Source organism: Pieris rapae, chromosome W (genome assembly GCF_905147795.1).
Source record: "Pieris rapae chromosome W, ilPieRapa1.1, whole genome shotgun sequence".
NCBI classification, from domain to species: Eukaryota; Metazoa; Arthropoda; class Insecta; order Lepidoptera; family Pieridae; genus Pieris; species Pieris rapae.
The window spans coordinates 1,719,390-1,863,568 of record NC_059533.1 but is presented as its reverse complement, the minus strand read 5'-3'; the positions used below and the strand labels follow the sequence as shown (position 1 = coordinate 1,863,568).

Genomic DNA, 144,179 nt, shown 5'->3' with positions numbered 1-144,179 from the left:
CTCATATTTATGTATCTGTTTCATAATCATTTGTCATTCTAATAAGTAGGTAGCCGCCTGTGCCAGATAAACACTTCGACTTTTTGATTCTAATGCCAGCCAGTTTATTCACATGTTTTCCTTCATAGTTCGAGGAAATCTATTCGAGGAGGTCTATTGGTGCACAGTTGGGGGTCGAACTCATAACCTCAGGGCTGAGATTCACTCGCTGAAGGCAGAAGGAACGCTAATATCCTCTCTTTATTTATTTAAAAATGAGAAGATGAATCACTAGTTGCTAAAAGACAATATCAGTTTAGATTAGTTTCTTTAAGTATTAGAAATCTTTTTGTTTATAATATAACAGCTCACTGTTTATATTCAATATGTCTTTAATATAACGAGGAAAAATGTTATCTCGTTCTTATTAGGGTTTTATCACACGTAAAATAAGAAACCCTCATCAGTTTCCACCCCTCTAGGCGCATAATAGAGATCATACATATGCCTTATTACATAATATAACAACCATCGTTGTATGCGTGATAAAATTTGTATTTTGTACACTGATTCTCTTCCACATATCAAATGCTTCAAGATTTTGGTATACCTTAGGTAAATGGTATTGGTAACCCCAATGATTAAACAGTACTGCCTATTTCTTTAAACAACTTTTAAATGACGTTTGCAGCAAATCCCAAAATGATGCCTCTGAACGTAATAGAATATTTCCTTTAAATTCGTCTCTGTTAGTTATATGCCCATAGCTTGTTAAGTGTTGTCCTTGTCGTAGGTATAAATTGGATAGTCGGTCAGAACAAGTAACACCGTATCTTTAGCTGTATTGCTACAAGTAGCGGCACAAAACTCTAGCGCTGACCGTTATTGCGCAGAAGTAAATAATAAGGTACATGAAGAGGGCTAGCGGAATAAAGAGCGTCGATTGGCTCTCCAGTCGCCTTCCGGCCCCCGCACCACAGTACACATGCGCAGCAATCCCCTCCACGTATCGGCCAGCGCTAGACTTACGTGCCGCTGCTATAGGAAACATCAACTGTTAATTTTCCTAAATAAAAATTGGATTGGCCACATAGTTTTATATAAAAGGTGTCTCAAAAGAAAGTTTACATTTAGTTTCAGAGCGTTATGTTTGCCTTCAAGAAAAAGCGTACTAATTCTTAAAAGGCCGGCAACGCGTTTGTTCGCCTTCTTGCAGTGCGAGTGTCCATGGGTATCACTTATCATCAGGTGAGACACCAACCCGTTTGCAATCTGTAAAAAAACCTGCATACTCGTCAATTGTTGTTGTTGTTGGCTCTGTTATCGCTATTGGAATACGGCGCAGCTTTGTGTGTGTATTTATAATAAAAATAAAAATAAAAATAGCCTTTATTACTGATTAACCTGATACAAATATACATTAGATTTATTTCAATTTTCGGTATCAGTTTGCCTTTTGGCATAGGCCTCCCCTAGGCTTTCCCATCCTTGAAGAATTTAGGTTTATTTAACAATATGAAATCAATCTCATTTTTCACGTTCCCGTCTGGAGAAATCCAGGTCCATTTTTTATTTTTGTTTTTCTTATATAAACTATTTAATATCCTAAGGTTATGTGCCTGTGCCAGGTGTATTAGTCTTTGTCCGTTATCATTTCTTTTTCCTGTGCTGAATTGGCCTAGTATGTTATTTTCGTTTGTTAATCTTTTACCAATCTGGCCATTGAAATCTCCCATCAGTATGATTGCCTTGTGTGCATCTGCCAGAGTCCTGTCCAGGTCTTCGTAGAAATTATCCTTTATGTCTTTTGGTGTCAGCTCTGTCGGTGCATATACTTGAATTATTGACACAGTTGCATACCCAGGCAAGTTGATATTTAGTTGTGCAATTCGTTCTGATAATCCAATGAAGGACTGTATGTATTGACTGTAGCATTTTCTAATAAGGAAACCGACACCGTGTAGGCCTGGTGTGGTTCCTATATGGTATAATATGTAGTTTTCATGTTGTTCAATCTTTTCTCCCATTCTCCTCACTTCGCTTAGGCCAATAATGTCCCACTTTATAAAACCTAAGGCATATTCCAGTTCTTGTAAAGATTCGTCTGTTCTTAGAGTCCTGGTGTTAAGCGTTGCTATGTAAATACTATTTCTCTTATATTTTTTGACATTTATTTCTTTTCCGTTGTTTTCGTGTGTATTGTCTTGTTTCTGTATGTTGTGTTTTTTGTATGTTGTGTTTTTTGGGAGGGGGCAATCCTAGGGGGTATTGGTCTCTTGCCCCACGGTGACCAGCCGGGTTGGGGCGATTTTCCTTTTCCAAATGTTCTGTGCTTGTAATTGTTGTTTTTGTCCGGTTACCGATGTCTCGAGATTGCTATGCTTTTGGTTTTGTTGTTTCAGTCAAAGAATGTGATCTAGACCTCATGCCTGCGAATGGGTCAGTTCTTTGCAGTTTTGCAGGGGCTACTATATTTTTGTTGTTATCTCCTGACACTTGTTGATGTTGCTGTGTGGGTGATAGTCTTGCCCTCATATACTCAAATGCGTTCGTTTTGTGCAGTTTAGAAGGAGCAATGATCTTTTTCGAGCCATCGAAGTGTATGTTGTCAGGTGACGTCGAGTTTTCTTTCTTTCTTTTTTCTGTATCTGAAGTTTCTCTTATTACAATTTTGTTGTTTCGAATGAATGCGTCTTTTCCATTTTGTTTTTCTTGTTTTAATTTTTCTTGCAGGTTTTTACGCAATTCCATCGTTTCCTTCGAAAAATCTTCAGTTATATAAGTATGTTTAGACATTTTCATTTTATTTTTCAATATTGTTATCTTTTTTTGGAATGACGTAAAAGTTATAAGTATTGGTCTTACTTTTTTCTCGTCTTGTTTCCTTCCCAGTCTATAGTAGTTATTTATTTCGTAGTTATCGATGTTAATATCTAGATTTTTCAAGGTTTCTTTTATTGTGTTAAGTAATTCTTGGTGATTTTTTTTGTTTCTTTAATACCGTGTAAGATCAAATTATTTTTCTTATTTTTATCTTCTAAATGTCTAACCTTTTCGTTCAATTTTTGTATCTCAGTTTTTAGGCATTTGTTTTCTTCTAAAATTGGTTGTAATTTTTCATCTATGGTGCGCATGATACCTTCAGTTACGTTCTTGGTAATAGTTGCGGTTTGTTCATGGAGTTCTAGTTTCATCATTTCAAATAACCTCACCATATCTTCTTGCATTCCTGTAGTATTCATGTTGCAACAAAACGTTTTACTTTGCGTATATCTATCCTTCTATCGTCTATTGGAACGTAATTCAACCGTTGGCTAGTGCGCAAATGACGTGTTGGTTGTATCAGTATTGTTATAATGTATATTACTGTTCAGCGACGTTAAACTTTATAATAGAATTTGCACATCACCTCTTCACTTACAGTTGATTATGTACAGATAATTTCAGAATGTCCACTTCTTTTTCTTTTGTTTATTAAGTAATAGTGTTTCAAATGATTTAATTTGACAGTTTTGCTAATAGTAACAATACTACACTATTCCTGTTAATTTCATACATGAATAACTGTTACTGCCAGTTGCTTAGTCAGGTTTCTTTTAGACAATTTATGTAATTTACAAATGTTTAAAACAGACAGTTGAAGTTTGAAGGTGTAACAACTTTATACTTACACAATTCAACCTTTTACTTTTTACACAGTAATTATTATCAATTTAAAAAGTGAGATGGATTAATACAACTTCATTCAATTCGTGTGTTAAAAATCTGGACTCTAATTTGGAAACCTCACAACAATACAATACCTAACATATTGCTATTTACAACCAACAGGGTTATGACCTAGCTTCCTGTACAATATTTTATATTTACATTTATATTACATAAACTTATAAACATAAAGTAACAACTTTATACTTACACAATTCAACCTTTTACTTTTTGCACAGTAATTATCAATTTTGAAGTGAGATGGATTAATACACCTTCATTCAATCTATGTGTTAAAATCTGGACTCTAATTTGGAAACCTCACAACAATACAATAACTAATATATTGCTATTTATAACCAACAGGGCTATGACCTAGCTTCCTGTACAATATTTATATTTACATTTATATTATATAAAGTTATAAGCATAAAGTAACAACTTTATACTTACACAATTCAACCTTTTACTTTTTGCACAGTAATTATCAATTTAAAAGTGAGATGGATTAATTACAGCATCATTCAATCCATGAGTTAAAAATATGGACTCTACTTTGGAAACCTCACGACAATACAATAACTAATATATTGCTATTTATAACTGTACACTATATATATTTACATTTATATTACATAAAGTTATAAACATAAAGTCTTACTAAAACATAAAATTTCACAATTCTGCAGTGGTGTTGTCGTCACTGGCTTGTTGTCTTATTATTTCGGTTGAATTGTGTTTGAGTTTTCCTTTCAGCCACCAGTTAGTTACGATTTCCAAGTTTGTGGTTTGGTCCGGACCCTCTCTCTTTTCGCAATCTTGAGTTGGGCGTAGCTTAATCCTAGTCAGTATGAAAAAGTATTTTTGAGTTTATGCTGACATCAATAGGGTCACCGTTCTTTTGTTCTGGTAGTTTTTGTACTACCGCCAAAGTTCACTTTAGCAGCAATTTTATTTTTGGTCTAATTCCAACTTACATATGCTATTTGTACTTCCAATTACATACGTATAGTGTTTTAGTGAATAAGGACTAATTTATAAGCTCGCAGTTTCTTATGACGCTGACTTACGCGTAAAATTTTTCGTCTCCAAAACAATAACGGTGAGGGTATTTTTGTAATATAAATTGTTCACTGTATATTTATTTCATATTTCACTAATTTCTCAATAAATCGGGGTGTATGGGAAAGATCTCCAATGTATGTTATTTACAGTACCTTTATATAGTAAGGGATACACTTTTTAATAGGATTCACTTTGTATTTACTAGGTTATTTTAGTAAAAACTTCACACAACCGCTTGCTTTGCGTCAAGGTATCCGGTGTATTTATAACTCGTTACTATGTTGGTAAGTGTTTTGAAGGTTGAGATTTAAGAGAACAGCACAATAAAATAGTTAAGATCACATAAATCACGTTACGAATATATAGTGCTTTTATTTCATGAAAGCGTATTTTATTATTATTATACACAACATTTCCTGAAGGTGATTATTTAGTCTACAACTTCCTACTATGTAATTTAGCTTTGAGTTTATATACAATTCTTCTTTTATTGAGAATCATAAGTCAAATTAGTTAAACTAAACTAAGATTATTTTTTTAAAGAATATTAAAAAAAAACAATATTTTAAAGACCTTAATTTAACCAACATAACTTAGAGGCCCAAACTCAAGATTACTTTATTGATATAGGTAACCAGCGACACTTATCACTAGTCAACAGATAAGATGATAAATTGATTCTTAATTTACTTTTACTACTAGTTCCCAAGTCAAACGCGTAGAGCGGGCAAGAAACTCTATGCCACTCTTTTTAATCCCCAAATATGAGTCACAATTTTTTTTCCAACTGGAGCAAAAAAATCCTAAGGATTTGGATCATTTAAATAAACATTCACATTTATAAAAAAAACTTTATTGATTAATTTACGTTTAGCGAGTGTTTTAAATTTATTCAGTAAAAATTCTCTTATTTCGATTGAGAGTTTCTTGCAAAAACGAACACAATTTCCATATAAAGAGTGGTTTATCTTCTGGAGCCTGGTTGGTCGTACGTTTAGATTTGTTATGTATAAGATAATTAAAAAACAGATTCACATTGTATTTATTTATTTATAAAATATTAGCAACTTAACCTATGTGCAAATGCTTCATCGTACGCAAATTCTAAACTTTGGTTTAATAGCAGGATCTTTAAACTTAAAAAGCTTAAAGCTTCGAAACAGGAAATGAAAACTATACGGAAGACTCATATATAACTATTTGAACTATTGGCGGTTTTTGCTGAGTTGGTGATGGGCTATTTATGTTTCGTATGACAGTCTCCAGTGCAGCCTCCCATTCCAACTGTCGCTTATCAGAGAGGGAATTTCGACCCCCACCCATTCGTGGCATTGTTACCTGTAAAAAACATTTTATAATTTAAGAGTGCAGTGCAGTAGTGGCTTAAGACATGCTTAAGTCTTGGGTTCAAATCCTGGATGCAATTACCCATACTCGTACTGTTAAGGTAAACATTTTACGGGGTCTGCCTAAAAAGGCATAAATATGTACGGAATAAATTAGAAGGCTGTCAGTTGTATTAACTAGGTCATGCTATTTAAAAAAAAGGAATAAAGAAAGCCTTTATTTACATATTAACGTAAAAAGAATGTACTCTAGCCCCCGCACTAGAATAATAATAATATAATAATAATAAGCGAAGAATAACTTAAAAATAGAAAAATATGGATGAGGCATTTCTAAGGGTCCATACAATATACATACAGATACTTGACCATCTAAACTAACCTTAATTTTTTGATACCTATAGTACTGCTTAAACAACTTTCTTATTACAAAAATGTATTTGATTTACATAAAAAACTTAATATGTGGTTGCGCCAAATTCGCATTTTTTTTATCTTAATGGTTGCTCAATATATCCATCCTTAATGTCCTTCCCTATGACGGCACTAGTACCGGAACGGGCTGTAGGTGACGCACAATAATGCGTCGACATTTAAGAAAAAGGGAAATTGAGCAGCGGGTAGTATTAATTTGGTCGCCTCGCAGTGTGTTGATTTTTTTGTTTCGGACTCCGCACGCTCGTATCGTTTCATTTAAACTTATTAATTATTTATTTTTTACTGTCTATTGTAATAATTGTTTTGTGATATATATATCGTTACATACTTTTTCGGTGTCTGTGATAAAATTAGTGGAAGAAGCCAAATCCAGCAGCAAGAAGCCACATCCAGCCATAAGACAGGAAGCCAAGAAGGTTGAAGGTACTGTGCCGTGTCCTTTCTTTCTTTCTCCAATATAAGACCCAAATATTGAGCAACCAAACTTTAGAAAATTACAGTCGACTTTAAATTGCAATAGATATAAATAATATAATCAGCAACCAGCGCCGCCATATCGTATATACGAGCGAGATACACGTCGCCATTAGCCGTCCCAATTTTAGTCTTCACTCTAACATGCATCTTTAATGCCTTTTTTAATTTGTCAAACAAACCAATATTGCAAATTTAAGACGACAATTGATTAAATTCTAAGAAATATTAACTAAGGAATTAATTAAACTTTAATAATAATATGATGAGTGTTGGCCTAGTGGCTTCAGCGTGCGACTGTCATCCCTGAGAACGTAGGTTCGATCCCCGGCTGTGCAGAAATAGATACTCGCTCGATCGGTGAAGGAAAACATCGTGCGGAAACCGGCTTGCCTTAGACCCAAAAAAGAAAGTCTATGGCGTAAATGAGGCTTTTGATGAAGATTATTAAGTTGGATTATTAAGTTGGATTATTAAGTGAAGATTATTTTGTGGTAAATTTTATAATTGTACTAGCAGACTCAGCCAAGCGTTGCTGTGGCTAAGGTTTTTGTTATATTACATAGTAGTAACCTATTCAAGGGAAACGGTAGGAGAACTTATGTGAAAGTTACAACTTATGCTTATGTGAAACGTTGGTACTTTTAACACAGCGCCATCTGTTAGAATTCTATCAAATAATAAACAAATAATTTGCAATAAAATAAAATTGCGACTATAATTAAAGATCTAAACTATCCTATCTCTTAAGTTGGACCAGACTGCTCAATCTGTGTCAATTTAATTTTAAATCGGTTAAGTTGTTTAGGAGTCCATCGCGGACAAACATCGTGACAGGAGATTTATATATTTTAAGATATGTCACACTGACAAGAGTAAACATTACTAATATATTAATCATAATACTTATATATTGTTTTATTCAATTGTCAAATAAAACTACTTAATTACATGCCGCTCGCAAAGTATTAGTGTAATATACCTACTCATAACACAGAACATTCCTAGGAGGTTAGTGATTTATGTTTTATATTAATGAATATATTATTTTATAATAAAATAAAATAATAAATCAGTGTATCTCAGATTTCCGTATCTGTTTCATGATCATTCGTTGTGTTCAATGTAATAGATGCCTGTACCTAACACAAGTCGGCAAGTAGGGTTTCTCAAGATCTTTTCCTTTACCGTTCGAGCGACTGTTAACGCCCAAACCTAATAACCTATCTCTATCCAACTGAAATAGACATCTTAATCCAAATATTGATAAAAGTGTGCCAATAACCAATCGATGGATTGTAACAGCCATCTGTCGTTACAAGTTATCCATGGTAGGTTGGATCAGTGTATTGAACTGTTTTTTTTTTAAACACTAAAAAAACAGTTCAACTATACCAGTTTTTAAAATAATTAAAAAGCTATTTGATATGTTTTAAACATATGCATGTATATATTTAAAACATATCAAATATTATACGGTTTTATATAGTTTATTTGGTTTATATTGATTATCAAATATAAGTGTAAAAATGAGCGAAAAGATTGCATTCTATCCGTCGCCATAAATGTATTGTCTTCGTAGGGTTTGGTTATTGGGTTGCAGATAGGAGATCGATCGATTGAAAACAATCTGAGATCTGGATCAATTGTGGATTAATTATTTGGTTCGGGCATAAATGTGCACTGACGACAACCGAACCCACATCATGGAGTCTAAGCTGATGCTGCTAGACCTACGCATTTTGTTACATACCTGCTGATATGGACATCATCAGTCGTGACTGCTCAGCTTCCACCTCGTAAACGACACATTTCGGCTCTTCTACAAAAATCACATCAATATCGGCACCACTTTTTTTTGCCGTTTCAGCCTGTCTTTTAGTATCCTAAAATTTAAAAAAAAATTGTAATTTGCGGGTTTCCATTGGATAGCAGTTTTTATATTCCTATTTAGTACCACTAACTTAGTTGTAATCTTTTTGTAAATTTTTTTATAGAACAGGAGGCAAACGGGCAGGAAGAAAAGAGCGTACCAATTTTTAAAAGGCCGGCAACGCACTCGCGAGCCCTCTGGCGTTGAGAGTGTCTATGGGCGGCGGTCCTGTCTGTGTGCCCCCTGTTCTATAAAAAAAATACCACTAAAACTCCGAGCCAGAGGACTCGCTTCGGTGGTCAGCTGGTGCCAGATAGTAGTGATCACTCTTATCCTTTTATTGTGTAAATAAAAATCAGTGGCGCTACAACCTCTTTAGGTCTTGGCCTCAGATTTCTGAATCTGTTTCATCATCATTTTTAAATCTATCTAATAGGCAAGTAAGTGATAAGCCTCCATTGCCTGACACCGTCGTTGACTTTTTGGGTCTAAGAGATGTCGGTTTCCTCACGATGTTTTCCTTCAGCGTTCGAGCAAATGTTAAATGCGCACATAGAAATACATTTCATTGGTGCACAGCCGGGGATCGAACCTACGACCTCAGGGATGAGAGTCGCACGCTGAAGCCACTAGGCCAACACTGCTCCTTGTGTAAATAATCATAAAAAAACCAGTAACCTTCTTTGCTTCTTCAAAGTCAAAAATCATTTATTCATATAAATAACACAATGTACACTTATGAACTCCAAAGAAGAAACATTGTACTCCTATTTTCCATTCCGTATTTTGACATTTCATTTGCTACTAAAAAGTTCTCCACCAAAAAGGGACAAATTAGGCCCATTTGAGGGCAATAAAAAATAAAATGCTACGTATGTGTGTGTTTTACCTACAAAGAGGTAAATCTAAATAATTACTTACTCAAGTGACCTTATACAAAAATAACAAATATTTCAATATCACGAACATTATATTGAATTAACTTTAATTACTTAATTTTATTCATTAGCTGGCATCACTGCACTCTAATTCTAGGTAGTAAACCTTTTTAATAAAATAAAATGTTATCTTAACATGGGTTTTTTACTGTTGTTTTGTTGTTGTTTTTTTACTGTGTGTGGTCACGGTTACTAAAGACAAAATGTGTTGAATATCAAAAAGTATCTCAACTGTATAAAATATCATATTATCGGTATTTATTTCCCCGGAGTTGATATCGTCTAGTCACACGACTAGCACGCTGTAAAGCACGCGAATCGTCGGGAAAATTTAAAATTATTTATAATAATACATAGCTTCAATCCGTTAAAAAAGTGTTTTCTTTAAATGTGTAAAAGTTAAGTTAATAAAAGACAATACTAGGGGCGTATCTATCACTCTCCGTTAAACCACTTTAAATGTGGAGCACCGCACTTAATAAATGGATACATTTACTAACAAATAAAATGTATTTATAGAATTAGATGTTCAGACTCGTATTGAAATTGAAAAATGTGCCCGGTCAAAAAGGTTTGCCATCTCTGATATGTGAATGATATCTGTCAGAATTCTATAGAATTAAAAATCGAAATACATGCTTCTAATTTACTGCCAGTTGTCAAATCAAGGGCGTAGACCGGAAGAGAAGAACTGGCAATAAACTCTCCGCCACGTGAAACACGCTGTAGATTTTTGGTAATAATATTATACAGTCAAAATCAACAACAATCATCAATAACAACATCACAGGAACTACTCATATTTGGTCGTAAAATCCAAGAGTCGTAACAGTCAATGACGTTCTTGTCATGTCTCTATTTTTTAGTTACATTTATAACGAATTAATTATTAAATTTTAAACCGCGGTTTTTCTATTAAATGCGGTGTCCTTGTTCATCAAAACATTTCATATCTTAAGTATCTTTGGGCACATCAGTGGAAAAGCCGCACTCATCAAATTCATAAATGAATTATGATATAATATTAAGATAGAAAAATGTAGTGAAAATAAATAAATGAAATAAAAAAATAGTCTATAAACACCGCTACAACATAAAATCAATTTGTAGGTCTTTCAAAACAGTATCGCTACAAATAAATATACAATAAAATTTCTACGGTTGATAAAAAATCTTAAAAACTTCTAAAAATAAACCTCTATAGGTCAAATTTATATTATTTTATTTATGAAATAGCTGAAAGCGACTTACAAGCAGGATAGGCAACCATGCATGGTGAAGTCAAGTTGGGTAGGCGTCGTCATATATAACCTAATAAACTCTAGAAGAGGGACAAGACAAAAGTTCCCATAACCGACGAGTAAGCATGGTAAATGTTATGAAACTAGATAAAGCGAGTGATATACATCAGGACCGTAGTAATTGGAGATTGTTAGAAAAAGGTGTGAATGTATAAATAAAGTATATATACTAATATAGATTAAATGAGGACTATAACACGGTAAGTGGATACAATGTTACTAATGTAGCATTGTAAATGGTGATTGCTTTTAAATTATTTAATAAGCGTATTTTTTAATTTTTATATAAAAACTGAGAACCCTGACAGAACAAAATTAATTTTTTTCTTTCTTGGCATAATTACTACAAGACTTTATAAAATCTATGTATTAAAAGAAGCCGTAAAAGTGACATCGTATATGGTCGATGTTATAAAAAAGTCGAGGCATTTCATAATATGCAATTTGATTATTTCAATACTTTGTCACTGCCTTATGGTATTTTTCAATAATGCCTTGATCCATAAAATCAAAGTCAAAGTCAAAAAGAATTTATTCATATAGGTAACATAATGTACAGTTATGAACATCAAAAAAAGAATTTTGATTTGTAACTACCAGTTGTTAAATCAAGAGAGTAGAACGGTAGAGAAGAACTGGCAATAAACGCTCCGCCGCTTTCTTTATTCGCCTAGTTTTTTTTTCTTGTTTTACACAACATTTCTAAGGAGCGGCAACCATTAGACCATGTTCCACATCTTAATAATATAATAAAATAAAAATAATAATAATAAAATAATTAAAAACAAAGATTTGTCTCAGATTGTCAAAGTTCCTCAATCAGCAGGACGCATGGTGAAATAGGAGCACGCATTTTAATTCTCGTGGGAACAACACAGAAATATAAAGTCGAAATAACTAAGATCACCGCATTCACGAATTCAAGTACGACCAGTCACCACAAGTATTACCCGTTCACAGGTATGACGCATGGCCAGCCATCGGCCCCATCGCTATATTTTAGAACTCCTCTTAAACGGCTGGAATTCACATGCCCGATAGATGGCGCTGCAGTCGATATCTAGGGCATTTATCTAAATAGCAATAACCACCAAGTATGTACATAAATTTTCTATGTATGTCTCCGTAATAAAACTCCTAATCGGCTGTATAGATTTTTTGTACGTAAGACAACGTCTGTCGGATCCTCTAGTATCTTATAAAATCCATGGCAGCCCTTCTTATTAAAACCTATAGTATTACTACCAAAATTATGGTAAATATCAAAGCTTTAGTAGAGTTTATTATTTATATTCTATACCATCATATGCGATTATTCAAGCTGTATCTAGCTGCCATCCACAACTAATGACATCAATTTTTTACATTATCCTATACGGATAAGTATACATCATACCTTACAACTCATTAAACAACCAAAAAAGAAGTGTAATTAGGCGAACACTTTACACTATTATGATCCTAAACTCACTAACAACAGCGAGAATTGCTATAACACAACTTATCCCGTATGAGGTAAACTTGAACTTTCGACCTCAAACACAATACGTTTTGTTCGGGTCCACGTAAGAGCTTTTATTAATAAGTACTTTACTTACATAGAAAGTTTTTGATAACTAAAATGTTCAATAGTGGTTATTATAAAGATAAGCAGATTATGACTTAATAAATACTGCTATTGATCGTGTAGATTGGGTGACACTACTAGCCTCGTCCCATTCTAAAGACGCTGTTGCCATCTTTTACTCAAAAATAAATGAAATTATTGCTGCTAGCGTGCCATTCTCTAGACCTAAATCCCGTAAGCATCCAGTTTGGTTTAGCAGAGGGCTGATAAGAGCTCTTAATCGTAAGAAGAAACTTTGGTGTCGTTGGAAGACCTACAAAAAGTTGCTCGACTATCAAGAATTTTCTTTATTAAGGGCGCGCATTAAGGGTCTTATGAAACTCTGCTATAATCGTTACATACAAGGGATTGAACTATCGTTAAAAACAAATATCAAATATTTTTGGAAGTACACGTCTACGCTAAAACAGACTAACTTAGGATACCCTAAACTAATAAAATATGGCAGTATTTCATCTGACGACCCTAAATAAATAGTTGAGCTGTTTTCAAACTATTTTCAGTCAGTATTTGAATCTCAAACTGACTTAGGTGGAGGCACTATGTACACCGTTGATGAGAGCCTTTCCAGTAACTCTCAGATCCTTCTGAATAATTTATTTTTCGACAAAGATGAAATCAGCAAAGAATTATTTTTGCTTGATCCAAATAAAGGTCCTGGTCCAGATCAAATTAGACCAGTTTTTCTTAAGCGTACATATCGGTCATTATGTGCCCCCTTACAGATTATTTTCAATAAGTGTATGTCCAGTGGCACATTCCCTGACTGCTGGAAATTATCTTACATAACGCCTATCTTTAAGGGTGGTTGGTGAAAGGAGCGATGTCGAAAATTACCGACCGATTTCAATACTCTCTGCAATCCCTAAAGTTCTGGAAAGATTAGTTCACCAACGCATTTATTCCAGTCTAAGGCATGTTATTATAGACCAACAGCACGGATTCGCAGCTGGTAAATCTACTCTCTCAAACCTCCTTGTTTTCAGTAATTATATTTTTAACGGTTTAGATAATAACCACCAGATAGACACAATCTACACAGACTTTCAGAAGGCTTTCAGACTTTTTTGATAAAGTTGACCATATGATGCTTTTACAAAAGCTGTCTTTTAATGGTATTAAGGGCAATCTTTTAAGATGGTTTACAGCATATCTACATAATCGTGTTCAATCGGTGGTTATAAATGGGTTTACTTCTTCTCAAATAGTAGTGACATCCGGCGTCCCCCAGGTCTCCATTCTTGGGCCGTTGCTCTTTTCCTTATATATTAATGACATATCCAAATGTTTCTTACACTGCAATTACTTGCTCTATGCAGACGATTTAAAGTTATACAGAAAGGTAGTTACACTTTCTGACGTGAAACTTATCCAGGAGGATCTCGATAGGCTTGATGACTACTGCCAAATAAACAAATTATTCTTGAAATATAGTAAGTGTCAGCATATCGTGTTTACAAGAAAAACACATAACACAATCACCGCCAACTTCACCCTTGGATACCATGCCCTCGAACGTGTGCGGTCTGTAAGGGATCTTGGTGTCCTTTTTGACTCCAAATTAACCCTAGATAAGCACATAGGCTTAATTATTAATAAAGCCTACCGCATGTTAGGTTTCATAACACGAGTCACTAGACCCTTCAAAGACAAAACCACATACATCCACCTTTATAAGATGCTCGTGCAATCCCAGTTGGAGTACGCCTGTCCCATCTGGAATCCGCATTACGCTATATATGTCGCACAACTGGAGGCTGTACAAAAGAAATTTTTACGAATTATCGGATGAATAGTGGTAGGGCTAATTACAAGGAACTTTTAAAAAAATATAAATTACCTTCTCTGAGTACTAGGCGTAATCTAATAGATTGTGTCACAGTGAGAAAAATATGCGTAAATAAAATAAGTTGTTCAGATCTTCTTGAACTCATACCATTTAATGTTCCTGCCAGGTCTCTACGCTTACATAGAACTTTTAATTTTCAGACTCCCAGAACCAACATTGGGTTCCGCGAGCCTCTTCACAGGATGTGTTCTTCTCTAGATTCAATCAAAAACATTGACCCTTTTTCGCACTCCACTACTGCTTTGTTTAAGAATAAAATAAAGCAGCTCTTAATGTCTTAACTCTCTACTATTATTATGTGTGTTGTTGTCATGTGTTATTTTTGTGTTGTATAAGTGTAACCTGTTGTGGATGCATCCAATGTGTTTGTATTGTGTTTTATTTTTGACTTTGTTTTTATTATAAGGATGTATCTGTCTGGTTTCCCAATAAATAAATAAATAAATAAGACAGAGATAATAGCATTTATTTAAAAGCAGTTACGAGATTTGTTAAGAATATGTATAAAGACGCAATTGTATAATCCGATCATACACATGACTAGCACCCTTGTTACCAATACAATAGTTCTGTCTGGTATTTAATGTATTGTCACATTGCCAACACATTCGTTTTCATTTATTTAGAGTAGTTTGATTTGATTCAAGAAATATATTCGAACGAATTATGTTCAGTTCTAAATATTATGTATAACCTAGGTTAATAAAATATGTAAGGTATAGGTTAATATATAAACGTTGTTAAGTTTATGATGGTATCCTAATTCTAGCTAAAATGTGAGCATATATTGACATTCTGAAGGATTTAATCATTTTTCATGTATCGATGTCACCTTTTTTGTCCGACACATAGACAAGCTTTGTTGGAACTTGCCGGGTTCGTTACGATGTTCTGCTTGTACTTATTGTTAAGTTTGAATTAAAGAAGTAAGTTTTTAATGCGTTCATTCTTAAATGATGAAACAAGTTACTATGTATAAGCTCTGGCCGTGTACCTTAATGGAAAGTAGAAAATTCTGTCTTTTTTACTAATAAGTTTTTGATACAATAATCTAAAGTTAGGGTCAACTATATAATTATAATATTGTTGAGAATGAAGTAGCCCATAACCAAACTAAACAGTAAAGGTCTAAGATGCCATAGAGGATGGTTTAATTAGTAAACAACGTTACAAAAAAAATCTTTTGACCAACGGCTTTCACAATATATGTGTGTGTGTGTACCGAAGTACTTCCGTATAGTTCTAAGACCACAATGCTGTAATTACATGAAAAAGTTAAACTTAAAATTGCAGCAACAGACCGTTGAACGCGGGACATGTTGTAGATTGATGAGATAAGTGTCACTTGAACAAGGAAGAGGCGACGGAACCGTCCGATCTCAACTGCCAATAACATTTCAGCAGGCAGACTAGGTCAGCTCGTATTAATTGCTTTGCTGATTACCAATTGCTGATTAGGAGACTCATTAATTTCTAATTTTAAAATCAAAATTTTACACTTGTTTTAAATATTAAATGGTTTTGTTTCGCTTCTTATCTACGTTTATTAATTCAATAATTGTCAATAAACATTTTTAATTGAGGTGTCTTTCGCGTTAGCAAAGTGGAAATAAGAAGGTTTTATATCCCAGTAATTAATTTCTGAATATATATATGCTACTTAATACAATATATAAAATTCTCGTGTCACGGTTTTGTAATAAAACTTCTCCACAATGGCTCTACCGAAACGACAAAATTTCATGAAAATCATGAAATGTTGTGTGCATAACCTTACCTATATGGTTAGGTTAGAATGGGACACGGAATTTTTCATACCCCTAAATGTTAAGGGTAGTACAACCCAAATTTTTTTTAGGCAATTATTCTGGTTTTGGTTTTTACACAATATACAAAAATACATAAATAAAACCCTTAATTTTCACCTCTCTACGATCCTTTTTTCTTTTTTAATTAGTTATTTAAACATTTTATTCCGGATAACCTAACAGTCTCTGGGTTATAGCAGTATTCTATGTTGTTATGAACTAAAAGATAAGCTAAGTAAAATCACATTAAAGAGAAACGAAGTTCACCGAGGCAGCTAGTATAGTATATTAATTTTGAAATACTTACTTATAAATATAACATAAAGATTTTACGTACGATGGAATTTTCCTGGAACTGCGCTTAGAAGTTATAAATGCTGTTTTATATGTTCATTTATAGAAACAAAACATTTTATTCATTTATATAAGGTATGTTTTCAGTTAATAGGTATGTTAAGCAAAAAAGCGAATAATCTTGCTAATTAAGCTCTAAAATACTAAAATATGCTTTTTCCTATTCAAAGATCCTGTTTCCTGTTCAGCAAAAAGGTTTACATACATTGATTTCACTATTATAAGTATAAACATATGATTTGCCCTTTAAAGTATTGTTTACTTTGTTTGTTTGTTAATACATATACTTAGTATAAGCTATATAATTTGTTTTTCTGGGATCCAGTATCAGTTTAGTAATTTTTTTTGTTCCTGTTTAGTTTCTTCTTAATGTAATATATAATAATATGTAATATGCATTTTTGCACTTCTTGCCTACCCTATGTAATACATTTTTTTTCTTCACTCACAGTGGTTGCCTGGAAGAGATCGCTCGAAAACGATAAGGCCGCCAGTTGGTCTTCTTTTCATTTAACTATGTTCAATTTTTATATTGTAATGTAAATAAGTGTTAATAAATAAAATAAAATAAATAAATGGACAGAATAATATTGATGCAAGCATATAGCCAATGGTTTGTATCTATAGGGACGTAGCAAGTAACCAATAAGTCTTCGTCCGTTCCACTCATCACGGTAGCGAGGGCCACTCAATATGAACCCAAACCAACTTTTTCTTTTAAAACGTTGTTAAGTTTATAATGGCACGATAATTCTAGCTAAAATAGAAGCATGTGTGAGTATTGACATTAATTCTGAAGGATTTAATTTCATTTAATAAATATTGACATTATAATAATTTTGAAGGATTTAATGACTATTCATTTATCGATGTCATCTTTTTTGCCCGACATATAGACAAACTTTGTTGGATCTTGCCGGGTTCGTTACGATGTTCTGTTGCTAGTTCTTATCGTTTAATTTGAATAAAGTAAGTTTTTAATGCGTTCATTCTTAAATGATGAAATAAGCAGGCATGTGGTGGTATACACAACTAATGGGTACCTTAATGGAAAATAGAACATTCTGTCTTTTTTAGTAATATTATTTTAAACAATAAAATTTAAGAGGTGGTAAATCTGTTTTGCTTACTACGTAAATCAAGTTTGTTAGTTAAGAATAGAAGAGCGAGACTCACAACATGTAAGTCACAGAGGAAATATGATAGATGGATAAACAATATTAACTCATTAAATTAAATTGAGTTTCATCATCGGGCGTCGAGGCAGAATACGAAATTCCACCCGTGTCACCTCGACGTCCGCCGTTCCACAACTGCGCGTTTTTCGAGACAGTTTTTGCCGCGCACCACCACTTTGAGGAACCAGCTGCCCACTGAAGTATTTCCGAACCAATTCGATTCAGGGTCCTTCAAGAAAAGGGCGTACCAATTCTTAAAAGGACGGCAACGCACTCGGGAGCCTCGGGCATTGAGAGTGTTCATGGGCGGCGGTATCACTTAATATCGGGTGAGCCTCCAGCCCGTTTGCCCCTGTTCTATAAAAAAAACTCAAACCTCGAATAAATTTATTTTTATTCATTGTTTTAATATTGAAATATTTACAGAGTACGGCAGTGACTTTTAGCAGAATTAAATAAAATCTTAAACATACTGAATATTGAGCAAGAATACGTGACTATAGTTTGTCACAAAACAATAGCAAACATTCGTACCAACCACTAAATATATACAGCATTGCAATACATAAACATAGGTCCTATAAATACCATTATTTTGGCAGTTAAGAAAATAGCAACTGGTGAAAAGAAAATATACAACGTGATCATAAGAGCTACTTCATAAACGATTCTTTTGTATTAAAAATACATGAACCTTTAGTTCCCTAAGCCTTTTCTTCTGCTTAATGTCTTGGTGAAATCAATTCCACGATCTGGCATTTCAGATTATACCTTCCATATTCTCTTACCTCTCTACACATCTTTGAAATTGAAAAAATTCAAACTAATGAAAAGAGCAAAATATTGGTATTACAATTGCACCCAGAGATGAAAGTTGGCATTCTTTTATTATCAAGAAAATTTTCTAAAAGAATTTTTTTATCTAATTACAAATGAAACATATAATGTTGCACGGTTTATATGATATATTTATCTTATATGAGCAACCGAAGACGCTTCAACAATAAACATTGCTTTTTTTTCAATTATTTTATGACATATGACTCTGTTATAAACACTTCAGTAGCTCATTACGAATCTTATAAGATATTTGGGAGCTTCCTAAATATATTTTTAACAATGCTTTGCCGACTCTTTGTTTTCTATATTTAACAGAAAATTCGTTTTATTTGAAAAATATATTTACGCAACTTCAAGTTAAAGCTGGACATGGTATAAAGTATCGGAAAACTGTGCCCTGACGAATACTGTGTGAACACTAGATATATAATATGTACATAGATGTTTTTATGTACGCAGCTTGAATTCTGAGTACATTACATCTTACAGACATAATTTAACATCAAAATAAAGCACTTTTGTAGCTCAGACCGACCTTAGAAATATAAAATTATTAACAATAGGAAAATGATTCAGACACGATTATAAGTTTTGATTTAATACATGAAGCATTTCAGCAATAGGAACGAGATTCTCTAGCCCTGTGGTAAGGGAATGCTGGTAGTGAAATTACCAGTATACATAATATATTATATACACTATATTAACCACCAGATATTATTCATATATACACAAAATTGTATCTTTGAGTCTGCTTTCATTTTCTTACAAAATTTATTACCAACGCCATCTCTGGGTTATTACAAAAAACATTTGTGCAGTTTTAAATTTGATTTATAATACAGCTATCTCATAGATTTCCTAAATTACAAACACCTATGGCGGCGCTGATTGCTAATTATATTGTTTATATCTAATGAAATTTTAAGTGGACTGTAATTTTCTAAGTATGGTTGCTCAATATTTGGTTGAGTTACTAACTCATTAAATTCACTACGAAGTACTTGTATATTAAACGTTTTAATTTGGAAATTTTTTTCGTCTTCCTTACTATTAATATTTAACGACAAATCGTATAATGATTGCATCTTAGAAAAATACGAATTTTGTCGGGCTTGTAATAATAATATGGAACTTTGAACATGTTCTAACTCGATTGGTGAACATTCACCGGCCTTTGTTCTTGTTCTTTTGTCCATATTATCTACAAATAATTATTAATCGTTTCAAAATTAACTTTATAAAATAAAAAATAAAAAAATTAAATATGAACAATACGATTAAATTAAACTATAAACAGATTTATTTCGATTGTTAACTATGAAACAATTTTTAGAAACAAGTGATGTAGGTACTAATGTTACGCATGATCATTCTCACCAAATCAGGCACAATATATTATTAAATACGTAAATACGTAATACGGGATATGAAATACGGATAATAGATTTATAAATACATGTAATATTTAAAATCTATATTAAAATTGTCGTTATACAGGTAATAAAAAATGCCCACCGGCAATTTCACCTAACGAACAAAATTGAAAGAAAATATACGAAAATAAATATGCCTAACTAAGAGATATGATACATATCCGGCTCGAAGGACCAACTTAATGGCGGCGCTGGTTGCTAATTATATTGTTTATATCTAATGAAATTTTAAGTGGACTGTAATTTTCTAAGTATGGTTGCTCAATATTTGGGTCTTATATTGGAGAAAGAAAGAAAGGACACGGCACAGTACCTTCAACCTTCTTGGCTTCCTTTCTTATGGCTGGATGTGGCTTCTTGCTGCTGGATTTGGCTTCTTCCACTAATTTTATCACAGACACCAAAAAAGTATGTAACGATATATATATATATCCCAAAACAATTATTACAATAGACAGTAAAAGATAAATAATTAATAAGTTTAAATGAAACGATACGAGCGTGCGGAGTCCGAAAAAAAATATCAACACAATGCGAGGCGACCAAATTAAAACTACCCGCTGCTCAATTTCCCTTTTTCTTAAATGTCGACGCATTATTGTGCGTCACCTACAGCCCGTTCCGGTACTAGTGCCGTCATAGGGAAGGACATTAAGGATATATTGAGCAACCATTAAGATAAAAAAAATGCGAATTTGGCGCAACCAACATATGTATGAAAAAAATATTTAGAAAATTTACAATTTTGATTTATTTTATCGATGACACATTCATCTTCATAATATCCAAATAGGCCGCGAATAATTCGAGTCAATTATAAAAATTATATTAAATATCTTTAAAAATTAAGATTAAATTGTCCATATATCTACTAACAGTTATAATTTATCTCTAATTGCTTGTAGCAGTCTTTATTGTCTTAATTAAACGTGTATTGTAAAATCCCTTCTTTCTTGCTCTTGTCGCTGAGGGTATCTGTAATTAAAATAATAGTCAAACAGTCGAATTAGGTTCCTAGTGTAAAATAATTTATTAACTAAGTGACATACGCCCATGGAAAATTATTTAAGAGTACAATTCACTCAAGTTTATGCTAGTTTTGAATAGATACAATAGATAGCGCAACAATAAGTTTAAAAGAAATAATAATTATCCAAAGGAATTGATAGCGACATCTATTGCAATTTTCATAAATATAATAGCATAGCAGGAAAATCACATCTACCGTAACCCTAGATTAATAAAGTCCAAAATTAGCGCCATCTATTGTGTTTTACTGACAATAGGTGAAGATAAAAGAGTACGGAACTATTTTCAGATAGATACAGATTTCGCTTGATTATCATTAAAAAAAACTAATAATACTTTTTTTCTGAAATTGTTCCATTAATCAATTAATATTTTTGTATGTATAATATTTACTTAGTGCGTAAAATCAACTCGAACTCAACTTTTGAAATGCAGGAATCTTTCTGATTAAAAATAAAATATTTACAAGTAAGCCTGCAAACCAATATAAGACTGCGTTTGCGCTATAGACAATATTTGAACAAAAGTTACTGCTGGTACTAAATACTACCTGGCAGAAGTAGGTGTGTGTCGGCGTGGTCTCCTGCGAGCCTTGTCCCTTGAGCCTGAAGTGCAGGATTCAGCGCTGGAATCCGTCACACCACGAAATACTTCCTCTGTAACACATTTTTGAAGTTATAATTCTTTTGGTGCGTTAGGGTAAAACGATGAGAGTAAATTTTTACTAGTTTTTTTTTAAATTTTAACCCTGAAGTTAGATAGGCAGTCAATTTTGTGATTATACAACTTTCAATGTATTAAATACCTTTTTTCTATTGTTAGTATCCTAAACCCAAAAAGTCGACGGCGTGAGTCTGGCACAGGAGACTGATCACCTACTTGCCTTTTAGATTTTCAAATGATCATGAAACATAAATCTGAGGACCACACCTAAAAAGGTTCTAACACCACTGATAATAATAATAATAATTAAATTTATTTTAGTTAGGCATTCAATTATACTTACTAACAAGCATACCTTTGTTAGGCACGGCGCAATGTATCCGGTAGGCAGCGCTAGACGTACACTCGGCGCATGGTTCGGGTGACCCGGATGAATCCGAGTCAGATTCACCTCGACGCACCATCAGCGTCATCGCTCGGGATAGCGTATACTCGTCTGCAGATACGTTTAATTTAATGTCATAATATTTTTTATAAGAAAGTGAAAGTCTATTATTTATTTGTTATACATGGCCCATACATGGCCAAGTTTTAACTAAAAATAATATAAAACTAAACAATTCAGTTATTTCACAAAATCCTGCTAACCACTAGTATTTTTGAAGTATATTTATAAATCACAGTATATTACGCCCACTCACGCTTCACAAAAAGCTAAAGAAACGACGAGAAACCCATTTAGCAGCGAGAGTAACCGGGTAATGGGAGGTTTTTGACTCTGGACAGTTCAAGCCGTTTCTGCCAGAAACATAACCTTCTTTTGCACCCTTTCAATTTCCCATAATATCTTTCATCAGGGGATCATATAATGTTGCTGGTTTCAAGCTATATAATGATGAATAAAGCGCCGAGGGGGAAGAAGAAGAGGGCGCCCCAAGAAAAGGTGGATAAGAAAATAGAAGTGGTAACAGGTAATAGAGAAAGAAAGCCTCGGACAGAGTCAGTTGAAAAAAGCTAGAGGAGGCCTTTACCCACGAATAGGTTCCGATGGACGGTACTAACATATAGGATACTAGCGACCACCCCGGCTTCGCACGGGTGCAATGCTGATACTAAATACACTACAGAAAATCTGTGAACGTTGTATATAAAAATGTGGGTTATCCATAAGAGATAGACATAATATACCATCACGGACTTTTCTGTAGACTTTTTCATGGCATTTTTGTTTATGACATTTTCTTTTGAATTATTGTATGTAAAAGGAGGATAAAACTTGCTGAGTTTCTTGCCCGTTCTTCTCAGAACAAGACCTCCTGGTAGTCTTGCGAACGGATGGCGTAGTTTTGCTCTTTCGCGAATTTTGTAAACGTTTTTGACATTCATAAGCATGCCTTAAGTCGCATCTAAACTGAATAAATAAATTTTGATTGATTGATTGATTGAATGTGTACAATACTTAGTGCATTATTTTGATGCCTGCGTTTGCAATGTAAGCGGAAAAAATGTAATTATTTACGACAACACATTAGAAACCTGAAAAATAACAGTACTTCTCTACTATTTAATGGATGTTATTATACATATAAACCTTCCTCTTGAATCACTCTATCTATTAAAAAAACCGCATCAAAATCCGTTGCGTAGTAGCAAAGATTTAAGCATACAAAAGGACATAGGGACAGAGAAAGCGACTTTGTTTTATAATATGTAGTGATAGTGATTTAACAGTGTATTATCTTTTTTGTCACGATCAGAAATTAAACGGGCTTTATACCTATTATTATTATTATATTATTAAACTTAAATTTTTATTATCTACTTTTTTTAACTTACCCGAATCAACAGGATCTCGGTGCATATGCGAGCGATGAGGAGGTACTGCACTTAAGGGCGCGGGTTCAGCACGACCGAACGTTCTAAGTGTCCCACTAGCACCCGTCCCCACTGACCCCACAGTTCCAACAGGACCCACTGACTTCACTGAGCCTGCTGTATCTACACTTTCACTGCAAACGGCGCCGCTTGACATGCTAAATGTTGCATATGGACTTATTTCATACATTTCTGAAATAAAATTGCATGCATGAGTACTATACATATAACATAGTTTATGTAAAGGTCGAAAGGACATTGATATTTCAATTATTTGATTACGTTACAAACTACACATTATGTTAAAATATATGAAGTATGATTTTTAAAACATTTAATGTAACTTGCACTTTTGTAATACTAATATTTTTTATTTTATATAGCTTACTTTTAAATGATTTTATTACGATGAACATTCCTAACCTACTCAAAAATATCTCACTAATGAAATAATTCTTTGAGAAATGAAGTATCTTTGAACCAATCGTGGTGTTTTATACATTTTACATTCAACCGCTCGCACATTCTAATTTGGTTAGCAAAGCGCCACTCACGGGAGAAATACAAATTATTAACAAAATTTCTGTTGAGGTACACCTATTTGTTTTAACACTGGCTGAGCTCACAAGAGTTGCTTGCTATATTGTTAGTTATAAGATTTAGGCATATAAGTTTAATTTTATAATGTTTTTTTATGTAGGATAATTGGTGTGGGTATTGTTTTGGAGTTCTAACGTATTAGTGGTAACTGTTAAGGTAGAATAATGTAGTGGATTAAATAAATAAATTTTCATATATTTGTTTTAAGTTTGTAATACCTTATCAAATTGGAAGAATTTATTCTAAATTAGTTTACCTTGCTGGTCTTTCTTGCTAGTTTTTATAGGTGATGACATATAGACTTGTAGACAGTTGCGCCGATTGTCTCTTTTCTCTACTGATTTCTCATCTTCAGATACACTGCTCGAAACATTTTACTCGGCTACTGAAATAAAATAAAAAAAATATTTTCTCTTTATCAGTCAGATGAAACAACTGTTTTCCTGATTTATACTTACTTATAATACAAGTACAGCATCATAAAAACATAATAAATAATAAATGAACATTATTAAATTAAAATTGTAAGAATATTTATTTTAAATATCTATGTAAATCAAAATGAATTGCAAAATATTGTTACGAAGACGGGTCAACTGCAATGTTTTTAGATTTTTCCACTACTTAGAGAACTTTTCAGCAGGCTGAAATATGATTTATGACCGTTTCAGGAGAGGGTCAATCACATATTAGAAAATCAAAATTTACATAATGTTGCCGTAGTTTTCAGGAGGCTGAAACATTTTTTCAGTCGGTTTCAGAACACGTATAGATGAATGGTACACTTTTCAGCAGACCCGTTTTCAGGCGTTTTCAGGCCTGGTTATAACCCTTTGATGAAGGAATATTCTAGAACGAATTTTCTAGGTGTGGGACAAGCACTGTTTGATACGCGAAAGAGAGAAAAGACAAGAACCTTCTCGAAGCTAGACCGAGAACTCTAGAACGTCGTACGACAAGCACGTAGCAATGTGCGAAAGAGATAGCAAGTACGCGCGTTCTAGAATTAGGCGATCGCTACTCAGTAGCGCTCCCGCCTAGAAAGTTCTCGTAAACATCGGAAACATCGTTCGAGATTCTTCCCAGGGATATATAAGCGAGCCAAAACGCGATCACTCAGTTCAGTTTTGAATGCGATTCCAAGCGATAAACAGCGAAGAGAAAAAGTGCGAATAAGTGCGAACCAGTGATAAAATACTGAGTGATTTAAGTGATTAGTGACAGTGTTTCATTGTGTGTGTTATTAGTGCTTTTTTTTGTGCGTAATTTCAAGATATTAGTGTTAACGAATTCCTCATAGATTTTATTGAAATAAACCCTTGAATAATTCGACGGCGTTTTCTATCCGATCCCCTAGCTCGTAACATTTTGGTGTCAGAATTGGGGATAGAAAAATGCCAATTACTCCAAGGGAGAATCCAGAGGAGTTTGTAGCAGAGTCTCCAGCTGCGGAGGGAGTGCAGACAAGGGCACAAGCAGCACGTGACGCCGCCCGGAGACAGAGTTTTGATGCGAACCGCGGAATGGGCGAAAGCAGCGACGCCAACATCCTCCTTGCTCTGCGCCAAATGATGGAAGAACAGGCACGCCGTCAGGAGGAGCAGGCACGCCGTCAGGAGGAGCAGGCACGCCGTCAGGAGGAGCAGGCACGCCGTCAGGAGGAACAGGCCCGGCATCAGGAGGAACAAGTTCGACAAATGATGGAAGAACAGGCACGACGTCAAGAGGAACAGACACGCCAAATGGTGGAAGAACAGGCTCAGACACGTCGTATGATGGAGGAACAGGCTCGTCATATAGGAGAAAAATTAGGAGATCTTAAACAAGAAGTTGATAAAAAAATTGAAAATTTGGAATCTGACGTGGATAGCAAGCTAGCGAAACAGGACAAACGGATTCTCGGATTGGAACATGAAATGCAGTGCTTGAAGACCACGGGTGTCGTAACGTCTGTAGCACCATCTGGAAATCTAAAAGTGCCTCCCTTTGATGGTAAATCTTCTTGGGGCGCGTACAAGGTACAGTTTGAGACTGTAGTAGAGTCAAACGGGTGGAATGACGATCAAGCTGTCACCGCCCTTATTATGGGACTGCGAGATGAAGCCCTCAACATACTAGATACCAAGACAGGTAAAGTGACGTTGAAGCAACTGCTGGATGCCCTGGAATCACGGTACGGAGATGCACACTTAGAGCACGTCTATAGGGCTCAATTAAAGGATAGGATACAGCAATCAAATGAAAGCTTGCAAAAATGGGGAGTAGAAATAGAGACGCTGGTTAGGAAAGCCTACGCATCCTCACCAGACGTTGCAGACAAGATGCTGGTTCAAGCTTTCGTCGACGGTATTCGTGACCGTGAAATTCGAATGGCTGTGAACCTAGGACATCATAAGGACCTCAAGAATGCTCTTGCCCATGCGTTGGAAGTGGAAACATTTTGCAAGGATTCTCGACCTAACCGTATTAGGGTTGTCACGGAAAAACGTACTTCCCAACGTGGACCCACTTGTTACCTCTGTGGAGAAGTAGGGCATATGAGGTTTTCATGCCCTAAGAGAAATCTCCAAAGTGAAATGAAGACAAGACGTGGGGAGCCCGAAGAAGTGGATGTGACTGCCGCTGAACAGCGGCAGGGAAACGAATAGAAGCCAGGACCACGGGGCGGGTGCTGGCCGGATCTGTAAGGAAGGCCCCAAAAGTTATGATCTCTCAAACTCAGGATGGGAATACCATTGTCATCGACGGAGAAGTTAACGGAACTAGGTGTGAGTTAAATCTTGATACTGGAGCTTCCCGGACAGTTATCAGATACCAACTTCTGAAATCATTTTACAAAAGTCTTTCTGGTGAAAATGTACAGCTCCTTACAGCTACTGGCCAGCACATAACCGTTCGAGGAGAAGGTATCGCTACCTTCAAGATTGGTGGGAGATCATACAGACACAAGGTGGTAATTGCTGACATTGTGGATGACTGTATTATCGGTTTAGACTTCATGAAGCATTACAACTGTAAGATTGATCTGAAGAACGGCACATTCAAGCATAGAGATGAGGTAGTTTCTCTAAAGGGCAACACGTTGAAAAGTGGTTACGACGTCTATAGAGCTATCACTGCAGATGATACAGTCAGTAAACAACGCGAGATAGTTCAAGCAGTATTGGAGGACTGTAAGGAAACTTTGACGAAAGAAGAAATTGCGAAAGCAAAGAAACTATTGAATACATTTTCAAACATGTTTGCTACACACGATGGAGATTTAGGAAGAACAGGAGTAGTCAAACATCAAATTGAGACTGGAAGTGAATCACCAATACGTTTGCGACCGCGACGAGTACCTGTCGCATATGAAAAGAATATAGACAAGATGATTGCGGAAATGTCAAACCATAATGTCATTGAATCATCTTCTAGCCCTTGGTGTTCTCCAGTAGTTTTAGTCAAGAAAAAGGATAACAGTTTAAGGTTCTGCGTCGACTACCGTCGTCTTAATGATATCACGAAGAAGGACAGTTATCCCTTACCTAGAATTGATGACACCTTGGATACTTTAAGTGGGGCCAAATGGTTTACAACTTTAGACTTGAAAAGTGGCTACTGGCAAGTGGAGATAGACCCAAGTCATAAAGAGAAGACAGCGTTCTCAACTGGAAAAGGACTATGGCAATTTAAAGTTATGCCGTTTGGGCTTTGCAATGCACCTGCCACTTTCGAAAGACTAATGGAGAAAGTACTGTCAGGGCTGATAGGAGAAGCCTGCTTAGTGTACTTGGATGATGTAGTCATCGTTGGGAAAGACTTCGATGATCACATACGGAATCTTCAACGGGTGCTCACCAGACTGCAGGAAGCCAACTTGAAACTTAGTGCTAAGAAATGTTTATTTTTCAAAAGAGAAGTCAGCTACTTGGGTCACATTATATCGCAGGATGGTGTTCGAACAGACCCCAATAAGATAGTTGCGGTAAAGGAGTGGCCAGTACCTAAAGATAAAACTGAAGTCCGCGCTTTCTTAGGCTTATGTTCTTACTACCGACGATTCGTGAAAAATTTCGCGGATATTGCAAAACCACTTCACAGACTCACCGAAGAAAAGAGGCGATTCACATGGGACAAAGAGTGCGAAGATGCGTTCAATGAGCTCAAGAACCACCTATGTGAGACTCCGATACTAGGCTACCCGGATCCAGATGGCGAATTTGTGGTAGATACAGATGCCAGTGGAATTGGCATTGGAGGTGTACTATCACAAGTAAAAGGTGAGCACGAGCAAGTAATAGCCTACTTCAGCAAGTCGTTGTCGAAACCAGAACGGAACTACTGTGTCACTCGGAGGGAACTACTGGCTGTTGTGAAGACGCTGCAGCACTTCAGCAAATACTTGTTAGGTCGGAAGTTCCGTCTTAGAACAGATCATGCTGCATTAAAATGGCTACTTCAGTTCAAGAATCCGGAAGGACAAGTGGCTCGATGGATCGAACAACTGCAAGAGTATGACTTTGCTACCGAACATCGCAAGGGCAGAGCCCACGGGAACGCAGATGCATTGTCTCGAAGGCCATGTGAGGACGATTGCAAACATTGTACAAGACACGAAGGTAGAGAGGTTGCCCGTATAAGGATACTAAGGACAGACACCATTAGTCCAGATTGGTGTGGGAAATTAATTCAGGAAGAGCAACAACAAGATTCTGACATTAAACCAATTCTGGACTGGATGCAATTTTCAGCTATCAAGCCGCGATGGAATGACGTTGCATCTACTAGCACCACGACCAAGAGTTACTGGGCTCAATGGGATAGCTTAGTTCTTCACAATGGAGTATTATGTCGCAAATGGGAAAATACTCGAGGGGATGCATCTCATCTGCAGTTAGTTGTGCCAAGATCCAAGGTTCGCAACATATTGGAAATGTATCATGATGGCTCGTCAGGCGGGCACTTAGGAGTGAAAAGGACTCTTCTGAAAATTAAAGAGAGATTTTATTGGATACATTGCCGCGAAGATGTAGAAGACTGGATTCGGAAATGTAAAGCTTGTGCAGCTGTTAAAGGCCCACAGACGAGAACTAGAGTGAGTATGAAGCAATACAATGTCGGAGCACCATGGGAGAGGATAGCAGTTGACATAGCCGGACCATTTCCATTAACAGAAAAAGGAAATAAGTACATCATGGTTGTTATGGATTATTTTACAAAGTGGCCCGAAGTATTCGCTATTCCTAATCAAGAGGCAGCTACAGTAGCTGAGATACTTGTAAAATAAAATAAAAATAAAATACGTTTATTTTGGAACATAAGATCTTCTAGGTATCACTTATTCCACGTCAATCAATTCAAACTTGTAGGCATCCCTACTCATCGGCAAAGACAGAGGGTGTAGGCCGAGAGAAAAAGCCGGCGTAAAAAACTCTCGGTACTCTTTTAAAAAAGCAAATCATCAAACAATATTTAAAACAAATATATCAAATTAATTAGAGGCAGCCTGCCCAGCACTAGTCCCAGGCCCTTTTATCAACTAGATAATCAATAACTTTATAGTAAGCCTTTTTACACAGCTTTTCTTTAATACATTTCTTAAATTTATTAAAAGGCAGAGATAAGAGAGAAGAGCCTCTGGGATTTTATTAAAGAAGAGTATCCCTTTCCCCAAAAAAGAATTACTAACTTTACATAGTCTAGTACGGGGAAATTGCAGCCTGCGTTTGTTCCGAGTATTGACATTGTGCGTATGTTCTAATCTAGTATATTTATCACTATTTTTGTATACAAACATAATATTTTCATAAATATATTGCGAGGGAAAGGTAAGTATATTAATTTCCTTGAATTGATCTCTGAGAGATTCCCTACATTTTAAATTATAGATTGCACGAATAGCCCTCTTCTGCAGAATGAAAACAGATTCGACATCAGCAGCGTGACCCCATAACAATAAGCCATAAGTCATTAAGCTGTGAAAGTAACTAAAATAAACAAGTTTAGCTGTATCGACATCAGTCAGTGAGCGAATTTTTTTAACCGCGTAAGCTGCAGAGCTAAGTCTCTTCGCCAATCCGTTGATATGAGGGGACCACTGAAGTTTTGAATCCAAGGTGATCCCAAGAAATACAGTTGTATCATCCAGATTCAATTCCTCATTATTTATAATTGGTCTAGTACCCATAACCCTCGCATTTCTTGCACAAAATTTAATGCATTTCGTTTTTTTAGCATTAAGCAGAAGGTTATTCATACTAAACCAATGGACAATCGAAGAGAGAGCGTTGTTCACATCGTCAAAATTGGTCATTTGTCTTTTGATTTTAAAAATCAAGGACGTATCATCTGCAAACAAAACTATCTGATGTTTTTTCTCTACCATGAATGGTAGATCATTTATATAAACAAGAAAGAGGAAAGGGCCAAGAATTGAGCCCTGTGGTACCCCCATATCCACTGCCGACCCAGAGGACCTCTTACCATTCACTTCGACCTTCTGAGTTCTACCATGTAAATACGAAGTCAGAAGATTCAGTGCGGTATTCTTGATGCCATAGTGGCGGAGTTTCCCGATTAAGGTCTCGTGTTGGACACAATCAAATGCTTTGGATAAGTCGCAGAAAACACCTAAGGCGTCATGCGACTCCTCCCAAGCCTTAACTATATATCTATATAACTCAACGCCGGCATCGGCTGTCGAGCGACCCTTGGTAAAACCGAACTGATTATTGTGTAATAATTTGTTTGCGTTAAAATGACTTACAAGTTGATTTAATATAGTTTTTTCAAAGATTTTACTACAGGTAGGTAGTACGGAAATAGGTCTAAAGTTACTGGGGTCGGACATATTACCTGCTTTAAATAAAGGAATTACTTTACTATGTTTCATAAGATCGGGAAACTCCCCACTTTCGATACAATTGTTGAAAATTATAGCTAGATGGGGGGCAATTATATCAATTATGCTACTAATTATTTTTACAGAAATACCCCAAAGATCGGTAGTGTTCTTAATATCAATAGTTCTAAATATTCTAACTATATCGTCGGCACCAATGGGTCGGAATGTAAAACTGACCTTGCACTCGTTTACATTATCTTTGAGCAGCGTAAAATGTAAATGACGTATTCTCTAGATTTGGAGTACCCTTGGAGATGCACAGTGATCAGGGTAGAAATTTTGAGTCTCAACTGTTTCAAGAAGTATGCAGGCTAATGGGAATTCATAAGACGCGGACTACTCCATATCACCCACAGTCAGATGGAATGGTGGAACGTTTTAATCAAACCTTGGAAAGGCATTTGGCAAAATTGGTGGACAGCCAACAAAAGGACTGGGACAAGTATATTCCGTTATTTTTAATGTCATACCGGTCTGCGGTTCATGAAACAACGAACGTTACACCTGCTTTAGCCATGTTTGGGAGACAACTTAGATTACCAGCGGATATTGTAACTGGACGACCACCTGACACCCCGGAGACTGTTACAGAATATGCGGCGGATCTGCGTAATAGACTGTATGAAATCCATGAACACGTACGAGCATCACAGAGCAAAATAAGTGAGACTACGAAGATAAGGTATGACAGGAAGACGAATCACATAGAATTTAAAGAAGGCTCGCAGGTATGGCTCCATAACCCGACAAAACGCAAAGGAAAATCACCAAAGCTTCAAGCCGACTGGGACGGTCCATACACGATAGTCACGAAGATTAATGACGTTACTTACCGGATAAAGAAAATGAGTGGTTTAAGGAGCAAACCGAAAGTCGTTCACATAAATCGATTGGCGCTCTATAAAGGAAGTAATGATGCTCGGGACGAGCATGTCTAAGGAGAGGGTAGTGTTACGAAGACGGGTCAACTGCAATGTTTTTAGATTTTTCCACTACTTAGAGAACTTTTCAGCAGGCTGAAATATGATTTATGACCGTTTCAGGAGAGGGTCAATCACATATTAGAAAATCAAAATTTACATAATGTTGCCGTAGTTTTCAGGAGGCTGAAACATTTTTTCAGTCGGTTTCAGAACACGTATAGATGAATGGTACACTTTTCAGCAGACCCGTTTTCAGGCGTTTTCAGGCCTGGTTATAACCCTTTGATGAAGGAATATTCTAGAACGAATTTTCTAGGTGTGGGACAAGCACTGTTTGATACGCGAAAGAGAGAAAAGACAAGAACCTTCTCGAAGCTAGACCGAGAACTCTAGAACGTCGTACGACAAGCACGTAGCAATGTGCGAAAGAGATAGCAAGTACGCGCGTTCTAGAATTAGGCGATCGCTACTCAGTAGCGCTCCCGCCTAGAAAGTTCTCGTAAACATCGGAAACATCGTTCGAGATTCTTCCCAGGGATATATAAGCGAGCCAAAACGCGATCACTCAGTTCAGTTTTGAATGCGATTCCAAGCGATAAACAGCGAAGAGAAAAAGTGCGAATAAGTGCGAACCTGTGATAAAATACTGAGTGATTTAAGTGATTAGTGACAGTGTTTCATTGTGTGTGTTATTAGTGCTTTTTTTTGTGCGTAATTTCAAGATATTAGTGTTAACGAATTCCTCATAGATTTTATTGAAATAAACCCTTGAATAATTCGACGGCGTTTTCTATCCGATCCCCTAGCTCGTAACAATATATTGCCAAGTGCAAAACGCGAGAACGACTGGGCCAGTTCGAGTATTTTTATCTGATTACTGAGGAAGGTTTTTATGGAGAGAATACTCCAGTATTAATAAGCACTATATTTTTATTCTGAAAAAGGTTGCATAGCAAAATGTTCCATATATTGGATTGTTCCATACAACCACTAAAGAGATAGGCTAAGTAAAAAAAATAAGTTCACAGTGGCAGTATTCTATAATTATATTTTCTTAATAATTGTGCCAAGCGTATATACATATACATTAATTATATCGTATGGAAGTTTATTTTTGTTTTCTTCATGAATTCGTTAAGATGAAGATGCATATTTCATCTGTCAGCACTTACCTTCGCTTATACGCAACTACGGCGAGTAGCATGAGAGCTGTGACAAATGCGGCTACAGCTGCCAACAAAGCCGCTCCACCGCCATTGCTAACAATGTCTTCCCCACCAGATGGAAATTGCGCTGGTGCTGGTATGCGATCTAGTATAAAGCATTCACATAGTTATGGTGATTACTTATGTTTTAATTGTACTTACAAATTGTAAACTTTGAGAGGCAAAATAATCTTACACAGGTAATCCAATATATTGAAGATTAATTTGTAATATGAAACAGAAAAGAAGAAAAAAATCTGTTGATTATGTGATTACACAAATTCCAGAGAACGTTTAGAAACCATAATACACGATGATTTGTAATAATTTGTATGAGATTAATTTGCTTTTATTATTTGAGATTCCTTACGATCTTAAACGTGCTTACCTCCTCCCTCCGTAAGTGTAGCGAAGTAATATGTTGCTGTAGTGACTCCAGCTGTGGTAGTTGCAACGATCCTCAAATGGTACCAGGTAGCTGGTCGAAGAGTACAGAAAGTTACTGGACTAGCCTCCAATTCTACGCTCTCCGACTTCCAGGAAAACTCCTCAAACCCTCGGATGGATATAATGAAATGAATCAGCGGACAGCCATTACAGTCCCAGGTCAGCATGTTCAATTTAACACAGGTGCTATTTGTGCTGATCAGCTGCTTCTCAAGTGCTGCTTTTGATACTGAAAAATATAAACTCTATATGATGAGGCTGGAGGCATTACGAAATTCCCAGAAATGTTGGCATTCAAGAGAGTCGCTTAATAGAAAAAGTTGATGTTATATGACTAAGGGCCTGTTTCACAATGTATGGATAAAGTGCCAAATAGCTATGCAACACATAAATTATTTGAATGATAAAAGTTCCAAATAAGATACTTCACATTTCATGACGTATAGCGCTATCTGACAGTCGTGAAACGCAAAAATACTATTTATCCTAACAAAAAGTAATAAATAGCTTATTTGGAACTTATCCGGACATACATAATTTATATGCAACTACAACTTATAGGATCATGAAACACTTTCCTAAAAAAAAGCTATATTGTAAAAAAAATGCCTTGAAAGTTGTCGTCTTATTTATAATATAATAAATGGCCATACTTACATCCACCAGGTGTTGCAGTACGTAGTATGTCACTAACTGCCACTCCAGCATCTCCCATAGCTCGCAGTCTCACTCGGTAGGAGGCTCCACAAGCCAGTCCACGTAGTGACGTACTTCGTGCTTCGCCCCAAACCCAACGATACTGCCATGGAGCTTCACCTCGCGCGTATTCTAAGCTATAACCTTAAAAATAGTCAAATTGGCATTTTTTGTACAATAATGACAGCTTATATTATTAATACATTAAAACACAAAAATATAATTAATATGTATAAGATGAAGATTATATATTTAGGTTTAAAAGGAGGAGTAATTATCATTAATATTTTCGTATTCTTAACTTTCTAGCATTCATTATTAAGTAATACAAAGCTTATTACTTATGTGACCGAAATAACCAGGGGTAACAAATTAAACCATTTTTCAAATTATTTTATATTAAGAGTCCCCAGACAACATAACATAAACTGAATACTTTACTATGAGCTCTAGAAGAGTCCCACGCAAGAAGTAGAACGGTTGGTGATGCGCTTGAAAGGGTAAGACGTGGTGGGGATGGTGGAGCCAATGCCATCAACTCCCAAGTACCGTGATCTTCACCCCAACGATTCCGAACTGTGCAGGTGTAGTTGTCTGTTAGACTTGGCTCGACTTCTGTAAAAAACGTTTATCAACGTTTATAAATAATTTAAAATGAATTATTGTAACAATAGATATATTATGGTACAGTTTATTTAGGTAATAAATAGAATTACAAAATATGTATCTAGCAAGAAAGCTTTGTGTTATCATATCCTCAAAATTGTTTTTACAATGACTCTGTTATTGTAGGGATGTTAAAATATATCTTTGTTTGAAGCTTAGTGTTCTTTTCGCACAAGAGTCTTATACGAATCGGTAACGTTGCATATATTGGTTGTCAACTATCGATTGTATTTTAAAACGAATATAAGTAATTGGGACTACACCAGCCCTCATAATAAATATAGGAAACGGTATTACCTATGTTTCAGAATGTATAGGTTTATTAAACATTTAAATTATAGTGTTCGTACAGAGGTTTCTCTGTGAGAAATGAAAGATTATTAAGAAAAGAAACGTATAATTTCTTAAGGCGTCTTTTATTCTATTAGTATAACACTCTCAATGTGAAAAGGCTATTTCATAAGAAAGTGGTATATTTCTTACATATGACTTAGGGTGCCTTATCAGCCTCCTCTTGTAGCTCTTAGATATTTAATCATTTTAATTCTTATGAAATGTATAAAACATCTCATGTCATACTGTAGACATACTTCTGCCGTTTCGATTGTAGCCTACAGTATTGTTTAATGTTTATCTATGCTTTTTTGTGTCATTTACCATATTAATTAAAAAAACATGTACGCTTACTGTTAAAAACAAGAATATGCCAAGCGAAAAACCAAATATGTACTGTGTTAGGCTTTCCTTCATTTACTTTAACTGACTTCAAAAAAAAGGCTAATAGTTAGTCAGAACCTTCCTTCCTCGACCATTCATATTAATTTAATTTCCATGGCATGATCTTAATTAAATTGAGGTGTACGCTGCACTTACCAATAACATTATTAAAAAAAAATTTTATTTGTTACAGTACCTGATGCACCCCCTCAACATGTACGCTGTGAGCCACTTTCATCACAATCACTCCGTGTCTGGTGGGAATCACCTCCACTAGACAAACGAGGAGGAATGCTTATAGGATATGAGATATCCTACAGAGTAAGAATTTGTAGTTGACAGTTCTTAATAATAATCTAAAAAAATTTTTAAGTATTGAGAAATAAGATATTATCTATCGTCGCTCGTTATTAGTAAAGGAAGAAGGCTTATGTCATTTGTTTGAGATTGTTTTAGACAGAAAATGACTATCTCAAATTTAATATGTTTAAAGTACTGGTAGCTTAAGGCTCTAAATCATAATAAAGCCTTTATGTATTCAGAGAGTACATCTGTTTATTTAATTACATTATTTTAAAGCTGTCTTATGTGCCTGACACACATCGTCACATTTTAAATAATTCGATATATGTATCCAGTCGGTAGAACGTGCATCAGGCGTGTGGGAACGCCGGCGTGCTGGAAGTGGTGAGGCGCAGTTGTCCGGACTGCGAGCGGGAAACTACTCGGTGCGAATTGCTGCTAGGTCCACTGCTGGCTTAAGAATCCCAGCACATATATACTGCGCTACGCTCGATGACAGTACGTACATACAGAGCCAATTAAAATCTAATCATTACGTAAACAGATTTAATGAGATCCATAGGATAAATTAAACTAGGTGACAAATTATTGTTCTTAATTTACATCGTTCTACAGTTCCAGGCCCTCCTGCAGATGTAAAGGTGTTCCCGCATACAGAAGACTCGGTTATATTGAGCTGGTTACCGCCAATGCAAAAGAATGGACAAATACTTCACTATCGTGTGTACACTCGTCCGCAAAGGTGTGTGTAGTTCTATAATACTGGGGCTATTTAGGCAAATGATCAGGGCCATGGCGCAGACAGATGTCCGGAAGTATTTAGTTTAAAAATGTATGTCTTTACCTTTTACAGGATAGAACGATAGATTTTTTCGTGAATAATTCGTTAAAGCAGTTAAAAATAGAGTATAGAATGATGTCGCAGTTGATACTGCGGCCCACTTTGCGTATTAACAGTGCCTGTGCTAACAGGACTTACCAGCACTTCGACTTTCAGTAAGCAGATATTATGTTGAATATCCAGTGCCAAAATTAGGTTACAATACATATGATTTAAATTTTTAAAGGCGTGATGCCTTTGTAAATATATTAATTGCAAATAAACGAACAAACCGCCTGTGCACTGAACCCCATGGCCATCCTCCAAAGATAACAAAAAAGCGAAGTAATCCATTTTTTATTTTTATTAATAATAATATGACAAATTCAGAAGCTATAGAAGGCTTTTTATAAACACACTTTTAAACTTTAATTACATTTACAAAAGCTTTTTCTCCTGAATTGCCCAGTGCGTTCGAATCCCATTGGAATTTCTGATCATCTATAAATCAATTATTAACCAAGAAAAAATTACAGAGTTTTTAAGGTCAACTTGTATGTACGTAAATCTTAATATATATAAATTACTTGTTTGTCCGCTATGGACTCCTAAACTACCGAACGATATCAATCAAATTTGCACACCGTGTGCAGTTTGATCTAACTTAAAAGATAGGATAGCTTACATCTTAATTTATACCATGCAAATATTTGTTTATTATTTGATACAATTATAACAGATGGCGTTGTGTTAAAAGTACCAACGTTTCACATAAGCTATCTACCTTTCACAAAGGTTCTTCTACCGTTTCCCTTGAATAGTTTACTACCATGTTATATAACAAAAACCTTAGCCACAACAAAGCTTGACAGAGTCTGCTAGTTAAATATAAATTTCATAGTAAACTCAAGCGGATGTTTACAAATTAGTACAATATTTGGTTTGTTTAAGGTCAGACAGAACATGATGCAACAAGATTAGCCAGTCGGTGATTTACCGCGTCGATAAAAACTCAAGATACACACATCTGACAAAATCACACATACGCATACAGTATTTTATTTTAAGTCTGTCATGTAAAATTTTTCTTTTTTTTTATATATATAAAAATAATTTGTATTATTTTACGTAAAATATTTGACTCTGTATACTGACTTGTATAATTTTGATTTTGCATATTTTTATTTACTTAAGAGTTCAATGATATAAAAAAAAAATGGGAATGAAATCCCAAATTGTTTTTAATTGTATAGAAATCTTACGAGCAGTCTTGAGTTAAGCCACCTATGGACATCTGCGACACCAAGTTTGCGTTGTCGGCTCTTTAATGGTACCTTTCTTAAAGTCCTCTAAGTAGTAACGGAAATACAAACAAATCTGGATAAAATTTTACTATATTTTGTTTTAGTCATAGTTAAAATATGTTATTTTGGGTTTTTTTTTGTTAATATCTATGCACTTTTTGTACTTTACCTTCTGTAGGTTTTCCATTTTTATTGTTCCATATTAGGGTTGCCTGGAAGTAATCGCTTGTTATCGATAAGACCGCCCGTGGCCTAATAACTTATGTAACCATTTTTTATATCTATATTTTTGTAAAAGGCAACGAAGTGTAAATAAATAAATGACCTAAGGCCAGTGACATATACACTATGACATTATACCCATTAAACCATTAAAAATTAATTAATTACACGTGAAAAGTTACAAACCAATTGAAACATTGACGATCCATAAATAGACGATGCAAGAAACCTGTTCTTGACGAGAATTCTCATTCGAATACAGGATGCATTCCTGTACTGGAATAAGAATTAAATGTAGATGATGTCTGATTAGCATATTTTTTGTTATGCATAATTATAATTGTTTGATTTATGTAATATTTTTTTAATAAAAATTTAATATTGTGCAGCAGGTAGCGAGTTTAATTAATTTGCAATAAGATAGTTGACTTTTTATATATAATGTATTTGGGTAATAGAAATTCGTTTTTTAATTTTTTATGTGTTGAATAGTGATTGATAGTTTTCATTGTTGAAGTTATACTTCTTTTGGCGCGATGGAGAAAAATGATGAGAGTGAATTTTTATTGCGCGCGCACACCGACACCTAAATTTGACATCGTAAAGTTAGGTCTAGGTGGCATGGAAATCGATAACTATGTTCAAGTTGTATATTCTAGTAACAGTACAATTAAACAGTGTGAATAAATAAATATTATTTTGGTGTTTTTAAATTAATTTCATATACGATGGTGATAGGGTATTTACTAATAATTTATTTATTTAAATAAAATCTTTTTGATTTATTTTAATATTTATCGTTAATCACTACTGCATTTTAGTTATTTTTTTCCATACACCACAGAAGTATATCTTCTAACGCGTGTACATAAGTAAGTACACACACTCTTTTTTTAGGTAGTTTTCTGTAAAGTAGTCATTAGTAGTTAATTTTTAGATTACAATTTGTTCTACTTTTAAAATCTATTTATAATTCTTAACTGGCCTTTTACGGTTTTCATTTCATTTACACACAAAACAATTCTTATTTACTTAAAAAAATAATAAATAATAAACCTTTTATTTCATGCAATTTTTTCAGGTTACATGTGTAGTTTTAAGAAAGAAAGAAATAACAGTAAAGACATTAATTACACTTGTTTCCAATTAATTTAGAAAATAGTTTAAATGTATAACTAGGTTTGTTTTGCATGAACCCCTCCTCAAGTGAAGGTGAAGGCCTCCTCTAAAGAACTCCATGAGTCTCTATCTTGAGCTATTTGCGGCCAGCAGGTACCAGCTGTTTTAGTTCTGACGTTGTAAGATAATATGTAGAGCTGGTCTTTCTTCTTTTTAGTTGAGTTAAGTATTTCTAGGGATTTAGTTTCTTTCGTTGAAGAATGTTGAGGTTTTTTCTTTAGAGGGTTTTGGTCTTGATCTTCCACGGTGACCAGCCGGGTTGGAAGATGGTTTTCGTCGTTTAGTTGAAATTTATTAGATGTTGTATCTTTGAGGGAGGGGATTGTTAATTGCTATGAGTGTAAGCTACTGGCTGTTTTGTCGTTGATTTGTTTATTGGCGTTATTTTTCGCTAGGTAGCTTAGTATGCTTGGTTTTAGAATTCCTTCTGAGACACTGTTTGATCGAGGTAAAGATGGGTTGGATTGGTTTATTTTGTTTTTCTTGGTGGCTCTCGTGTTGTTACCAACTAGTCCTTGAGACTTGGGATCTGACTCTGGTGAATTCGCCAGTGATCTTTTGTTGTTTGATTTTAGTACAATGAGTTTATCGTATTTTATTGTGACTTTATTTCCTTTCTCACGCTCTTTATTCGCTTCTTCTTGTAATTCTTTCCTTTTTTCCAATATGTATTTAGGGTAGTCTTCGTTCAAATAGTATTGGGTATCTTTCAATAATCTTTTTTGCTTGAGAATACTGACCTTTAAACCAAGGGTAGAAAAAGTCACCTTTATTGGCCGGGGTTTATCACCTTTCTTTCCCAGTCTCTTTGTTTCCTGAATATCTCGGCAATTCAGTTTTAAGGACAGTTTTTCATTTATAAAGTGCAATATATTGTTCTCCAAGCTATGGTACGACGTCTCGTCCTCTTCAATACCGAAGAAAATTATATTTCTTTGTCTTGCTTGTTTTTCCATAAATTGAATTCTTTTTTCTTGTTGTTCAACTTTTTCATTCAAGATCTGGTGTTTTCCTTCCAGAATTGTAAATTTTTCTTCTAGTTTGTTGGTTATGTTATGTGTTATTTGTTCTGTCACCCTTTCACCATTTTTCTGAATTTCAATTTTTTGTGCGTTCAGTTCTTTTTGGATATTTTCTAAAGCTTTCATAATTTCCTCCATGGTGACTATTTTTGTTTTGATACTCGTGGCGCCCTCTAGTAGGACTGGGTAGTATTATTTGATCTGTTGTACGCTCTGTAGCGAACAAGTCTAGTCGAAGGTAGTGCGTTCCTTTTCAAATAGATGGCGCTGTACTACAATTCTTTATTCTATGACAAGGGAAGTTGCAGATTCATTCAGGTGTGAGGTTATGTTTCTCAAAAAACGAGATAATTTTCACCATCCACTATTTATTTGCACTCCGGGTCTTCGGCACTTTCATAAGTTAGCACTGGTACAGTTTAAGTTCTTGGATTAGCGAGAGTAGACTTGAAGAGCTTCGAAATTGTTGTTTCTTTACACTTCAGATTTTTGTGGATTTTTCTGTATTATTCGTTAACTTAGAGTCTTGCCTTCACTATATAGACTTAATCACTAGTTTATAGTCATTTGTACGATTTTGTTATCACTAAATTCACTTTTATTATAATTTTTAGTAACTTTTTATACGGACTGTGTTGTTTACCGCGTCTCAGTAGCGCCCTCCCTCCTTATCCCTTATCCCTCTTATTTACTTAAATCAACATTTAATTGAACTTATTGAAGATTGCAGAGAAGAGAACTTCTGAAAGAGATAGCAAATGGAGTATAACTAAGAAAAGTCTCTCAGGTCACAAGGAGTCCAAAGATCCGGCAAGACCAATGCAACGCTGTTTGTGTTAAAGCTTTTGAATGTCAAACATTTCTGATGAAATTGTTCTTTACAGTATTGCAAGATCGATACGGTGATGTTGATGATGAGCGTATGAAGAGAGAGACAGACAGACTGGTTTTCTCCACTGCGGAGGAGCAGAACTCGAATCATGGTAAGTCCAGACATCAGAAGAGTATTCAGCAGTCACCAAAAGTAAGCAATGCTCTCAAAAATAATAGTACATAAATGTATTAATAGTTTGTATGAATCCTCGAAAATGCTTTTCGTCTTCAATCATAGACAATGTGTGGGTAATGTGTGGAAAAGTAAATAATTACTGACCCCCCAGAAGACCCCCTATGGTGCTTACGTAAAACTTGCACGACCCCAGGGCAGCAGCCATTGCACAAAACAAGAGCTATTTTAGAAATACACAATACAAACTATTTAATTAGTAATCATTTGAATAATATTCTTGCATCGGTGAAATCAAGAACATCTTTCAAAATCAAAAATTATTTAATATCGATTTAGTTTAAGTCTCTTTTAAGAAATTAGTATTTTTTATTTTCACAATTTTTAAGAGAAAAATTCAGGTAATTTTAAACTCGTCTCTAACTAAGAAATAAGGGGTGAGGTAGTACCCGGTTACATAATATACTACTTATATATTAATAGTTCTGTCTGTGTATGTGTACTGTAATGTCTTTTTGTAAGGACCTGTGACAACTCCGCCTGATACAAATGGTAAGCAATTATTTTTATCTTATTCATTTTATATAATATAATATAATTAGCATTCGGCAAACTGATTTTTTGCTACGTAAAGGGAGAGAAGGTTAAATGTGAAAATCACAAACAAAACACAACAAAACTAAAGGAAGATTTATTTCAAATTGTGGTGGCGGCTGTCCAAACATACATCGTTTATTTTGATCTGGATATCGGTCCATCAGGCTGAGGAACGGCCACATGATATTTTCCATTTTGTTGGGTATTGTAATTTATTTATTTATTTATTTATATTGTACTCCTACAACTAACACAAAAAACAAATACACCGAGAACATAGCCACAGATGGAAAACATGATACATTATAATAAAAAGATTTACAAAAGGGAACAAACAAACAAAGTATTTAATACAATAAACTGATTTAATACAAGTAATAATAATAATAAAATCAGATTTTGAATCACAGCATAATCGAGCAACAAGCGAGGTATATCATGTAATGAAGATTCAAATTTATTTATTTATTTATTGGGAAACCAGACAGATACATCCTTATAATAAAAACAAAGTCAAAAATAAAACACAATACAAACACATTGGATGCATCCACAACAGGTTACACTTATACAACCATAAAAATAACACATGACAACAACACACATAATAATAGTAGAGAGTTAAGACATTAAGAGCTGCTTTATTTTATTCTTAAACAAAGCAGTAGTGGAGTGCGAAAAAGGGTCAATGTTTTTGATTGAATCTAGAGAAGAACACATCCTGTGAAGAGGCTCACGGAACCCAATGTTGGTTCTGGGAGTCTGAAAATTAAAAGTTCTATGTAAGCGTAGAGACCTGGCAGGAACATTAAATGGTATGAGTTCAAGAAGATCTGAACAACTTATTTCATTTACGCATATTTTTCTCACTGTGACACAATCTATTAGATTACGCCTAGTACTCAGAGAAGGTAATTTATATTTTTTTAAAAGTTCCTTGTAATTAGCCCTACCACTATTCATCCGATAATTTAAAATGCGTAAAAATTTCTTTTGTACAGCCTCCAGTTGTGCGACATATAAAGCGTAATGCGGATTCCAGATGGGACAGGCGTACTCCAACTGGGATTGCACGAGCGTCTTATAAAGGTGGATGTATGTGGTTTTGTCTTTGAAGGGTCTGGTGACTCGTGTTATGAAACCTAACATGCGGTAGGCTTTATTTATAATTAAGCCTATGTGCTTATCTAGGGTTAATTTGGAGTCAAAAAGGACACCAAGATCCCTTACAGACCGCACACGTTCGAGGGCATGGTATCCAAGGGTGAAGTTGGCGGTGATTGTGTTATGTGTTTTTCTTGTAAACACGATATGCTGACACTTACTATATTTCAAGAATAATTTGTTTATTTGGCAGTAGTCATCAAGCCTATCGAGATCCTCCTGGATAAGTTTCACGTCAGAAAGTGTAACTACCTTTCTGTATAACTTTAAATCGTCTGCATAGAGCAAGTAATTGCAGTGTAAGAAACATTTGGATATGTCATTAATATATAAGGAAAAGAGCAACGGCCCAAGAATGGAGCCCTGGGGGACGCCGGATGTCACTACTATTTGAGAAGAAGTAAACCCATTTATAACCACCGATTGAACACGATTATGTAGATATGCTGTAAACCATCTTAAAAGATTGCCCTTAATACCATTAAAAGACAGCTTTTGTAAAAGCATCATATGGTCAACTTTATCAAAAAAGTCTGAAAGCCTTCTGAAAGTCTGTGTAGATTGTGTCTATCTGGTGGTTATTATCTAAACCGTTAAAAATATAATTACTGAAAACAAGGAGGTTTGAGAGAGTAGATTTACCAGCTGCGAATCCGTGCTGTTGGTCTATAATAACATGCCTTAGACTGGAATAAATGCGTTGGTGAACTAATCTTTCCAGAACTTTAGGGATTGCAGAGAGTATTGAAATCGGTCGGTAATTTTCGACATCGCTCCTTTCACCACCCTTAAAGATAGGCGTTATGTAAGATAATTTCCAGCAGTCAGGGAATGTGCCACTGGACATACACTTATTGAAAATAATCTGTAAGGGGGCACATAATGACCGATATGTACGCTTAAGAAAAACTGGTCTAATTTGATCTGGACCAGGACCTTTATTTGGATCAAGCAAAAATAATTCTTTGCTGATTTCATCTTTGTCGAAAAATAAATTATTCAGAAGGATCTGAGAGTTACTGGAAAGGCTCTCATCAACGGTGTACATAGTGCCTCCAACTAAGTCAGTTTGAGATTCAAATACTGACTGAAAATAGTTTGAAAACAGCTCAACTATTTGTTTAGGGTCGTCAGAAGAAATACTGCCATATTTTATTAGTTTAGGGTATCCTAAGTTAGTCTGTTTTAGCGTAGACGTGTACTTCCAAAAATATTTGATATTTGTTTTTAACGATAGTTCAATCCCTTGAATGTAACGATTATAGCAGAGTTTCATAAGACCCTTAATGCGCGCCCTTAATAATGAAAATTCTTGATAGTCGAGCAAGTTTTTGTAGGTCTTCCAACGACACCAAAGTTTCTTCTTACGATTAAGAGCTCTTATCAGCCCTCTGCTAAACCAAACTGGATGCTTACGGGATTTAGGTCTAGAGAATGGCACGCTAGCAGCAATAATTTCATTTATTTTTGAGTAAAAGATGGCAACAGCGTCTTTAGAATGGGACGAGGCTAGTAGTGTCACCCAATCTACACGATCAATAGCAGTATTTATTAAGTCATAATCTGCTTTAAAGAAATTTCTTTGATTGAAAATAATTGATGTCATGACAGTTGACCTATCAACAGTGCTAAGTATATCTAAAGGCGGATGATGAGGAACAGGATTAAGCAACGGATCATCAGAGCAATCAACACGCCCAGGAAGTGTTGTTAGGACTAGGTCTAAGAGCCGCGCATTGTTATTGTAGACTACATTAATTTGTTTTAAATTCATAAAAGACATAGTATGCAACAATAATTTTGATGACTCAGTATTTGCAGATTGTAGTAGGGTATCTGGAGAGGATGACCAGATGAGATGAGGTAAATTAAAGTCACCTGTAATTATGTAATTAGAAAATCGAGCACTAGCGTGTATGTCATGCAGTTTTTGAAAGAATTTTATGTATGCAGAGGTATGAGTTACGGGGGGAAAGTAACAAGCATTGAGGAGGAGACGAGCGTGAGATGGCAGGTGAATGTATATTTCCTCCAAATCCGGGGCCTCAAACTCAGTCAATCTGATAGATTTAATTCCTCTTTTCACCATGACCAAGACACCGCCGCCACTCTTTTTATGAGAGAGCTGGAGGTTTCTGTCCCGTCGAAATATATCATAACCGCCCGAGTGCAACTCTCCATCAAAGATAGAATCCACTAACCAAGTCTCTACCAAAACAATAATATCAAAGTTGCTAAGAAGAATACTATTTTTGAGTTTATTTATTTTACTCTTTATGCCTCCACAGTTCTGATAGTAAATTGATAAGGCATTAAGAGCCATTACCCATACTCAAAAATATGAAAGAAGAAAATGAAGATTATAAAAAAATCCAGTTTCGCACTCCGTACCGCAATAAAAGAACAAAAAAAGAGCAAGATACCAACTAAACATATAGAACACTCGAACACAATACAAAAAATATACAAAATGTAAATAGGGGAATATAGTCATATTAATTTGGCTAGATCATCACTGGATCGCACTTGGATGGCTTTAGCTTCATCAGTTTTTCTAACAAAAATACAACAATTTTTTATCCAAACATACTTATACCCTCTTTCCCTTGCAAGTTGCCTGACCTTACTGAAGAGTATTTTGTTTTTCAAGGTAAGGTGTTCATTGACGTAGAATCGATTGTTGCCAGAGGCAGCCACAGATCCAACCAGCAATTTATCAACTGTTAGAGAGCCACGCACACGTGCAGCAGCGATAAAATCATCACGTTTTCTGCGAGTTGTCAACTGCAGTATAATATTTCTCGGGCGACCCGTAGGTACTCCTGGCGCAACGCGGTGAACAGTTTTTATGTCTGAGTCTTTTAATTCGACGTTTAAAATGTTGCTTAGTGTAAAAGAGAGTTGCATAAGGTTTTCACCTTTAATTTCGGGCACATTTTGAATCTCGACATTGCAGTTTCTAGAGGCTTGATCGAAGTTGTCGAGCCTGTTACTCAAGGTTTCAAGCTCGTGACGTAGTGACGCATTTTCTTCTATGAGGTTGGACGGCAGGGAAGAGGAGTTTGTCACTGCCGCTGATTCCACTTGAGCAACTCTTTCTTCGCATGTGTTTATGCGATTTTCTAAGGCAATTATATCATTCCGAAATGTTCGCGAAACCTCTAAGATTGCCGAGTTGAGATCATCGCGCCACTGTTGACTTAAGTTCGCAAACTTTGAGTCCATATATTTAGTTAACACCTCCGTGTCCACGTTCAAGGGCGAAGCCGAACTAAGGGTAGGTGAGTTGGTCGTCGAGAGCGTTGTTTTCTTTTTAGACTTACATGCAGAACACTTCCATTTTATTCTGTTCATAGGTAAAATCTTTTTAAACTCTGATTCCGACAGTTCCGCACAATAGAAATGTAGCCATGCTAGGCAGGAGGTACATTTGATACTCTCTGCATCAGGCGCAATTTTTAAACACTTACGGCAATCCATTATTATTCTTTCTGCTCAAAACCGTATGTAGGAATAATCGAAAGAGTATGTTATAATAATTAGGTCCAAAATCCTTGTATCCAGCCGACAGCTCCACTAAGATGGCAATAATGCCGGTGTCAGATGTCAAACGCCAATAATAAAATTAACCAATGGCGTTGACTGACGTGTTTGGATGTATGTATTTATTGTGGACAAAAAATATGAGGGTATTTAAAAAATTATTTATATGATGTTTCGCAAAGGTTTTTCTAGTTAATTCAGCAGTTCTGGATGTGTCAGAAGAATCTCCAATATATATGGTTAACAATACCTTTATAAAGTAACGGATGCACTTTTTGTTGAGACTCACTCGGTATTTACTAGATAATATAATAAATATGCACACACAATGATACTGCTGTCATGTCACAAAGATAACCCTATTTAAAAGATGTAATAAGTGATACCTATATATCTTATGTTACATAGAAAGAAACAACTTTATGAGACACAATATACAGGAATATTTCGATAAAGTAGAGTGCACTGGCCCCCACACTAGGATTCCCTGTGTTGTGGGCAGCCAGTCTGTTCCTTTTCACATCTTAACAGTAATGCTTAATTATTTCTAAGTAACACATTTATATTTATACTATTTTTGTTCAATAAGAATATTTTCTGTATCAGTATAGGACAGCTTAACAAGATATTGTTTGAGATTTTTAGTAAATGTATGTAATGTGATTTTTGTAATGTTAGTGATAATTTTGTTATAAGTATAACATACTAAACATATTTTGTTTATAATGTGAATTTTATTACAGCTGACGCGAACAAATTCTTCATACAATACAACAATGTGCCCATGGGTGCCGAGAAAGTTGGGCATAGATTATTCATCGCATTACCTCGACGTAGATATGGTATAATAAGCTGTAAAAAGTCAAGTGACGTGTAGCAGTGGGGTATACTGGACTAAACTGGTTTTCAGGCTATATAAGCACGGCGCGCTGTATGGTCGGGTGGACTTCTTCGACGCTCGCATTAGATGTAGGACGTTACTATTGTCGTTGAATTTGTGGTTATTCGTTGTGTAATCTAATTTGGTTATGTTTAGTCATTTTATTTGTTAATTTCTTACTTCAGTAGTGGGATTCGTTCTCATTTCTGATTAGTTTAAATTAACGCCCACGTGGTTTTATTTTAGTCAGTTTGAAACGCGAGTGTTATACGTTTAATAAAAATAATGGAGGGTAGGCGGCGAACACGTAAAATAAGACGGTGTGCTCGTCTCTAAGCTTGAAGAAACGTTACAGTCGATATTAAACCGTCAACCGACGAAAGCGACTGAGCTATGTCCACCAGTGGTGTCACCACAACAGTGCTCAGCAACACCACCGCGAGGGGATCGGCCCTTTGCACCGACATGCGCAACACCATCGGATTTGCTGCTTTCTTCCGTAAGCGACACTCGTTACCACCTGGTACTGACGGTTCGCACAATGGTACTGAGAACGCTCCGGTGCCAAGTTCAAGCAGCGCATGCGAGTCAAGCACCGATCTGGTACTTAATCAGGTGACCGACAAACTAGTAAGTGCGTTGAGCACAATTCTGGTAAGATCTAACTCCATTTATATTTCTAATTTTGATCCGTCTTTCAAATATTTCGATATATGGTGTGAGGAGGAAGACTGCGCGGTTGTCTAATTATTGGGATGACCGTGAGTGTGTATCTCTGATTGGATATTGTTTGAAAGGGGAGGCTAAAGTGTGGCTAAATGAGTGGCTTAGTAATGATCATAGTTGAGAGAATTTAAATAGCTTTTTCCGTAGCGAGTAGACATAGCAAATATTTTATTCGACGTAATGACAACAGACTCTTATAGTTATCTCACGTATTGCGTGTTGTACGAGTAATGAGTGAAGAGTTAATTGTCGCAGTAGTTATTTGGGGTATTAAGGACCCACAAGTTCGCGCCGCAGCGACTAGAGCTAATTTATCATCGGAAGGCTTAGTTAAATTCCTCTCATTATATACCAAGCCCCTAGAACCGCGCTCTATAATACAAAATCACTTTAAAAGGCCAAATTTGCGAGATAATTCAGTCTAATATTAAATGTTTTTCATGTGGGGAAATTGGTCATATACAAATTTTGTGTCCTAAAAAAAAAAAACTAAGTATGAAACCGCTCCAGAGTGGGTCTCTACATCAACTCAGTCATCTACAAACAATTCAAGTTTAGATAAAAGGCAGTTTTCTAATATCAAAATTATTTGCACATTTTGTAAGAAGGTAGGACATAAAACGGAGGACTGTTTTGTTCGACAGCGTTCCGAGTCGAGCGGTAGGCTAAATTAGTTATAGTTTACCGCCCTTATAAAATGTCGTATGATGAAAAATTACGCGTTAGAGATATCATAAAAGATGTGTTAAATCAATAAATAATTAGAGATAGAGATTTGTAAAGAAAAAAAGGGATTCAGATAGGCTTTGTGTCGACTTTAAACTTAAAACTCAAAGACAGTTGGAATACCCGCTTCCGTTAATTGAGGACCATATTGATTGGCTAGATAAAGCTACCTATTATATTTGCCTTGATATGGCTACTGGCTTTCACCAGATAAAATTAAATAAAAAATCGACACCACTCCCGAGATTCGTAACACCTGAGGGTCATTATGAGTACATAAAGATGCCATAAGAATTAGGTAATGCTCAGGTTGTATATCAACGAATTATATCAAATACGTTACGATTTTACATAGATTAGGCAGAGCCCTTGTGTGTTGTAATTGTGTATATGACGTATACCTAGTAAAACAATAGAAGAGGGTTTAGGTACATTACATGATGTGTCAGAGATGGGGGTAAGGGTAAGGGACCCAGGCAGGCTTTTCCATTAATTTAAAAAAAAAATGTAACTTTCAGACTACGGAGATCGAGTATCTATGCCGAGTCATTAGCAATGGTCAAGATATGAAGACATCGTGCATTGCGAGGTTGACTCGCAAGGGTGTGCATTTCAATGGCGGCGATTTTGCATTTGTGCCAAGCTGTTGGTAAGCTAGACTCCTGTATGCGCGGACCATATGTGGTTTTAGCGACGTTGTCGCAGGACAGATATGAACTAAAATTAGTCGTTGGTTCTTATGGTAAAGCTGCCGCGGAATACATGTTGCCCTGGCGCGGGGAATGAACCCCTGATGTGTGTGCCGCATTCTTTGAGAGTAAGTAATTTTTACTTGCCTTTTCAAAACTTATGTATGTTGATAAATGTTTGTGAGAACTGTAATTTTATTAGGACTGCTTATCATATAGGTAGTACCTATTTTGGTAAAGACCTGCGGGAGTCTTGTGTGATAGTAATGGAGTCGCTCTTACTATCAATAGCAATGGATTCGCTCTTGCTTAGTGTGATGTACAGTAATGGAGTCGCTCTTACTGTTAAAGCAATGGAGTCGCTCTTGCTTAGTGTGATGTACAGTAATGGAGTCGCTCTTACTGTTAAAGCAATGGAGTCGCTCTTGCTTAGTGTGATGTACAGTAATGGAGTCGCTCTTACTGTTAAAGCAATGGAGTCGCTCTTGCTTAGTGTGATGTACAGTAATGGAGTCGCTCTTACTGTTAAAGCAATGGAGTCGCTCTTGCTTAGTGTGATGTACAGTAATGGAGTCGCTCTTACTGTTAAAGCAATGGAGTCGCTCTTGCTTAGTGTGATGTACAGTAATGGAGTCGCTCTTACTGTTAAAGCAATGGAGTCGCTCTTGCTTAGTGTGATGTCCAGTAATGGAGTCACTCTTACTGTTGAAAGCAATGGAGACGCTCTTGCTTAGTGTGATGTACAGTAATGGAGTCACTCTTACTGTTGATAGCAATGGAGACGCTCTTGCTATGTAAAAAAAAATGAACTAATGTTAATTTAACGTGATAATAACAAAAATGATGTAATTTTTAGGTGGCGCTGATGATGACAATAGTCCTTCACCACAACCACCGCACGTGATACAAGAGTCATCAGCAGGTCAAGTTTCAACATGCCAACCTGCCTATCATCACACGGGCGAGGACGCACCGTCGTCAGGAGAGGCCGAATAAGCTGTAAAAAGTCAAGTGACGTGTAGCAGTGGGGTATACTGGACTAAACTGGTTTTCAGGCTATATAAGCACGGCGCGCTGTATGGTCGGGTGGACTTCTTCGACGCTCGCATTAGATGTAGGACGTTACTATTGTCGTTGAATTTGTGGTTATTCGTTGTGTAATCTAATTTGGTTATGTTTAGTCATTTTATTTGTTAATTTCTTACTGTATAGTAATTTTTTTTTAAAGATTGTGTTTTGGTAGAGTCAAGGGCGGATCGTGGTCAAGTCAAGAACTTATACGTTTGCCATCATAAATTAAATTAATTAAATATTGAAGGTATGTAGTTACATAAAATCTGTATGGTGACAAAATATCGAAATGAAAACATTATGTTCAATTAGTGATCCACCTAATCCCATTAATAAATGCTAATCGCAGCGAATCATAGCTTTGTTGTTGAGTAAGCCCTCAATCAAAGTCGGGTTAAATCATTGCAGGAAATTATCTCGAGTTAGGTTCATTTTCACGTGTAACAAGAGTTTTAGATTTGCCGCCAATTCACAAAAAACAAATGACAAATGAAGCAATATACTTAATTATGTTTCCAAAGAGTTCTAAAATTGAAATTCAAAAAAGTTTTAATTAGCAATGTTTCTAACTGGCCAGTTCTAAACATTTTCAGTGTGAATTGTTAATTTCAGGAATACCAGCCACGTTGAACTACATAGATCAAAATGGCCGATGACCCGCCCTGAAACCCTATCCAAATATATATTCAGGTAGATCCCTTATATCTGTTTATCGAACACGAGCAGATACATGCGGAAGGCTGTGGATGGTGGATACTGGATTACTGGAGTTGCCGGGTAAGTTGAACCGCCTTTGTCAACGTTATATAACCCGATAACCCGGTAAACTTCTGTTTGTTCAAGACTCAAGACCGCCTAATTAGACCGACTTTTTTTATAGAACAGGGGGCAAACGGGCAGGAGGCTCACCTGATGTTAGGTGATACCGCCGCCCATGGACACTCTCGATGCTAGAGGGTTCGCGAGTGCGTTGCCGGCCTTTTAAGAATTGGCACTCTCTTTTCTTGAAGGACCCTTAGTCCTTCCTTCTTCCATTTGGTTCGGAAATACTTCGGTGGGCAGCTGGTTCCACAAAGTTACTTGACTTCCATTATGTATCATGTCCACTTTATTTATTTTGGTAATAAATATCTCCTCTAGAAATGCATGGTTAAATTTAGAACTAATGAGCCGCTGAACTTTAACGCCTGAGGCTCTAGGTAAGTAGATGGAGTTCAGACCTGAATGTGAGTGTCACCATCGGACGTCGAGGCATAAACGAAATTCCATCTGTTTTGTCTTAACCTCCATTGTTCTACACCTTTTTAAGACAGTTTTTGCCGCGCAACTACACTATGTGGTACCCATTGAAGTATTTCTAAACCAATACGATACGGGTCCTTCAAGAGGACAGCAATGTACAATGTACAAGTTTATGGACGTCAATAAAGAAATACATATAAAAAGTTAAATTTACGTTTACTGCCAGTTCCCAAATCAAGGGAACGGAAGAGAAGAACTGACAATAAACTCTCGGCCACTCTTTTTAATCACCAAGATTTTGTTTTACATATTGTTTGTAACGATTTGCAACCGTCACGCGATGTTCCCATATCATCTTAATTAACAATTAATTTATAACTGAAAAAAATTAAAAGCAAAGATTGCCAGTGGTATTACTCAAATGAGCCTTCTGCCCGTTTCTCCTTGTTCTATAATAAAAAATCTGGATATTACTTTCCGAGAGAGTAGAATCAATATCCTCCTATTTTAAAACCGCTTAGGCATTTTACACTTGCAGTTAATCGTCGACAGTTGCAGCCGCCAGCCATAGTTGTATATGACCTGAAGACGGACCAGGTGATCTTTAGGTATACCTTCAAGGAATCGGATATCCCTTCAGCAAGCACTCCAACAGGTGTGTAACAAACTACAGATACCGGCAAACATCTTGAACAGATGGCATTGGATTCGCAGAAGCGATTTTCGGGTATCGGGGAGATATGGGGGGAGTTTGCCGGTATTTGTAATAATATTTATTAATTAGCGGTCAATATTTTATTAAAAATGACATGTAGTTTTTGTTGATATTGATGTCGCCTTTATAACTGTAGTACATAACTCACTCTATTATCAATACGCTATTATGTAGTTATATTATTAAAGTTTTTAACGTAACGTTTTTGAAAATATTTTGTTGCCGCCATCAGTGATTCGTACCAATTGTATTTTTTTTTATTTTGAGATTGATTGATTTAATATATAAATAAATAAAATTAACTCTCTAGGCCTTGCATCAATAACAGTGGATATAAGAAACAACTGCGCAGACGCGTATGCTTATGTCCCGGATTTGACAACAAATGGTATCATTGTGTATTCGCTGAGAGATAACGATATTTTTATTTTTATTTTTTTTATAGAATAGGGGGCAAACGGGCAGGAGGCTCACCTGATGTTAAGTGATATCGCCGCCCATGGACACCCTCAATGCCAGAGGGCTCGCGAGTGCGTTGCCGGCCTTTTAAGAATTGGTACGCTCTTTTCTTGAAGGACCCTAAGTCGAATTGGTTCGGAAATACTTCAGTTGGCAGCTGGTTCCACAGAGTGGTGGTGCGCGGCAAAAACTGCCTAGAAAAACGCGCAGTTGTGGAACGGCGGACGTCGAGGTGATACGGGTGGAATTTCGTATTCTGCCTCGACGTCCGATGATGAAACTCAGCTGCAGGTATTAATCCGAACAACTCCTCTGAACACTCTCCATGGTAGATGCGGTAGAAGATGCAGAGAGACCCCACATCTCTACGCAACGCCAAAGGATCAAGCCGCTTGGAGAGATTTGGTCGTCAACGATTCGAACCGCTCTTCGTTGAATACGGTCAAGTGGAAGAAGCTGGTACTGGGGAGCATCCGCCCAAAGGTGGGAACAGTACTCCATGTGGGGCCGAATTTGCGCTTTATATAGTTGCAAGCGGTGGCCCGGAGTGAAGTACCGTCTCGCCCTGCTGAGCACACCGAGCTTTTTGGAGGCTAATTTTGCCTTTCCCTCCAAGTGACCGCGGAACTGAACGTCGTTCGATATGTCAACGCCAAGTATTCCAATGCTGGCTGTGGCTTTAAGGAGAGTGTTTTCGAAAAGAGGAGTAGCGACAAAGGGTGTTTTTTTAGCGGAAAACGCGCAAACTTGTGTCTTTTTGGGGTTAAATTGGACTAGGTTTAGTCTGCCCCAGTCAGAGACTCCACGTAGTAGGGTTTCTACTTCAGACACAAGTTTGTTCCGGTACTCATCGACATCTGCCCGAGAAATACTTGCCCGGCCAGGGTAAAGAGTGTCCCCAGTGCTGTCATCCGCATAGCAGTGAATGTTGCTAAGTTGCAACATATCATTGATATGCAGAAGAAACAGGGTCGGGGATAAAACACAGCCTTGTGGGACCCCAGCGTTCACGGGTTTAAGGTCGGAACATGCTCCGTCGATGACGATCTTGATGCTCCGATCGGCTAGAAAGCTGGAGATCCAATCGCATAATTTCTCGGGAAGCCCATAGGCTGGAAGCTTCGAGAGCAGTGCTCTGTGCCACACCCGATCGAAGGCTTTCGCTATGTCCAAACTAACCGCTAGAGCCTCCCCCTTGGACTCAATTGCCTCCGCCCATCTATGCGTAAGGTATACAAAAAGGTCACCAGCCGAACGACCACGACGAAAGCCGTACTGAGAGTCACTTATCAGCTGGTGGCCCTCCAGATACTCCAGGAGCTGGCAATTAATAATGGATTCCATTATTTTGGAGAACAAGGAGGTTATCGCTATTGGGCGATAGTTGGACGGATCGGAGCGATCGCCTTTTTTAGGGATCGGATGTATCGAAGCGATCTTCCAGCACTCCGGGACAGTGCCAAGCGAGTACAGGTACCGGAAAAGGCGCGTTAAGACCGGAGCCAACTCAGGAGCACAAGTACGCAGCACAATTGGAGGAATACCATCCGGCCCGCTCGACTTATGTATGTCCAAGGAAGATAATGCTTTACGGACAGCACGTTGCCGGAATGTAACTTCCGGCATCGAAGAATCACACCGTGAAATGCTCGGTGGTGATCTCCCTCGGTCATCCAAAGTCGAGTTGGACGCGAAGAGACAGCCTAAAAGGTCGGCCTTCTCCTTCGCAGTGTGGGCCAGCGAGTCATCCTCCCTGTGCAATGGTGGAATGGAGGGCTGACAAAAATTCCCTTGGACAGCTTTGGCTAGAGACCAGAAGGCTCGAGTCCCTGAAGGGAGTTGGGCCAATCTCTCGCCAAATCTGGCAATGTGCTCTGACTTCGCTTTAGTGATTTCCCGTTTGAAGGACCTGGAGGCTGAGTTATATGCTTTTTTGAGTTCGCTGGTATTAGCATCACGAGATTTTGCCGCTTCTGCCCATGCCTTAAAGCATTCTCGCTTTCGACGCGAGGCTGCCTTGCAAGAACGCTTAAACCAGGGCTGAGACTTGCCACCGATCGGCACCGCAGAAAAAGGAATAAAGAGTTCCATTCCCTGCAGAACCACTTCGGCGACAGAGGCAGCGACGGAATCTGGAGCTTCAGACGAAAAGCAAATAGGCCCCCAAGGGTAGGACGCAAAGAAAGACCGCATCCCGTCCCAATCTGCTGACTTGTAGTGCCAAATACGGCGAAAACCCAAAAAGCGTGACCGCGAAGGGCGCGTAGATGGCACAGTACTCCGGACCACACAATGATCCGATGAACCCAATGGCGGGTCAACGGAGTCTTGATAGTTCTCCGGATGCGAAGTCAGCAGAAGGTCCAACAAAGAGGGTTTATGACCGTCCACATCTGGTATTCGCGTAATCGCAGGGACCAATTGTGTCAGGTCGTAGGCTAAAGCAAAGGAAAAGGATCTTCCCGCGTGATCGGTGGTTTCAGAGCCGAGCCAATCGGCATGGTGGGCGTTAAAATCGCCAAGTATCACGATTTCGGCGGTAGGAACCCTTTCAAGCAGGGAATCTGTAGCCATTTGGATGTGCTCGATGAGTCGGTCAGTTTCGTCATTTCCGCTATGGGACCTATACAGGCACGCATAGAATCGCGGATGGTCATCGCAGTCTACGCGGAGCCAGAGGTTAGATAGGTCCCTTCCTTCAAGCGTCCCAAGGCGACGAGAACAGATATCCTCTCTGACGTACACGCAAACTCCCGCCCGCGACACAAATGAATGTTCCAATTTGTACCCCGGGTAGGAGAGGTAAGAAGTATCAGCCGGGGAGGATATCTGAGTCTCAGTGAGGAAGAATAAGGCTGGCTTCGCAGATTCAAGGTGAAAGTGAACCGCGTTTAGGTTTGAGTTGAGCCCCCTAACATTGGTAAAGTCCACTGTGAGCGTGGAAGGGGTTACCTTCGGCGAATTCTTCCGTTTGCCCCGAGATCGAAACCTAAAACTAGAACTGGATGTTTTGTTTAGAGCGCAGTTTTTGCCCACCCCAGAATACGAAGGGCAGCCTGTGCATCCACCACCGGATACTGATTGTTCCGATGATGGACGCCCAGAGGGGGATTCTCCACGTGTGGTACCCCCCTGGGGTAATCTTTCTTTAAACTGCACCGTCATACTCTGGGGAAGGGGGGGGATGGTCTCCGGGAGTCTCACTCACCGAACGAAACGCGAGTACAATAAGATAAACCTATTGCATCACTTCACGCCGGTTTTCTGTGAGACAGTGGTACTGCCCCGGTCGTGCCTGCCCATTTGGCTGAAGCCCGAAAGCAACAGCATGGCACTCCCACTAGGAAGGGGGTTGACTGATTGCACTGGTGAAATAACCTCTTTCACAGGTTATTTCACCAGTGGGCGATGGGGTCGTCAGGTCCCTACGCCTAAATTAATTGCCTACGATAGCTGGCGAATCACCCATAATTACTTCAATTTCAACCCACTGTCTGAGAATTTGAGGGTTTCTGGTGAGTATATCCGAATAAAGGATTTGTGTTATTTTTAATATTATTTTCTACAATGTCCGTTTGAAAGTAGCTTATTTAAACAAATCCATATTAAATACTTTTTCGTTTTGTACATATAAGGATTTAAATATTATGACACTATCTGTTCAATATATTTTTAAAGCCTTGTGAGTACAAAAAAATAAAAACAATTTTAAGCAAATGGTGGCTTTTACCAGTATAATACTTACTCGAAACAGAAATAATCTAAGCGTATGACCAACCAGACTCCAGAAGATGAACTACTTCTTATGGGATTGAATCCGTTTTTACAACAACTTATATATATATTGATTTCCAAGCCAAAGTAGAGAAAATTAAATTATTCTAATCCTTGGGATTGATCTGCTCAAATACATCAATATTTATGGCTTCTCTTACAAACAATTTGTACGACTCAAACCTTGTACGATTTACTTGATTTTATTCAACCATTTTATGGTATGATTTGTCTTTAGTCTCAAAATAGGCTATTGTATAAACAAAAAAAGTTCCTTCACAACACAAACTAAAAATTACATTAAAATAATACACGTAGCGCCATCTATGTGTCGGCGTATCAACTATGTTTCAATCGAATGAAATTCTGTCTCACAGATATTTCGATACAGCGAGAAAATATTTGATATTAATTATTATTTTAGTAATACTAATATTATATAAGTATATTAGCGATTTCTATATATTTAATATATCAATATGTATATAATGTTTACATACGTCATCATTAAAAAATAATAAAACAAGTGTAAAGAAAAAAACTTTTCCGTCAGGCGAATATTTTCAATGGAGCGACGGCATATTCAGCATCGCCCTGTCACCAGCCGGGTCTGGATGCAGGACAGCATATTTCCACCCTCTCATCAGCACACAAGAGTTCTCTATTTCCACCTGCCTTTTGCAGAATAAAACTGCGAGCAGCGATCGTTACTTCTTCGATAAATTAACTGTAAGTTCAAACAAGAGTTTCTCATCCAAATTAATTCAATGCGTCTTATAAATATGGTTTCTATTATTATTTGTCTGTCTTCGATTTTTACTAAGTACTTAGATCGTCTTTTTTAATGTATAAACATTATGCTGTGTATGAGTCGCAGCCTAGCTTTTTTAGCCGTTCAATTAACACCCTAGCGGTTTAGATGGCTAATAGTTTAGTTTAAAGGCTGTGAATTGAACAGCTAATTGAGCTAGTTAGCTGAGAGATGTAAAAAACATTTAAGGGTTGGGTTTGTAGTCCGTTTTACAGAATAGGAGGGAAACAGGAAGGAGGACAATCACTACCAGAAGGCTCGCAAATGCATTGCCAATTATTAAAATAACACAAATTCAAAGGCGAAAGTTTTTTTAATTGATATCATTTTGTGTTTTAGTACTTAGGCGAGCGAGGTCCAAACAGTCAATCCACAATGCATGACTATCATGAGCCATCGAGAGTTCTGTTCTTCGCTGACATAGGAAGGGACGCCGTCTCGTGTTGGAATACGCAAAGAAAGTTGGAACCGCAAAATGTTGCTATTTTGGCGCAGGATAGCGAAAGATTGAGTTATCCCTCTGGTAAGTTTTTACTATTTCCCTCTTAGTGAGTTGTTCTCTGTTTTTTATTAGATTTTGGAGTATTTAATTATTTTTTTATTAATTCATAATATTCCTCTTAAAAAGTTTGACCTGATTAAAGAAATCGAAAACGTGTTACTGACAAGGGACAAATATATTTCTTTTAATGTTTTCCATTCTAAGTATATGTCGGCGCGAAGCGCCTGTAAATAACGAATCCAGATTAATTAAAGGTGTCATTAAATTATTGAAGATAATGACGTCAGTAATACTGGTGTCATAGATTAGTTTGTTGGCATCTGCCATTTAATTTCGACATTAGAGTCTACACTTTAAAGGCTTCTGCTTGGTTCGACCGCTCAATCGAACTGAGGCTCGCACCAATCAGTTCCTGTATTTATAACAACCCGCATTTGTAATAAACAAGCTTCGTAACATTTCGGGTACTCGTTCCACGACCGAACCCGAATAGACCACAGAGTCAAACAGAGTCATAAGAACGAGTGTCAAAGATAACTTTAATATTTATTGTTATCTAGTCTCCAATATTTAAAATTATGATAAATAACTTTCCATAATAATAATTATGACTATGGAGTCAGAATTATTATCGATCATTGAATAGTGATTAATTATAAGATCTAACAACATTGACAAGTTAAATGAACTAGTCATATTAACGGTTTTAAAGAGATTTGACTTCGATGTCATTAAATGATAATGACAGTGGCAGCTGACACTAACACGCCATTGCTGTAACATAAATAATAAAGAATATAAAATTACTACAGACTTTCATAAAATATGAATCCCAAACATTATTAATATTTTTCGTAACAATATATAAATTTGCGCCGATATATACATATGAAATTGTACTCAAATCTATTCTGTATAAGTAGGTACCTATTATTGAGATGTTTGAAGAGAAACGTCTAATGCGACTTCCAACAAGGTTTCGTTATGTGTTTAACGTTTCTTGGCCCTCCCAAGGAATAGAAAGAGACAGAGCAATAGTGTGGCACTCAAACGCATACGCGTAGTATACCTGTTACATACCAGTGCGAGCGGTAGCAACGAGTATCGTCCAATATTCCAACGCAAGTTTGAGAAAGAAAGAAAGATACACAAAGTTAGAAAGTAGGAGAGAGAAAGAGAGTGAGGTAGATCCCAATCACATGCGCGTAGTATTCTTGCTACAGCGAAGTAAACAGTAACAGTACTTTTTGTTCTATTTTTTATAATATTCATTATTTCATTTACAAAGACGCGATCAATTGTGAATTGTAAGCTTTATATCTGTGATATATCCTTTATTTATACTTTTTAGATTTGCATATTACGGACAACGAAGTTTGGGTGATAGCGAATAAACTACCAAGATTTGGCTACACTGCATTAGATACAAATGAGTATAACTTTTATATTTACAAGTAAGTATTGCATATTCGTTATCGCATTGACTCTGATATTCTTATAAACGCATTTGACTAAAAAAGTATTAAAATTCATCTTAAATGTGTTAAAAAAAACCAGAATTTCAAGTCGTACTCAAGTTCTTGTTTTGCGTTTTTTAGTCTGCAGGCCCTAAGAAAAACTGATCCATTACTTATATGGTACATAGAATAAGCACAAAATGAGTTTTTGAGTCAAATAAAGTATGTTTTATTAAAAAAAATATAGTATAATATTATATTTCTGTTGACTAAAACAATTGGAAAAATGCGTTTATTCATATAGATAAGATAGAAACAATGGCGCGAAAAACTGAGTTGACAAGTCGAATTGCGCCATCTTTATTTTATTTTTTTCAATTTATCCCTAATGGGAAAGGCAAAAGACTGCGCCATCTTTAATTATAATTATTTAATTCTAGAGGACTAACGGTTTATTTATGGCTAACGGTTCACTTCTCAATGAAATAACTTACAATGGGCTAAAATTCACCGAAGGTCACTCAGGCATATAAATTATCTTAAAACAGCAATAAATAGGCATCTAAAAATATTATTTACAGAAGATTCTACAACTTTTTCAAAATATTGTAGATGTCTTATTAAATATTAACTTTATTAACTTATTTGTTTGTTAATTATAGAAGTATATTTTAATTTGCATTTTTTTCGTTTATCAATGAAACATGAAATCTTACGTTTTTTGAGTAATTAAAGTGTAAATTTTAATAAATACCTCAAAATTGTACATAATTAAAAGAAAATTTTCGAATTTGAGGTTTTTTCAATTTTTTTCATTTTCTAATAATATTTCCTATAGTAATGTATATATTTTTTTACATTATCCGAAAGTAGATATTTCAACGAACAAAAAGCCCCCAAACTTTTTGAAAAAAGCTGAAATTTTGACGTCAGAATTTTCGATTGAAAATTAGGGTGTTTTTTTGATATTAAGTTAAAATGAGGCGAAAAAATAAATATTTTTAATCAAATAAATTACAGTATATTTGGGACATAATAAGGTAAGTTTTCACCAAATTTCGTAGAAAAAAAGAACTTTTTAAAAAAGATATAAATAAAAAAACCAAAAACTTGGTTTTTTGAATTTTTCACCTAAATTTTGAGGTTATGTGAAAAAATTGTAAATACCAAAGTTGTAGATCTTTTTATGACCTACAACTTTGCCATTTAACTTTTTTCCATAGGACTGGTAGTTTCGCCGGAAATCAAGATAAACCATTTTTCCCCCTTAAAACTCACGCCCCCCCCACTTCCCGAACTCGGATCGACCGTAATTTATTTTTCCTTTCATTTTGATCATATTCCCCTGCATTTCTAATGGGTTTCATCCTACTGTATTTTTTTTTTTGGTTTCAAAAATTATCGACACTGGTCTACATGTCGCAGTAAAGAAGTTAAATCAGAGAGTTAATTGAATCTCTAGAAAGTTAATTAAAGAATGATATTCAATTAGATTTAAAAAAGCAGCATCGAAAACGTTTAACTGTCTGTCTGACCGAAGCCAGCATGTTGATTAATAATGTAAAACAATATGGCGGTCACGACAACAGCTGATTACTTTTAGAGTCTTTCTTTTGGCAAACGTTGGTTTGCTGTGTGACTGGTTTTTTGTTACAAATTGTGGTCTTTGGTGAAATTGTAAACATGTTGTCGACTCCGCCAAGATTATTTCGGTGTAATCGCGAAGAACTGAAGGCTTGGAAATTCTGTGTTTTGTTTTATTGTAAATGGTTAGAATAGGTTAGTCTTGATACCTAGGAACGTTTAGGAAACTCGTCAAACGTTTCCTTATGTCACTTGTCTGACGGAACGTTAGCGACTTGATTGAATATCGATCTTTAATTAACTGTCTAGAGATTCAATTAACTCTCTGATCTAATTACATACTTTACTACGACATACACATTTGAAGTGGGATGTTTTTACTGTGCAGAATATTTCGTATAGGAGGTAGAAAGATTAATCCGAAAGCTTTCTCATGAGTAACAGCATCAAAAAGTAAATACTTAGTTCATGTTATATACGAAAGTCACATTTAAACAAAACTTTAATTCCTGATAATATTATTATTATTAAATTTATTTCCATTCCCAAGATCTTATCAGTAATGGTCAGCGAGTCTCTAAAATTAAAGTACTTCATATATAAAACTGTGTACTTGTATTATCATTGAGGCATTATCAGTGCTAGCATCATTAGCATGTGTTTAGTGTTAGACACTTGAACATAATGGAGGCATTATCTTACTAGCAATGATAAATTAGATTTCTTTAATCAAGACACTATTTATTATTATAGACTATTAAAGATCAGATACTCCAAGGATTTAGTAACATTTAACCAATTAGAGAACATATACTTGTATTATTTTATTAAATTATGAATAGTTTATCTTACGCTTTATTTATGACAAAAACATGGGATTTATAGGCGAAATTTTTATTTTACGTGTTAGGCTCCACGTGATCTTCTACGATGTATGTTATGTAGCTATGTGCAGTCAAACGCCCTCTACTACTGTTTTGACGGACCATGTCTATGAACACAATTTCTGTTCGCCCGTTCATCGATATGACCCCATGCACCACCATGCACGCACCGCCTCCAAAAGGAACACGGACCTCAATGCAACTTTGAGCATATCGCTCCCCATGTCGACGATACTCTTCTGCGACCATCTGCACCATACAAACGTCCTATATTCGTTTGAACAATACGGAGGCCCATTGCTGATTAGCTATTGTCAACATTTTAGTTTATTGCAATCATCATCTCCTATATTTGCTTTAAAAAAATATATGAACACTTTATTATCACTTACTTGCTACAAAAAATAATTTATTTTTTATGAAACTGTGGTATTTTTAGTTATTGAATTCCCTTTAGCAAAACGTTAATTAAATCGCGACATCCATTGCCATGAATAATGCGTGAAGGACGCTGGCTTGTTGTAGTTCAATTGTTTAATTAGACTATTTCATTATATATTAATTTAAACTTTGTTAGATGTAAAAAAAACATATAACAAAAAAATTATAAGGGTACAAAGGGCTGCCCAAACTCTATCAAGTTATCTCTTCCAGGCTACCCTAGTAAGGAAAAAAACTATAAAATAATACAAATAAAATTAAATAAAATTAACTAAAAACTAAAAAGCTTATCTCACGGATTCACGAATTGCGATGCAATACGAAAGAATAATAATTCTTTATAATTTAATAATAATTCTTAATAGTATTATTAGTTTTTACATTCGATGATCCAGTCTAATTAATTTACGATATTTGTTTTAAAATAAGTGTTATTTGATGATTTCCTAGTTCAAAAGAGTTCCGAGAGTTTTTTACGCCAGCTGTTTCTCTCGGCCTCTGTCTTCTTGACCGATGAGTAGGGATGCCAACAGGTTCGACTTTAATGACGTGGAATAAGTGATATCGGTATCATATATTCAAAATAAACATATTTTATTTTACTATTAAGAGGTGCATCATTAAGACGTGCATTTGACCCTTAATGTTACCCTTCAATTTCTTACTGAATGCATTTCTGATTTGTAGAATCTTCCGTCGGAAGAAACGAGTTACACTTCCGTCTGGAGTGTCGGAAATTTTTAATCATATTTTAATTTCATTCGCGTCCGTAACGCTGTCGTGAGCGGATGTGTGTCATTTTAAGTCGAGGGCAATGGCCTCCAGTGTTGTAAAATGTAAAAGTTGTAATATAGTGATATGTGAGCTGTTAGCATTTATACAAAACAAGGTAGATGTGATGGACGAAGAAAGCCTGGTGAGATTGTGTACATCATCATTCTCGGCTGGTGACATCGAAGCAGCAAAGAACTTATTATTTGACTCGATTACGACAACACAAAGAAATGTGACAAGAAAACGAAGTGGCAAATCCCAACGAGATCTCTACGATGTCATATCTGTTTTCAAACAGACTGATCCCGAGTTCGTACCCATATTTGTAGCAAAAGATTTGCAAAAACTTCCACCGGTTACTTTTGACCACATAGATGCGACGAGATTATTAAAGGACATTTTAATTCTGCAGAACGAGCTTAGAAACATTAAGAATTCATACGTAACGGAAACACAGTTCAAGGAGCTACAATGTGAAATAAAGAATCTAAAGCAAGCATCAATCGTTAATAATTTTGATTTTAACGTTAATCGAAAAAGAGGAGGTGTTTACTTATTAGATAGTGAATGCTTAGATAGTGGACACATGGGACTACCTCCAATTTCAAATAAATCTCCAAATTCGGCGCCAGCGGCTGAGAGTTTCGAATTTGAATCGAGTGCGCCTGCGCGCATAGTATCGCCGTCTCCCTCACCATCTAGGGAGCGAGTGAAACAACAAAACCCGATCATTGACGCAACAGACCGAGTGCAGCGATCGGATTCACTCGTTGTGACAGCTGGAACAGAACAAGTCGACACTAGGAGAGTGAGCGAGATGAAAGATAAACAAAACGAAATTGGATTGTCTACTATGTCAACGCAATCCGCGTCAAGGTCGTGCGCAGAGGTTGTTAAAGTAAACAAAACTTCGTGCAATAAATGTGATATGCCTACTCAGGAAGACCAATGGCTCCTAGTGCAGAAAAAACGATTAAGAAACCGCTTTATAGGTGCAAAAGGAAAAGCAACGACATTACCAGATGTGAAGTTTAAAGCTGCCGACCTCAAAATTCCGCTTTTCGTAAACAAAGTTCATAAGGAGACTAGCGAGGGTGATATAATTGAGTACATAAAGCAAAAAACAAATGTGTCTGTTTTAATTAAAAAGATAAACATGAAGGTTGAAAAGCACTATGACTCGTATAAAATATTTGTACCAGAAAATAAATTAGGATTATTTTTGGACGATACGACGTGGCCGGAAGGCATTCAATTTCGTAGATTTGTTTACTTAAATAGAAGTAATTATTATTCTAAGAGTAATTATAAGAAAAGTGATGAGGTGACACAGAATGACAAGACCAGGCATAACCAAGTTGTTTAATGGATTCAAGTGGAAAAAATAAGCTGAAATTCATAAGTTTCAACTGTAAATCTGTGACTCGGTCGGTGGACGGCATCAGGGATTTATGTCAAAACGCAGATATAGTGGCACTTCAAGAAACTTGGTTGATGCCACATGATATTCCGTTCCTGGGCAGTATTCACGAAGATTTTGAATACACGGGAAAGTCTGCAGTGGATACTAGTGCGGGTATTGTGCGAGGTAGGCCGTATGGTGGTGTCGCTATTCTCTGGCGTAAAAGCTTATGTTCATCTGTGTCAGTGATTCAGTGTAAAAGCGATCGTCTAGCGGCCATAAAATTAGCGTTACCTGAGCATTCGCTTCTAGTGTTTTCGGTATATATGCCTACGGACTCGGCTGAAAATCTTATTGAGTATACCGAATGCCTAGGTGAGATTGCTGCTATTGTGGAGGTATGTAATATTGACTCTGTATTTGCTTTGGGCGATTATAATGCTCATCCTGGTGAACGTTTTGGTTTGGAACTTGATGATTTTTGTTTAGAACAAAAGTGGCGATGTGCAGATTTAGAGCTGCTAGGTCGTGATTCTAACAACTACACATATGTAAGTGATGTACATGGCACAACAAGGTGGTTAGATCACTGTGTGGTGTCAGAGGTTGCGCGGAAGGCTGTAAAAAATGTTAAAATTTGTTATGACATTTATTGGTCTGACCATATCCCATTTGAAATTCATTGTGACATTAATGTATTAGGTTCTAAAATGATGAGCAATATAGAAACCTATAATCATATTAAGTGGGGCGATAGAAACCCCCAACAAATAGCTTGTTATAAAGAATATTGTAATAGTAAATTAAGAGATCTTGACTTCCCGATTGAGTTAAGAGAATGCAGTGACAAATTTTGTGACAATTCTGAGCATTTAAAAATTATTGACAATTTATATGACAAAATTATTAGTATATTATTGGAGTCATCAAAACTTAGTTACAACATTCGGTCCAATAAGAAACATGTGATAGGATGGAATAAGCACGTTAGACAGGCTCATATGCAGGCTCGGTTAAGTTTTCAAAATTGGGACTTACAAGGTAAGCCCAAGGTTGGTCCAGTCTATGAAACAATGTTGGCAACAAGAAAAGAGTTTAAAAGTAAGTTAAAATGGTGTCAGAATAATAAAGAACAGATAAAGATGGATATCATAGCATCACATCATTCAAATAAAAATTTTGCAAAATTTTGGAAAGAAGCTAATAAATTTAATCTTAAGCCGGGCTTGCCTGTGAGCGTGGGAGGTGTTAGTGATCCTAAACAAATTGCAGAACTTTTTAGAGGTCATTTCAAAGTAGAGTCCACGCTGAAATCATTTAAGGAACTGTCATACTCTAGAGATTGCACTAATAAGCCTCAAGTCCTCTTCACTAGTAGTCAGGTCGATGCTGCAGTGAAAGGTATGGCACGTGGCAGGTCGCCGGGCCATGACTCTCTTAGCATTGAACATCTACAGCATGCGGGTGTTCATTTGCCTCGAGTGCTTTCCATGCTTTTCAACTTCTGTCTGCGGCACACATATTTACCTAGTAGTATGATGAGAACTTTGGTGGTGCCAATTGTAAAAAATCGTACGGGTGATATGTCCGATATCAATAATTACAGACCCATTTCATTGGCCACCATTGTTGCTCGGGTGCTGGATAGTGTGCTGGACAAACACCTTAATAAACATCTTTGTCTCCATGATGCGCAGTTTGGCTTTAAGACAGGACTTTCCACTGAAACAGCTGTGCTTTGTCTTAAGCACACTGTCAGGTATTATACAGACAGGAAAACACTCAAGAAAATGTTGTGCGGTGGGCAGGATCACTATCACAAACATACAGAATGGAGTGTGGAGTAAGACAGGGGGGATAACGTCAACAAAGCTCTTCAATCTGTATATGGACAGGCTGATTGGTGAGCTCAATGACTCCATGGTAGGATGCTCTATAGATGGGATGATCATCAACAATATAAGCTACGCTGATGATATGGTGTTGTTGAGCCCATCAATCAGTGCCCTAAGAAAACTTTTGAGCATTTGTGAGCGTTATGCGGAGGCCCATGGTCTCAGATACAACGCTGCTAAGAGTGAGTTGCTTATATTTAAGGCGGGAACTAAACAGCACCAACAAATACCGCCTGTCTCTCTTGGAGGCAGAGTACTCAAAGTAGTTTCTAGTTTTAAGTATCTGGGACACTGGGTCACTGATTCACTGAGTGACGATATGGATGTTGAAAGGGAGCGAAGGGCGCTGGCTGTCAGGAGTAACATGTTGATTCGTAGGTTTGCTAAATGCTCTAAAAATGTCAAGCTTACACTATTTAGGGCCTATTGCCAGAGCTTTTACACATGCAGCTTGTGGACCGACTATACTCAACGGGCATTCAGCGCTCTTCGCATACAGTATAATAATGCTTTCAGAATGCTGCTGGGGCTGCCGCGTTTTTGTAGCGCATCAGGCATGTTTGCGGAAGCGCGAATAGATGATTTTCCATCTATAATTCGTAAACGAGTGGCGTCTCTGATGTGCCGTGTGCGTGGCAGTGTGAGCAGCATTCTGCAAGTTGTCGCTCAAAGAATGGACGGTTCGATTCTCAAGCATTGGATCTCATCTCATGTTATGGCGTCGAACCGCTGTGCTAAGTAGTTTTAATTTATAATTAAAATATGGGATATGGTTGAACATAAATTTTTAATTAATTAATTAATTAAAATAAAAATAGAAATTGTTATAATCTGTGTAGGATGGCTGGTGTATAGTGCATCCAACCTAATGGAAGCATCTTCGACAAGTCTTATGATTGGCTGTCCCGAAAGCACCAGTGGTTACGCCTCACTGATGCGTGGGGTTCGTGCGAGTACCAACAATATCCTGATGGTTATAGCAAATAAGCCTGAATGTGCTGTTTTGAGACACTGGGTTCATATACATGCCCGTGTGCCGGGTGTCTCAAATCAACGTAGACTAATGAACTAAATGTTTTTAATAATTTTACTAACATAGTTATAAGTCTTATAAGTTTTACTATACTAACAACATATGGACTTGTTGATTGGTCTGAAATAAATGATTTTATTATTATTATTATTATTATAAATTAACTAACAATGAACAGCTAAAGTTCGACATCGCTACTAAATTAGGTTATTCATAAGTTTGTTTATATAACAAACATTTATTTGTTTAACCAGTAACATAGTTAACATTTTTATCGCTTTATCTATTGTTTGCATGTGAAAATATTGAGTCAATTCCAACTATTTTTGTTTGTAACAGTTTGAGGAGTAATATTTATTAGTTTAGATAATATTTAGCTTAAATCTACAAAGTATGTTGTTACAGTATTAAATATAACGAAACTACGAGGATAAAGTTAAAAAATATCAATTAATTATTTTATTTAATTTATTTTTAGCCTTAATATATTTTCTGATACACTAATATCTAGTTATCCTATGTAAATATTTTTAACAGTTAGTATGTATGAGGAACTTCCTTCTAAGACTTGCTATCTTTCTCCATCCCGAACCTTTTACATCCATTGAAGACCCACGATTTTGATACTCAATAAATGCGATGTAGAAAAATAAAATAAAAATGTTTTATTGTTTTATTTATTTATTTATTATTCCAGTATATTTGTATTTTAGAAAAAATATATATTAATAACTTAGAATGGAATGAATAATTTAAAATTTTCTTTACGACCGAGTAGCCATCATTTTTATCAGTTAAAAATAATAAAACAATATACACATAATGATTACACTTGCTGTATTTTTTCGGTGATCGTATACCATTGATTCAGAATGCCAGTATTGCATCACGCGTTTGAAAATGCCGGTAAATCTGCGGGCTTGGAGATTTGGAGAGTAGAGGAATGTCAACAAATCACATTTGTTTTATCTGTTCTTGCTATTTTCTTAGTAATGTAGAACATAGTGTAATGGTTGCAGCTCCTTACAAACGTTGTGTAAAACAAAATCTTGGCGATTAAAAAGAGTGGCGGAGCGTTTATTGCCAGTTCTTCCCTTCCGTTCTACGCCTTTAATGTGCGAAGTGGCAGTAAATGTAAAATTAGAAGCATTTCATATACATTTCTGTTATTGACGTTCATAAGTGTACATTGTGTTACCTATATGAATAAATGATTTTGAATTTCGAATTATTATCTGGAAATAAAACGAAGAATTGTACTGAATCTGTAACCATGGTAACAATACTCTTTATTACTTTTTGTGGAATCAGCTGCCTACTGAAGTCTTTTTTTTCTTTTATCCCAATCTTTTGTCTTAGCTACAAGTGCACAAGAGTAACTGAATTGGAAAACAGCCAAAAAATACTAGTATCAGTACTAGCAGTAGTCGTTTTAATAGATAATATTTCATTTTCTATTTAAAAAAAATTGTCCCCATGGCAGTGAACCTTTAATGGTAGCATTGCGATACTTATTCGTTGAGCGATACAAGCACCAGTTCTGAGGTCATTGGTAGATTCCTATATAGATCTAGTTTTTATATACTTTATTCTCATAAAGCTGCAAGAGCGTTGAGAGTACATTCGATTTCCTCGTTGCGAACTCAATAAACCTAATTATATCTTTGAAAGTTTACGTCAACACATTGAAATCGTTATTTCGTTTGCATCTTGTCTTACAGTTTTATGTGGTTTATTTCGGGACGTGTAGGCGTGTAACAAGAAATCTAAGACTTAACCAATATTATTACATACTATAATTTTAATTATACGTTATTTAGCTACATTTTTGCAAGGAAAATGTTTTAGGTTAAGGTTACGGAACACCGTAGATCGTAATTCATGTATTATCTAGATATTTATCTCTTCCACCTAAAAAGGGAGAAAGTACTTGCAGAAGCGGGAAGACTAATATGTTTTAAGTAGTAATTTGAAATTTAATGTATTATTTGTTGTTTCAAATGTTACATTTCTGTTTTGCTGTATCTGGGTCTATTAATGTATGTTGTTTTCTGTTTCATATATACCTACTGTTTATAAATGTAATCTGTTTTGGCTTTCTGAATTATTTTTGTGTTTTATCTTATAATACGTATATAAACTGTAATATTACTTATAATTAAATAAATAATTATTCAAAATCAATTTTTGACATATTACTCGTATTTCTTGTTACGTACATACAAACTAGAATGGTTTTAATATGCCTATAATATGTCAATCTGAGTTGTCCATATATAGATAATTATGATATATATAATACAAAATCTCAATGTAAATGTGGAATGTATGTAATGTAGATAATTAAATATTATCTCTATAAGACGAAGGAATTTGACACATGTTGCAAGGTTTAAATCACTGCATACTGCTATGAAGGATAACATCGTGAAGATGCTTCAGGTCTGAGGCTTAGGCCCAAAAAACGATGTATCAGATACAGAAGGCTCTACTTGCCTATTAAGAAAAACATCAAGAACCTTTGTTCTTAGAAATCAGTTTTCGCTATTGGAATTTACGTAGTAACAATACAATAGTTCTATTTCAATATCCATACCGCTGCTACTGCTGGGATCGCATAGGAAGAGAGTGAGATTTTTGTATCGCTATTGAAATTACAGTCATGGTCCAGATACAGTATTCTGACAGGACTCAATACGTAATACGCCACGACAGTTTTTTTTTAATAAACATTTTTTTATTCTCAGGACTTCGAACCCGTTGCCGTTCCGAAGCCTCAGTATGGAAACTTCTATTCGAGGGATTCCTACATTGTTCTAAAGGTATTTTAATATAATTATTTGTTTTAACTGGTAGTTGAGTAGGCAAAAACCTGACCAAAATGTATAAGTATACATGTCGATTTTTTTTATATAGAACAGGGGGCAAACGGGCAGGAGGCTCACCTGATGTTAAGTGATACCACCGCCCATGAACACTCTCGATGCTAGAGGGCTCGCGAGTGCGTTGCCGGCCTTTTAAAAATAGGTAATTGTAAACTTAGAAATTCAATAGTAGGCTTGTAGTGTATTAATAATAATAACCTATTTCGTTAACGAAGGCAGGTTTAACGTAACTCAAAAAAATACAATCTCCTTTAAGTAATCTATCTGATTCGCTAGCATGAGCTAGACCGCTGGCGCAACGACCCAAAGTGAGCCTTGCCTTTATAAATCTAACTTACTAAAAAACCGTGCACTTATGTACATGAGTTAGTTATACTTCTTTGGCGTAACAAGATTAAAAAAAATCAAAAATTGTATTCTACGTTTATAGAAATAGAAGAGAACGATAGTTTGATACTCGAAGAAAAACGCTTATCTGTTCAAAGTTACATAACGTTTATTTAAATATCTCAATAAAAACTCAAATGTTTCGCGCGTCGTGAAAATTTACTCTCATCATGTCTCCCGAACGCGCAAAAGAAGTATACTACAACTGTATTAAAAGATTTGCTCCAGATGACTTCATAGTTTACTGAGGACGTTTAGGTATTTTATTCATTCTTCAGAAGCAAGTAAATTATTCGTTGAGTCAGAAGTTAATTGTTAAGTATTATTTTTAATTGTTACTTTAATAGAAAACGTTTGGAATGAGTCAGTTCCGTCCCTGATTACTTAAATATAGTCGTTGTAAATTATAATAGATTAAGCTTATTGTTAGAAAAAACGATCATGTTAGTGAAATAGTTCTTTAAAAAGAAACATAGGAATTATAATAAACGTCCGCGTCGCTAAGAGCCGAGCAACATCAAACCTTTGATGTGTGAAATAGACTAATAGGTAAAATATGAAGAAAGGAAATAAAAACAAATGACTGTATAAGTGTATGACGTGATGTTCTCTATGATGCATACGCTAAAATATTTTAATTTTCGCGCGCATTTGCCTAGTTTGCGCCATTTTGAAATATTGTCACCTCCGTGACAGTTGACGACGACAACTCATGTCATCAAATGAGATAAGCACAGATAGTGTTTACATATTTATTAAACGCTTGCTTATTGACACCCGCACCCCGAACGGACGAAAATGACAGTTCGCGTCGATAAATTTTCATACAAATTTAGTTTTCGACATTCTGCATACAGTCAATGTTTTTATTTGTGTGTCATACACTACTGTTAAGGCATCTTGACTAAACCAGCAGTCTATAAACGCACGTAAAATAGGCAATAAAAATTTAATAACCAAATTATAACTATTAAAAATTCGAGCGTACCCTCAAAGGTCGGCAGCGCACCCTCTATAAATGGGTGTCTATGGGCGGCGATGACTGCCCTTTTTGGGCGTCCTGCAGGCTCTTTTTCACACCTATTATATAAAACAATAATAAAACTACATCGCTTCTTAAATATACTTAAATTTATAATGTAGAAAAAAGGATAAATTTGTTGAATTATGGTTCCACCTCAAAACTGCTCCAAATTATTTTCTATCATTTTTTCCGACTTAATATAATTAAACAGGCGGATCGCTTTGGATCTTAAAAAAATTAATAATATACATGCATATGTACATGCATGATGTAAATGCTATTATCGCAGTTCCCAGTTGGCCCAAGTGATTTTCGTTAGGTTAGGTTAGGTTAATGCCAAAAATTTGTACATATTATTTTCATTTATTTCACAAATCACGATGTTTTAATTGATTTCTATGGGGTTAAAGAGCTTGCATGAGACACATGGCCGAGTGATGAAAATATTCAGAAAAAAATTGTTGCTTTTTTAAGATGGAGCCGTGATTACGGAAAATAGGACCAATCGAAAAAAAAATACGATAACTTCATACATAAAAACTAGATTCAAGACTATAATATAATATTATTATAGATGTTTATAAGTTCTTTTTACAACAGGTAAATTATTTATTGAGTCAGAAAGAAGATTGTCCTAATAAGATTATAAGGCAATTATTTAACAAGTGATTCACTACATATATATGTTGCTTTGTATATGAAATTCTTAATCACATAAAGTAATGATGGATGTGATGATTTATTTTGATTAAATCAGGCTTGCCATCAACTGGTGGATCGCAGAAGCTAATCTACATAGATAAAAAACAATCGCAAATATATTGCTAAGCACAAAACAAGAAGACTGTTGGTCACTTCATCAAACTCTGAAGAAAATTTTTATGGAGAGGAAACATTGGTTTAGTACTTAGTTTTTTATTCCCGAAAAGCAAACAGTTTCTATTGGGTAGCATAGCAAAAACTTCTATATGTTGGTAGGCACGAGTAGATATGAAATTGATAGACTAAGTAAAAAAATCATGTTAAAGCGAAACGAAGTTCGCGGGGGATAGTGAATCATAATAATTATATATTAAATTAAAAGGCGGGCAACGCACTCGCGAGCGTTCGGACAAAAATAGACGGTTCAGAGGCGTTGTTCGGCCCTGCAGCTAAGTTTCATCATCGAATATCAAGGCAGAATCCAAAATACCATCCGTATCACCTCAAAGGTCTTTCCACAACTTTTTCAATAAAAGAGTGGTCCAATTCTTAAAATACTCCCAAAATAGAGTGTCCATGGGCGGCGGTATCTCTTAACATTACATGAGTTTGCTCGTTTATATGGAGCTATTTTAAACTCGCTCCCTAATATTTATAAAACTCACATACTTTTTGAAAGCTTCAGCCGAGTTTTTCAATTACAAAACAAAAGCTCATCTATTTACATTTACAAATTAGTTTATACACATATTAACAGACCACTGGTTCATCAAATCTATCTTGGGACGTTCACTTCTGGCTGGGATCCAAAACAAGCCAAGATGAAGCCGGTGCGGCAGCTATTTTAACAGTCAACCTGGATGATGAGCGGTTCCAAGGTCTGGCGATACAGCACAGGGAGACGCAAGGCCACGAATCCAGGCAGTTCTTGGGATATTTTGAACCAGGTATGGTGGAGTGGATAATGCGTATAATTTTTGTAGGTAAACAGTAGTTATATATAAGAAAGGAAGTAATAATCTTCCTTCAACTTTAAAGCTTCTAGACCAACATAAGATACTTAAAGAAAACGAATTGAATTTTCCAATAAAAATTGTTCCTAGCTGGGAAATATATGATGTCTTTATATAAATAAAATGTTCACTCCGATATCATATAATAATTATAGATCCAAAAATTTGTGTTTCATATTTGTAGGGCCGATCTCCTTGGTCTGTTTTAACAATTTTGACACAAACATATGTTCACCAAGTATATAATATAAATGTGTGTGTCACCTTTTAGCGTAAAGCAATAGATATAATAAAACACAAATCACAAGGCGAGAAAACTCGCCTTTATGCTGCATACATATTAATTATTGAATATGATTTAGACAAACAAATATTCTATATTGTAATTACCAATTCCAGCAATTCGGTATTTGGAAGGCGGTCACGCGTCAGGCTTCAACCATGTCAGCGTTAACGCAGGCGCAGAGAAGCGATTGTTCCAGATCAAGGGAAAGAGGAATGTGAGAGTAAGACAGGTGAGACAAAACATTTATTTTAATGCAATAAAATCTTTGAAGAAAGATATATTAGATAGAAATTTCACAATTAAATAAAAATATTATAATCGACAAAGCAGCTTGAAAAGCCCAAAATTGATTTCTTTAGTTCGTATGGCCTACGAACATTCCAGCACATATATTTTATTTATTTATTTATTTATTTATTTATTTATTTATTTATTGGGAAACCAGACAGATACATCCTTATAATAAAAACAAAGTCAAAAATAAAACACAATACAAACACATTGGATGCATCCTCAACAGGTTACACTTATACAACCATAAAAATAACACATGACAACAACACACATAATAATAGTAGAGAGTTAAGACATTAAGAGCTGCTTTATTTTATTCTTAAACAAAGCAGTAGTGGAGTGCGAAAAAGGGTCAATGTTTTTGATTGAATCTAGAGAAGAACACATCCTGTGAAGAGGCTCGCGGAACCCAATGTTGGTTCTGGGAGTCTGAAAATTAAAAGTTCTATGTAAGCGTAGAGACCTGGCAGGAACATTAAATGGTATGAGTTCAAGAAGATCTGAACAACTTATTTCATTTACGCATATTTTTCTCACTGTGACACAATCTATTAGATTACGCCTAGTACTCAGAGAAGGTAATTTATATTTTTTTAAAAGTTCCTTGTAATTAGCCCTACCACTATTCATCCGATAATTTAAAATGCGTAAAATTTTCTTTTGTACAGCCTCCAGTTGTGCGACATATATAGCGTAATGCGGATTCCAGATGGGACAGGCGTACTCCAACTGGGATTGCACGAGCGTCTTATAAAGGTGGATGTATGTGGTTTTGTCTTTGAAGGGTCTGGTGACTCGTGTTATGAAACCTAACATGCGGTAGGCTTTATTAATAATTAAGCCTATGTGCTTATCTAGGGTTAATTTGGAGTCAAAAAGGACACCAAGATCCCTTACAGACCGCACACGTTCGAGGGCATGGTATCCAAGGGTGAAGTTGGCGGTGATTGTGTTATGTGTTTTTCTTGTAAACACGATATGCTGACACTTACTATATTTCAAGAATAATTTGTTTATTTGGCAGTAGTCATCAAGCCTATCGAGATCCTCCTGGATAAGTTTCACGTCAGAAAGTGTAACTACCTTTCTGTATAACTTTAAATCGTCTGCATAGAGCAAGTAATTGCAGTGTAAGAAACATTTGGATATGTCATTAATATATAAGGAAAAGAGCAACGGCCCAAGAATGGAGCCCTGGGGGACGCCGGATGTCACTACTATTTGAGAAGAAGTAAACCCATTTATAACCACCGATTGAACACGATTATGTAGATATGCTGTAAACCATCTTAAAAGATTGCCCTTAATACCATTAAAAGACAGCTTTTGTAAAAGCATCATATGGTCAACTTTATCAAAAAAGTCTGAAAGCCTTCTGAAAGTCTGTGTAGATTGTGTCTATCTGGTGGTTATTATCTAAACCGTTAAAAATATAATTACTGAAAACAAGGAGGTTTGAGAGAGTAGATTTACCAGCTGCGAATCCGTGCTGTTGGTCTATAATAACATGCCTTAGACTGGAATAAATGCGTTGGTGAACTAATCTTTCCAGAACTTTAGGGATTGCAGAGAGTATTGAAATCGGTCGGTAATTTTCGACATCGCTCCTTTCACCACCCTTAAAGATAGGCGTTATGTAAGATAATTTCCAGCAGTCAGGGAATGTGCCACTGGACATACACTTATTGAAAATAATCTGTAAGGGGGCACATAATGACCGATATGTACGCTTAAGAAAAACTGGTCTAATTTGATCTGGACCAGGACCTTTATTTGGATCAAGCAAAAATAATTCTTTGCTGATTTCATCTTTGTCGAAAAATAAATTATTCAGAAGGATCTGAGAGTTACTGGAAAGGCTCTCATCAACGGTGTACATAGTGCCTCCAACTAAGTCAGTTTGAGATTCAAATACTGACTGAAAATAGTTTGAAAACAGCTCAACTATTTGTTTAGGGTCGTCAGAAGAAATACTGCCATATTTTATTAGTTTAGGGTATCCTAAGTTAGTCTGTTTTAGCGTAGACGTGTACTTCCAAAAATATTTGATATTTGTTTTTAACGATAGTTCAATCCCTTGAATGTAACGATTATAGCAGAGTTTCATAAGACCCTTAATGCGCGCCCTTAATAATGAAAATTCTTGATAGTCGAGCAAGTTTTTGTAGGTCTTCCAACGACACCAAAGTTTCTTCTTACGATTAAGAGCTCTTATCAGCCCTCTGCTAAACCAAACTGGATGCTTACGGGATTTAGGTCTAGAGAATGGCACGCTAGCAGCAATAATTTCATTTATTTTTGAGTAAAAGATGGCAACAGCGTCTTTAGAATGGGACGAGGCTAGTAGTGTCACCCAATCTACACGATCAATAGCAGTATTTATTAAGTCATAATCTGCTTTAAAGAAATTTCTTTGATTGAAAATAATTGATGTCATGACAGTTGACCTATCAACAGTGCTAAGTATATCTAAAGGCGGATGATGAGGAACAGGATTAAGCAACGGATCATCAGAGCAATCAACACGCCCAGGAAGTGTTGTTAGGACTAGGTCTAAGAGCCGCGCATTGTTATTGTAGACTACATTAATTTGTTTTAAATTCATAAAAGACATAGTATGCAACAATAATTTTGATGACTCAGTATTTGCAGATTGTAGTAGGGTATCTGGAGAGGATGACCAGATGAGATGAGGTAAATTAAAGTCACCTGTAATTATGTAATTAGAAAATCGAGCACTAGCGTGTATGTCATGCAGTTTTTGAAAGAATTTTATGTATGCAGAGGTATGAGTTACGGGGGGAAAGTAACAAGCATTGAGGAGGAGACGAGCGTGAGATGGCAGGTGAATGTATATTTCCTCCAAATCCGGGGCCTCAAACTCAGTCAATCTGATAGATTTAATTCCTCTTTTCACCATGACCAAGACACCGCCGCCACTCTTTTTATGAGAGAGCTGGAGGTTTCTGTCCCGTCGAAATATATCATAACCGCCCGAGTGCAACTCTCCATCAAAGATAGAATCCACTAACCAAGTCTCTACCAAAACAATAATACAGTCCGAGTCACTTGAATAGCCTCACCCCTAAATTTTGGAATTTCTGTATAAATATGAACGAATATTATTTTCATACTAGTATTAATTAGACTTCATGCGCAGTGCATTACGATACAAAACAAAACACGTACGAACCTGCACTGGAATACCGCGCCCCGCGTCGGTGCGACATTTCGTCCGCGTCACATGATTAGCCTCAGTGCTATTCGAACATTACTCGCGTGCGTTTGTTTTGGTTTTTTGGTAGCAATTCTTTATTTAAGCGTCGAATATTACGTATATATTTTTTTCGAAGTCTTATTCAAATGTTTAGCTATCATGGGTCGTGGTCGAAAAATAAAAAAAACCGAAAGAGAAAAAGTGAATTTTTATTTGGATCAAAAACTATCTCACCGTGAAATTGCAATAAAAATTGGTCGCAGTCCTAAGGTTGTTAATAATTATGTGAAAAATAAAGAAAACTATGGGAAAAACTATAAAGGTCGTACAAAATTGGCTACTTCGTCAAGTGAACGTCGGCTTATTTTACGTGCAGCATCTAATTCTTCCAAGACAGCGCGACAAATTGCGAATGAAGTAAACACCAGCGCATCACTGTCTACCGTGCGATGCATTATAAAGTCATCACCAAACCTTAAACGGCAGAAAATCAAGAGGAAACCTCATTTGCGCGATCAATATCTAAAAGCCCGTTGTTATTTGCTAAAATACATATGTCTTAGAAAAATCAAAGGCATAATGTTGTTTTTAGTGATGAAAAAAAATTCAATTTAGATGGTCCAGATGGTTATTCATATTATTTTCACGATCTAAGAAAAGAAGAGCGGGTGTTATCACGTCGTCATTTGGGAGGTCGCTCAGTAATGGTATGGGGGGCGGTTTCTTATAAGGGGCCTATTCCAATTTCAATTTTCCGAGACAAACAAATTCAGCATTGTATACTAATCTATTAGAAGAAAAGAAAAAAAATATTTAAAAAATTTTAAAACACCGGAACTGGATTTTCCAACACGATAATGCCTCTATACATGCGTCATAGGAAACAAAAGCTTGGTTTCAAAAAAGTAAAATTGAAGTTTTAGATTGGCCATCGAACTCTCCGGACTTGAATATTATGGAAAATATTTAGGGCTATCTATCTCGCCAGATATTTGCCGGTGGACGCCAGTTTAATAGCAGCGCAGATCTTGAACAAGTAATTCATAAAATTTAAATAATTTGGATCAAAATTACATTCATTGATTATATAGGTCTATTCCCGAACGTATTTTTGAAGTTATTAAAAGCAATGGAAAGTATACAAAGTATTAAAAACAAATTATAGCCTTATTTATTTGTGTTTTATTTCACTGATGCTATTCAAGTGACGCACCATTTTCACTACTTTAGTGTGCAGTTAGTACTATTTATTTATCTTATTTTTACTTTTTATGATTAAGCTATAGTACGACGCTAATTAAGTTTACTTATGAAGTAAAACAGGCAACATTGAATATACAACAGAATTTATATTAATTTTGGGGGTGAGGCTATTCAAGTGACTCGGACTGTATCAAAGTTGCTAAGAAGAATACTATTTTTGAGTTTATTTATTTTACTCTTTATGCCTCCACAGTTCTGATAGTAAATTGATAAGGCATTAAGAGCCATTACCCATACTCAAAAATATGAAAGAAGAAAATGAAGATTATAAAAAAATCCAGTTTCGCACTCCGTACCGCAATAAAAGAACAAAAAAAGAGCAAGATACCAACTAAACATATAGAACACTCGAACACAATACAAAAAATATACAAAATGTAAATAGGGGAATATAGTCATATTAATTTGGCTAGATCATCACTGGATCGCACTTGGATGGCTTTAGCTTCATCAGTTTTTCTAACAAAAATACAACAATTTTTTATCCAAACATACTTATACCCTCTTTCCCTTGCAAGTTGCCTGACCTTACTGAAGAGTATTTTGTTTTTCAAGGTAAGGTGTTCATTGACGTAGAATCGATTGTTGCCAGAGGCAGCCACAGATCCAACCAGCAATTTATCAACTGTTAGAGAGCCACGCACACGTGCAGCAGCGATAAAATCATCACGTTTTCTGCGAGTTGTCAACTGCAGTATAATATTTCTCGGGCGACCCGTAGGTACTCCTGGCGCAACGCGGTGAACAGTTTTTATGTCTGAGTCTTTTAATTCGACGTTTAAAATGTTGCTTAGTGTAAAAGAGAGTTGCATAAGGTTTTCACCTTTAATTTCGGGCACATTTTGAATCTCGACATTGCAGTTTCTAGAGGCTTGATCGAAGTTGTCGAGCCTGTTACTCAAGGTTTCAAGCTCGTGACGTAGTGACGCATTTTCTTCTATGAGGTTGGACGGCAGGGAAGAGGAGTTTGTCACTGCCGCTGATTCCACTTGAGCAACTCTTTCTTCGCATGTGTTTATGCGATTTTCTAAGGCAATTATATCATTCCGAAATGTTCGCGAAACCTCTAAGATTGCCGAGTTGAGATCATCGCGCCACTGTTGACTTAAGTTCGCAAACTTTGAGTCCATATATTTAGTTAACACCTCCGTGTCCACGTTCAAGGGCGAAGCCGAACTAAGGGTAGGTGAGTTGGTCGTCGAGAGCGTTGTTTTCTTTTTAGACTTACATGCAGAACACTTCCATTTTATTCTGTTCATAGGTAAAATCTTTTTAAACTCTGATTCCGACAGTTCCGCACAATAGAAATGTAGCCATGCTAGGCAGGAGGTACATTTGATACTCTCTGCATCAGGCGCAATTTTTAAACACTTACGGCAATCCATTATTATTATTTCTGCTCAAAACCGTATGTAGGAATAATCGAAAGAGTATGTTATAATAATTAGGTCCAAAATCCTTGTATCCAGCCGACAGCTCCACTAAGATGGCAATAATGCCGGTGTCAGATGTCAAACGCCAATAATAAAATTAACCAATGGTGTTGACTGACGTGTTTGGATGTATGTATTTATTGTGGACAAAAAATATGAGGGTATTTAAAAAATTATTTATATGATGTATCGCAAAGGTTTTTCTAGTTAATTCAGAACAATCTCCAATATATATGGTTCACAATACCTTTATAAAGTAACGGATGCACTTTTTGTTGAGACTCACTCGGTATTTACTAGATAATATAATAAATATGCACACACAATGATACTGCTGTCATGTCACAAAGATGTGTTTTGATGTATTTTGGATTACACATTAGGTGAGATGGAAAGGCTGACATAGAAAAAAAAGATGTGTGAAATTCACATTTTGTAGAAGTGAATCCTTCAAAAATTTTGAGTACTCGTACTCATTCGTCTCATTATCGAGATAATTATAATGAATGTAATTATAATCTTAAACATTTCTATCATATCATATAATTCTGTAACATTAAAAGCCCCTGATGGTCTGAGAACGGTATTTCAGGAATGTAGAATTCCAGTTATATTAATTGGGTAGTAATTTGTATTGAGAATGACAACAATATAAATAAATAAGATTTATATGTATTATAATGATGCTTTGATGACATGCGAGGATAATCTAGTCTTCAAGCGTAAGGTGGTTTGACATATTTTTTCAAATTTACATCGATTTTTGCTATTTTATGCTTTGATCTGACATTTTCAATGTGTTTCACTTACTGTACGTATTATAAACAAATAAATAAAAACATACAAACAAAAACAAACACTAAAAACAACAAAAAATATCCATCATATTATGTAAGCCAGTTTTAATTTTCAGGTGGAACCATCAGTTACATCAATGAACAAAGGCGACTGTTTTATTCTGGATGTAGATAGGATATCCTCCTGTACGTCGGAGACCAGGCCAAGAGTGTGGAGAGGCTGAAGGCCATCTCCGTGGCCAACCAGATCAGAGACCAGGATCATAGTGGACGGGGAAATATCGAGATTATTGGTAAGGATATAGACTAGAATTAAGTTGATCACTTTCAATACACTCATTAATATATTGGATTAATAAGGTAATCATAGTGGGCATACATTTTGTTTTGATGTTAGACTGCACAGTTGTGTATTTTCAGTTCCGGTTACATATATCATAGAGAAGTCATATCGAGCATAATTCCGCGATTTGGGCTCCATATGAAATTAAGTATAAGATGTCAGATAACAAATCCCCCCCCCCATTAGGTATATGATTAAACACATAATATGATTGACCAATTTGTAAGATGTCAAAAAAGGGGAGAGAAATACGATTTATTTATAAAAGGAACATATGCAATAGATGTCCATAAAAGTTGGAAAAAAACCTCTGATCTGATTTTGATTGCAGATCCATACTCAAGCGAAGGTGATGTGAATAAATTCTTCTCAGCACTCGGTTCTGGTGATCAAGATTCTGTTCCTGATGCTGAAGATGGTGGCGATGATGAGGTACTTACTTTTTTATAAGTTTTAATATAATGAACGAAATGTAAAAAAGGCTGAGAGACTGATCTCATTTTGTTAAAATTTTCTATATCCAATATCTAACTGCAACTAAAAAAAATCAGCTACAACTTTAGGTCTTGGCCTCAGATTTCTGTATCTATTTCATGATCATTTTTAAATCTAATAGGCAAGTAGGTGATCAGGCTCCAGTGCCTGACACACATCGTCGAATTTTTAGGTCTAAGACATGTCGGTTTCCTCACGACGTTCTTCACCGTTCGGGCAAATGTTAAATGCGCACATAGACAGAAAGTCCATTGATGCACAGCCCGGGATCGAACCTACGATCTCAGGTATGAGAGTCGCACGCTGAAGCCACTAGGCCAACACTGCTCCTACTGCTGTATTATTGTAAACTTATAATTATTTAACATAATTTTTAATTTATCCGACGTTTCGCGTGCTTTACAGCGTGCGTGGTTATGTTAACGAATTTTATAATTATGTTCCTTTGTGTTATACTAAACATTTTTTTTTTCAGGACTTCGAACGCGGTGTCACTAAGGAGGTTATCCTAAATGAAATATCTGACAGTACTGGCTCCATTCAGATAAAGAAATTGTCTCCTCCTTACACGCAAGATTTGCTTAGTACCAAGGTAAAATCAAATATAATAGTGATTTTCAGGGTTTATAAATATTTCTTGTAAAATCTTATATATAAAATTCTTGTGTCACGGGGTTAGTAACCGAATTCCTCCGAAACGGCTCGACCGATTCTCATGAAATTTTGTGTGCGTATTGGGTAAGTCTGAGAATCGAACAACATCTATTTTTCATCCCCCTAAATGTTAAGGGTGGTCCACCCCTAAACTTTTTTTTTATTTTTTAGACAAAATTTTTCGTTTTTATTTTTTTGCGATACACCATACAAACATACATGCAACCCTAAATTTTCAACCCCTCATGTTTTTTTTCACAATCATCCCTTATGTTTTTTTTTGTTAATTATAAACTTTAATTTTTTGGCACAAAAACATGGCAAAACAACGTTTGCCGGGTCAGCTAGTATGCATTATAAAGATGGTTGCGCCAAATTCGCATTTTTTTTATCTTAATGGTTGCTCAATATATCCTTAATGTCCTTCCCTATGACGGCACTAGTACCGGAACGGGCTGTAGGTGACGCACAATAATGCGTCGACATTTAAGAAAAAGGGAAATTGAGCAGCGGGTAGTTTTAATTTGGTCGCCTCGCAATGTGTTGATATTTGTTTCGGACTCCGCACGCTCGTATCGTTTCATTTAACCTTATTAATTATTTATCTTGTTTATTGTAATAATTGTTTTGTGATATATATCGTTACATACTTTTTCGTGATAAAGCGTGTCTGTGATAAAGTTAGTGAAGAAGCTCAAATCCAGCAGCAAGAAGCCACATCCAGACATAAGAAAGGAAGCCAAGAAGGTTCAAGGTACTGTGCCGTGTCCTTTCTTTCTTTCACCAATATAAGACCCAAATATTGAGCAACCGTATTAAGAAAATTACAGTCCACTTTAAATTGCAATAAATATAAATAATATAATCAACAACCAGCGCCGCCATTTTTTTTTGGTCCTTTTCGAGCCGTATATGTATCATATCTCTTAGTTAGGCATATATATTTTCGTATATTTTCTTTCAATTTTGTTCGTTAGGTGAAATTGCCGGTGGGCATTTTTTATTACCTGTATAACGACAATTTTAATATAGATTTTAAATATTATATGTATTTATAAATCTATTATCCGTATTTCATATCCCGTATTACGTATTTACGTATTTAATAATATATTGTGCCTGATTTGGTGAGAATGATCATGCGTAAAATTAGTACCTACATCACTTTTTTCTAAAAATTGTTTCATAGTTAACAATCGAAATAAATCTGTTTATAGTTTAATTTAATCGTATTGTTCATATTTTAATTTTTTTTATTTATTTTATAAAGTTAATTTTGAAACGATTAATAATTATTTGTAGATAATATGGACAAAAGAACAAGAACAAAGGCCGGTGAATGTTCACCAATCGAGTTAGAACATGTTCAAAGTTCCATATTATTATTACAAGCCCGACAAAATTCGTATTTTTCTAAGATGCAATCATTATACGATTTGTCGTTAAATATTAATAGTAAAGAAGACGAAAAAAAATTCCAAATTAAAACGTTTAATATACAAGTACTTCGTAGTGAATTGAATGAGTTAGTAACTCAATTAAATATTGAACAAATGAAGCATAACCCTCAGTTCACTCCTTCTTTTCAAACATGGGAGTCCTTTGAGGACCTGTACGCAACCATACAAAGTAAGCTGCAGGAAATTAAAAATACTTCACCTGAGGAGAAATTAGATCACCCGAAATTGAAATTGCCTCCAATTAAATTACCACAGTTTAATGGCGACCCAAATAATTGGACGTCGTTTTATGAAGCCTTTAACCATTTAGTGCATAATAATGGGTCAATTTCGAACTCAGAAAAGGTGTTTTATCTTTGTGGGCAACTAACAGGTAAGGCCCTAACTGTGATCGCTGGCATAAATCCAACCGCGAATAATTATAATTTAATTTATTCTACCTTGGTTGATAAATATCAAGATATACGGTCTCTCGGCTTTCAGTATTTAGATAATATATATAATTTCAAAACATTAACTAGTTCTTCTACAGAGGGTTTAAATAATTTTCTTGATAATTTTGTTACATCAATCGCAGCATTTGAAAAACTAGAAATACCTAATAAATTGAATTTTTTATTTTTATTTTTGGCACTTAAAAAATTAGATAACGAAACAATTATTTCATTTGAGAATTCCGTTAGAAAAGAAAAATTACCCTGTTACACGCAATTAGTTATGTTTTTAAGAGAACAGTGTAAAGTTTTGGATCGAACAAATTCTATTATTATTAAACCGGCTAATAATAAATATGCCAAAACGTGAAAAATTGTAACTTCTAACTCTGATCAAACTAATTTTAAATGTCCTTTATGTCATAGTAAAAATCATGATCAGTTATACGGTTGTCCTGATTTTTTAAAATTAAATGCAAAACAACGATTCAATATCATTAAAAAACGAAATTATTGTGTGAAGTGTTTAAGCGTAAAACATAAAACCACAAATTGTAATTCTGTTAAAAGTTGTAAAACATGTAATTCTAATACGCACAATACATTGCTGCATTTTTCGTTAAATTCCAGTTTGTTCAATAAACAGGAGAAACCGTTCGAACCTGCTATCGATGGACTGCGATCAAACGCGCAAGCCATTGAGTCGCAGCGTGAGTCATTGCTAGTCGATAGTACCCCGCGCGTCGCGTCTGGCTCCTTTGACGAACCTAATAACAATCACGCGCCGATTTCTCTGTGTTCATTGCAGAATGAAGCGAATACTTTAATATCACAACCGTCAACGGTTTTACTTGGTACTGCCCGCGTATGTACTCTTGATATGCGTGGTAACCCGCATATTTTGCGTTGTCTTATAGACAACGGCTCTCAAAATCATTTTATAACGACTGAGTGTTGTAAAAAGTTACTATTAAATTACAATACGTTTTCCGAACCTTTGTTTGTGAACGGGTTTGGTGGCTGATCGAATGATATAATAGGAGCAACCAATATTGTTATATCCTCTCGTTTTGATAAAAATATTAAATATTCTATTAATTCTTTAATCGTGAAACGCATTACGGATTATTTACCCACTTCTAAGGTTGATAGATCGAAGTTGGAGTATTTGTTTAACGTACCGCTCGCCGATGATATATTTCATGAACCCGGTCAGATTTATATGTTAATCGGTGCGCAGCTGTTTTCGAAACTACTCAAGCAGGGTCGTATCCAGGGACCGCCTGGTATGCCTGATGCTGTTCAAACCACATTTGGTTTTATTTTAATGGGTGAAGCGCCTATTTTGTCTACAAATTTTAATATAAAAAGTTCATCGGTTTTATGCGCTTACTCGAGTATCCCTTTAGAAAACATTTTGCGAAGATTCTGGGAGCTTGAGGAGCCGTCATCTAAGTCTTCCGCTTTCCTTAGTGAGGAAGAGGAAGAGTGTGAACGCATATATAAGACTACCACGTATCGTGAATTGTCAGGTCGATATGTTGTTGCACTTCCATTCAAGAAAAGCCCTCTTAATCTGGGTTCATCTATGGACATAGCTAAAAAGCGGTTTATGTCACTCGAACGTAAATTACAGTCATCGCCTAGTTATCGTGAGGCATACGACAAAATATTCATTGAATATCTGGAAAAAGATTATATTTCTCCTGTAGTAGATCAGTGCGACAATATAGGTTACATTATTCCACATCACGGTGTAATTCGTGAGTCATCTATAAGCACCAAAGTTAGAATGGTGCTCGATTCCAGCGCGAAGACTGATAATAACATATCGATTAATGATATTTTACATGTCGGTCCTAACTTACAGCCTGACTTATTTGCAGTTCTACTTCGGTTTAGAACGTTCCCTATCACCTTTTGCGCTGACGTTAAACAGATGTATCTACAACTGAAAACCCTTCCTGAACATAATAAATATCAACGCGTTTATTATAGATTTGATCCGTCTGATCCGTTACAATTATTTGAATTTAAGCGCGTTTGTTTTGGATTTTCTTCAAGCCCATATTTAGCGCTTCGGACTTTGAAACAACTAGCCGATGATGAAAGGGCCAAATGTCCTTTGGCTGCTGACGTTATTGATCGTGGTAATTATTATATGGACGATATTTGCTGTAGTTGCGATTCGATTCCCGAAGCAGTTGAAATATCCTCTCAACTTATTAAAATGTTTTCAGCTGGTGGATTTGATCTTTTAAAATGGTCTAGTAATTCTGAAAAGTTACTTTCTTCTTTACCTTCCCATCATTTGCATCCGCAAGCAGTTCATTTTGACTCAAATGAGTTTCATAAAGTTTTAAGTGTAAAATGGGATTCAAAATCAGATACCTTCTCGTTCGAAGTAAGTAACTTAACTAATGTCACAGCAACTAAGCGTAATATGCTTTCTATCATTGCCCGTTTATGGGACGTGCTAGGTTTTGCCGCACCTTTCATACTATACGTAAAACTTCTAATAAAGGAGCTTTGGCTTTTAAAACAGGATTGGGATGAGATTGCTCCTCCTCATATTATTAAAGCATGGAAGAAATTCTATAGTGATTTAATATATACCCCTATTCGTAGACGGGGTAGTAAAAGTGAAAAGATTTATATCTGCGTATTTATATGTCTTGTGACAAGAGCGATTCACATAGAAACCGCAACTGATTTAAGTACTAACTCATTTCTGAATGCTTTAAAACGATTCATGTCGCGCAGAGGTTCAATCCAAGTCATTTATTCTGATAATGGAACTAATTTTATTGGTGCACGTTCCTATTTAAGCGAACTTCAAAATTTCATTTTTTCTAACGCATTCAGTGAGGACTTTCGCTGCGTATTAAACGAAAATCGTATTACATCGCAAATGATTCCGCCTAACGCTCCACATTTTGGTGGTAGTTGGGAAGCGGCAATCAAAAGTGTAAAGACTCATTTATACCGGGTGATAGGTGATCAAATTCTAACGTTCGAGGAGTTCAGCACGGTACTTGCACAGATCGAGGCAGTGATGAACTCGCGGCCACTGTGTCGCACGCTATCCAATGATCCTTCGGAACCTCTCGCGTTAACACCCGCTCATTTTTTAAACTTAACACCGCTTAAGTATCTACCAGCTAGAGAAATCGAAGAAGATAGGTTACATTTGCTTTCACGCCATGAGTTAGTTGATAAGCTAGTGCAGTCCTTCTGGAAGCGCTGGAAGGCTGACTACCTTCATACATTGCAAATGCGGAACAAGTGGAACACGCCAGTTAACCCAATTTCTAACGGTGATGTTGTTATTGTTGACAATGCACCGCCGCTTCACTGGCCGTTAGGAATAGTGGAGGAAGTTTTTCCTGGTTCAAACGGTGTCACACGTGTGGTCCGCGTTCGTACGGCTACAGGTTCCTACATACGTCCTGTAGTACGTCTCTGTCCCTTACCTCGAGAATAGTTAGTTTACATTTGTATAGATTAGATTAATAGATCACTAGGTAGATTAGTAAGCTTAATTAACTTTTCGATTATTGTATTCTAGTTTATTTTATTTTATTTTATTTTTTTTTTTTGAAGGCCACCCTTCAAGCCCGGGGGAATGGTTGCGCCAAATTCGCATTTTTTTATATTAATGGTTGCTCAATATACCCATCCTTAATGTCCTTCCCTATGACGGCACTAGTACCGGAACGGGCTGTAGGTGACGCACAATAATGCGTCGACATTTAAGAAAAAGGGAAATTGAGCAGCGGGTAGTATTAATTTGGTCGCCTCGCATTGTGTTGATTTTTGTTTCGGACTCCGCACGCTCGTATCGTTTCGTTTAACCTTATTAATTATTTACTGTTTATTGTAATAATTGTTTGTGATATATATATCTTTACATACTTTTTCGGTGTCTGTGATAAAGTTAGTGGAAGAAGCCAAATCCAGCAGCAAGAAGCCACATCCAGACATAAGAAAGGAAGCCAAGAAGGTTCAAGGTACTGTGCCGTGTCCTTTCTTTCTTTCTCCAATATAAGATCCAAATATTGAGCAACCGTATTTAGAAAATTACAGTCCACTTTAAATTGCAATAAATATAAATAATATAATCAGCAACCAGCGCCGCCAGAACTAATTTTATTGGTGCACGTTCCTATTTAAGCGAACTTCAAAATTTCATTTTTTCTAACGCATTCAGTGAGGACTTTCGCTGCGTATTAAACGAAAATCGTATTACATCGCAAATGATTCCGCCTAACGCTCCACATTTTGGTGGTAGTTGGGAAGCGGCAATCAAAAGTGTAAAGACTCATTTATACCGGGTGATAGGTGATCAAATTCTAACGTTCGAGGAGTTCAGCACGGTACTTGCACAGATCGAGGCAGTGATGAACTCGCGGCCACTGTGTCGCACGCTATCCAATGATCCTTCGGAACCTCTCGCGTTAACACCCGCTCATTTTTTAAACTTAACACCGCTTAAGTATCTACCAGCTAGAGAAATCGAAGAAGATAGGTTACATTTGCTTTCACGCCATGAGTTAGTTGATAAGCTAGTGCAGTCCTTCTGGAAGCGCTGGAAGGCTGACTACCTTCATACATTGCAAATGCGGAACAAGTGGAACACGCCAGTTAACCCAATTTCTAACGGTGATGTTGTTATTGTTGACAATGCACCGCCGCTTCACTGGCCGTTAGGAATAGTGGAGGAAGTTTTTCCTGGTTCAAACGGTGTCACACGTGTGGTCCGCGTTCGTACGGCTACAGGTTCCTACATACGTCCTGTAGTACGTCTCTGTCCCTTACCTCGAGAATAGTTAGTTTACATTTGTATAGATTAGATTAATAGATCATTAGGTAGATTAGTAGGCTTAATGAACTTTTCGATTATTGTATTCTAGTTTATTTTATTGTTTTTTTTTTTTTTTGAAGGCCACCCTTCAAGCCCGGGGGAATGGTTGCGCCAAATTCGCATTTTTTTTTATCTTAATGGTTGCTCAATATATCCATCCTTAATGTCCTTCCCTATGACGGCACTAGTACCGGAACGGGCTGTAGGTGACGCACAATAATGCGTCGACATTTAAGAAAAAGGGAAATTGAGCAGCGGGTAGTATTAATTTGGTCGCCTCGCATTGTGTTGATTTTTGTTTCGGACTCCGCACGCTCGTATCGTTTCGCTTAACCTTATTAATTATTTACTGTTTATTGTAATAATTGTTTGTGATATATATATCTTTACATACTGGTGATTCAGTTTTTAGTTGTCATTATACATTCAAAAGTTAAAGACGTGTTTCTCTAATTGATCCGCCGGCACTAGCAAAACTAAACCTTGCGACCCTACCATTTGGTCGACTTCGAGCCACATAAAAATTGAATAACATTGTATCGAGAACCGGTTTACGCAAACAAAAGAACTGCATTCCTGAGCGATGAGCGAGCGCCCGGTTGAAGCTAAGTGTAATTTAAAAGACATTTAAGTATTTTCGCGCCGACGAATCATTAATTTACAAGTTTTAGTGTGAGATTTTCGACTGATACGTATGAAAAATGGCCACAGAATCCGAAAAGGCAATTAATATACTCGAAAATATAGCCCTATTCATCGAGAATGAAGAATTTTTTATACAAGAAGATCTATACTTGTGTATGTTGGGAGATTTAAAAGACATGTTGGCGGCAGTCGAGTCTGACAACAGTACACAATCGCCGCCAGAAGAACAGCAAAATAAGAAAGTTCACCTCCCGGCTATACATTTACCTCTTTTTTCGGGCGAGTACGAACTCTGGCCTAGTTTTAAGGATTTGTTTTCATCACTCGTCCATAATTGTACAACACTAAGCGACGTCGAAAAACTCCATTACGTAAAAAGCAGTGTGACAGGTGAAGCAGCGACTTTATTGAAGCACATTCCAGTAACCAGCGCTAGCTACATTCAAGCATGGGGAACGCTGAACCATCGATATGGGAACAAGCGTCTAATAGTGAATGCATTGTTGAAGCGACTTTTTGCCCAGAAGAAATGTACCAGCCAAGCCGCAACACCACTGAAATCTCTACTCGACACCACCAACGAAGTATTACAAAGTCTAGAAAATTTGGAGGTGTCGACGGAGTCTTGGGATCCAGTAATTATATTTCTGTTCGCACAGAAGTTGGACCCAGAATCCCAGAAGGAGTGGGAACAAAATTCTTACTCAGAGAACTCTCAGGATTTGTCGACTTGGAGGGATCTGCGCAAGTTTTTGGAGGTAAAGTTCAGAACATTGGAATTAGTCAATTCCACCACTACTTCAAAGCTTGCCAAGGAACGAGTCCTTCACGTTATAGCCACAGAAAGACCAAAGCAAAGAAATTGTGCTTTATGTACAGATGCGCACACGTTATGTCATTGTAACGTTTTCACCAAGATGTCACCAAACGAACGTAGAGAACATGTCAAAACAAACAAGCTCTGTTTCAACTGCCTCGGGGTTGGACATTCGGTGTTTAGGTGCCGTTTGCCAACATTATGCCGTGTATGTAAGAGACGTCACCACACTCTTCTACATCTATCTAATTACGGGGAGGCATCGGCTTTTCGTGTTGTAGCTTTTTTTTTTTTTTTTTTTTTTTTTTTTTTTAATGAGGTGGAAATGCACTTCTGCAGGCCCGCATCAAGAATCGAACTTAACGCGGGGACTGTGGGGCTGGATCTACACTCAAAACCCTCTGCTATTCAGAGGGGTAGCGAGACCCTACCCACTAAAACCACCTCAGCCCATCACACGCCCTTAAGATGGGCCCTCGGGGTTCGCTTTAGGCATTCTACCCAAGGGACCCGGGCTTATATCCGACATAGAGAGCTAATCATGACCTGCGGTTCCGGGCTACTCGAGGTCGAGCCCCCAACCTTGAACTACCGGTCCTTCTACAATCATCCCCAGACCTCTCCCTCAGTCGCTCAGCTGCCTCCTTCTGCAGCATTACATGCTCACAGAAGGAGACCATTGCACTCCAGGCCTCCTCGCTCCCTAGCATGGCTATTATAATTCCCGGTAAAGTGAGGTCCGCCCCTATAACCGATACCAGGTCATGACGCTCCCTTGTCCAGGTGACACACTCAGCCACAGTATGCTCCGCCGTGTCATTTGGAGCGCCGCAGTGGTGGCACAACGGATGCATCTCCCTTCTAGGCACCTTATGTAAATACCGACCAAAGCATCCATGCCCAGACAATATCTGCGATAGCCGAAACGTCACAGCACCCCAATGTCTATTCACCCAGTCTTTTAGGACTGGGCGGATTGCCCCTACCGTCAATGCACCAGCGCGGGGCGTAGCAAGATCGTCAGACCACCTTTTAAAAAGAATGTCTCTGGCATGACGCCTCACATGCCCCGCTATTTCCCCCCATGTGACGTTCCCGCTATCCATTACCTCGGCCTTCGCGCGGTATGAGGCAGCAATCACTTCTACCTCCCGCTCCCAAGGAGGAGTACCAGCTAACACACAGGCCGCCTCAAACGATACTGTACGGTAGCAGCGAGCTGCCCGAGTCGCGATCACTCGCTGCGGCCTCCGTATAAGCATACGGTTCGTCCGCCTGCTCAGCGCGTCGTCCCAAATGGGGGCCCCGTACAGGGCCATACTGCGAATGATTCCGCAGTACAGCCGGCGCACGCTCTGGCATGGGCCTCCAAGGTTAGGCAAGAGCGTGCCAAGTGCTCCTGCCGCCCTCACAAGTCTCCCCTCGAGAGATTTGAAATGGGGCTCGAAATTCCAGCGACCATCTAAAACAAGACCAAGATATTTCATGGAGGGGGCCACCGGAATCCTAAGGCCTTCAATCACCAATGCCGCCCCCGAAGGAGGACCCATCTTTGGGCCATGAAATAGCAGGGCTTCCGTTTTGTCAAGGGACACCTTGAGACCCAGGGCCTGGATCCGCCTAACAACAAGCCTTGTACCGGCCATCGCAAGCTGAGCCACCTCCCCAAATGACCCTCCGCTCGCTACGACTAGAGTGTCGTCTGCATAGCAGAAGAGGCGCATCCCAGGAAGCAGTGCACCTCGCAGCACCCAATCATAGCTAATATTCCACAGAAACGGTCCAAGAACTGATCCCTGTGGAACTCCGCACATCACCGGATAGCGAACGATTTCTCCCTGTCCGTTCACAATAGCGACCTGTCGTCCTTCCAGATAGCTCCCTACTATTCGGCGCAAGTACAGGGGAACCTCGAAAAATTTAAGGGCCTCTCTGATCACGCCAAATGGAAGGCTATTAAAGGCATTGGCAATGTCGAGAGACACTGCTAACGCCCTCCCACCCCGCTCGACTACACTCTTGGTGTGCTGTTTTAGGTCCGTGAGAGCATCGATTGTAGAGCGACCAGCCCGGAAGCCATATTGGGCTTCGTCCAGGTCCGGCCCGACGATCGAGAGGTGACGGCCCAAACGAGAGGCAATAATCCATTCCAACGCCTTACCAGCTTCGTCTAAGAGAATTATGGGCCGGTAAGCTCCAGGGCTGTTCGGCGCACGACCTTCCTTTCGGATGAGACACAAAAGCCCCGAGATCACATTATCAAGCAAGGTGGGCTCAAGAGTCTCTGTTAGTGGAGCCCCTGCGCCCTTCAGCCTTTTCCGAGCTGCTCGGTAAGGGCGCCCCCAGGGATCACTGTCTAACTCCTTTAAGAACATTTTATGTGCCTCGTTCTTGGCGTCTAAGATGGCCACCTGAAGAACCTTCTTGTGTCTACAGTAGGCCAACCGCAATCCCTCTCTGACCTGCGGATCATCACTTCTTCGTCGGCAACTCCTAAGATAAGTCCTCCTTGCACTACTACATACCCTGCGAAGCTCTTCGATTTCCCGAGTCCACCAGTAGACTGCCTTCCGTAGAGGTGGCGGTCTCCACTTAGGCATGGAGGCGTTGCACACCTCAGTCATGTTCCGTTGGAGTCTGCGGACGCCTTTTTCTACGCATTCAACCGGGGTTGAATCCGCACACCACGCCTGAACAATGGCAACCTCTTCCGCTCGCTCCCGGTTAAGTCGACCAACAGTCCAACGCGGAAAAGTCCGACGACTGGTCCGCGACCTCAGAGGTGGTCCTAAAGAAGCATTTACGACAAACCTAATGTAACGGTGATCTGAAAACGTCTCCAAATCCCTCATTACCTCCCATCCAGACAACCTCCATGCGAAGTTTGAGGAAGCAAGCGTGACATCTACCCGTGACACTCCCTGTGGTCGTACACATGTAGGCTCCGTCCCCCTATTTATAAATATAAGCCCTAACTCCGCCGCCCACTCCTCCAGAAGCGGCCCCCTTGGGTTTACAGAAGTGTCACCCCAGGCGGTGGACCTAGCATTTAAATCTCCCATCAGGATAACTGGCCTGGGCAAGGCCCGCTGGATCGCACGACCCAAGTCACCAATAAAGCTTTCGAAATCTCTAAGCGGCTTGTTAGGGGAGAAATAAGTGCCTATTACCGAACAAAGCCCCCAGTCAACCATGACAAACCCAGGCCCCCTTTCTCTAAGGGTAATAGCCATATCCATCGGACTTACGATAACAGCCACCACCCCCAAAGTGTCTCCCATCCAGTGGCTCCGCTGAGCCACGTAGTATGGTTCAGAAACAACCGCAACTTTCGCCCCCAGCTCCGCCATGGACTGCAAGAACAAGTCTTGCGCCGCAGCGCAATGGTTTAGGTTCCCTTGTAGGAAGCTGGTGCAATTTCTATCCATATTAATCAGACATTGCACCAGACTCCCCAGGGATGAACACCTCCGGCGAAGAATGCTCCGCAGCCACAATAAAACCCCCTTTGCTAGTCGGTGGAGGCTTGCAAGCCCGTCCACCCATTTTATGCCCCGCTGGTACTCCAGCCGAAGCACAGACCACGCAATGTGCCTGCAAACCGCAATCACCAGCCTTATGTCCAACCTTCCCGCACCTATAACAGGCCATTCCTAAATCCACTTCTGATGTACACACTTCTCTTGTATGCCCCAGTCGCATGCATTTAAAACATCTTAGAGGTCGTTCTTCGCGTATCTCTACTCTGGCCGAGCTCCACCCAATAAGAAGCCTCCCTTCGGCTACCTTCTTGGCAGCAGAGATGGGACATAAGATAAATATGTCCCCCATACCATTGTCACGCCTAAGAATTTGCCCGGGCTTTATTTGGTGAGCAGAGCAACCACCCTTAGCTGCCACGGCTGCCACCACCTCCTCAACGGTAATGCTGTCGTCGAGGTTTCGGATGTAAAGATCCGCACATTTGACGGGTCTCTCCACTCGAGCCACGTCCGCCAGCACCTCCCGAAGGCTCGCCGCGAGGCGGTCGGCCTTTTCCCCCCTCTGGGAACCCGGGATTTCTAGCATCCGCGCCCCTGTAGCAGTTGTACGCACGCTCACCCTTTCAATGCCCAAACCTGTCAGGCTGATGTCCTGCTTGGCTCTGGACAGAAGGGCGGCGTACGTGTGGCCCCTTTCTGCCGCCTCCTTCCGCAACGTTAGAACAACAGCAGCAGTAGTAGGCTCCACGAGCGTCCGCGTAGTATTGCGCTCAGCCTGCCCATACTTTACACCCCCAAGACCATTTTGCCTCAGACCAGGTTTTGCTTGGGATAGTCCTCCAACTGGCAGCCTCAATGGTTCAGGAGGCACGGCCTTCACCAGGGGCGTTGCAGAGGATGCCACACCAGATGTCCCGCAAGTGTGTTTAGATGTGGAAACCGCCTTTGATTTCTTTCCCTTTTTCCCCGTCACCGTCGACCAATTCTCAGTCACCTCCATGACAACATTGCCTACCTCAGATGTCTCCCGCCGCGCTGCAGGCCCCTCGACTCCACCAAAAGAACCCACATCTACTACCCGCGAAGCCGCCAGTGGAGGACGAATGGTCGGCCTCGGGAGGAGGCGATCTCCAATTCCAGCTAGCTTAGCATCCATCATGCCTCCCACCGCCCGCATCATGTCCGCCAACAACTCCCCTTTAACTTCCGATACAAACCCCGCCATAATTTCGCGGAGTCCATTCACCGATAGACCCGCTAATTCGTCCGACTGCTTGTTTCCTCTCGACATCTCCATTCTTAGAGCGACCATTTGCTTTTCCTGTTCTACAGAACGGGCTGTACGCTCGGTAAAGTCCCGTCTAAGGGCACAAATTTCCGACTCAAGGTCAGACACTCGGGCCCTCAGCCGGTTATTATCTCTTTCGAGACGCCTCCCCTCATCACCCTCCAAGCACCGTTCTGCAAGGTTTTCCACAATCTCGCCCAGGTCTTTTGCTGCGACCTTGAGGTCACGGACAAAGTCCCCTTTTAGGTTCTTCGACTTCGCCGCAATCTCCACAATACGACGAACCTGGGCCACCATCCGTTCCCTCAGTTCAGGCACCTCTTTAAAAATCACGTCATTAATGTCACTAGACATTAATGACGTGGTTCCCGTCCTCTCAGCCTCTAAGGCAGCGCCTGAGGCGCCCTCAGAAACATCCGCCTCTTCCTTGCGCCTAGCCTCCCTACGAGCACTCCGCAATTGGCGTTCCAAAGCTGAACGAGCCACTTGCTCCACCATCTCCCGCTCAGCCTCCCCGAGACCAACTGCGTGTTTCGCAGCCTTCTTCTTACTCGCCTTCACCACAACAGAGGGGGGCGACAGGTCACGTATAAATTCCCGCCTCCGGGATCCAGAGCGAGACCTACTCCTTCTGTCACTCTCGGCCATCTTGCCGCCAAAAATTGGTCCAGGCCCCTTATGGAGACCTGGCCTTGCCCGTCCAGTAATGTGGCTTTCACTATCACACCAAAATTAGTGTAAGACCCATTACCAAGAGAAAGAAAGAAGAAAAAGCTTACTATCTAAACAATATAAATACTATAAACTTAAATTCTAAAATCTTAATCTATACACACTTAGAATTCATACGCTTAAACTGAAATCACCGCCGCTAGTCGAGATTACGTAATCACACACAAATGGGGTACCGCCAATTCCTCCCAGCCGCAACTGACACACACAATGGGTCTCTATCCCTTATACAAATATATATACACACACAGCTTATTACGCCACGCCCTTGGATGACGCAATACGCGCAGATGGCGTAATTCACCCCCGGTTCCACCAGGCCGCCAACGACTAATCCAATGACCAATCGCTTCAACAGTAGTGGTTATTTCTTAATAAGGACCAATACTCGCACACAGTGGGTCACTGTCCCTTACACAAAGTGTAGATACCACACAACTTATTATAAATCTTCGCGCTTCAAGACACTATCGTCACGCGCAGACACAGATATAATATTTATTGTGTCCAGCTCCATCCAGACACCAAGGTCTTAATAAATTCCTTGCAATGATTTAATCTGGACCATACAGACACATAGAATGGTCACTCCAGCACGTAAATAACACATAAAACACATCACGCGCTTACGCATTCACAAATAACTAAGCGCATGCAGAGCGCGTACCACACGTGCATTCTGTAGGCGCGTTGGACGCGACTCTTCGTGTTGTAGCTAATCAACCGATGTCATCCAATCAAGCAAATGTAGAAGAAAAGGAAGTTCAAGCAATGGTTGCGTCACACTATCACGCAGGGCGGAAACAGACAATTTCACTATTAGCCACTTCAATAGTAATTTTAAAGAATGAACGTGGATATACTACTACATTGAAGGCGCTAATAGACTCAGGATCTCAAGCATGTTTTATAAGTGAGAAGGCAACTCAGATCCTGAAACTACAGAAGAGAGCAGTAGATCTTATCGTGTCCGGACTTGAGTCCACGAAGGTCAGAGTGAGGCATGAAGTTAATGTTAATGTATCATCACGATGGAACAATTTCATTTTACCTATTAAAGCCTACGTGATGACGAAGCCCTTAACGTCTAACATACATTCGGGCACAATAATAAGAAGAGATTGGCCGCACCTTGCTGGCATTCAACTGGCAGATGAAACATATTCCGCCTCCTGTAACATTGATCTGCTGTTGGGTGTCAATGAGTATGTAAACATTATGAAGAAGGGATTAATCAAAGGTCCACCAGGTACACCATGCGCACAAGATACATACCTGGGATGGATCCTTATGGGTGGAATTGACATCAAGGTCAATCATGAGCAATCCTTAACGGTCATGAAACAAGAAGTTGATATAGAAGATTTACTGAAAACAATATGGGAAGTTGATGAAGATACGAAAAGAAACCTAACACAAAACGAACAGTTATGTGAAGATATATACACTAAGACACAGAAGCGAGATAAATGTGGAAGATACGTTGTCAAATTACCATTCAACATTGAAGAACCTAAATCAACAGACGGAAACACGAGAGAAATAGCAATGAAAAGACTAATGCAATTAGAAAGAAGGTTCAATCAAAATAAAGAATTAAAGCAAGAATATAAGAAAGTAATTCAAGACTACATAGATCTAAAACATATCGAAGAAATACCTAAAGAAGAAATAAATAATAAATCAGTCTACCTACCTCACCATGCCGTGATCCGTAATGATAAAGAAACTACGAAGACTCGTGTCGTATTTGACGCCTCGTGCAAGGGCTCTAACGGTGTCTCTCTCAATGACGAACTGTTGACGGGTCCTGTACTGCAAGACGATCTGAGAAACCTGATAATGAGGTGGAGAACTCACGCCATTTGTTTTGTTGCTGATATCCAGAAAATGTACCGTATGATATGGGTTGACCAAGAAGACACAGATTATCAAAGAATTTTGTGGAGAAACGACCAATCTGAAGAAGTTAAAGACTACAGATTGTTGACTGTTACATTTGGAACAGCTGCTGCTCCCTATCTCGCCGTAAGAACCCTTATGAAATTGGCAGAAGATGAAGGCGACCGGTATCCAGAAGCTGCCAAGATATTGCGTGAAGATTTCTACGTGGATGACGTAATGTCTGGAAGTGACAGTCTGCAACAAGCAATAAAGAATAGTCAAGATCTTAGAGAACTTCTTCATTTGGGCGGATTTGAACTAAAGAAATGGTCGTCCAATAGCCGAGAATTCTTGGAAACAGTTGATCCTAGCAATAGATCGTCTAATGCTAATCTGGAACTAAAGATTGATGGAACAATAAAGGCACTTGGCGTACAATGGAATTTAGGAAAAGACAGATTCGAGTACAATTTAAACTTACCTTCAATCAATGAAGTGATCACGAAGCGAAGCATTCTTTCTGACATCCAAAAGCTGTTTGACCCACTCGGCTGGATTGCGCCTAGCATCGTTCTGACAAAAATACTAATGCAAGAACTATGGCTGGAAAAGATAACCTGGGACGATGCATTGAATTCAAAAATAGCCAGCAAGTGGATCACATTGCGATCTGACCTTGAACATGTGAATGGAATCTACATAGAAAGATGGGTAGGTACGACGTGCGCCAACAGAGAGTCCATCGAACTCCACGGTTTCAACGATGCATCCATTCAAGCATATAGCGCTGTAGTATATTGCAGAGTGACGTACCCAGATGGTACGAACAAAACGACGCTTATCGCAGCAAGAACAAGAGTGGCTCCGTTGAAGACAATATCATTACCTCGTTTGGAGCTCTGCGGCGCGTTGTTACTCTCAAGATTGCTTAAGCAAGTTGGTCAAGCAATGAGAATACCTGCAACTCAAATTTATGCTTGGACAGATTCGTCCATTGTCCTGGCATGGTTATTTGGAGAGCCAAACAACTGGAAGGTGTTTGTGGCAAACAGAGTTGTTGAGATTACAACCAATGTATCTTGCAGTCAGTGGTATCACGTTCAAAGTCAAGATAATCCAGCTGATGTTGGTTCCAGGGGGATGCTAGTAGAAAATCTTAAAAAATGTGATTTATGGTGGCATGGGCCAGACTGGTTACAACAATCGAAGATACAGTTCACTCAACCCAACATAATACAAACAGATATTGAAAGGAAAAATAATAAAATACAAAATTTTAAAATAACTTACAACAAAAATGAACAAGAGAAGAGACTACTCACACAATTTGAAGAATTACACTATTAGAGCTACTTAGAACAATCACATACTGCCGAAGATTCCTGAAACAAAAAACATTAAGGACAGAATAGATAGTAAAATCACGACTGAAGAACTACACATATCGATGCAAATCTGTATAAAAAGAGCACAAGAAGAAGAATTTACAGAAGATATAGATTCGTTAAAAACAAAGAAAAGAGTTAAGAAAACAAGCAAACTAAAAGCACTAGATCCTTACCTTGACAAAGATGGAACCCTTAAGGTGGGCGGTCGGCTCAGGAACTCTGAACTGGCTAATGAAGTGAAGCACCCAACCATTTTGGGTCACGCAAGTAGACTTACCTATTTAGTGGTCGCAGAAGCACATTTGAAGACGCTGCATGGAGGAGTGCAACTGATGGTCTTTCCAGAGTCTATAGTGTAAAGAATGGAGATCATATAACAAAGAGATGCGTAACCAAACTATGTGCGTTGCCCATCGAAATCGATTAGTGCTATATAGTTGATAACATTTATTATTTTACTATTTTTCTTGTATAAATTCATTCTGACGCATCATATGCCTATACGTAATAACTTAATGATTGTTGTAGAAGCAAACTCAGAACATGTGATTAATTACAGATAAATTTTGTTAATCTTGCTTGTTTTGAAAGGACTTTAGTAGTCCTTTGGTGGGCGGCTTATGGTGATTCAGTTTTTAGTTGTCATTATACATTCAAAAGTTAAAGACGTGTTTCTCTAATTGATCCGCCGGCACTAGCAAAACTAAACCTTGCGACCTCACCACATACTTTTTCGGTGTCTGTGATAAAGTTAGTGGAAGAAGCCAAATCCAGCAGCAAGAAGCCACATCCAGACATACGAAAGGAAGCCAAGAAGGTTCAAGGTACTGTGCCGTGTCCTTTCTTTCTTTCTCCAATATAAGATCCAAATATTGAGCAACCGTATTTAGAAAATTACAGTCCACTTTAAATTGCAATAAATATAAATAATATAATCAGCAACCAGCGCCGCCAGAACTAATTTTATTGGTGCACGTTCCTATTTAAGCGTGGAATAGGAATAGTGGAGGAAGTTTTTCCTGGTTCAAACGGTGTCACACGTGTGGTCCGCGTTCGTACGGCTACAGGTTCCTACATACGTCCTGTAGTACGTCTCTGTCCCTTACCTCGAGAATAGTTAGTTTACATTTGTATAGATTAGATTAATAGATCATTAGGTAGATAAGTAGGCTTAATGAACTTTTCGATTATTGTATTCTAGTTTATTTTATTGTTTTTTTTTTTTTGCAAGCCCGGGGGAATGGTTGCGCCAAATTCGCATTTTTTTTTATCTTAATGGTTGCTCAATATATCCATCCTTAATGTCCTTCCCTACGACGGCACTAGTACCGGAACGGGCTGTAGGTGACGCACAATAATGCGTCGACATTTAAGAAAAAGGGAAATTGAGCAGCGGGTAGTATTAATTTGGTCGCCTCGCAATGTGTTGATATTTGTTTCGGACTCCGCACACTCGTATCGTTTCATTTAACCTTATTAATTATTTATCTTGTCTATTGTAATAATTGTTTTGAGATATATATATCGTTACATACTTTTTCGGTGTCTGTGATAAAATTAGTGGAAGAAGCCAAATCCAGCAGCAAGAAGCCACATCCAGCCATAAGAAAGGAAGCCAAGAAGGTTGAAGGTACTGTGCCGTGTCCTTTCTTTCTTTCTCCAATATAAGACCCAAATATTGAGCAACCATATTTAGAAAATTACAGTCCACTTTAAATTGCAATAGATATAAATAATATAATCAGCAACCAGCGCCGCCATGTATCGTAGTGAGATTGTTTCGGCAATATTAAATCTTTAATTTGATATATATTTCCAAATTATCATCGGTTTTAATGTTTTATGTTAGTTTTTTATATTTTGGTCAGACATTTTAGTGTATCACAGACACTGACTGTGTGTATTATAAACAAATAAATGAAAACATACAAACAACAACAAAAAATATCCATCATATTATGTAAGCCATTTTTAATTTTCAGGTGGAACCATCAGTTACATGAATGAACAAAGGCGACTGTTTTATTCTGGATGTAGATAGGATATCCTCCTGTACGTCGGAGACCAGGCCAAGAGTGTGGAGAGGCTGAAGGCCATCTCCGTGGCCAACCAGATCAGAGACCAGGATCATAGTGGACGGGGAAATATCGAGATTATTGGTAAGGATATAGACTAGAATTAAGTTGATCACTTTCAATACACTCATTAATATATTGGATTAATAAGGTAATCATAGTGGGCATACATTTTGTTTTGATGTTAGACTGCACAGTTGTGTATTTTCAGTTCCGGTTACATATATCATAGAGAAGTCATATCGAGCATAATTCCGCGATTTGGGCTCCATATGAAATTAAGTATAAGATGTCAGATAACAAACCCCCCCCCCCCCATTAGGTATATGATTAAACACATAATATGATTGACCAATTTGTAAGATGTCAAAAAAGGGGAGAGAAATACGATTTATTTATAAAAGGAACATATGCAATAGATGTCCATAAAAGTTGGAAAAAAACCTCTGATCTGATTTTGATTGCAGATCCATACTCAAGCGAAGGTGATGTGAATAAATTCTTCTCAGCACTCGGTTCTGGTGATCAAGATTCTGTTCCTGATGCTGAAGATGGTGGCGATGATGAGGTACTTACTTTTTTATAAGTTTTAATATAATGAACGAAATGTAAAAAAGGCTGAGAGACTGATCTCATTTTGTTAAAATTTTCTATATCCAATATCTAACTGCAACTAAAAAAAAATCAGCTACAACTTTAGGTCTTGGCCTCAGATTTCTGTATCTATTTCATGATCATTTTTAAATCTAATAGGCAAGTAGGTGATCAGGCTCCAGTGCCTGACACACATCGTCGAATTTTTAGCTCTAAGACATGTCGGTTTCCTCACGACGTTCTTCACCGTTCGGGCAAATGTTAAATGCGCACATAGACAGAAAGTCCATTGATGCACAGCCCGGGATCGAACCTACGATCTCAGGTATGAGAGTCGCACGCTGAAGCCACTAGGCCAACACTGCTCCTACTGCTGTATTATTGTAAACTTATAATTATTTAACATAATTTTTAATTTATCCGACGTTTCGCGTGCTTTACAGCGTGCGTGGTTATGTTAACGAATTTTATAATTATGTTCCTTTGTGTTATACTAAACATTTTTTTTTTCAGGACTTCGAACGCGGTGTCACTAAGGAGGTTATCCTAAATGAAATATCTGACAGTACTGGCTCCATTCAGATAAAGAAATTGTCTCCTCCTTACACGCAAGATTTGCTTAGTACCAAGGTAAAATCAAATATAATAGTGATTTTCAGGGTTTATAAATATTTCTTGTAAAATCTTATATATAAAATTCTTGTGTCACGGGGTTAGTAACCGAATTCCTCCGAAACGGCTCGACCGATTCTCATGAAATTTTGTGTGCGTATTGGGTAAGTCTGAGAATCGAACAACATCTATTTTTCATCCCCCTAAATGTTAAGGGTGGTCCATCCCTAAACTTTTTTTTTATTTTTTAGACAAAATTTTTCGTTTTTATTTTTTTGCGATACACCATACAAACATACATGCAACCCTAAATTTTCAACCCCTCATGTTTTTTTTCACAATCATCCCTTATGTTTTTTTTTGTTAATTATAAACTTTAATTTTTTGGCACAAAAACATGGCAAAACAACGTTTGCCGGGTCAGCTAGTATGCATTATAAAGATGGTTGCGCCAAATTCGCATTTTTTTTATCTTAATGGTTGCTCAATATATCCTTAATGTCCTTCCCTATGACGGCACTAGTACCGGAACGGGCTGTAGGTGACGCACAATAATGCGTCGACATTTAAGAAAAAGGGAAATTGAGCAGCGGGTAGTTTTAATTTGGTCGCCTCGCAATGTGTTGATATTTGTTTCGGACTCCGCACGCTCGTATCGTTTCATTTAACCTTATTAATTATTTATCTTGTCTATTGTAATAATTGTTTTGAGATATATATATCGTTACATACTTTTTCGGTGTCTGTGATAAAATTAGTGGAAGAAGCCAAATCCAGCAGCAAGAAGCCACATCCAGCCATGTTCGGAATAGAATCATTTTTAGTTTATAAAATTAATTGAGGGCCATGAGGGTGATCCCAAAAATATTTTAACTCGGCTGATCCGCGCATACGCATTGTTAATGAGTCGTGGTTGAACATTCGTTGCGTAAAGTTAGATGCAATTTTATAGTGTTTTTTTGTGAATTTCTTGTCAATAGTTACGTCCTCCATTTAGACTATTATAGTGAGTGTTTTTGTGCGTATTCGTGAACTATTATTGTAAGGCAAGGTACAGCATCAGTCCTAACATTTCTTGTTCCCAAAACTAACAATCTATCCATCCTTACGGCTGACGTGTTTTTTGTGCCTTTCGCCCTAATAAGAAGCAATGCCTTGAGGTATGTACTCAGGACTTATTTTAGTATAAGATTACGTATCGACGGCCACCAAACCGTTCTTTGTGATACATAATTTTTTGGTAGCAGAGCGTGGTTTCATTTTAGTTAATGATTTTTCGGTATATAAGTCCTGGGTTCATAACTTATTAATGCATATATCTTGTTATGTTTGTAGGGATTATAGTGTTTTGATAGTGTTATAAATCGTTTTTTGTAGTAAGTTATTAGCCGCTTATTATAATTTGCTTTTTATTTGATTTTTGTGCTATTGTTTGTACTTTTATACTTTTATATAATGGCGGTTTCGCACATGGCACAAATAGCTGGTGTATTGCGGTGGCTAGGATCGGCCGTTTTAAATATTTCGCGAAAAGATCGCGTTCAGGCCCTTCTATCAAGAAGTGACGCGTTAGAGGATAGGATGAAAGATTTATTTAGATCGTATCAGGCATTACTTGAATTGGGTTTGGAACCGGAGGTGATGGACAAGGTTTGTGCAGACATGGATCAGGCTGAGGATTTGGCTGATCAAATCAGGGAAGCCGTTGGTATTATTAAATTAAATTCGGCTACTCAGTCAAATAACCTTCAATCGAAGGATAGTTTAACTTTTTCAAGTGGTATTATAGGTAGGTTACCCAAATTAGATTTGCCCCATTTTAGTGGCGACTTAAGCCAATGGGTGGCGTTTATACATTTATTTGATAGTTTAGTGCACTCAAGGGGTGATTTAACATCTGCGCAAAAGTTGGCATATTTGTTGGCTAGTCTCACCGGGGAGGCTAAAGGGTTAGTCCAACATTTAGCACTTGTGGACAACAATTATGATATAGCCAGAGATTTACTAATGAGGCGTTATCAAAATATACGTAGGCTAGCGGATAGCCACGTAGATGTCATTTTAAATTTACATAGTAATGTGCAGAGCCACAACTTAAGAATTCAAGTTTTAAATCCTTTATTAGTGGCAATTAATGGCTTAAGGGGTTTAAATTTGCCTGTAGATAGTTGGTTTTTTTATTTTGTTGCATATTACATTACAAAAACTAAATTTAGATATGCGCACCCGATTTGAACAGGCGTATGGTGGAGATTCAACCACTCATCTTCCCACGTTTGATGAATTGATCTTGTTTTTAGAGGATGAGTGTCGCAGACAGGATAATGTTCCAGCGCCGTCCACGACGCCGGCCCCAATTTCTACTAGGCCGCGACAACAGCATATGCGCTTAATGCGACGCCCTGACCAGCGAGTTTTATAACGTGGCAACTCAACATCCAGGCAAATGTTGTGTTTATTGTCGAGTCCCTGATCACACCGTAGTGTCATGTCAAAAGTTTTTAGCATTACGTTTTCAAGCACGGCGAAATATTGCCCGACAGCGGAAGTGGTGTTATGGTTGTTTAGGTAAGCACCTGGCATCACAATGCCAAGTGTCACGACCATGCAAACAATGTAATGGCAATCATCACATTATACTTTGTGGTAATATGAATGGTTCACCCCAATCAGCTGCACCGGCACGGGAGTTTGTTGAAGATATGCAAAATACAGGTGATCAGTGGAATGGTGGTGTGAAGGTTAGACACTGTAGTTTTGGTCATGCTTCCAGGCACCGTACAGGATCAGGTTATTATGATTATCATCGGAGGCAGCCACCACCCTGCAGGGGCGGGGGAAACTTATGGTCTCATGACAGGACTCGTGTCACCTCTGATCAGCAACAACTTCCTAAGAGCAAAGATAATTATGACTCTTGTGCATCACCTGTTATTGAACAGCAACGTCGTGATTTTGTTAGGCCTTTGCCCTTTTCTGAGTGGCCTCGTTTAGGCCAGCGGGTCCCTGAACCAGAAGGATATTGACTAGGTCACGTCCCTACTAGAACTCCTACATCTCCTATTACTGTTTTGTTACCCACCGCACAGATTTGTGTTGGTTCTCCATCAGGTGAGCAGGTAACCACGCGTGCGATTTTGGATTCTGGAGCACAGGGAAGTTTGGTGTCAATGGATTTGGTGGATAGGTTACAGTTGCGTATTTTCCCTGCTAGCGGGAGTATATTTGGTGTAGGTGGCTCTAAGGTTGCTGGTTTGCGGGGACAAGTTACACTTACTTTTTCTCCTGTTCAATGCTCTCAGCCACAGATTACAATTTCTGCCATAATTTTAGATAATGTTATGGGCAGACACCCACTTGTTAAATTACCATCGGAGATATTAGATTTTACACGTAGTCTAAACTTAGCGGATTGTACATTTCATATTCCAGGTCACATTTGCTACTCGGAGCAGAAGTTTTGGGAATGCTGCGGCTAAGTAAAAGCACACTTTTACAACCAGCGGGTTTAGTAGCAGTCACAACTGATTTTGGTGATGTCATTATGGGTCCTGTGTTTCCAATAGAATCTCTTAGCGTTGAAGATGGTAACTTGTGTGTGGGACTCTCACTTGCTGAAGCCATTCAACAGTTTTGGGAAGTCGAAGAGCCTCCCACAGCGGCTCGTGAAAATCCGGAGCACCAAGAATGTGAATTGTTTTTTCAGAATAACACTGGTCGTCTCCGTTCGGGTAGGTTTGTCACGAGGTTACCTTTTTTACCATCCCGACCACCTTTGGGTCACTCCAGGTCTTTAGCTGAGAAAAGGTCAACATCCATGGAGAGACAAATGAAGAGAGATTCTACTTTTCGTGCTAAGTATATAGAGTTTATGGATGAGTACTTTAAGCTCGGACATATGTCAGTTTCTGATTATGATTGGCGCACACAGGAGCACTACTTCATTCCACATCATGCTGTGTTTAAAAGTGGTAAAATAAGAGTGGTTTTTGATGGCTCAGCGCCTACTTCCAATGGAGTTTCTTTAAATCAATGTTTGCATTCGGGCCCAAAGTTACATCGTGACATTGGTGATATTTTAACAAATTTTAGAAGACATCAGATTGTATTTGTTGCAGATATTAAAATGATGTTTAGGCAAACCGTAATTCATACTGATGACCGTTGCTATCAACTTATCTTGTGGCGTGAGAAGGAATCCGATCCAGTTACAGTATTTGAATTAAATACCAATACATACGGACTCAGATCAAGTCCTTATATTGCTATTCGTACATTGTTAGAATTGGCTGAGCGAGAACGTTTGCAATTTCCAAGAGCAGCTGATGTTTTGAATAGTGATGTTTTCGTTGATGACATTTGCACTGGAGCTGCAAATGAGAAAGAAGCCTTGATACTACGCGATGAGCTAATTGGGATTCTTAAGGCTGGTGGATATGAGTTAAGGAAATGGGTGTCTAACTCACAAGCTTTTCTTGCTGGTTTACCCGAGGATCATCAACAACATCCTTATATTTTTCAGAACGTGGACAACCCTGACGCTGTTGCAGTATTAGGTATTCAGTATCAACCGTTAGGTGATATATTTACCTTTCGAGTGCAAGACATAGATGTAATTAAATCTTGGACAAAGCGTGTAGTACTTTCAACTGTAGCCAGGATATACGATCCTAATGGATGGTTAGCTCCAGTTGTTTTTTGGGCAAAAGTTTTTTGGTTGGTTGTTTTATACAAAAGCTTTGGTTACAAGGATTAACATGGGATGCCCCTTTAGTTGGTGAATTGTTAAGTGTTTGGGTTAGGTTTGTTTCGTAGCTTCCTGAAATTCAATTGATTAAAATTGATAGGTCTTTATTGCCACCAGGGAAATGCATAGTGGATATTCATGGTTTTTGTGATGCATCGGAAAGTGGTTATGCTGCTGCAGTTTATATTCGTTCTGTCAATCAATCTGGTGTTGTAACGGTTAAACTAGTTATGGCAAAGAGTAAGGTTGCACCGGTAAGAACACGCTTAACAATTCCTAAATTAGAGTTATCAGGTGCTGTTTTATTGACACGTTTGATAAACCATGTTAAATCCATGTTTGGCCAAAAAATGAATATTCAGAAGTGTTTTGCTTGGACTGATAGTCAGATAGTTCTTGCATGGCTGCAAGCGTCAGTTCACGTTTTGGAAGTATTTGTGGCCAATAGGGTTTGTCAAATTCAGCAATCTGTCGTGACCTTGGATTGGAGGCATGTACCGGGAGAATTTAATCCGGCAGACTGTGCATCTCGAGGTTGTGAGGCTCCAGTAATATTAGACCATCCCTTATGGTGGGCTCCAGGTTGGCTGTACCAACCCGAAAATTGTTGGCCTCGCACTAAAACGGAACTTGTTGAGCCTCTTCCGGGTTTAAGAGTTATTTCTCTTGTCGTTCAGGAATCGATAGAAAACTTAGACCCGTTACTCGCAAGGTTTAGTTCATTAGACAAATTGATTGGAGTGACCGCCTGGATTAGGAGGTTTATTTATAATTCAAGGAATCCAACAATTAAGAATATGTCAAATGTATTATCACCAGATGAAAGAAATGAATCCTTATTATTCTGGGTTCGTTATATCCAAGCTAAGCATTTTGAAACAGTCTTTGCTACTCTAAAAGGACAAGGTAAATTAAAGGGATCTGTTGCTCAGCTGAATCCATTTATTGATGATAAGGGTTTGTTACGCGTAGGTGGGAGATTACGCCATTCAGAACTACCTTATAATCATAAACATCCGCTTCTCCTTCCTAATCGAACTCCATTGGGAGATTTGATAATTACTGACAGACACGAAAAGAATGCACATGTTGGCTTAAATACACTTTTGGCTTTTTTTATTATTCATCAACAATTTTGGATTTTGTCAGCCAGGAGGGCTATTCGAAATGTTATTTTTAAGTGTATTCCTTGTTAAGCATCCTTGACTCAACCACAAATGGGAGATTTGCCTCCAGATCGCATTACTGCTGCTAGACCCTTCTCTGGTGTAGGCACCGATTTTGCTGGGCCATTTTCCATCAAGGTTTCATCATTGCGAAACGCCAAGATCGTAAAAGGGTACCTCTGTGTCTTTGTCTGTCTTGTTACAAAATCCGTACATCTGGAGGTGGTGTCATCACTTAGTACTGAAGCTTTTATCGCTTGTTTGTCTCGTTTTGTTAGTCGTCGAGGATTACCAAACTTGATTCGCTCCGACTGTGGGACAAATTTTAAGGGCAGTGAACGTTACCTCGGAGAAGTTTATAAGTTTTTGACTGAAAACCAACTGCCTATCGAAAGTTCACTTTCTCGTCGTGGAATTAAATGGAAATTTAGTCCGGCTGGATATCCATCTTGGGGTGGAATATTTGAGGCTGTAGTGAAGGTGGCCAAAACACATATACGACGAATTATAGGAGAATCAGTTCTTACATATGAAGAACTAGCCACAGTCTTTTGTAACATTGAATCTGTTTTGAACTCACGACCACTTTGTCCTATATCTTCGGACCCAAATGATCTAGAAGCTTTAACTCCTGGACATTTTTTGATTGGGGCTCCTCTCAATGCGTTACCTGAATATCCATTTGTGGACACACCAATTAATCGGCTCTCACGTTTCCAACTGCTACAACAATTATCTCAGAGTTTTTGGAAACGTTTTAATATAGAATATCTCCATTTATTGCAGCAACGAGTTCGTTGGATAGATAAAACAGATCCGCCTAAGGTTGGGGACTTGGTTCTTATCAAAGAACCAAATATGCCACCATTATCTTGGAGACGCGGTCGCATTATTAAACTATTCCCGGGTGCAGATGGTACCCCACGAGTCGCCGAGGTCCGCGTTGGGGAATCGGTTTTAAAAAGAGCCGTGGCCTGCTTGTCACGTCTTCCAGTGGCATAACCTTTGCTACCAGCCTCCGGTTTTGGACTCAGTCATGTTAAGCCTGACTGGGACGGGGGACTGTTCGGAATAGAATCATTTTTAGTTTATAAAATTAATTGAGGGCCATTAGGGTGATCCCAAAAATATTTTAACTCGGCTGATCCGCGCATACGCATTGTTAATGAGTCGTGGTTGAACATTCGTTGCGTAAAGTTAGATGCAATTTTATAGTGTTTTTTTTTGAATTTCTTGTCAATAGTTACGTCCTCCATTTAGACTATTATAGTGATTGTTTTTGTGCGTATTCGTGAACTATTATTGTAAGGCAAGGTACAGCATCAGTCCTAACATTTCTTGTTCCCAAAACTAACAATCTATCCATCCTTACGGCTGACGTGTTTTTTTGTGCCTTTCGCCCTAATAAGAAGCAATGCCTTGAGGTATGTACTCAGGACTTATTTTAGTATAAGATTACGTATCGACGGCCACCGAACCGTTCTTTGTGATACAAGCCATAAGAAAGGAAGCCAAGAAGGTTGAAGGTACTGTGCCGTGTCCTTTCTTTCTTTCTCCAATATAAGACCCAAATATTGAGCAACCATACTTTAGAAAAATACAGTCCACTCAAAATTTCATTAGATATAAATTATATAATCAGCAACCAGCGCCGCCATTAAGTTGGTCCTTTTCGAGCCGTATATGTATAATAAGCTGTAAAAAGTCAAGTGACGTGTAGCAGCGGGGAATACTGGACTAAACTGGTTTTCAGGCTATATAAGCACGGCGCGCTGTATGGTCGGGCGCACTTCTTCGACGCTCGCACTAGATATAGGACGTTACTATTGTTGTTAAATTTGTGGTTAATTTCGTGTAATTTAATTTGGTTATTTTTAGTAATTTTATTTGTTAATTTCTAACTTCAGTAGTGGGATTCGTTCTCATTTCTGATTAGTTTAAATTAACGCCCACGTGGTTTTATTTTAGTCAGTTTGAAACGCGAGTGATATACGTTTAATAAAAATAATGGAGGGTAGGCGGCGAACACGTAAAAAGAGACGGTGTGCTCGTCTCTGGGCTTGAAGAAACGTTACAGTCGATATTAAACCGTCAACCGACGCAAGCGACTGAGCTATGTCCACCAGTGGTGTCACCACAACAGTGCTCAGCAACACCACCGCGAGGGGATCGGCCCTTTGCACCGACATGCGCAACACCATCGGATTTGCTGCTTTCTTCCTTAAGCGACACTCGTTACCACCTGGTACTGACGGAAACGAGAACGCTCCGGTGCCAAGTTCAAGCAGCGCATGCGAGTCAAGCACTGATCTGGTACTTAATCAGGTGACCGACAAACTAGTAAGTGCGTTGAGCACAATTCTGGTAAGATCTAACTCCATTTATATTTCTAATTTTGATCCGTCTTTCAAATATTTCGATATATGGTGTGAGCAGAAAGACTGCGCGGTTGTCTAATTATTGGGATGACCGTGAGTGTGTATCTCTGATTGGATATTGTTTGAAAGTGGATGCTAAAGTGTGGCTAAATGAGTGGCTTAGTAATGATCATAGTTGAGAGAATTTAAATAGCTTTTTCCGTAGCGAGTAGACTTAGCAAATATTTTATTCGACGTAATGACAACAGACTCTGATAGTTATCTCACGTATTGCGTGTTGTACGAGGAATGAGTAAAGAGTTAAATGTCGCAGTAGTTATTTGGGGTATTAAGGACCCACAAGTTCGCGCCGCCGCGACTAGTGCTAATTTATCATCGGTAGGCTTAGTTAAAATCCTCTCATTTTATACCAAGCCCCTAGAACCGCGCTCTATAATACAAAATCACGTTAAAAGGCCAAATTTGCGAGATAATTCCCGAAAACGAGATAATTTTCAGTCTAATATTAACTGTTTTTCATCTGGGGAAATTGGTCATATACAAATTTTGTGTTCTAAAAAAAAACTAAATATGGAACCGCACCAGAGACCCAATCTACAAACAATTCAAGTTTAGATAAAAGGCAGTTTTCTAATATCAAAATTATTTGCACATTTTGAAAGAAGGTAGGACATAAAACGGAGGACTGTTTTGTTCGACAGCGTTCCGAGTCGAGCGGTAGGCTAAATTAGTTATAGTTTACCGCCCTTATAAAATGTCGTATGATGAAAAATTACGCGTTAGAGATATCATAAAAGATGTGTTAAATCAATAAATAATAAGAGATAGAGATTTGTAAAGAAAAAAAGCGATTCAGATAGGCTTTGTGTCGACTTTAAACTTAAAACTCAAAGACAGTTAAAATACCCGCTTCCGTTAATTGAGGACCATATTGTTTGGCTAGGTAAAGCTACCTATTATATTTACCTTGATATGGCTACTGGCTTTCACCAGATAAAATTAAATAAAAAACATCGACACCACTCCCGAGATTCGTAACACCTGAGGGTCACTATGAGTACATAAAGATGCCATAAGAATTAGGCAATGCACAGGTTGTATATCAACGAATTATATCAAATACGTTACGATTTTACATAGATTCAGGCAGAGCCCTTGTGTGTTGTAATTGTGTATATGACGTATTATTACCTAGTAAAACAATAGAAGAGGATTTAGGTACATTACATGATGTGTCAGAGATGGGGGTAAGGGTAAGGGACCCAGGCAGGCTTTTTCATTAATTAAAAAAAAAAAATGTAACTTTCAGACTACGGAGATCGAGTATCTATGCCGAGTCATTAGCAATGGTCAAGATATGAAGACATCGTGCTTTGCGAGGTTGACTCGCAAGGGTGTGCATTTCAATGGCGGCGATTTTGCATTTGTGCCAAGCTGTTGGTAAGCTAGACTCCTGTATGCGCGGACCATATGTGGTTTTAGCGACGTTGTCGCAGGACAGATATGAACTAAAATTAGTCGCTGGTTCTTATGGTAAAGCTGCCGCGGAATACATGTTGCCCTGGCGCGGGGAATGGACCCCTGATGTGTGTGCCGCATTCTTTGAGAGTAAGTAATTTTTACTTGCCTTTTCAAAACTTATGTATGTTGATAAATGTTTGTGAAAACTGTCATTTTATTAGAACTGCTTATCATATAGGTAGTACCTATTTTGGTAAAGACCTGCGGGAGTCTTGAGTGATAGTAATGGAGTCGCTCTTACTATCAAAAGCAATGGAGTCGCTCTTGCTTAGTGTGATGTACAGTAATGGAGTCGCTCTTGCTTAGTGTGATGTACAGTAATGGAGTCGCTCTTGCTTAGTGTGATGTACAGTAATGGAGTCGCTCTTACTGTTAAAGCAATGGAGTCGCTCTTGCTATGTAAAAAAAAAATGAACTAATGTTGTGTCGAGAGTAATGGATGCGCTCTTACTTTCGATGAAGTTATGTTAATTTAACGTTATAATAACAAAAATGATGTAATTTTTAGGTGGCGCTGATGATGACGATAGTCCTTCACCACAACCACCGCACGTGATACAAGAGTCATCAGCAGGTCAAGTTTCAACATGCCAACCTGCCTATCATCACACGGGCGAGGACGCACCGTCGTCAGGAGAGGCCGAATAAGCTGTAAAAAGTCAAGTGACGTGTAGCAGCGGGGAATACTGGACTAAACTGGTTTTCAGGCTATATAAGCACGGCGCGCTGTATGGTCGGGCGCACTTCTTCGACGCTCGCACTAGATATAGGACGTTACTATTGTTGTTAAATTTGTGGTTAATTTCGTGTAATTTAATTTGGTTATTTTTAGTAATTTTATTTGTTAATTTCTAACTGTATCATATCTCTTAGTTAGGCATATTTATTTTCGTATATTTTCTTTCAATTTTGTTCGTTAGGTGAAATTGCCGGTGGGCATTTTTTATTACCTGTATAACGACAATTTTAATATAGATTTTAAATATTATATGTATTTATAAATCTATTATCCGTATTTCATATCCCGTATTACGTATTTACGTATTTAATAATATATTGTGCCTGATTTGGTGAGAATGATCATGCGTAACATTAGTACCTACATCACTTTTTTCTAAAAATTGTTTCATAGTTAACAATCGAAATAAATCTGTTTATAGTTTAATTTAATCGTATTGTTCATATTTTAATTTTTTTATTTATTTTATAAAGTTAATTTTGAAACGATTAATAATTATTTGTAGATGATATGGACAAAAGAACAAGAACAAAGGCCGGTGAATGTTCACCAATCGAGTTAGAACATGTTCAAAGTTCCATATTATTATTACAAGCCCGACAAAATTCGTATTTTTCTAAGATGCAATCATTATACGATTTGTCGTTAAATATTAATAGTAAAGAAGACGAAAAAAAATTCCAAATTAAAACGTTTAATATACAAGTACTTCGTAGTGAATTGAATGAGTTAGTAACTCAATTAAATATTGAACAAATGAAGCATAACCCTCAGTTCACTCCTTCTTTTCAAACATGGGAGTCCTTTGAGGACCTGTACGCAACCATACAAAGTAAGCTGCAGGAAATTAAAAATACTTCACCTGAGGAGAAATTAGATCACCCGAAATTGAAATTGCCTCCAATTAAATTACCACAGTTTAATGGCGACCCAAATAATTGGACGTCGTTTTATGAAGCCTTTAACCATTTAGTGCATAATAATGGGTCAATTTCGAACTCAGAAAAGGTGTTTTATCTTTGTGGGCAACTAACAGGTAAGGCCCTAACTGTGATCGCTGGCATAAATCCAACCGCGAATAATTATAATTTAATTTATTCTACCTTGGTTGATAAATATCAAGATATACGGTCTCTCGGCTTTCAGTATTTAGATAATATATATAATTTCAAAACATTAACTAGTTCTTCTACAGAGGGTTTAAATAATTTTCTTGATAATTTTGTTACATCAATCGCAGCATTTGAAAAACTAGAAATACCTAATAAATTGAATTTTTTATTTTTATTTTTGGCACTTAAAAAATTAGATAACGAAACAATTATTTCATTTGAGAATTCCGTTAGAAAAGAAAAATTACCCTGTTACACGCAATTAGTTATGTTTTTAAGAGAACAGTGTAAAGTTTTGGATCGAACAAATTCTATTATTATTAAACCGGCTAATAATAAATATGCCAAAACGTGAAATCTTTTGTAACTTCTAACTCTGATCAAACTAATTTTAAATGTCCTTTATGTCATAGTAAAAATCATGATCAGTTATACGGTTGTCCTGATTTTTTAAAATTAAATGCAAAACAACGATTCAATATCATTAAAAAACGAAATTATTGTGTGAAGTGTTTAAGCGTAAAACATAAAACCACAAATTGTAATTCTGTTAAAAGTTGTAAAACATGTAATTCTAATACGCACAATACATTGCTGCATTTTTCGTTAAATTCCAGTTTGTTCAATAAACAGGAGAAACCGTTCGAACCTGCTATCGATGGACTGCGATCAAACGCGCAAGCCATTGAGTCGCAGCGTGAGTCATTGCTAGTCGATAGTACCCCGCGCGTCGCGTCTGGCTCCTTTGACGAACCTAATAACAATCACGCGCCGATTTCTCTGTGTTCATTGCAGAATGAAGCGAATACTTTAATATCACAACCGTCAACGGTTTTACTTGGTACTGCCCGCGTATGTACTCTTGATATGCGTGGTAACCCGCATATTTTGCGTTGTCTTATAGACAACGGCTCTCAAAATCATTTTATAACGACTGAGTGTTGTAAAAAGTTACTATTAAATTACAATACGTTTTCCGAACCTTTGTTTGTGAACGGGTTTGGTGGCTGATCGAATGATATAATAGGAGCAACCAATATTGTTATATCCTCTCGTTTTGATAAAAATATTAAATATTCTATTAATTCTTTAATCGTGAAACGCATTACGGATTATTTACCCACTTCTAAGGTTGATAGATCGAAGTTGGAGTATTTGTTTAACGTACCGCTCGCCGATGATATATTTCATGAACCCGGTCAGATTGATATGTTAATCGGTGCGCAGCTGTTTTCGAAACTACTCAAGCAGGGTCGTATCCAGGGACCGCCTGGTATGCCTGATGCTGTTCAAACCACATTTGGTTTTATTTTAATGGGTGAAGCGCCTATTTTGTCTACAAATTTTAATATAAAAAGTTCATCGGTTTTATGCGCTTACTCGAGTATCCCTTTAGAAAACATTTTGCGAAGATTCTGGGAGCTTGAGGAGCCGTCATCTAAGTCTTCCGCTTTCCTTAGTGAGGAAGAGGAAGAGTGTGAACGCATATATAAGACTACCACGTATCGTGAATTGTCAGGTCGATATGTTGTTGCACTTCCATTCAAGAAAAGCCCTCTTAATCTGGGTTCATCTATGGACATAGCTAAAAAGCGGTTTATGTCACTCGAACGTAAATTACAGTCATCGCCTAGTTATCGTGAGGCATACGACAAAATATTCATTGAATATCTGGAAAAAGATTATATTTCTCCTGTAGTAGATCAGTGCGACAATATAGGTTACATTATTCCACATCACGGTGTAATTCGTGAGTCATCTATAAGCACCAAAGTTGGTGCTCGATTCCAGCGCGAAGACTGATAATAACATATCGATTAATGATACTTACATGTCGGTCCTAACTTACAGCCTGACTTATTTGCAGTTCAACTTCGGTTTAGAACGTTCCCTATCACCTTTTGCGCTGATGTTAAACAGATGTATCTACAACTGAAAACCCTTCCTGAACATAATAAATATCAACGCGTGCACGTTCCTATTTAAGCGAACTTCAAAATTTCATTTTTTCTAACGCATTCAGTGAGGACTTTCGCTGCGTATTAAACGAAAATCGTATTACATCGCAAATGATTCCGCCTAACGCTCCACATTTTGGTGGTAGTTGGGAAGCGGCAATTAAAAGTGTAAAGACTCATTTATACCGGGTGATAGGTGATCAAATTCTAACGTTCGAGGAGTTCAGCACGGTACTTGCACAGATCGAGGCAGTGATGAACTCGCGGCCACTGTGTCGCACGCTATCCAATGATCCTTCGGAACCTCTCGCGTTAACACCCGCTCATTTTTTAAACTTAACACCGCTTAAGTATCTACCAGCTAGAGAAATCGAAGAAGATAGGTTACATTTGCTTTCACGCCATGAGTTAGTTGATAAGCTAGTGCAGTCCTTCTGGAAGCGCTGGAAGGCTGACTACCTTCATACATTGCAAATGCGGAACAAGTGGAACACGGCAGTTAACCCAATTTCTAACGGTGATGTTGTTATTGTTGACAATGCACCGCCGCTTCACTGGCCGTTAGGAATAGTGGAGGAAGTTTTCCCTGGTTCAAACGGTGTCACACGTGTGGTCCGCGTTCGTACGGCTACAGGTTCCTACATGCGTCCTGTAGTACGTCTCTGTCCCTTACCTCGAGAATAGTTAGTTTACATTTGTATAGATTAGATTAATAGATCATTAGGTAGATTAGTAAGCTTAATGAACTTTTCGATTATTGTATTCTAGTTTATTTTATTGTATTTTTTTTTTTGAAGGCCACCCTTCAAGCCCGGGGGAATGGTTGCGCCAAATTCGCATTTTTTTTATGTTAATGGTTGCTCAATATATCCATCCTTAATGTCCTTCCCTATGACGGCACTAGTACCGGAACGGGCTGTGGGTGACGCACAATAATGCGTCGACATTTAAGAAAAAGGGAAATTGAGCAGCGGGTAGTTTTAATTTGGTCGCCTCGCAATGTGTTGATATTTGTTTCGGACTCCGCACGCTCGTATCGTTTCATTTAAACTTATTACTTATTTATCTTTTACTGTCTATTGTAATATTTTTTTTTGGGATATATATATCGTTACATACTTTTCGGTGTCTGTGATAAAATTAGTGGAAGAAGCCAAATCCAGCAGCAAGAAGCCACATCCAGCCATAAGAAAGGAAGCCAAGAAGGTTGAAGGTACTATGCCGTGTCCTTTCTTTCTTTCTCCAATATAAGACCCAAATATTGAGCAACCATACTTAGAAAAATACAGTCCACTTAAAATTTCATTAGATATAAATAATATAATCAGCAACGAGCGCCGCCAGTGTGGAAAAGTAAATAATTACTGTTGACGTAATCAGCATATAAGAAAATCACAGCCCCCTATGGTGCTTACGTAAAACTTGCACGGCCCCAGGCAGCAGCCATTGCACAAAACAAGAGCTATTTTAGGAATACACAATACAAACTATTTAATAGTATCATTTCAATAATATTCTTACATCGGTGAAATCAAGAGCATCTTTCAAAATCAACAATTATTTAATATCGATTTAGTTTAAGTCTCTTTTAAGAAATTAGTATTTTTAATTTCTACAAATTTTAAAAGGAAAATTCAGGTTATTTTAAACTCGTCTCTAACTAAGAAATAAGGGGTGAGGTAGTACCCGGTTATACATACTACTTATATATTAATAGTTCTGTCTGTGTATGTGTACTTTTATGTCTTTTTTAAGGACCTGTGACAACTCCGCCTGATACAAATGGTAAGCAATTATTTTTATCTTATTCATTTTAAATAAAATAATATAATTAGCACTCGGCAAACTGATACATTACTACATTACTATTACTACGTAAAGGAAGAAAGGTTTGTGAAAATCACAAACAAAACACTACAAAACTAAAGGATGATTTATTTCAAATTGTGGTGGCGGCTATCCAGACATACTTCGTTTATTTTGATCTGGTTATCGGTCCATCAGGCTGAGGAACGGCCACATGATATTTTCCATTTTGTTGGGTATTGTAATAATGAAATAAAATCAGATTTTAAATCACGGCATAATCGAGCAACAAGCGAGGCATATCATGTAATTAAAATGGAAGGCAAATCCACAAACTCAACACACCCATGTAAGGGGCTACAACACCCTACAACCCACGGACATTCTCGTCCCCACTTAGTAGGGTTGCTGTACTTGGAAGACTCTCCTTGGGACAACCTCCACAGCTCCAATTGACATATGTAAGACATATATAGGTCCCTTCAGAAATTTGATTGATTCAGATATTTATTTATAATGTATTTTAGGAAAAGCTGTATATAAAGGCTTACTATAAAGTTAGCGATTATCTAGTTGATAAAAGGGCCTGGGATTTGCTTTTTTAAAAGAGTATCGAGAGTTTTTTACGCTGTCTTTTTCGGACAAAACCAACTGTCTTCTTTGCCGATCAGAAGGGATACCTACAGATTCAAATTTAATAAGTGATTAAAGTATATCTTATGTAACATAGAAAGAAAGAAGAAAGAAATAACTTTATTAGACACAATATACAGGAATATTTCGATAAAGTAGAGTGCACTGGCCCCCACACTAGGATTCCCTGTGTTGTGGGCAGCCAGTCTCTTCCTTTTCACATCTAAACAGTAATGCTTAATAATAATTATTTCTACATAACACATTTATATTTATACTATTTTTTGTACAATAAGAATATTTTCTGTATCAGTATAGGACAGCTTAACAAGATATTGTTTGAGATTTTTAGTAAATGTATGTAATGTGATTTTTGTAATGTTAGTGATAATTTTGTTATATAACATAATAAACATATTTTATTTATAATGTGAATTTTAATTACAGCTGACGCGAACAAATTCTTCATACAATACAACAATGTGCCCATGGGTGCCGAGAAAGTTGGACATCGATTATTCATCGCATTACCTCGACGTAGATATGGTATAGTAATTTTTTTTTAAGATTGTGTTTTGGTAGAGTCAAGGGCGGATCCAGCTTTGGCGCCAGGTCACATAACTCAAACTCAAAATATCTTTATTCATATAGGTAAACATGTACACTTATGAATGTCAAAAATACAAATTAAACTTACATTTACTACCAGTTCGTAAGTCAAGGGCGTAGAGCGGGTAGTCGTGGTCAAGTCAAGAACTTACGTTTGTCATAATACATAGTTATCATAATATATTAAATTAATTAGATATTGAACCCGAAATGTTTTATTGCGTTCCTCACGCGGAACAACATTGAGTTTGCTACGTCCACACAACTCGTTAAACTAATTGTAAATAGTGGCACGAGATGGGGCTTCATTAAGAAATGCTAATCACAGCCAATCATAGCTTTGTTGTTGAGTAAGCCCTCAATGAAAGTCGGGTTAAATCATTGACAGAAAATTATCTCGAGTTAGGTTCATTTTCACGTGTAACAAGAGTTTTAGATTTGCCGCCAATTCACAAAAAAACAAATGACAAATGAAGCAATATACTAAATTATGTTTCCAAAGAGTTCTAAAATTGAAATTCAAAAAAGTTTTAATTAGCAATGTTTCTAACTGGCCAGTTCTAAACATTTTCAGTGTGAATTATTAATTACAGGAATACCAGCCACGTTGAACTACATAGATTTGAACGATCAAAATGGCCGATCGCCAGCCCTGAAACCCTATCCGAATATATATTCAGGTAGATCCCTTATATCTGTTTATCGAACACGAGCAGATACATGCGGAAGGCTGTGGATGGTGGATACTGGATTACTGGAGTTACCGGGTAAGTTGAACCGCCTTTGTCAACTTTATATACCGTTATAACCCGATAACCTGGTAAACTGCTGTTTAGTCAAGACTCAAGACCGCCTAATTAAACCAATTTTTTTATAGAGCAGGGGGCAAATGGGCAGGAGGCTCAGCTAATGTTAAGTGATACCGCCGCCCATGGACACTCTCGATGCTAGAGAGCTCGCGAGTGCGTTGCTGTACGCTCTTTTCTTGAAGGACCCTAAGTCGAATTGGTTCGGAAATACTTCGGTGGGCAGCTGTTTCCACAAAGTTACTTGACTTCTATTATTTATTTATTTATTTATTTATTACAGACATGGCTAAACTCACAATAAAATAGACTATAATATATACAATAATTAATATATAATTATAATATATAAATTAATTAAAATAACATAAAACACAGTTTATTCTAACCCCTAATACTCTCCAAGTATACCCTCAAATCAGAGTACACTGCCGCCATACACTCACCAAATAGGTCACTCTCCGGTGAAGAGTCGAGAAACCCATTTAGCATCGAGAGTAGTCGAGGAATGGGAGCTTGTTGACGCTGGACAGTGCGAGCCGAACGCACAGCAAAGAGGTTATGCCTCCGGCAGCGGTAATAATTGTCCGGAACGTACAATCTGATGATTTCCTCCATCAAGTATGCGCTTTCCGTTTCGTTTTTAATAACGTTTAGACCAAACCTTACCACAGCCAAATCCCTACGAAGCTCTAACGAATTGTACCCCAATACCCCCATCAGGAACTTAGTAGGGTAGAGGTAAGGAAAAAAATTGTACCTTCGTTTGTACAGGATTCTAAGGAACTTCTTTTGCACCCTTTCAACCATATCCCCATAATACTTTTCATAAGGGGACCATATGACGCAACTGGTTTCAAGAATTGGCCTTACCAAAGATGAATATAGTACCCTAGTGGCAGTGTTCGATAGACTAACTGAATTTCTCAGGACAAACCCCAACCTTCTAAATGCAGCATCCGTTATCATCCGAATATGCTCCGCAAATGAAAGGTCAGGAACAAACAAAACACCCAAATCGCGGACTCTGTCTACGCGCCTAATAACTTGAGATCCTATGCTATAGTCGCAGAGTATTTTATTCAGAGAGGCACTAAAGGTTATCACTTCACATTTGTCATAGTTGAGGTGGAGGTTATTTAATTATGTATCCTGTCCACGGTTTTGGTAATAAATATCTCCTCTAGAAATGCATGGTTAAATTAAGAACTGATGAGCCGCTGAAGTCTGACGCTGAGACTCTAGGTTAGTAGTTGGTGTGGACTTGTTCAGACCTGAGTGTCACCATCGGACGTCGAGGCATAAACGAAATTCCATCTGTTTTATCGTAACATCCATCGTTCTACACCTTTTTAAGACAGTTTAAGCCGCGCAACTACACTATGTGGTACCCGTTGAAGTATTTCTGAACCAATACGATACGGGTTCTTCAAGAGGACAGCAGATTCAAATTCAAAATCATTAGAGATAACACAATGTACAAGTTTATGGACGTCAATAAAGAAATACATATAAAAAGCTAAATTTACGTTTACTGCCAGTTCCCAAATCAAGGGCGTAGAACGGAAAAGAAGAACTGGCAATAAACTCTCCACCTCTCTTTTTAATCGCCAAGATTTTATTTCACATAATGTTTGTAACGAGTTGCCACCATCACACGATGTTCCCATATCATCTTAATTAATAGTTAATTTATAACTGAAAAAAATTTAAAGCCAAGATTAGTCCTTTATTGGCAGTGGTATTGATGATGAGCTTAGCTTTGATCGGGTGATTAGTTCAGATGAGCCTTCTGCCCGTTTCTCCCTGTTCTATATTAAAAATCTCAATATTACTTTCCGAGACAGTAGGATCAATATCCTCCTATTTTAAAACCGCTTAGGCATTTTACACTTGCAGTTAATCGTCGACAGTTGCAGCCGCCAGCCATAGTTGTATACGACCTGAAGACGGACCAGGTGATCTTTAGGTATACCTTCAAGGAATCGGATATCCCTTCAGCAAGCACTCCAACAGGTGTGTAACAAACTGCAGATACCGGCAAACATCTTGAACAGATGGCATTGGATTCGCAAAAGCGATTTTTGGGTATTACTGAGGTGAATCAGTTGACGTTTGTCGCGCTGCGACACGATGCGCAAATTTGCCCCCACTCTTTGTTCAATGCTCAAGAAGTTTGGCGGTATTTGTAATAATATTTATTAATTAGCGGTCAGTATTTTATTAAAAATGACATGTATTTTTTGTTGATATTGATGTCGCCTTTATAACTGTAGTACATAACTCACTCTATTATCAATACGCTATTATGTAGTTATATTATTAAAGTTTTTAACGTAACGTTTTTGAAAATATTTTGTAGCCGCCATCAGTGATTCGTTCCAATTGTAATTTTTTTTTTAATTTGAGATTGATTTATTTAGTATATAAATAAATAAAATTAACTCTATTCTAGGCCTTGCATCAATAACAGTGGATATAACAAACAACTGCGCAGACGCATATGCCTATGTCCCGGATTTGACAACAAATGGTATCATTGTGTATTCGCTGAGAGATAACGATAGCTGGCGAATCACCCATAATTACTTCAATTTCAACCCACTGTCTGAAAATTCGAGGGTTTCTGGTGAGTATATCCAAATAAAGGATTTGTGTTATTTTTAATATTATTTTCTACAATGTCCGTTTGAAAGTAGCTTATTTAAACAAATCCATATTAAATACCTTTTCGTTCGTTCGTTTCGTACATATAAGGAATTAAATAATATGACACTATCTGTTCAATATGTTTTTAAAGCCTTGTGAGTACAAAAAATAAAAACAATTTTAAGCAAATGGTGGCTTTCACCAGTATAATACTTACTCGAAACAGAAATAATCTAAGCGTATGACCAACCAGGCTCCAGAAGATGAACTACTTCTTGTGGGATTGAATCCGTTTTTACAACAACTTATATATATATAGATTTCCAAGCCAAAGTAGAGAAAATTAAATTATTCTTATCCTTGGGATTGATCTGCTCCAATACATCAATCAATATTTATGGCTTCTCTTACAAACAATTTGTACGACTCAAACCTTGTATGATTTACTTGATTTTATTAAACCATTTTATGGTACGATTTGTCTTTAGTCTCAAAATAGGCTTTTGTATAAACAAAAGAAGTTCCTAATTATGTTTCAACCGCCGGTGCACTCCAAAAAAAACCAATTTAATATCAAACTAATTTATTATAATTACAAATTAATAGAGTGATCTGTAGCGCGATGCTTACAAGAATGAATTCTTAAAACTAAGTCTTATATCTAGCGTCGCCGGTGGCGTCCTTCATCAGCAGAAATCCTATATCGTTAGGTGCAGGGCTGGCACATAACTCCTCCCCCCGCAGATCCGCAACTATTTGAGGACGTTGAGGGAAAATTTTGCGGCTGGATCACCTTCTGGGTGTCCCTGTTGCTCTTGAATTCCAGCATTCTGGGTACTTTTATGGAGTCGACGATATCCGATGTATATTACAAAAATAGCTGAACACAGGAGCATTACGTAGAAGGGTAAAGTGGTGTGGTAAATGATGGTTGGATTTTCCGGAATAATAGGCATTTGTACTTCGATTTGCTTCTCTAAATTATGTAATCCATTCAAATCAATCGTATGTATCTTTAAGGATCGCTGTGGTGTCGTAGGGGTAGAGTTCATTGGTAGCAAAATCTTCAAAGGCTCCCCTTTTAATTGATTATTTATGTTAACAATGGTGAGGTCCTTAGTATGCAGAGAACAGTTCGGCGGTATTGTTACAAGGTAACTGCCCTGCAGATTCAGATATTCTCTTCGTTTACATGACAGGGATATTTTAGTTAAACTTGGAAACGTAACGCAGTAATGTTGGTCGTCTAATTTTTCCATGGCAGGCTTGGCGAGTGTCAACGTCGTAGGTATGCATGAATTTGACACTTGCTGGCTGATGACAAGGTCTGCTATGCAATCAGGTGAGCGTTTTATATGATGATTAAGTGTCTCTTCACACAGAAACCGATTTCTTGACTTCGGGCATTCAGCCTCTATGTACACATAATTATCATTATTGGTTGCTATATATGGAAAGGGAGGTATAATAATGTGTTGGTAATGATTTGGTAAGATGGATAATTTAAAAAGGGTAAAAGTATTAGGGGATATTATGGGAAACCGTAACACTATAACTATTCTATTATTACTAAAATATGACCCAGTGCGAATTACGCTATAGTATTCGCGGAGTTCTATAATAACTGTTCCGGTTTATAAACAGAACTTAAAGTACCTAACATACTACGTAACATACTTATATCTAACATAATATGGTGCGCTGTATAAGTGCGCGTAAAAGCTAAACTTTCTTCGATATTTCTTATAACTAATAGTAGCTCATTAATATTATCATCAAATGAATTTAATAATTGGGAAATTTCTGCGAAGATTACTGTATCTACATGTTCAGTATTAAATTTCGAAATCATAAAATACATTGTTTTATTTAAATCAATTTGATTTTCCACTAATTTATCAATAATTTTCGCGTGCTCGGACATCCACGCCTTACTAAGACTTATATGATTATTAAATTCGGAAATTATATTATCTTGATTATTTTGAAGAATTTTAATGGCCTCGTCATATTTAATGGCATCGCTGTAGTCTAAGTTACCGGTCACACTTTTAATAATAGAGCCTAAACCATTAATTAAACCTCTTTTAACGCGACCAGGTTTTAATGTACTTAATAACAACGATGCTTTATCTAATTTTTCCGTTAAATGTTGAAGACGAGCTTTAGAAATAGGTAAACTGTGATTGTCAAAGTAACCCTCAATGTCATGAATTTGAGTCTTTAATGTTTCAATCTTCAGGCCAATTTCATCCAAGTCAATGAAATGCAAAAAGGTATGATAATGGGTAATTATGTCAGTAAGTCCGATATTTAACGGTAATAGTCCAGGTCCGTTGTCCATATTCTCAAGTCTTATCTCCTGGGTCATTGCTATGTCCAGGGACAACATCAGGGTTGTCAGCAGCATCCTGTAACAATTTACTACTTTTTGGAACACGTTTTAGTCGGGACTTCGATACAGGTAATCGTTTTTTATGGGTATATATTATATGTATGGGTAAATTTGTAACAACTTTGTCTTGTATATAACGTTGAGCTAACTTTTGTCTCGCAGCTATCGGATTACTTATATAAACATCCTGTCCAGGTGTGTAATCAGTCTCGGGTTCCCTATGGGAATTGTGTCTCTGCATTATCGCTTGGCGTTCTGCGAACGATGAGTCATGTATCATACTATACACTGTTAGCATATTGTTACGGTGACTTTGTATGTATTGTTGTAAAAGTCTATCTGTTATGTTTAAATAATTAATCTGTAGGGTCTCTAGGAGACCCTACAGATTTAAAGTCCTAATGTCCAGACAAAAGTCATAATATCCAGTAACAATGTCATAATATGGTCTACATTTAGTCAAGCTATGTATAGAATTATTATATGCTAAAATAGCGTATAAAATTAAATTGGCTGCCGATTCGTTTTTGTGTTTTAATCTTAATATTCTAATATGTTCTATAAGGGTGCTATGTAAACGCTCTATCATTCCGTTTTCATTAGGACTGTGAGGTGCTATCATATGGTGATTTATTTTATGTAGGCGTAGGAATTCAGCAAATACTTGATTTGTGAACTCTGTTCCTCTATCGGAAATTAACGTCATAGGTGATCCATGATGTGTCATGAAAGTTAATAGTTTATCAATTATGTTTGGAGCTGTACAGTCATTAAGTCGGTATGCTTGAGCATACTTAGAAAATGCGTCAATGAAAGTCAAAAATTTATCTTGTTCTAAGGTCAAGACGTCTATGTGAACTGTTTCAAATGGTCGAGAAGGCGGCGGTACAATTTTAAACTCTGGGCGTACGGGATTACGGTCGTATTTTGCGGAGTTACAGATTGGGCATATGCTTATGTAATTAACTATATCATGTTTCATTTTAGGCCAGAAATACCTTTGGGATAAGGACATATTATATGTTTCATTTATTCCGCGGTGGTTGGTTTTACCTTCATGATATTTTCTAATCGTGTCCTGTTGGGTTAAATAATCTCTAATATTTTCAACTTGCCGTTTAACAAGTAATAATTTCATAGATGAGCTTCGAAAAGTGTTTTGAATAATAGGTACTATACTCAACATTTTTCCTAAGGGTTCGACGAGTATAGCAGTACGTATTTTCGGATCTACATACTTTTTAATTATGGCGATAATTTCTTGTTGAAGGCTGTTCTCATTAATTTGTACAGAGACGCGCGAAAAATTCTCAAAAGGTCTATTAAGAACGGGTTTAGTTGAGGGTGAGTTATTTGTGATTTTTATTAGGATTTGTTTTCGAAACAAGTTAAGAGGGTCTTCACTTATGGGGATGTCAAGTATTGGACTTTCGCGACTAGTATGTTTTGTACCTACCTGATTTATATCAGCTCCGTCGTCGCTTTCGTCAGTGCTGTAGGCTCTTAAAGTTGGTGCAGTATCAGTCGATGAAAGGCTAATAAGAGGTCTATCGTCAGGACATGTCACAGTCGATTCGGAGTCAGATACATTATTTTATTTTTATTTTATTTTCACATTAAGGTACAAAAACAGAAAACAGACTGACTACATACATAAAATTATTACATACTAAACAACATTTAAAAATCTGCCTTCCAGTTATATCTGTACACAGCATTTACACTAAATATCAACTAAACAACATACACATATCAAACCGAATGACAAAAAAATAAAAAATAAAGGAAAAAATATATATATATACATACACACACACATGTATATACATATACATTAATCAATTAAATTAGTAATTAAGGTTACAAGTATTTACTATGAACTATCTTTTTAAATTTACAAATATCATTGTGAAAAATATCAACCTCAGCACACACAGCATTATAATATTTGCACATTCTTACGAGCGGAGCATTCTGGGAAACATTGTTATCAGTCATAGGTATAACAAATAATTCCTGGATGCGCACAGAACGCGTCGGCACCTTGATCTCCAGCCTCTCCAAAAGGCAGGTGTCAGATGAGCCATTTGCTATTTTATGCAAAGTGCATAGGTCGCTCACCCACCTCCTCCTTTCAAGACTAACCATTTGAAAGTGGGCAAGACGCTGGTCATATTGGTTTATTTTTCGCCTAAGACCATACTTATAGCACAATGCTCTGACGAACCGCCTTTGTATAGCCTCCAATCTATCTATATGAGTTTGGTATATCGGGGTCCATATCGCCGAACAATACTCAACTATGGTTCTCACGAGAGAGCTGTATAAGATAATCAAGGAGTCGGCTCGCCTGAATGGTTTAGCAGTTCTAAGGATAAACGATAGCATCCGGTTAGCTCTACCACATATATCATTGTAATGAGGTCTAAAAGACATAGCAGAGTCAAATAGCACTCCCAAGTCACGAATCACCTCAACTCTATCAACTAGAATACCCTTAACATTATATTTATACTGGATAGGGTTCCTACTTTTTGTAAACGTTATAACTCGGCACTTCTCAATATTCAGAACCATAAAGTTTTCATCGCACCAAGCAGAGATAGTATTAATATCCAATTGTAAGGTCTCACAATCTCTTTCATCGGATATACGTCTGAAGACTTTAATGTCATCTGCATATGCCAAACATTCACTGCTTATTTTGCTAAGCAAGTCATTCACAAATAACAAAAAGAGTAAAGGACCCAGCTTCGATCCCTGGGGCACGCCCGATGTTGCTAAAAAAGGCACAGATTCGTAACCACTCAGAGCAACCAGTTGGGTACGGTTCAAAAGGTAAGAACTTAACCATCTATATAAGTTCCCATGAATCCCCACATGCTGAGCCTTCACAAGCAATGCAAAATGGTCCACTCTATCAAAAGCTTTTGAAAAATCGGTATATATAGCGTCCACCTGCTTTTTATCATTAAATGATGAACATAAATAAGTAGAATAGCATAAAAGATTAGAGTTGGTTGACCTTCCAGTAACAAATCCATGCTGTCGTGGGCTCAATATATGTTTGAGATGGTTATACATATGGGTATAGATGAAACCCTCGAATATCTTAGCAAATAAGTCTAGAATACAGATAGGTCTATAATTCAAAACATCACCTTTGTCTCCAGATTTATACACTGGTGTAACTTTGGCTATCTTCCATAGGCTAGGAAATACTCCCTCGTGCAAAGATTTCTCAAATATAATCAATAACGGTGTAACAAGAGCAGTAGCGCAAAAACGAACAAAAATAGGTGGAATCCCGTCAAAGCCAGCACCCTTAGAGAGATCGACACTTTGTAACTTTTTTAACAATTCCTCTCTAGTTATCTGTAAATTACCAATAGAGAAGTTTGATGACGAAAAGCTAGGAAAGTAATTATTTGTGGTATTAGAAGAGTAAATTGATGAGAAATGACTAGCAAACAGGTTTACAATATCTTCACCCGTAGTACCAACTTTGTCTTGATAACACATTCGACCAGGAATATTATTGGTGATACGTTTAGATTTTGTGTAGCGCCAAAAAGCTTTTATGTTGAGTTTAACATCCTCTTCAATTCGTTCTATATATGTTCTGAAGCACCTCTTAATAACTTCTTTAGTTCTAGTTCTGAGCATAGAGAACTCGTCATAGTCCCTTGGGTTACCAAATCGCTTATATCTAATATGAGCTTTGTTTTTAGATGTAAGCAATTTAATTAAATTTTTGGAATACCATTGCGGATATTTATTGTTTGGACCATTAGACTTAGGAGTATATTTTTCTATGATTGAATGTATATTGTTGTAAAATAACAGAACAAATTCGTCACATCCCATATTAAATGAATATTCAGCCCAATCAATTTTCAATATATCCTTTCTGCAGCTTTCATAGTCAGTTTTACGAAAACATAGTTTTTTAAGCAATGTGTGCTGAATCAATGTAGAAGGAGTGGTTTGAAGTATTAGTTCAAATGTCGGATGGTTCTCATCTAGACGACTCATGTGTAAAGTCGGTAAAATTGTAAATAAGTCTGGACAGTCAGTTATAACTAGATCTAGTATTCGACCCTTATAGTTTTTATTGAAATTTAGCTGTCGCAACATAGTAACATCGAATAGGTCACACAAAGCTTTTGACTTTTCACAGCAATTGTTCAGAGGACAGCCAGTTTCAGTTGACCAGAGAACATTACCAAGATTAAAATCACCCAATATACAAGTCCTGTGATCAGACATGTCACCAACTATGCGACCACATTTCTGAATAAAATCGCAAGCTGCATTTGACGATAAATATCCAGGCAGATATGCAATACATAGATTCATAGTAAAATCGCCATTCAATGTGACTTGTACCCACAAGTCCTCAACACAGTCAGACTGCCAGTCATCTCTCAACAAAATTTTGAGTTTCTTAGAATAAGCAATTAGTACACCACCTCCATGATCCTTACCATACCGTCGACAAAATCCAGGATCACGATCTCTACGTACCACACAATATCTGTCATCGAACAGTTCAGATGAAAATACATCGGCATCTAGCCAAGTCTCGCATAAACATATTATATCAAAGTTATTACACAATACACTATTATAAATATCAACAGTCTTGCTCTTCATACCTCTTATGTTCTGATAGTAGATTGAGAGAGACATTTTAGCTATTAATTAGTATTTATTTTTACCCGTTATGGGTACTTGAATATGCACTGATAGTATTAACTTATTAGAGCAAGGCTTTTGTTATTCTTAACCAATATATACTTAGAATCAATAGTTTTTCGAACGTATATACGTCCACTTTTTACCCATGTAAATTTATATCCAAGTTCTTTCGCCCTTTTACGAGCCGCGGCATGTAAAGATTTGTTGAAAGGCGACAAATGTTCACTCACATACACTGGTTTCTTATCACCCGCGATTCCTAGTAAAGATGTATTTAATTTGTCACTAGAGTTGGATTTATTATATCTATATACAGCAGAGTAAAAGCTATCACGATCTTCCACGCATCTAAACTTGACAATTATACTACGAGGTAGCTTGCTTTCTTTATTCAACTTAGCGACTCTAGTGCACTTTACTATTGCATCTTCCTTCAAATCATGACCTATTACACGAGAACATTGTTTAAGAAGATTAGGTAAATTTTCATTATGGTGCTCAGGTACACCTTGCATCTCCAAGTTGTTCTCGCGCATATGTTGCTCCAAATTATTTAGGCGATCAGATAGTTCTGACACAGTGGACTTGAGTTCTAAATTTTCCCTAGAAATTAATGCATTAGCTTTGGCTAAAGTGTCTATCGCAGACTTCATTTCATCATGCATTGTGCTCAGGAAATCAACAGACTGGCGAAAATCCAACAAGTCATCTTTAATGGATGATAATTCTGTTTTCAATATTCTGGATATCATCTGCGGCAGTTCAGTTTTAATAGCTTCAAGTACTTGATTACTTATAGCTGATACCAAGGCGTCCCTATCCTGTAATGAACCAGTATAACCAGGTATCTGTTGACGATCCGATTGCTTCCCTCCCCTTCCCAAGACCTCCGTGTCCACGTTCAAGGGCGAAGCCGAAGTAGGTGTAGGTGAAGTCGTCGAAGTAGTAGCTTTCTTTTTTATCTTACATGCCGAACACTTCCACTTCATTCTATTCATAGGTAAAATTTTCTTGAAGTCTAATTCCGTCATTTCTGCACAATAAAAATGCAACCATCCTAGGCAGGAGACACATTTAATGCTGTCCCCATCAGATGCAATTTTTAAACATTTACGGCAATTCATTATTATTGTTTCCACTCAAAACCGTATGTAGGAATAATCAAAGAGTATGTCACAATAACTAGGTCCAAAATGCTTGTATCCAGCCGCTTGTATGGCAATAGTGCCGCTGGCAGATGTCAAATGCCAAAAATCAAATTAACCAATGAACATAGATATTTCTAACCTCATTAATCCAGCCGGCGACTTTTAACACTAAATGCAGTGTTATGTCCAGGATAACGTGAAATCAACACTTCTATCGCATTCACAACACTTTATTTATAGTTCGTGATGTTGTAACAACAACAAGTGAGCGTAAGTATTTTTCAAAGCACAATATTATCGGGAGCTGCACAAGTATGATGTTTACTATTTGACGTCCGGAAACTAGTAATGATTCTACTGTCTCGTTATTTAATTCTACACGTGACAAAGCGTCGGCATTCGTGTTCGACTTACCTTTTTTATACACAACCGTATAGTCATATTCACTAAGTTTTAATCGCCAACGGGTTAAACGTGAGTTAGGCTCTTTCAAATTCATTATCCATTGTAAAGGCTTATGGTCTGTAACGATTTTAAACTTACGGCCAAATAAATAGGGTCTAAAGTATTTTGTAGCCCAAACTATAGCCAACAATTCCTTCTCTATCGTACTATAATTAATTTCGCTTTCATTTAAAGTACGCGAGGCAAATGAGACAGGTTTATCTGAGCCTATTGGGCCTTGAGAAAGAACGGCGCCAATAGCTAAATTAGATGCATCTGTGGTCAGTATAAAATCCTTTGTAAAATCGGGGTATTGCAAAATCGGGTCATTAGTTAAAAGAGCTTTACATTTTTCAAAACAATCCATATATTCTGAATTTAAAATAATCTTACTACCTTTTTTTAAACATTTAGTTAATGGTTTGGTAACACGTGCGAAATCTGGAATAAATTTTCTGTAATAGCCTAATAAACCTAAAAATTGTTTTATTTCTTTTGTAGTTTTCGGGACTGGGTATTTTGTTATAGCTTTAATTTTGTCCGGATTTGGTTTAATCCCTTCTTTACTTATTATATGTCCTAGGTATGCTGTTTCTAATTTAAGGAATTCTGATTTGTCCATTTGTATTTTAAAGTTAGATTCGCGGAGACGTTGAAATACTTTTTCAAGGTTAATTATGTGCTCTTGTAAACTAGTGCTAAATACGATTATATCATCCAAGTATACTAGACAAATAACGTTTTGTAAGCCACGTAAAACATTGTCCATAACTCTTTGAAAGGTTGATGGTGAGTTCTTAAGTCCCATGGGCATTCTCAAAAATTCAAAATGCCCGTGTTCTACATTAAATGCGGTCTTTGAAATGTCGATTGGGTCCATTTCCACTTGGTAAAAACCACTAGCTAAATCGAGAGTAGAGAAGTACTGGCAATTCCCTAATTTGTCAAGGACATCGGTTATATTTGGTATAGGATATTTGTCATCAATAGTTTTCTCATTTAATTTACGAAAATCGACGACTAATCTCCATTTCTGTTTTCCAGAAGCATCTGCCTTTTTTGGTACTATCCAAATTGGTGAGCTCCAAGCTGAATCAGAAGGTTTAATTATCCCTTGATTTAGCATTTTTTCAATTTGTTCCCTAACTTCCTGCCTGTGTATTTGCGGATAGCGATAACTTTTAGTATATATGGGGATTTCATCGGTTGTTCTAATTCGGTGTTTAATTTTGTTGGTAAAAGTAAGCGATTCCCCTTCAATATAAAAAACATCTGCATATTTAGAGCAAACTGAAATTAAATTCGCTTTTTCCTCCGGGTTTAAATGGTCGGTACGTAATTTTGAAATAACCTCTTCGACTTTATTTGGTGAACGACTGTCAAAACTTTCAATATTAAATAATTCCGCGGATGCAGGGCGATCGAATGAAATAATTACGTCATTATCTGTGGGATTGTCAATTTCTAAAAATCCGCGATTATTTTTAACTGTGGTTAAACACTCATGTATAATACAGTTACATATTAATTGCTCATGCACTAAGACTTCGCCGTCTAATGTATTAATAGGAACTCTAATTAATTTTGAACTGTTTGCAGGCACTATGTCTTCGTATAAATTACAATTTTTAGAATCGTACATTCGAATCGGGTTAGTTGCAAATTTAGTCACTAATGTTTTATGTTTAAGGTCTATTTTAGACTCCCATTCTGTCAACAAGTCAAGTCCAATTAAACCGTCAAAGTAGTCATGAAATTTATACATAAATAATTTAATTTCTTTATCACTATTAAATTCCTGGAAACAAGGTATCGTAATCGAATATTTATTTCGAGATGTTGCATGAACGTTAGTAACTTCAAACGGATCGTAAGTCAATGGGATATGGTAAAAGTAAGTATTAACTGCGTCGGGGCTAATAAAGGATTGGTTTGCCCCGGTGTCTATTAAAAGTTTAAGTGGGGGATTCTCAATTTGTATATAGGGCAACTGTCTTTGCGTTTGAAGGTTAATTTCTATTTTGGTTCTTTTGAACTCTTGACCTTGGTAAAATTTCCGGTATCAGTCATGTCAGTTTGTGGATTTGATTCGTTATCTTCGTTATAGTCACAAGGTTCGTTATAGTACTCTTGATTTCTGTCTTCGTAATAGTAGTTGTAATCGTCAGAATATCGATCATAGTAATAGTTATTTATACTCAGGTTCATAATAGTCATAATTTGGGTAAAAGTTATTGGTTGCACATTCATTTAGATTTACGTCACGAGTTTTAAAATAATTTGTAGGTGGTGGATTTCCGTGTATACGCCAATCGTGTCTAGGTACAGATTCCTTTGTCACATAATGACTCACGCCACTCATTGGAGTTGGGCCAGTTTGGGGTTTCGGTTGAGGACGTGGGGGTGCACGGAATACATTACTTTGAGGATTATAATTAGGTGGAAGGGCACGGAACATTTGTTGGGTACGTGTGGGCATTCTAAGTGGGTATTGTTGGTTTAGAATAGGCATTCTAAATTGGTACGGTGGGTTAGGTTTAAATTGTGGCGGAAAAGTGTATGGTACTTGTGGTAAAGTAAATCTGTTTGACGAATTGTTAATGTTATATGTAGGCTTAGGTACATTACTGTTATAGTAAGATGAGTGATTTGGCTTAGATGAAGCATCGTTACGTTGCTGTAGATATATAGTATTTAATTCCTCTTGAACGTATTCGAGAGCCTTTTCAATAGATTCGGGCCTCATGCACCTCATACGAGACCCAAGTGGCTCCTTAAGGCCACGAATAAATGCCTGTTTCGTTAATTTTTTGTATAAGTGCCGTTTGGCCTCTATTGTTGTAGAAAGGGTTTCGTGTAAGGTGACATAAGTCATCATTGTACTAAATAAGGATTGTAACCTATCATAAAATTCCTGAGGGGTACTATTACCCTGAGTTTGCAAAGAAATGTCATTGTACAGCGCCGTCTCATCCCTCTGATCTGAGAAGTTGTTAATTAACGCTTCCCTAATGCCACCCCAGCTCTCAGGGATGCCATTACTATTTATGAGGCAAGCGGCCGGTCCCGTTATCTTATTTAAAATGCCGTTAATCAAAGATAAATTCGATAGAGTTGATTCGGCGTCATTTTTTAAATATCTTTTCACCAGTTCATCACAAATTCTTATAAATCTAGTTAATACATGTGGGTTCCCGTCAAATTCGGGCACCACCCGTAAAGCTTTAAAAATAATATCAGGGTCGAAAGACATTTCTTCTATGTTTCTTATTCTATCAATAAAATTACCTCTAGAAGACTGTTGGTAAGTAACAGCCTCCTTATTACTTAATTCCCTCGGATGGAAAATTTTGGAACAACTAGGAAACTAGGATATATAACAACACAATAAGTAATTTGTGCAACTCACATTGGTTTTCTGGACTGCTGCATCGATTTCTAGATTCCAGGGGCTTTCTTCTTAACTCGATACTCGCTTGCGGTTTTTAGAAAAACCGGTCGGCCAGGCGGGGCCTCGAAACCGTTATATTTTCTTAATTTTCCGGAAAATCTTGCCCGCGAGGCGCGACCCGAGTATCCTACCGACTGCGCCAATTATATTTCACCCGCCGGTGCACTCCAAAAAAAACCAATTTAATATCAAACTAATTTATTATAATTACAAATTAATAGAGTGATCTGTAGCGCGATGCTTACAAGAATGAATTCTTAAAACTAAGTCTTATATCTAGCGTCGCCGGTGGCGTCCTTCATCAGCAGAAATCCTATATCGTTAGGTGCAGGGCTGGCACATTACTGATGCAGGGCTGGCACATAACTATTATCATAATATTTTATAGTTTTAAATGCGAAATTGAGTTTGATTCCAACTTTAAAATATTGTCGTCACGGGCTATTAAATTGAGTTTGATTTCAACTTTAAGATATTGTAGTCACGGGCATCTAATTATTATTAAATGTATTTTAATCTATATCCTTTAAGCTATTTTCTAGTATTTTTTTCACAGTTGTAGTTATTATATTCCAACAGATATAATGGTTTTTGTTGCGATGTATCAGGCGCGGTGCGCGAGGGTCTAGGCCGCGTGAGTAGATGTACAGATGAGATATAAACAGTCGTGCGGCCCGTGCAATAGAGAGGATACGTCATATACACAATTACAACACACAAGGGCTCTGCCTGAATCTATGTAAAATCGTAACGTATTTGATATAATTCGTTGATATACAACCTGTGCATTGCCTAATTCTTATGGCATCTTTATGTACTCATAGTGACCCTCAGGTGTTACGAATCTCGGGAGTGGTGTCGATTTTTTTTATTTAATTTTATCTCGTGAAAGCCAGTAGCCATATCAAGGTAAATATAATAGATAGCTTTACCTAGCCAAACAATATGGTCCTCAATTAACGGAAGCGGGTATTTTAACTGTCTTTGAGTTTTAGGGCTCTAGGGTCGACACAAAGCCTATCTGAATCGCCTTTTTTCTTTACAAATCTCTATCTCTAATTATTTATTGATTCAACACATCTTTTATGATATCTCTTACGCGTAATTTTTCATCATACGACATTTTATAAGGGCGGTAAACTACAGGAGTACTATCATGAAGTTTAATATTCATTGAACCGGTCTTAACCGTAGTATTAGCCGTCCCAACTACTAAGAAATTTGTGAATTTTTTTACTATGTTCATCAAACGTTCCCTATCAAACCCTAACAGCGGAGTGTTTATTTCTACGACGTCGGTAGATTCGATTTTCATGACTCTCTCAACGGAGTTCATAAAGCCTTTGGACACCGCGAGTTCGTGTATAGATAACGCCATCCCGATTTAATACGTCGGTCCCCACGATCTATTTATTTATTTATTTATTTATTTATTGGGAAACCAAACAGAGACATCCTTAATAAAAACAAAGTCAAAAATAAAACAAATACAAACACACTGGATGCATCCACATCAGGTTACACTTATATATGATACACAAAATAATACATGACAACAACACACTAATAGTAATATAAAGTTAAGACATTAAGAGTTGCTTTATTTTATTCTTAAACAAAGCAGTAGTGGAGTGCGAAAAAGGGTCAATGTTTTTGATTGAATCTAAGGAAGAACACATCCTGTGAAGAGGCTCACCGGGATATTCATACTTTTGTCGCTCACAACATAAAAATCTATTTCAAGCGATATTTCAGAAAATTCTACCGTCAACGTAGTACAAAATGATACTTCGATGTCTTGGCTTCCCAAATCGCGTAATACACGGAAACACGGAATTTGAGTGCACCGTAAACACTTTGTTATAAATTCAGAAATCAGAGACACCGTCGACCCACTATCTATTAGTACATCAACAGGCACATCTTGTATGATGGCGGTTGTAACATCATTTTGCTTATAGCAAGTAGCTATTGAATCACTACAAAAGTTAACATTTAGCCTACCGCTCGACTCGGAACGCTGTCGAACAAAACAGTCCTCCGTTTTATGTCCTACTTTCTTACAAAATGTGCAAATAATTTTGATATTAGAAAACTGCCTTTTATCTAAGCTTGAATTGTTTGTAGATTGAGTCTCTGGTGCGGTTTCATACTTAGTTTTTTTAGGACACAAAATTTGTATATGACCAATTTCCCTACATGAAACATGAACAATTAATATTAGACTGAAAATTATCTCGTTTTCAGAAATTATCTCGCAAATTTGGCCTTTTAACGTGATTTTGTATTATAGAGCGCGGTTCTAGGGGCTTGGTATATAATGAGAGGAATTTAACTAAGCCTTCCGATGATAAATTAGCACAAGTCGCGGCGGCGCGAACTTGTGGGTCCTTAATACCCCGAATAACTACTGCGACAATTAACTTTTCACTCATTCCTCGTACAACACGCAATACATGAGATAACTATCAGAGTCTGTTGTCTCTCAACTATGATCATTACTAAGCCACTCATTTAGCCACACTTTAGCATCCCCTTTCAAACAATATCCAATCAGAGATAAGCACTCACGGTCATCCCAATAATTAGACAACCGCGCAGAGTCTTCCTCCTCACACCATATATCGAAATATTTGAAAGTCGGATCAAAATTAGAAATATAAAGGGAGTTAGATCTTACCAGAATTGTGCTCAACGCACTTACTAGTTTGTCGGTCACCTGATTAAGTACCAGATCAGTGCTTGACTCGCATGCGCTGCTTGAACTTGGCACCGGAGCGTTTTCAGTACCATTGTGCGAACCGTCAGTACCAGGTGGTAACGAGTGTCGCTTAAGGAAGAAAGCAGCAAATCCGATGGTGTTGCGCATGTCGGTGCAAAGGGCCAATCCCCTCGCGGTGGTGTTGCTGAGCACAGTTGTGGTGACACCACTGGTGGACATAGCTCAGTCGCTTGCGTCGGTTGACGGTTTAATATCGACTGTAACGTTTCTTCAAGCCCAGAGACGGGCACACCGTCTTTTTTTACGTGTTCACCGCCTACCCTGCATTATTTTTATTAAAGGTATAACACTCGCGTTTCAAACTAACTAAAATAAAACCACGTGGGCGTTAATTTAAACTAATCAGAAATGAGAACGAATCCCACTACTGAAGTAAGAAATTAACAAATAAAATTACTAAACATAACCAAATTAAATTACACGAAATTAACCACAAATTCAACAACAATAGTAACGTCCTATATCTAGTGCGAGCGTCGAAGAAGTGCGCCCGACCATACAGCGCGCCGTGCTTATATAGCCTGAAAACCAGTTTAGTCCAGTATTCCCCGCTGCTACACTCCACTTGACTTTTTTACAGCTTATTATATTGATTCTGATATAAGGCTATAAATAAATAACATAGTAAAAATAAAACAATAAAACAAAAAAAAATAATGGACTAAATTTTAGTCTTCGTCATTATTGTATTGTACGACAAAGGTTCACTCAGGTTGACTTCATTTAAGTGCTTTTCACACAGTTTAGGCAGTGGCGGATTTTACCAGTAGACTAGAGTTTAGGGCAAATTTGGTAACCGAATTTCCTTTTACCTCATAGAAATAAAAAAAAAATCTGTATGATGCTTTTCTCATGTTTTACAGATTTTCAATATTTTACTATTGTAAAATATTGAAAATTTAATGTTTATTAATTTAATTTGATGTTTATTAACATCTAGTGTCTGTCCTCAACCAGTACTCGATCTCTGCGCCCTCAGCTTTATACGAGTGAAAAGGACGAAATTTCAGAAAATTGATCCATTTTCCTCATATCAATCCATAGATGTCATTGGGTGACAAATGGTTGGAAGCTGGTTTGTGATAAACTGGATGGCTTGTGTAAAATCATCATCGTATTAATCTTTTATTTTTTTATTTTACAATAATAAATTATATCACAAAATCTTACATTAGAAAACCGCTGTGATTTATAAAAGTAAACCCAGTAGACTAAAATTATGTTAAAGCGTTGATAAACGCCTATCTGGTATCCGTTAAGCAAAAAAAAAAATACTGGTACAAACTAAAATTTAAAATATTTTTGTAGTAAAATTTATGTTCACTGTATTTGTCGTGTATTTTATAGCATACATATTGTAGGTACTTTAATAAATTAATATGTCAACAAGTTCACATGTCATTCATTGATAAGATTAAAGCTGTTTAAACAGTACGTCCCTGTGTTGGTCAAATGTCAAACAAACAAAGATAGCCATAATCGGAACTAGGCAGCCTTGCGTACGTCTCTTGCTCTTATTGTAAGGAAAACAGATTGAGATATATCACTGTTATGATTAAACACACAAATCCGTATTATTTAACTGTTTTCTAAAGAAGTCTGTTTTATTTAAGCGTAAACAGAATTTGATAATGAATAGTGCAAAAATACATGTTAATTCGGTCATAATTTTTTGAGTATAGTCCGGTGGGGGTTTTTATATGAATATGTTTACATATATTTTAAATGAAATCTTGATTTTAAGCTGCTTAAAATATTGGCTAAAAATGACAAGAAATATACCAAAATGTGTAGTTTCAGCTCAAAAGATTAAATGGGATAATCACAATCCTGGTGTCCTTTATTAATTTAAATTAATTTTAAAACTTGGAAATACAGAGGTCTAGGCACTGAATATGATTGTGCTCCATTCGCTGTCGAGACACTTGCTCCGTGGGGTCCGAGCCTATTTAAGTAAATAACAAAAATAATAGTCGACATCACAGGCGACCGAAGAGCTAGCAGCTACCTCGGACAAAGAATTAGTGTAGTTATTCAAAGGGGGAACGCTGCCAGTATCTTCGGAACCTTGCGTAATATATTCCTTTTAACAATATATTTTAGTTATTACATTTTAATTTAGCTATTGTTTTATGCTTATCAATGTAATCTGTTTAGGTTTTGTATACTGTCTAAGTGTTTTATTTTACATTGTTAACCTATAATATGGCACTGAAAGTTCAAATGGATTTCTAATCAATTTCATAGATTTATCAAAACTCAAGTTTAAAATACGTGTAACATTTATTAACACTTCGTTACATTGTACCTAGGTAATGCTGAAAAAGAGAAAATGAAAAACGGCTTAATGTAGAAAGTTGCCAATACTTTTATTATTTTTCGAAGTAATCTGCGTTCCTCTCTACATATCGTCGCATTCGATGGAACCACTGAGAAAAGCAGTGGGTCCATTCTTCCTCCTAAGGAAGACCCCTAGGTCTCTTCTATGGCATTTTGGTACGCTTTCACCGCTCTTCAGGGCTCGTAACGTCTTACTTAATACACTAAAGTTTGGCGCGAGGTGAAGAGGTGCTAGACAGATACAGATAGCACCAAAGTTTCCTTGCTGACCCCGATGTTCAGACCTAAGCTACCGACTGAAGGGAAAGGTAAATAAATGTATACAAATAATAAAACTCAAGCTTTCAAAGATTTTGTTCGGAATAGAATCATTTTTAGTTTATAAAATTAATTGAGGGCCATGAGGGTGGTCCCAAAAATATTTTTAACTCGGCTGATCCGCGCATACGCATTGTTAATGAGTCGTGGTTGAACATTCGTTGCGTAAAGTTAGATGCAATTTTATAGTGTTTTTTTGTGCATTTCTTGCTAATAGTTTCGTCCTCCATTAAAACCTATAGTGAGTGTTTTTGTGCGTGAACTATTATTGTAAGGCAAATTCAACATCAGCCTAACATTTCTTGTTCCCAAAACTAACAATCTATCCATCCTTACGGCTGACGTGTTTTTTTGTGCCTTTCGCCCTAATAAGAAGCAATACCTTGAGGTATGTACTCAGGACTTATTTTAGTATAAGATTACGTATCGACGGCCACCGAACCGTTCTTTGTGATACATAATTTTTTGGTAGCAGAGCGTGGTTTCATTTTAGTTAATGATTTTTCGGTATATAAGTCCTGGGTTCATAACTTATTAATGCATATATCTTGTTATGTTTGTAGGGATTTTAGTGTTTTGATAGTGTTATAAATCGTTTTTTGTAGTAAGTTATTAGCCGCTTATTATAATTTGCTTTTTATTTGATTTTTGTGCTATTGTTTGTACTTTTATACTTTTATATAATGGCGGTTTCGCACAAGGCACAAATAGCTGGTGTATTGCGGTGGCTAGGATCGGCCGTTTTAAATATTTCGCGAAAAGATCGCGTTCAGACCCTTCTATCAAGAAGTGACGCGTTAGAGGATAGGATGAAAGATTTATATAAATCGTATCAGGCATTACTTGAATTGGGTTTGGAACCGGAGGTGATGGACAAGGTTTGTGCAGACATGGATCAGGCTGAGGATTTGGCTGATCAAATCAGGGAAGCCGTTGGTATTATTAAATTAAATTCGGCTACTCAGTCAAATAACCTTTAATCGAAGGATAGTTTAACTTTTTCAAGTGGTATTATAGGTAGGTTAGCCAAATTACATTTGCCCCATTTTAGTGGCGACTTAAGCCAATGGGTGGCGTTTATACATTTATTTGATAGTTTAGTGCACTCAAGGGGTGATTTAACATCTGCGCAAAAGTTGGCATATTTGTTGGCTAGTCTCACCGGGGAGGCTAAAGGGTTAGTCCAACATTTAGTACTTGTGGACAACAATTATGATATAGCCAGAGATTTACTAATGAGGCGGTATCAAAATATACGTAGGCTAGCGGATAGCCACGTAGATGTCATTTTAAATTTACATAGTAATGTGCAGAGCCACAACTTAAGAATTCAAGTTTTAAATCCTTTATTAGTGGCAATTAATGGCATAAGGGGTTTAAATTTGCCTGTAGATAGTTGGTCTTTTATTTTGTTGCATATTACATTACAAAAACTAAATTTAGATATACGCACCCGATTTGAACAGGCGTATGGTGGAGATTCAACCACTCATCTTCCCACGTTTGATGAATTGATCTTGTTTTTAGAGGATGAGTGTCGCAGACAGGATAATGTTCCAGCACCGTCCACGACGCCGGCCCCAATTTCTACTAGGCCGCGACAACAGCATATGCGCTTAATGCGACGCCCTGACCAGCGAGTTTATAACGTGGCAACTCAACATCCAGGCAAATGTTGTGTTTATTGTCGAGTCCCTGATCACACCGTAGTGTCATGTCAAAAGTTTTCAAGCACGGCGAAATATTGCCCGACAGCGGAAGTGGTGTTATGGTTGTTTAGGTAAGCATCTGGCATCACAATGCCAAGTGTCACGACCATGCAAACAATGTAATGGCAATCATCACATTACACTTTGTGGTAATATGAATGGTTCACCCCAATCAGCTGCACCGGCACGGGAGTTTGTTGAAGATATGCAAAATACAGGTGATCAGTGGAATGGTGGTGTGAAGGTTAGACACTGTAGTTTTGGTCATGCTTCCAGGCACCGTACAGGATCAGGTTATTATGATTATCATCGGAGGCAGCCACCACCCTGCAGGGGCGGGGGAAACTTAAGGTCTCATGAGAGGACTCGTGTCACCTCATGCACTATCATCATATATTGTATCAGCAACAACTTCCTAAGAGCAAAGATAATTATGACTCTTGTGCATCACCTGTTATTGAACAGCAACGTCGTGATTTCGTTAGGCCTTTGCCCTTTTCTGAGTGGCCTCGTTTAGGCCAGCGGGTCCCTGAACCAGAAGGATATTGACTAGGTCACGTCCCTACTAGAACTCCTACATCTCCTATTACTGTTTTGTTACCCACCGCACAAATTGTGTTGGTTCTCCATCAGGTGAGCAGGTAACCACGCGTGCGATTTTGGATTCTGGAGCACAGGGAAGTTTGGTGTCAATGGATTTGGTGGATAGGTTACAGTTGCGTATTTTCCCTGCTAGCGGGAGTATATTTGGTGTAGGTGGCTCTAAGGTTGCTGGTTTGCGGGGACAAGTTACACTTACTTTTTCTCCTGTTCAATGCTCTCAGCCACAGATTACAATTTCTGCCATAATTTTAGATAATGTTATGGGCAGACACCCACTTGTTAAATTACCATCGGAGATATTAGATTTTACACGTAGTCTAAACTTAGCGGATTGTACATTTCATATTCCAGGTCAAATCGATTTGCTACTCGGAGCAGAAGTTTTGGGAATGCTGCGGCTAAGTAAAAGCACACTTTTACAACCAGCGGGTTTAGTAGCAGTCACAACTGATTTTGGTGATGTCATTATGGGTCCTGTGTTTCCAATAGAATCTCTTAGCGTTGAAGATGGTAACTTGTGTGTGGGACTCTCACTTGCTGAAGCCATACAACGGTTTTGGGAAGTCGAAGAGCCTCCCACAGCGGCTCGTGAAAATCCGGAGCACCAAGAATGTGAATTGTTTTTTCAGAATAACACTGGTCGTCTCCGTTCGGGTAGGTTTGTCACGAGGTTACCTTTTTTACCATCCCGACCACCTTTGGGTAACTCCAGGTCTTTAGCTGAGAAAAGGTTAACATCCATGGAGAGACGAATGAAGAGAGATTCTACTTTTCGTGCTAAGTATATAGAGTTTATGGACGAGTACTTTAAGCTCGGACATATGTCAGTTTCTGATTATGATTGGCGCACACAGGAGCACTACTTCATTCCACATCATGCTGTGTTTAAAGGTGGTAAAATAAGAGTGGTTTTTGATGGCTCAGCGCCTACTTCCAATGGAGTTTCTTTA

General features: G+C 37.2%; 3 protein-coding genes, 2 long non-coding RNA genes and 2 pseudogenes across 5 annotated transcripts; 5 read left to right on the top strand and 2 right to left on the bottom strand.

The window, feature by feature from the left end:
- Positions 1-21,056: 21,056 nt before the first annotated feature.
- On the bottom strand, positions 21,057-24,742 carry LOC123690512. The gene is made up of 5 exons (XM_045633907.1): positions 24,638-24,742; positions 23,743-23,973; positions 22,262-22,402; positions 21,794-21,899; positions 21,057-21,189 (listed from the first exon to the last, which is right to left on the bottom strand). Exons 1-5 carry the CDS (start codon positions 24,675-24,677, stop codon positions 21,138-21,140), a joined length of 570 nt encoding a protein of 189 aa, XP_045489863.1. The 5' UTR covers positions 24,678-24,742; the 3' UTR covers positions 21,057-21,137.
- Positions 24,743-39,623: 14,881 nt separating this feature from the next.
- On the bottom strand, positions 39,624-41,437 carry LOC123690462. Its single transcript, XM_045633891.1, has one exon. The coding sequence runs from the start codon at positions 40,907-40,909 to the stop codon at positions 40,082-40,084; it is 828 nt and encodes a 275-aa protein (XP_045489847.1). The 5' UTR covers positions 40,910-41,437; the 3' UTR covers positions 39,624-40,081.
- Positions 41,438-41,604: 167 nt separating this feature from the next.
- Positions 41,605-60,173, top strand: LOC123690463 (annotated as a pseudogene).
- An 8,845-nt stretch (positions 60,174-69,018) lies between these two features.
- On the top strand, positions 69,019-99,477 carry LOC123690437 (annotated as a pseudogene).
- A 2,479-nt stretch (positions 99,478-101,956) lies between these two features.
- On the top strand, positions 101,957-103,233 carry LOC123690503. The gene is made up of 3 exons (XR_006751124.1): positions 101,957-102,092; positions 102,476-102,576; positions 103,116-103,233. It is a non-coding gene; the product is annotated as an uncharacterized LOC123690503 (long non-coding RNA).
- A 7,926-nt stretch (positions 103,234-111,159) lies between these two features.
- On the top strand, positions 111,160-113,559 carry LOC123690523. Its single transcript, XR_006751145.1, has 3 exons — positions 111,160-111,491; positions 112,815-113,113; positions 113,535-113,559. It is a non-coding gene; the product is annotated as an uncharacterized LOC123690523 (long non-coding RNA).
- Positions 113,560-118,505: 4,946 nt separating this feature from the next.
- Positions 118,506-123,356, top strand: LOC123690436 (L-dopachrome tautomerase yellow-f2-like). The gene is made up of 5 exons (XM_045633867.1): positions 118,506-118,620; positions 119,722-119,820; positions 120,477-120,650; positions 122,589-122,705; positions 123,145-123,356. Exons 2-5 carry the CDS (start codon positions 119,763-119,765, stop codon positions 123,354-123,356), a joined length of 561 nt encoding a protein of 186 aa, XP_045489823.1. The 5' UTR covers positions 118,506-118,620; positions 119,722-119,762.
- The last annotated feature ends 20,823 nt before the right edge of the window (positions 123,357-144,179 follow it).

Bases quoted from the DNA above. Each gene is read 5' to 3' on its own strand.
- LOC123690462 (XM_045633891.1), bottom strand. From the start codon at position 40,909: ATGGAGGAAATTATGAAAGCTTTAGAAAATATCCAAAAAGAACTGAAC.
- LOC123690512 (XM_045633907.1), bottom strand. From the start codon at position 24,677: ATGTCATCACCTATAAAAACTAGCAAGAAAGACCAGCAAG. The intron at 23,974-24,637 runs GTAAACTAATTT...ATTTTATTTCAG, and splicing joins TAGCAAGAAAGACCAGCAAG to AAATGTATGAAATAAGTCCA. The intron at 21,190-21,793 runs GTAGTATTTAGT...TTTTAATTACAG, and splicing joins CACACACCTACTTCTGCCAG to ATACCCTCAGCGACAAGAGC.
- LOC123690436 (XM_045633867.1), top strand. From the start codon at position 119,763: ATGGGTGCCGAGAAAGTTGGACATCGATTATTCATCGCATTACCTCGA. The intron at 120,651-122,588 runs GTAAGTTGAACC...TTACACTTGCAG, and splicing joins TGGATTACTGGAGTTACCGG to TTAATCGTCGACAGTTGCAG. The intron at 122,706-123,144 runs GTGTGTAACAAA...ACTCTATTCTAG, and splicing joins TTCAGCAAGCACTCCAACAG to GCCTTGCATCAATAACAGTG.